This window comes from Schistocerca gregaria, chromosome 3, assembly GCF_023897955.1.
Source record: "Schistocerca gregaria isolate iqSchGreg1 chromosome 3, iqSchGreg1.2, whole genome shotgun sequence".
Classification (NCBI taxonomy): domain Eukaryota; kingdom Metazoa; phylum Arthropoda; class Insecta; order Orthoptera; family Acrididae; genus Schistocerca; species Schistocerca gregaria.
In genome coordinates this window covers 909,682,665-909,826,843 of record NC_064922.1, presented here as the reverse complement: position 1 = coordinate 909,826,843, position 144,179 = coordinate 909,682,665, and the positions used below count along the sequence as shown (strand labels likewise).

The 144,179-nt window shown below is 43.0% G+C and overlaps 1 protein-coding gene across 1 annotated transcript; it reads right to left on the bottom strand.

Moving 5' to 3' along the window:
* Positions 1-75,973: 75,973 nt before the first annotated feature.
* LOC126354808 (zinc carboxypeptidase-like) lies at positions 75,974-138,767 on the bottom strand. Its single transcript, XM_050004732.1, has 10 exons — positions 138,720-138,767; positions 124,007-124,166; positions 118,462-118,598; positions 116,995-117,070; positions 108,631-108,775; positions 102,354-102,514; positions 99,682-99,766; positions 87,736-87,938; positions 82,211-82,295; positions 75,974-76,228 (listed from the first exon to the last, which is right to left on the bottom strand). Exons 2-10 carry the CDS (start codon positions 124,157-124,159, stop codon positions 76,026-76,028), a joined length of 1,248 nt encoding a protein of 415 aa, XP_049860689.1. The 5' UTR covers positions 124,160-124,166; positions 138,720-138,767; the 3' UTR covers positions 75,974-76,025.
* Between the last annotated feature and the right edge of the window lie 5,412 nt (positions 138,768-144,179).

Below are 144,179 nucleotides of genomic sequence, written 5' to 3'. Positions count from 1 at the left end.
GTGACCGAGCAACTGGCTCGTCACAATACGCCAGTCACTACTCTTGATGAACCGTGGTATCGTGTTGAAGCTGCATTGGGCGGCTGTACCTGTACACGCCATGTCCAGGCGTATCGAGGCCGTTATTACGGCCAGAGGTGGTTGTTCTGGGTACTGATTTCTCACGATCTATGCTCCCAACTTGCGTGAAAGTGTAATCACTTCTCAGTTCTAGTATGATATATTTGTCCAATGAATACCCGTTTATCATCTGCATTTCTTCTTGGTGTAGCAATTTTAATGGCCAGTGGTGAACGTTTATCGCGTTTCAGTTTTTCATCAATATGTAGACCCAAAAATTTGGAACATTCTACCCCATTTACCTGTTGGTATGATTGTATTTGCATTAGAAGTACCCTCCGACATATACTGTTACGTGGCTTGTGGAGTACAGATGCGTTTAGTAGAAATCGAAAGTGTGACGATAAAGGTGATCCGAGTATTTCGGCCGTCAGGAATACCACACGTCCTGTAACAGGTTTCGAGCACTCGCGAAGAGCAGGGCTACGTCAGCAGCTCAGTCTCCCGTGTGACCCGGCGCCAATATATCACAGTTTTTGCCCGCGAAAGGGCGAGTTCCGTCCCGCAGAACTAAACACCTGCCAGGTAAGGAGCTGCTGTCGTAAATATCGGCGCGGTCTCCTTTTCTGTTAGCAAGACGTCGAGAGAGTCCCGCGGCAGTTAATAGCTGGTCCCGCGCTATTTTGTCCGGCGCTGCGGCTGAATAGGCGAGTCCCCGGGACTGTCCCTGCCCTCTGCGGAACGTGCCGGGAGCGGAGCCGGCTGCAGACCCGGCCACTGCCCCAGGCAATAAACTCGGACACACCACCCTTTTCGGGCGCGGCGGCTCAGAAAGTGGCTCACACTGCGGCAAACGCGCGCTTAATAGACTCCGCGACCGAACCGCTTTGTGCGCCGCGATGAAGTGTGCAGGCGCGCGGCGACAATGGAGACGGCCGGCGCAGTCGGCTCGGTAACCGTCACTTTAGAAAATTAGCTCCGCCATTGACCGGCGCGGGGCGCGCCTTTGTCGGCCGCGGGGCAGCCCTGATTCCCGGAAAATGGCTCGATCGCTGCTGCTGGCAGGCGCCTGTCCCGGCCCGCAGCCACTGTGCAGCTGCGCAGCTCCCAGGTCCGTGGCCAACAAATCTGTGTCAGCCCACCACCTTGTCTGAGGTGCGCACCGCTGGCTTCTTCGTACTCACTGACTCAGAAATTAGCAACGTTTAAGAACCTTCAATATCGCAGCTCGTCAGCAATCGTTGGTTAATGTATTAAAAAACTAGAAACCCGCCTCGATTGCGAAAAAAGCACCTAGTGCTAACCTAGGTTTCGGCGTAGATAACTACAACTTCTTCAGAACAATAAAACCCACAAGTGTCTAAGAAGACCTTTCTCAATAATTAAAGGAACACCATCGTTATGCATTTGAATACTGACAAATGTCTTCTTAGACACTTCTGGGTTTTATTGTTCTGAAGAAGGTGTGGTTATCTACGCCGAAACCTAGGTTAACACTAGGTGCTTTTTTCGCAATCGAGGCGGGTTTCTAGTTTTTTAAATATGATAAATTAGCAACGTTCCTACTACAGTGAAGGAAATTAGTGTAAAGGCATGTCGTTATTTCTGGACAAACATTTTTTGGGGTATTTGGTATTTCACGTATTTTTCCCGTACAGTTTAGCAAAATACCTTGTCATTTTATCATTAGCGTTGGTTCATAAGAAATTTAAGAAACAAGACAGCCTTAGGGGTGGAAATTTATACAGGGTGGTCCGTTGATCGTGACCGGGCCAAATATCTCACGAAATAAGCGTCAAACGTAAAAGCTACAAACAACGAAACCTGTCTAGCTTAAAGGGAGAAACCAGATGGCGCTAGGGTAGGCCCGCTAGATGGCGCTGCCGTAGGTCAAACGGATATCAACTGCGTTTTTTTAAATAGGGACCCCCATTTTTAATTCCATATTCATGTAGTACGTAAAGAAATATGAATGTTTTAGTTGGGTCACTTTTTTCGCTTTTTGATGGATGGCGCTGTAATAGTCACAAACATATGGCTCACAATTTTAGACGAACAGTTGGTAGCAAGTAGGTTTTTTAAGTTAAAATACGGAACTTAGGTATGTCTGAACATTTTATTTCGGTTGTTCCAATGTGATGCATGTACCTTTCTGTGAACGCATGCTGTTACAGTGTGATTATCTGTAAATACCACATTAATGCAATAAATGTTCAAAATGAAGTCCGTCAACCTCTGTGCATTTGGCAGTACGTGTAACGACATTCCTCTCAACAGCGAGTAGTTCGCTTTCCGTAATGTGCGGACATGCATTGACAATGCGCTGACGCATGTTGTCCGGCCTTGTCGGTGGATCACGATAGCAAATATCCTTCAACTTTCCCCACATAAAGAAATCCAGGGACGCCAGATCCGGTGAACGTGCGGGCCAACCCAGCTGCCATGAAATATGCTATTCAGTACCGCTTCAACCGCACGCGAGCTGTGTGCCGGACATCCAACATGTTGGAAGTACATCGCCATTCTGTCATGCAGTGAAACACCTCGCAGGAACATCGGTAGAACATTACGCAGGAAATCAGCATACATTGCACCATTTAGACTGCCGTCGAATAAATGGGGGCTAATTATCCTTCCTCCCATAATGCCGCACCATACATTAACCTGCCAACGTCGCTGATGTTCCACTTGTCGCAGCTAACGTGAATTTTCCGTTGCCCAATAGTACATATTAAGCCGGTTTACGTTATCGCTGTTGGTGAATGACGCTTCGTCGCTAAATAGAACGCGTTCAAAAAATCTGTCATCGTCCCGTAATTTCTCTTGTGCCCAGTGGCAGAACTGTACACGACGTTCAAAGTCGTCTCCATGCAATTCCTGGTGCACAGAAATATGGTACGGATGCGATCGTTGTTGATGTAGCATTCTCAACACCGACGTTTTTGAAATTCCCTATTCTTGCGCAAATTGTCTGCTACTGATGTGCGGATTAGCCGCGACAGCAGCTAAAATACCTAATTGGGCATCATCATTTGTTGCAGGTCGTTTCACATGTGGCTGAACACTTCCTGTTTCCTTAAATAACGTAACTATTCGGCGAACAGTCCGGACACTTGGATGATGTCGTCCAGGTTACCGAGCAGCATACATAGCACACGCCCGTTGGGCATTTTGATCACAATAGCCATACATCAACACGATATAGACCTTTTCCACAAATGGTAAACGGTCAATTTTATCTCGGGTAATGCACCACGAAGCAAATACCGTCCGCACTGGCGGAATGTTACGTGAAACCACGTACTTATACGTTTGTGACTATTACACCGCCATCTATTACAAAGCGAAAACAGTGGTCCAACTAAACCATTCATATTTCTTTACGTACTACGCGAATATGTAATTAAAAATGGGGGTTCCTATTTTTAAAAACTCAGTTTGTGTCCGTTTGACCTATGGCAGCCCCATCTAACGAGCCAACCAATGTGCCATCTGGTTTCCCCCTTCAAGCCAGACGAGTTTCGCTCTATCTAGTGTTTTCGTTTGATGCTTATTTCGTGAGATATTTGGCGCGATCACTATCAATGAACCACCCTATATAAAGGCACTTATAAATTTTCAGAACAACCTAGCACATATAGTAAATAGGTCACAACTATGACCTAGTACTTAGTCGAACCTCCACTGTTCTTAATAACAGCTAAAATCCTCTTAGGCATTGATTGTGTAAGCACAGTAACCTCTTCTTCCGGGATTGAGGTTCATTCCATTCGAACTGCAGTTCAGCTCGGCAGCAGTCTAAAACTGCCTCCCGTTGCGATAAACACATCGTGCTAGGATCTTTCTCAGATTCTCAGTGGGATTTAAATCGGAATTTCTCGATGTCCAGCTCAGAAGTGTAAGTCCTTTCTCTTGATACTACGACTTTTTCTTGGCAGACCTTTGTATCCCAGCGTCATCGCGTTGGAATAGTAAATTATCGTCTCCAAATTCGTCATACATACCAACCAATTCAGTTTCCAACATTCCTGTATAATCATCGGACTTCATTCTGGGGTGCAGCCATAGTATGTTTGGACTTCCTTGTAGCATAAAATGCTGCCGAGATCATAAAGCTGCCACTGCCAAAGTTTCTACCCATCGGAACATGTTCCTCTGTACGGAGATCATGCCGGTAATCCTGAAAACCATCTGGCCCCATTATATCGTCTCTCTTCTTTGATATTGAAATATTTTAATTTTAATGTAAGATGTGGTCGAGATTGTTTGGAAAAAGGTAGAGGACATTTAATACGCTGTTGGCGCCGCGTATTTCTGCACGCTCGTAACTGCAGCTTACCTATACGTCGACGATAATCAAAGTTGCTACGCAGGCAAAAAGTTAGTAAATTGGTTACAGTTTTGCTTGCAGTAGTTTAATTCCGTTATCCATATTCGGGGGTAGCTCAGAGATAATCACAAGTAACTTGAAACTATTATTGTTCTTGCCCGACAAATTAATTGTTGCGAAGAGAGAGGCGATACATCCGCCTACTTAGCGTTCGGATTTGTACTCACGATAAATAATTTAGTTTATATCACACTGGTCTCAGACTGGTTAAGCATTTACTTGACAGAAATAAATTTAACTGCAAACTCAAAGATTTTGTGAAGCAAACCTAAGCCTTGTTGCCTACAGCAGTTATATTTACCTACAAATTTATTTACACGATTCCGTAAAAATTCTGATAAAATGAATTTTGCAAATATTGATGCCTGAAAATTGTTATATATTTGAAGTATTTATTATGTTAACTCGAGGGTGAAGCCCAATAAGTAATAGTTTCACTAAATTCCTCGTAATGGCCCCTATGCGCTGTTACGACAAAAGAAAGCCAGATGGGTTGTCTTCTACAGAACTCCATTTAAATGATTATGTTCAGTTAAATATTTCCACAGGGAGGAACAGGTTTTCAATCAGAACAAGAGATATTCACTTTTTACTATATATTGTAATAGAAAATACCTACATCAAATACTTAGTGCGTCAGAACAGCTAAGAGACTTAATTCTTCAAGAGCAGAGACAAAAGTACGATTAGATCTTTGAATCAAGTCTTTTTAACTTCAATGAGATAGGATTTCCATGGTTATAAAGAACGTCTTTACACTGTGTAGCTATTCTTTGATGCTAAAGTGCATAAGTTATCAACATTTTAAAACAAAAAATATCATATTAACGAGTTGTAGGTTTTATAATTATCTGTGGTTGTAGCTATAGCTTTATCGACAGAAACACAGCAGTTTTGTACTTTCCTTACACTTCACATTTACACTTCTGGTATAGGTTTAGTTTAATTTTTGTAGGGCTTCCCACAACACGTCACCACCACCAAATTAAACTTCTTGTCAGCACGGAAAATTGCTTTGTTCCATACCACAGTCCATGACATATGTTCTTCCACAGACTTCAGTCGAACCGCCTTAAGGTGGCTTAAGGAGCTGTTTCTTGAATGCCAGATTCGCGTCTTAAAGCAAGATTTGTCTAAAGCGTCTGAAAGGGACTGATATCTGCAAATCAGCCACGATTTGAGTGGAGTACAAGCTGTTGGCTTTCACTTTACGCAGAATCAGATGAGTATCTGTTGCTGGCAATTCTCGTATCCGTCCATAATTTTCACTTTTGCAATACTGTGCGCCCAATCTGACAAGATTATCAGTAACACAACTGGAACTCCCTAATTTCTCCGCAACCTGGCGATCAGACAGGTCCATTTATTTGTGCGTCTAAATACTCGCTTGGTAGTCACGCTGCATTATCGCAATAACTGCCGCACAACGATTGCAGACACATCTCTAGACTGTAACTGTAGCGGACTGTCGGCATTCACGGCTGTGCACGTCACATAGCGGACCTGCCTTTATGCTAACTTCCGCCTCTTTCTACCCGAAAGACCGTCTTTTTCTCAATTTTTAGGTACTCAGCCTAACTCTAATGGTGAAATGAGAATGTATTTTGTTTTGCTTTGTTGTAAACTCTACGTGCAAAATGCGTTCAATACCGTTAATACGTAAACATTTTTCCACCAAACAACTCCCTGATGTTCCTCGTGTGTAGAACACAGAAACAATTTCGGTACTTCTTGTTATCGTGTACTTCCCCCTCCATACTGATACTTCTCAATCAATGCTTTTACTCATATCAGTACTTTACCACTAAACACTCGATTCTTTAAAGACTAAAACTCTCATGTGTAACACAGCTTCTGTGGTGTCCTGCCCACTCTATTCTTAAAGGGTGGCTAAAGAATGTTGCTTCCTCGTATAGCTATACAACAGTTCAAGCAAATCACATTAATGGCTTTTATTATTCCGAAGGTGGCAGGGGCAAAATACAGGGAGCCAAAGGCTATTTAGAATTTGTACAGAAACCAGACGGCAGTTACAAGAATGGAGGAGCATGAAAGGGAAGCAATGGTTGAGAAGGGAGTGAGACAAGGTTGTAGCTTATCTCTGATGTTATTCAATCTGTATATTAAGCGCGCAGTCCGGAACCGTGCGACTGCTACGGTCGCAGGTTCGAATCCTGCCTCGGGCATGGATGTTGTTGATGTCTTTAGGTTAGTTAGGTTTAAGTAGTTCTAAGTTCTAGGGGACTGATGACCACAGCAGTTGAGTCCCATAGTGCTCAGAGCCATTTGAACCATTTTTGATTATTGAGCAAGCATTAAAGGAAACAAAAGAAAATTTGGAGTAAGAATTAAAACCCATGGACAAGGTTTGCCGATGACATTGTAATTCTGTCAAAGCCAGCAAAGGACCTGGAAGAGCAGGTGAACGAAATGGACAGTGTCTTGAAAGGAGTATATTAGATGAATATCAACAAAATCAAAACGAGAATAATGGAATATAGATGAATTAAGTCGGGTGATGCTGAGGGAATTAGATTAGGAATTGAGACACTTAAAGCAGTAGATGAATTTTGCTATTTGGGGAGCAAAATAACTGATGTTGGTCGAAGTCGAGAGGATATAAAATGTAGACTGGTAATGACAAAGAAAGCGTTTCTGAAGAAGAGGAATTTGTTAACATCGAGTATGTATTTAAGTGTCAGGAAGTCGTTTCTGAAAGTATTTGTATGGAGTGTAGCCATGGATGGAAGTGAAACGTGGACGATAAATAGTTTGGACAAGAAGAGCATAGAAGCTTTCTAAATGTGGTGCTACAGAAGAATGCTGAAGATTAGATGGGTAGATCACATAACTAATGAGGAAGTATTGAATAGAATTGGGGAGAAGAGGAGTTTGTGGCACAGCTTGACTAGAAGAAGTGATCGGTTGGTAGGACATGTTCTGAGGCATCAAGGGATCACCAATGTAGTATTGGAGGGCAGCGTGAAGGGTAAAAATCGTAGAGGGAGACGAAGAGATGAATACATTAAGCAGATTCAGAGGGATGTAGGTCGCATTAGGTAGTGGGAGATGAAGGAGCTTGCACAGGGTAGAGTAGCATCGAGAGCTGCATCAAACCAGTCTCAGGACTGAAGACCACAACAACAACAACATTACAATAAAGTAGACTGACAAACTTTCGTTTAAAGGTCGTGTCGCAAGCTATTGGCGACATGAAAATAATCACTGTCTTTCGCTATACAGAATGCCCATGCATGTAACGGACATGGGTTACAAGTAAACAGTTCTTCTGGTGCTGTACTCGGCTCCCGGTCTACTACTATCCGTGTTGTACAGTCCGGTCGAGGCTGGCGCGAGCGGCTCTTCTATTCTCTTCGTATAGAGGCCGCTCCTGCCGGGGTGCGGTCCTAGGTAGCGGAATATTGGCTGTTGCCGTCTCGCAGCCGCTCTACTCCTGCGTTCATCTTCGTGCTGTCGCTTGTCATTACGGCGGAATAGCTTCAAACGTATGATTACTTTACAAATAAATTAATGTGTCACATATTTGCCTTTAGGCACGCAAACGAAAAAAAGTAAGGTTTTAAATTATGCTTTAAGGTTGCTGAAAGTCGCGAAGTGCTCTCGTTATGAAAGACTGGATGAATATAATTTGTGTAGCTTGCGCTTCATTTTTAGCGAAAGCTAATTTATCGCGCATCTAAATGTTTATGACGCTATATTTCCTGAAGTGTGTGTTGCCTAATGATATAATTTTGCTGGTATTTTTAAGAGTATATGTTAGTACCGTCGGCAAAATGTGCTGCGAATAGAATTTGTACTATAGAAGTAATAAATTAGGAAGTCATGCCTCAAACTGAAGTTTCATTGCATGAAAAACGAAAATGTAGTAAGGGATTAAAAATTTTCTTTTTATAATTTTGCTGTAGGTTCAGCGAGAAAAAGTTTGTTAAGGGTTTGAAATTACGTTTAAACTTTGTTGGAAGTCGCTCAGTGCTCCCATTCTTAAATACTGGATTAATTAAATCTGTGTAATTAACTTTTTATACCTGGGATCCACAGTCATGTAGAACTTTATAAAAGACGCCATACTTACGCCAGTCACTGTAACACTTTCTTTATTTCAAGATTCCAATTTCGGCCTTAAGGCCATTATCAAATGAAGACGTTATGGCTCTCTGGCCATGTCAACCTAAAATGAGCTGACACATTTATATGTCGTTGTCATTCTTATTAAATAAATTGGTGACGCTGTTACATAGTGCGAACACGCATATCCATATGTCATACAACAACATAGTATGTAGACAAATGTATTATATATTACTAGTGATGGGCCAACGAACAAGAATATCTACAGACTATGTTGTTGTATGGCATGTGGATATGGATGCTCGCACTAGTCACAGCGTCACCAATATATTTATTAATAATGACAACGACACATAAATGTTTCAGCTCATTTCAGGTTGATATGGCCAGAGAGCCATAACGTCTTCACTTGATAATGGCCTTAAGGCCGAAATTGCAATCGTGAAATAAAGAAAGTGTTACAGTCACTGGCTTGAATATGACGTATTTTATAAATCTGTGTATTTTGATCAGTAAATTGCGCTGCCTCAACTACTCTGTCTCTAACTGTAATAATTATTGTGTTAAACTTTTAACGTATGTTTATTTCTTAATGAGTACATTATGACAGCGTTTTAAATGATACAGGCTTACAGCTTCCGGGATAGCCTTATAATAATAAACAGGGAGATCAGAAACAGTCTGGAAATCCTGTAACGGTGTTTCAGGGCAGGTTACGCTTTGAAATGTTATGAAAAAAGTTACATACATTGTGTAGTTTCCGAAATACTTAGCATTAACCAATCAGGCCGTGCGTGCGTAAATGCAAGCAGCCCGCCAGATACAATGTTGTTTATAGTGTCACTTGCTCTGATAGCGTAGATGACAGCGCACGAGACTAAACAGACTTTATAGCTCGGGTTCGATCCTTATTACGGTCCTATGTCCAACTTTTGTCTCGCTCTCATGTCCGGTTTCAGGAAACCAAACAAACACGTTCCGCGACACCGCCTCTGGCGAAACGCTTGATTATCGCGTGCAACCGCCTGATTGACGAACTTTTAATGCTAATCCACTCAGTACTGGCGCAACGTATCAAATTTTTTCATCCACAGTTAACGTATTTTGAGGACTATAAGGCGCGACGGACTATAAGACGCACCTTAATTTTTAAGAAATCTTTTTGAAAAGTCATTTTTACCGTTTTTATTATTGTATTGCAAAGCTAAACCAAAAATAATTCTTACCTTATAAAAGGTAAGTCTCTTTTTCTTCTTCTTCTTCTTCTTTTACTACTTCTTCGTCGTCAGCGTTTCCCTCTTCTATATAAGACGATTTTCACTGCCATCCAGAGCATTACTTATGCCGCACTCCTTGAAAGATTTAACACCTAATATCTTCTCTCACTCTAGACGACGGCTGTTTTATCCACTGACACACTTATTTGATTGTAGGTCGTTTTAAAGCTCCCTTCGGCGTGAATTCGTGCTAGATTTCGTCCATCATCCATTTGTTCTATTCAATTGTCATACACACTTTAAATGGTTTCTATTCATCGATACATCAAGAAGTTGGAGTTGTGAAGTAAATCCTGCCGGAATAACAGCAAGTTCTGTGTTTCCCTTTCTCAAATTCTCTTTCACAGAATTTTTCAAATGACTAATAAACTGACCTAGCACAAGAAGAGAACTCTTCTTCAGTGAAGCACCTTGCTTTTCTCTCCCACAGTCTATTAATCCATAATTTCATACCAGCCTCGTACATCCAACCCTTGTCATGCACGTGAACAACACCTGGCGATTTTCATAAGGTTTTGGTATTGTTTTGAACTTGAAAATGATCACTGTATTAAGTTTAGTTGCGTCAGCACAGTATGAAAGAACGAAAGTGTAGTGCATTTTTTCATGTCCATTACAGTTTTAGCCCCTTCCATGCCATGAGCTCTGTTACTCGGCACATCAAATGACAGAGGAGTTTCGTCCATATTCGCTATTTGGGTTAGTTCCACACCGATTTTCTTTCGATGTTGAATAATAAAGCGATGGAAAGACAATATTTTCTCAGATTTTTTGATTTGGGTTCGTATGCTAAGTCCGTGACGCTTCATAAACCTCTAGCACCGACCAATTTCACCCTTAAAGTCTCTTAAGTTCCACCGTAGCCCTAGCTTATGAGCATGTATTTGAATCATTTTTGTATTAATACCAACGCCGTTTTGGCGGTGTCCTTTTATCCATTTCAATACGTCATTTACTAGTTTTGGCATTCTGAATTCAGTCCTCTATTTGCACATTTAGATTTTTTTTCAGTTTCCTTTACTACACCGCCAATCGTGAACGGTTTTTTGCTGTTGGTGGAGGGTCGAAATGCCGCACAGCTCCTCTGTTTCCATGTTCTTCTGCATATGCTATTGCTTTCAATCTGTAGCCAGCGTCATATGAATGCCTTTTATTTTTTCCGTTACGAAACTAGCTACTAAAAAAATGTATTGTTACCGGTAAAACAAATCACTTTCAGTTCAATTTTACTGGCATCGTAGAATGAAATGACGCATAACACGCTAGACAGTGTTCTGGGTTTGTGACGGCGGGGCGGGAGAGAGACAGTAAGTTTGTGAATCACCGAAACGCATGTTCTCGCATCGGTGCACCGCTGCTGCCAGTTAAATCCAATGTTGACAGACAGATATGTGTTCCCCGCGGCATTGAATATATGGCCGCTTTTAACCATGGCGAGAATTTTAAATCAAACACTGGACGTTTTGTATTTATTTCGAGTATAAGAGGCCCCTGAATTTTGGAGGCAATTTTTCGAAGTGAAAGTGCGTCTTATAGGCCGTAAAATACCCTACTTCTTAGCGCAACGCACACTGTAACACTCTTACAAGCTTTTGAGACTGTTTCTTTCCACCCTGTAGTATCAGTTACCACATCGAATAATGCTATAATAATCCTGAGTCCAGACTCAGACGAGCCAATCGTAACCGACCGACTACCGTGTCATCCTCAGAACGGAGTCAGTTGGACGCGGCAGGAGGAGCGTGAGGTCAACACACCGCTCACCCGGCCGTTCTCGACTTTGCAGACCTGGAGCCGTCACTTCTCTTTCAAGTAGCTGGTCAACTGGCATCAAGAAACTGAGTGGACCCAACTCCAGTCCCTCACCAAGGAAAAATCCCTGGCAGTACCGTGAATCGAATCCGGGTCCTCGGCATAGCAGTCAGCTATCCTCACCACTCAACTACAGAAGAAGACATCAGACAATCTCAGTAATACGAGGGCTATTTTTTCCAATATCCGATAAATCGCGAAATGGATGCCACAGTGAAAATCAACAATGTTTTATTTGCAACGTTTAGCTACACCTTCCAGCTACGTCTCTGCATAGTCGCCGCTCCGAATCACAATTATACATCTGCGTTAGAGTGGTACCGACTTTCCAATACCCTCAAGGAACGTAGCCGCCTGGGCTTTCAGTGAATTCTCAACGCTGGTATGCAGCTTGTTGTCTGTTCCAAAATGCTGTCCTCGTAGCCAACGTTTCATGTGAGCAAAGAGATAAAAACCAGAGGGAGCCAAGTCCGGGCTGAATGGTGAGTGATGAAACACTTCCCAGCGAAAACACTGCAGGAGCATCTACAACACCTCTCTTCACTTGTTCTTAATTCCTTTTCGTAGACGTTGAAAAATGAGGCTGTATGAGACTTCAATGATAGTCACGCTACATGTCATCAATTCTAGCAACAAAACCAATTTTCAGTCACAGAACAAATAGCCATAAGCTTTCTGATGGAGAAGATTCACTTGCTCTTCGTTGGTTCACCCGGGAAATGAGAATGCATCGACTGTTTGGACTGCCCATATATTTTTCATTTTCAAAACAATGGATCAAATGGCTCTGAGCACTATGGGACGTAACACCTGTCATCAGCCCCCTAGAACTTAGAACTACTTAAACCTAACCTAAGGACAACACACACATCATGCCCGAGGCAGGATTCGAACCTGCGATCGTAGTGGTCGCGCCTTTCCAGACTGAAGCGCCTAGAACCGCTCGGTCACACCGGCCGGCTTTTTCATTTTCAATATGGACTCAAGGCTAGCCCATTATGACAAGTTTGTTCAAAAAATCTCCTTCATCTTGGTAGCGCTGGAGAAACGTGAAGACAGCATCCATTAGCTGTGTTTGATGGTGGTCGGATAGCATCTTTGGAATCCGTATCACACAGAGTTTGCAGTTCTGAAGTCTCTCACTCACGCTGGTACAGAGGGCTGAACTAGAAACTTCAAGATACGAATCACAAAACATAAAAATTGTGAACCAACAAGTTTTTCGAATTATCTTATCCGCTCGCTAAACAAGATCAACCGTTGGTACTCCCTTCCTGACCTCACCGCCTGGACATGAACTACAGTATGCCCTGCTTCAAAGTTCCCGGCGCATCACCATACTTCGCTGTCACTCAATAAACTATCATCTACACTTTACTCATCCGTTGATGAAATTCGCCTGCATTGCACCTCTCAGCATGGAGAAATCGTATGTCAGCATTCCACTTAACACTTGGAGAGAGACTTTATTGTTCTAGTTACGCTTACGTGCTCTTTTCGCTCTCGGGACTGACAAGAGCGAAGCGACACAACTCACGAGCACGCTAGAGACACTATGCAACTCATCTGCTCAAAGCTTCATCGGGTTTTCGCTGAGGTTTTATTTTCGCAACTGATCGGACCCTGACAAAAAATATGGTCCTCGTAATTTATTCGAAAATTATACCAATCGTCAAATGTTTAAAAGTAAATATGAATGGCTTAAGCAACCGTGATGACAGCAGTGTGATAGAGGCAGTAAAAAAATTAGCAAATTAAAAAATATAAAGCATATTTGGACAAACTGAAGATAATAATTTGGCTGTAATATTGCTGCAAGGTCCAGGAAGATACATTTTCAGGACCCTAGAACTTTTGTATCTCCAATCATGCGTTTATCAACAACTAATCTTACTGCTATCTCCGACACAAGTAGCAATGAACCAGACAGTTATTTTTGTCATGAAACCATGCATAATTTTCGGAGTCATCACAAAACATTAGCTCACAGTAAACAAAAGAATAAAAATATGGAGCAGTCGCCTCTTTCGAAATTACTCCGGCTGGTTAAAAGGGTGGAATGAAAACACCTGTCTCGCCACTGTGGGCGAATCTTTTACAGCGACGGGAAGACGAGGAAGTTTTATACTCCAAGCTTTGTAAAGGCACCCAACGAGTACCTAAGAGGTTCAGGGACATCAGTGCCTTACGAGCGTTTATTTGCAAAGGGAGGCAGCGCAGTGTCTAAGTCACATAATATATCTTGAGCGAAACGACTGGGTAAAATATTGTTTTTTGAGTGACTGTACAGAGAAAGGATGGGGAGTTTAGGTAAGATTTAATTTAGTTACTTTTAGGCATCATTCAAATGTTTTCTGTCAATATGTGCTGAAATTTTACAATTCAATATCCAATTTTTTTAAAATCATAATCAGTATGGTAATAATAACATTGCTTAAATTAGTGCTTATATTATCCTGTTTCAAAATTGTCAAAATCTAATGTCTCTCTCTATAAGAGGTAGATTCTAAAAACAGAAATGGGGAAATTGGAGAGACGGAGAATAATTACTCTAATGCTTTTATCAAAGGTAAGTATCGATACCAAACAGTATCGATATTTATCTATCCTCACTTTTATGAGTACGGTATTTTTCATACCATTTATGAGTAAAGTATCTATACTTTTCGTTCGATAACTAGGGGAGTGTAAGATAACCATTACCGTTCACGTTATATGTTAATGACACAATAGAGATAGTTTTTGTTCTGATTTTCTATACTTTACGAATGCGTGAATAAAATTATATTGCTTTTAGTGTGGTTTGCTTTGATACTCTAATCTGTCTAATAGAAGACTGTGACACAGAAGTAACACACCAAGAGCAATTGACCATTAAAAACTGAAGAGGCGAACGCCTTGTTGTCCGTCCTTTTGAAAGTTTCGTGTAGTAAGGAATGATATTAGTTTTTTTCAACCATAATACCCATTGAATAATAATTTCGACAACATATCAGGTTTCTATGTGGTATAGTATAATATTGTCATCTGTCTGAAATATGGTCATTTTTGTTCAAAACCTAGAAAAAAATTATGACCGTTTTGCATTTTCTAATACTCTAGTTTTCAACGCACAGAGGCCACAGAAATTCAAATACCCGTAGAAGAAAAGAAGAAGCACTCAGAGGGTTTGTAGATAGTAAACAGCATCAACTCCTCTACAGCGAAAGTTCCATCCTTAACACACGACGGAGCTACTCCATGATCTTTGTTAGTGATCTGATTACGTCACATACCACGGTTGTTAGGTCTCCCGTATTTTAAGGGGTCTGCCGTATTTTACCCACATTTTTCCTGGTCTCCGTATTTTCGATAGGTCTCCCATATTTTACTGATTTTCCGTATTTTACTCACCTTACGCATTTGACATACGTGATAACGTTTTCCACCGTGTTTCATAAAGTTTCGTTGATTTATTTATGCTAACATTTCTGTATCATTCAAAGATTGTCGTTCGCAAATCAACAATCGATATTTTCAGTTTATCATCTTTGTATTTTCTCTCTTTCGTGTTTGGCAAATTGAAGCTTTCATCACGGAACTTTCGTCTTCTGCTTTGGTAGCGTGTAGATGTGCAACTCGATCTCGGTTAAGTGTGCATTTCGTACTATAATTAGTACATCCATTTAACTGTGGGTGGGGAAAATAACAAGAGGACCATGCGAAGCTGCCACCAAAGAAGAGTGCTCACCATGTGTGCGTTTATCTGCCCCATTAGAAAAAACTTATTTTTGGGTGGGATCAGTAAAAAATAACATAAAGTTTTTCATTCTTTATGTAGAAGGGAATTCAGCACACCGAGGGACAAGAGACCTTCTGCAGCATGCATCAACTACAGGTTAGGTAATTATTTATTGTATTGGTATATTTACGGAATTCAACAGTTATATTAACTTCTTAGTTAAATCCTAGCCTGCCCATAATTTTGCTTTCACTCACATCTGTAGTAGCTAGAGTGTTATCTAATTAGAAGCCGTTAAAAGTTATTTGAGATCGTTGAAGATTGTCCTGAGATTCTACAGAAATATTTCAGTGATGATGATCCTGAAAAGGGACTTGAGTCTTGAGGTTTATTTCAGCTTTTCCACTTATATTGGCAGTATGCTCCTCCAGACTTCTAAGGCAACAGAAAATTCTGATTTAAATATCATGTAAACTTTCAGTGCAGTAAATGCTTTCCTTGATAAAATATGCCAAGGAATTTCACTCAATCCTATAACACCTGGTATTCTCACTTTAAGTACTTCGATATTGAACAAAACACACCTATTGATAATTTTATCTCTCTTTGCCTTAACGAAGAAATTAAGTTCAGTGAATTACAGAGGATTTTAGACACGTTTGAATTCGAGTTAAAAGAAGATGAAATGTATGATGCATTCTGCAGTGTTCGAGAAATTGTTGGTGATGTTTGCCAGACGTTTTTTTATATCTTTCTTGCTTTCCCCTTCATGCTTCATTTTGCTTTTATTTTTACTTGCAAGGTAGCAAATTTCCTTCGTCTACTTCGTGGTCCTCAATTTTGATATTAGGCTTATTGCTAGACCTTCTGCTGTTAATTCTCATTAGTCTGCTATTGTCTTCATATGCTTTACTCTCAGTCCATAATGTGTGTCTACGAGAATGTTCATTCCATTTAACAGGGCCTGCAGTTCTTTCTCACTTTCACTGAACACATTAATGTCACCACCCAATCTTATCAGGATACTCTTTAACCCTGAGTTTTAATCCTACTTATGAATTTTTCTTTTTTTATTTAGTCATTGGTTATTGGATGTACATTGCGTCTTGTATATGTAGTTTATTACGTATCATCCTCTGTAACTTATATCTCTCTTTCTGAGCATTTCACGCTTCCAGCACAATTTTATGTTGACGAATGTTGGTTCTAGTTCTAAAAGTCCCAGAAGGTCCCGAGATTTTATAAAGTCTTATCTGTATTATCAACATAAGAAATGCCTTCCTGTCTTCTTTACGATTCCTGGGGCAAACTTGTCATCTTCTAATAGAGCTTCAGTTTTGTTTTGCATTCTTATGTATAGTTTTCTTGTCTACAACTTAATTAGCTACTAAGCTAATGATCCAATAGTTCTCACACTGGTCTACCTTTGCTGTCTTTGTCATTATATGGGTGATTTTCATGCTAAAGTCCGATCGTTTATCTGCAGTCTCTTGGTTTCTGTGCACTAATCTGAATAATAATTTAGTCGTCATTTCCCAAAGTTAATTTAGAAATTCCGATGTAATGTTCGCATCCTTTCTTCTTTGTTAGTTGTATTCCCAAGCTCCGCCAAATTGTCATGCTAATACTGTTTCCCAATGCCTTCTAAATCGACATCCATTTCTTCTTCTGTCACATCAGAGGCCTGTTCTATGGAACTGTAATCCACCCACGAAAGAAATATCTTACAGACAAGCTCGAACGATTGTTCCTATTCTCCCGTGGAAGTGCTAAGATTACATTCAAACTAGGTGACGAAAATTCATTCACTTATATAAGCTGGATGCAAGCGTTCTGTAAATTTCATCCCACTGAGGCGAAATTTAGAAATTTATTCTTTGATAAGAAACGGGAATGCCCATCCACGGGACGATTTTACGCTTGTCTGTATCCTTTCAGCCATACCTGGAACTTTACTAATAGGTGAGTTATGGGAATATACGTTGCAGTTACTTCGTTGTTTACTTGTTACATGACGATACTCGCAATAGCTCACTATGATGCGGCATATATTACTTGATCTATAAAAAATATGTTTGTCCGTATGTAATATGTCAGGAAGCTTACCAGGAGTTGTGCCTAATTTTTACTTAGCGTGATTTTCCGAAAATAACGATTGGACGTGTTGCGATAGGAATTAAATCTATTAGAGACATTGTTGAGCCGCTTTTGGAGAAATCTTGTATAATTCGTGAAGTTGTGAGTTATTAACTCAGGTTATACTACCAGTTTTAGCGCTTTTTTTTGTATGTTTTTTGTTGTTGTTGTCTTCAGTCCTGAGACTGGTTTGATGCAACAGTCCATGCTAATCTATCCTGTGCAAGCTTCTTCATCTCCTAGTACTTACTGCAACCTACATCCTTCTGAATCTGCTTAGTGTATTCATCTCTTGGTCTCCCTCTACGATTTTTACACTCCACGCTGCCCTCCAATGCTAAATTTGTGATCCCTTGATGCCTCAGAACATGTCCTACCAACTGGTCCCTTCTTCTTGTCAAGTTGTGCCACAATCTCCTCTTCACCCCAATTCTATTCAATACCTCCTTGTTAGTTATGTGATCTACCCATCTAATATTCAGCATTCTTCTGTAGCACCACATTTCGAAAGTTCTATTCGGTCCTTGTCCAAACTATTTATCGTCCATGTTTCACTTCCATACATGGCTACGCTCCATACAAATACTTTCAGAAACGACTTCCTGACACTTAAATCTATGCACGATGTTAACAAATTTCTCTTCTTCAGAAACGCTTTCCTTGCCATTGCCAGTCTACATTTTATATCCTGTCTACTTCAACCATCATCAGTTACTTTGCTCCCCAAATAGCAAAAATCCTTTATAACTTTAAGTGTCTCATTTCCTAATCTAATTCCCTCAGCATCATCCGATTTAATTCGACTAAATTTCCATTATCCTCGTTTTGCTTTTGTTAATGTTCATCTTATCTCCTCCTCTCAAGACACTGTTCATTCCGTTCAACCGCTCTTCCAAGTCCTTTGCTGTCTCTGACAGAATTACAATGTCAGCGGCGAACCTCGCCTTTTTTATTTCTTCTCCATTGACTTTATACCTACTCCGAATTTTTCTTTTGTTTCCTTTACTGCTTGCTCAATATACAGATTGAATACGATCGGGGACAGGCTACAACCCTGTCTCACTCCCTTCCCAACCACTGCTTCCCTTTCATGTCCCTCGACTCTTATAACTGCCATCTCGTTTCTGTACAAATTGTAAATAGTCTTTCGCTCCCTGTATTTTACCCCTGCCACCTTTAGTATTTGAAAGAGAGTATTCCAGGCAATATTGTCAAAAGCTTTCTCTAAGTCTACAAATGCTAGAAACGTAGGTTTGCCTTTCCTTAACCTACTTTCTAAGGTAAGTCGTAGGGTAGATATTGCCTCACGTGTTCCAATATTTCTGCGGAATGGAAACTGATCTTCACCGAGGTCGGCTTGTACCAGTTTTTCCATTCGTCTGTAAAGAATTCGCGTTAGTATTTTGCAGCTGTGACTTATTAAACTGATAGTTGACATCTGTCAACACCTGCTTTCTTTGGGATTGGAATTATTATATTCTTCTTGAAGTCTGAGGGTATTTCGACTGTCTCAAACATGTTGCTCGCCAGATTGTAGAGTTTTGTTTGTTAATAGTTTCTAAATGTAGATTGTCAGTTATCAAAGGTACATCGTATCAATTTTGAGTTGACGGAAGTCATGCACGTTTTAGTGGTATAGTTGGTAAGTCATGTGGATCGATGGTCTCTGGATGCTACTAAAGAAACCGTATCGCCCGGTCCTGTTCTAATTTGCAGAACAGCTTTTTTCCCGTTTTGACGTCTTCGTGAAGCACTATTTTACTGGATGACTATCGTCCACAGCCTGTCGAAATATTCATCATTTCATACGGATGGTTCCATGTGGCGTGCAAATATCAAAAATAATTTCACAAGGTTTATGTAAATAGGAGTTTTATATGATTGTGGACCATTCTGATTTCTCTTCAATATTAACTAAAGACTGCTGCTTAATTACATCACTTGTTAATTGTCAGATATGAGCAACATTTTCACGCTACGCAAATTCTCAGAAACAGTGTGTATCTGCTGCAACAGATGTATAGCACGTGCTGGTTGCTAGAAAAGGTTCGTTACTACGGTGTTCTCACACAAATATTCTGTAATGTGTTACCAACTGTCCATCACAATGGAAACAGATTGATGGATAACAAAGCCACCCATAATGTCGTATTACTCTTGGAAATAGCTATGTAACTTCCTGTGCACCATGAAGATGAGCCTGAAAAGGTTCAGAAACCGGTTCATAGAATAAATGACTATTTCAAAAATGAAAGTGACAGTAGTGGGGCTAGGCTGTTATTGAGACAGCTTTTATTATTGACAAATTTATCCAAGGTGGGGGACGAAAATCGGGAGCCACAGATGTGGCAATGTTGCACTGATGTAATGGTGGGAAAATAAAATTTTGGTGAGAAATAGGGCAACTGGGATACCTCCATTTACCTAACTCCCTCCAGAACTGTCCCCACTCCTATGATGTCGCCAACCCCGTCTGCCCCTATCGATATGGGGGGAATTTAAAAAACAGTGGGAATTTCAAATTTTGTGTGTTCACCTTGAGGTTTAGAGTGCAACGGACCTAGTTCACAATACTATCACCAAAGGACACTGTTGGCTCTTCCCACTTCTTCTCTCCCCTTCCTTCTCCTTGCGTTCCCTCTTCTCCACTTGTGAGGAAGCTTCAGTCTGCACTGAGCTGCCACACAGGGTGGATGTAAGTCTTTACTTTATTGAATGTGTGATGTATTCAGTGGACGAGATGTTGGTGTTGGGCAAGGAAGAGTTCAACAGCTATATTACTTGCCATGAAGCATCAGAGGACTGTGTCGATAGCTCCCGGTATGATGCTTGGAAAGGAGATATTGGTTTAGGGTAAGAATACGTTTTATCAGGTAATGAAGATGCAGTGAGATGGACTGAAGTTACATTTCGCAACTCATGCTGATAGATGCTTGTGTTGTAACTGTAGACCTTTCATGAAAAGCCCAGTTGGTCTTCCAAAGTGCAAGAGGCAAAATGTTCATCTGCTCTGGTGTAGGCATCTTGTTCTAAATGTGTTCAATTGAGGAGATTCTGGTAACAAGGAAGGAGGATTTTAATAAACGTACTAGATGTAAGCGCACAGCTGAGGATTGCATCCACAGCTCCCTACATGAGGACTGTATAGCGGATGGGTATAAGAAGAACACTTTTCAGCAAATAATGGTAATGCACCACAATGGGTTGACGATGTACTTCGCAATCTGTGCAGATGGCTGCGTATGCTATAACTGTCTACATTTTTTGAAATGTCCTATCAATATGTTTAAGAGATGAATGTGTGTTCTTCACAAACAATCTGAGACCGAATGAGGTAGTTTACACAACTGCTGCAGCGAGTGTTTTAAATGGTATATGCTCACCCGGTACTTCTTCTCAAGGAACTAATAGGAATGGAGCATCCCCTCTCCCTACCAGAAAATTGACGGGAGCCAATAGGAATGCAGGATCATGATCATGACGACAGGGATGATATAAGGCAAATGTAGCAGTCCACCAGTGGAGTAGCAGTAGTCACAAAACGTTAAAGCACGATCCTCATCTGGCTTCATCTTACAGAAGAAACGGAAGAGTGAGTGCTCATTACATGTCTTTGCTGCTATAACTGCAGGTAGTGATTCTGTGTTCAACACCAAGTCTTTGTCTGTGGACGCTTATTGTTTCTTTCACTTCTTTTCTCAGTGGGTTCCTGCATCTTCAGACCAGCAGAAGCACCCACTAGTTTGTTGAAACCTGTGGCAACTTCTGCTGTGGCCTGCCTGCAGGGCAGCCAACAGCTTGTCAGATCCTGCAGCAACATCAGGCATTGTGGGATCTGCAGCACCATGGGATGCTGTAGTGCACCTCGTTAGCATTTTGGAACAGAACGAGTTGCTGTTATTCATCCCACTTGCTGAATTGCGTAATGAAGACACCAAGCCAGTCTCTGAAAACAAAACAAAAAAACGTGTGCGTACTGGTTGTCCTTTTCTATATGGAGCAGGTCACTACTGGTCTATTTATCATCCACCCCAAAACATTCCTGTGTTAATGCAAGGACAGGCTGTAGATGTGGTAGATGAGAAACTGACAATTCTTCCCAATCTCTCAAGCTATTCAATTCAAGTTATATTGTAACAGCCAGTGACTCAAAGCGCTTGAATATTGGTATAGAAGCATCAGTGGATAATGACTGGTGTGCTATCGAAAATATTGAAAATGCACTCAGAGGTGTTAAAGTGAGGTTTACCACAGAGTATGATCCATCTCGCTCTCCCCTGGAGATTTGCTGTGTAGGCCTCATGCTATCCATAAACATCACTGTATGATGGCACGGTACTCAATATGAGACCAGGTAGTCAGTCCATTTATTTACAGTACTCTGCCATAGCACCTTATTCAGTCTAGAGATAGTGCTTTCAGTTATCTTGGAAAGACTGAACAGACGGTTGTGTTATGTTCATAGTGCATATAAAGACATTATGAACCATCTCCATACATAGAGTGTGTATATAGATGACGTAGAACACAATATCAACACGAGACCAAAAGGAGAAGGTAAAGGAATACGCATCAGTTTGAGGGAAACACATGCTGAATTCAGTGCATACAAGAAACCGTTATTCACTAAATACTCTACTGCTTTGAAGAAAGAGCCAGTGCATTTTGCCGATGCACTGCATCCTATGTACGAGTAATGATGTGTAAATAAAATATAATATCATAATCATCTTGTTTTTCTTACTTCATAACCTCTCACTATAATTTAGCCATTGTAGCACAGTTGATAAGCTGCTGATTATGCTACAGTGGCTACATATCTTACTACAAGCCCTTTGTCTTTAAAAATACAATTCCACCAATACCTCCTGTAGTCAGTATCATGGCGAGGTGGGTGAAGCATCAGAACTTCGTTGTAAGTGACTGGTCCTGTGTGGAAGAAGGCCAGAAGAATAAGAAGAAGAATGAGATACTCCTCGCTGGTAATATAAGGGCAATAATTGTAGGTCCATCCAGTCGCTGCAAGACAAATGTTATCATGTCTCTGGAATCTGATTTGAGCATGTATGTATATTTTCAAAAACACTGTTTCATCCCAGGTACCCAGGTACCAGTTGCTGCAAAAGATACTACAAGTTGTTAATGATGTAACATACACGACATTCAGTCGAAGCAGTGAAATCCCTCCACCAGAAAAAATAAAACCAAACATCTTGTTCATATTTGATTATGTCTCTGTGGAAAACCAGGATCAAATTCTACGATTTTTCTGTTTTGATCGTCATATGGGTTTCACGTATTTTATTTGAGTGACACATCTTCCAGAATAAAAGAACAGTTGGTGAGGGATTATGCAAAGCTCATTATCACATTCAAAGAAGACAATTTGAATTTAAAGCACATTTACTAAGCGTATGTAGGAACTGATGTGTCATTCAATGAATCTGTAAACATATGTGGAGATTACTGGGATCTTGCACAGGTGTTTGAGCTTTTGTTGCACACACAGACGATTCGATATCTGGACAGTCCTCAAAATGATCATGGTGGAACATTTTACAGAAGGTATTTCAAGACCGTGATGCCTCAGTACGGAATACACAACATTCACCCACCTGAAGGCGAGCATCATGGAGCGTCTGAACAGAACAATAAAAGATCAAATGTGGATACATCTAAGTTGGTTAAAGCACCCAGGGTTCAGACAAATTCCAAGAAATCGGGTGGAATTATCCCCTTCCTCATTTCTGTCCTCACAGGCCTCTCAGAGATGGGTTCGCTGCATGGTGGTGCTGCGGCTATTGCCAGAACAGTCAAGAACGCACAGATTACACAGGAGCAGCTAGAGGAGGCAAGGAAACGTAACTGCACGATGGCAGCGGCAGCTATTAGAAAACGGCTGTACCTGAAACCATATAACGAAAGATTAGCTCCCATCATAAACAAAAAAGAAAAAAAAGCCCTTAGCCAGTCTGCTAGATACACCGCTTGCAAATACAGATCTACACAAGTTCGTTGGGAAAAATTTCAGCATTACAATATCTACATCTACATCCATATTACGCAAGCCACCTGACGGTGCGTGGCGGAGGGTACCTTGAGTACCTCTATCGGTTCTCCCTTCTATTCCAGTCTCGTATTGTTCGTGGAAAAGAGAATTGTCGGTATGCTTCTGTGTGGACTCTAATCTCTCTGATTTTATCCTCATGGTCTCTTCGCGAGATATATGTAGGAGGGAGCAATATACTGCTTGACTCTTCGGTGAAGGTATATTCTCGAAACTTCAACAAAAGCCCGTACCGAGCTACTGAGCGTCTCTCCTGCAGAGTCTTCCACTCGAGTTTATCTATCATCTCCGTAAAGCTTTCGCGATTACTAAATGATCCTGTAACGAAGCGCGCTGCTCTTTGTTGGATCTTCTCTATCTTTTCTGTCAACCCTATCTGGTACGGATCCCACACTGCTGAGCAGTATTCAAGCAGTGGGCGAACAAGCGTACTGTAACCTACTTCCTTTGTTTTCGGATTGCATTTCCTTAGGATTCTTCCAATGAATATCAGTCTGGCACCTGCTTCACTTACGATCAACTTTATATGGTCATTCCATTTCAAATCACTACTAATGCCTACTCCCAGATAATTTATGGAATTAACTACTTCCAGTTGCTGACCTGCTATACTGCAGCTAAATGATAAAAGATCTTTCTTTATATGTATTCGCAGCACATTACACTTGTCTACATTGAGATTGAATTGCCATTCCCTGCACCAAGCGTCAATTCGTTGCAGATACTCCTGTATTTCAGTACAATTTTCCATTGTTGCTACCTCTCGATACACCACAGTAACATTGGCAAAATGCCTCAGTGAACTTCCGATGTCATCCACAAGGTCATTTATGTGTATTGTGAATAGCAACGGTCCTACGACACTCCCCTGCGGCACACCTGAAATCACTCTTACTTCGGAAGACTTCTCTCCATTGAGAATGACATGCTGCGTTCTGTTATCTAGGAACTCTTCAATGCAATCACACAATTGGTCTGATAGTCCATACACTCTTACTTCGTTCATTAAACGACTGTGGGGAACTGTATCGAACGCCTTTGCGGAAGTCAAGAGACACGGCATCTACCTGTGAACCCGTGTCTATGGCCCTCTGAGTCTCGTGGACGAATAGCGCGAGCTGGGTTTCACACGACCGTCTTTTTCGAAACCCATGCTGATTCCTACAGAGTAGATTTCTAGTCTCCAGAAAAGTCATTGTACTCAAACTTAATACGTGTTCCAAAATTCTACAACTGATCGACGTTAGAGATATAGGTCTATAGTTCTGCACATCTGTTCGACGTCCCTTCTTGAAAACGGGGATGAGCTGTGCCCTTTTCCAATCGTTTAGAACGCTACGCTCTTTTAGAGACCTACGGTACACCGCTGCAAGAAGGGGGGCAAGTTCCTTCGCGTATTCTGTGTAAAATCGAACTGGTATCCCATCAGGACCAGCGGCCTTTCCTCTTCCGAGTGATTTTAATTGTTTCTCTATCTCTGTCGTCTATTTCGATATCTACCATTTTGTCAATTGTGCGACAATCTAGAGAAGGAACTACAGTGCACTCTTCCTCTGTGAAACAGCTTTGGAAAAAGACATATAGTATTTCGGCCTTAAGTCTGTCATTCTCTGTTTCAGTACCATTTTGATCACAGAGTGTCTGGACATTTTGTTTTTATCCACCTACCGCTTTGACATAAGACCAAAGTTTCTTAGGATTTTCTGCCAAGTCAGTACATAGAACTTTACTTTCGAATTCACTGAACGCCTCTCGCATACCCCTCCTCACACTACATTTCGCTTCGGGTAATTTTTGTTTGTCTGCAAGGCTTTGGCTATGTTTATGTTTGCTGTGAAGTCCCCTTTGCTTCCGCAGCAGTTTTCTAACTCGGTTGTTGTACCACGGTGGCTCTTTTTCATCTCTTACGATCTTGCTTGGCACATACTCATCTAACGCATATTGTGCGATGGTTTTGAACTTTGTCCACTGATCCTCAACACTATCTGTACTTGAGACAAAACTTTTGTGTTGAGCCGTCAGGTACTCTGTAATCTGCTTTTTGTCACTTTTGCTAAACAGAAAAATCTTCCTACCTTTTTTAATATTTCTATTTACGGCTGAAATCATCGACGCAGTAACCGCTTTATGATCGCTGATTCCCTGTTCTGCATTAACTGATTCAAATAGTTCGGGTCTGTTTGTCACCAGAAGGTCTAATATGTTATCGCCAGGAGTCGGTTATCTATTTAGCTGCTCAAGGTAGTTTTCAGATAAAGCACTTAAAAAAATTTCACTGGATTCTTTGTCTCTGCCACCCGTTATGAACATTTGAGTCTCCCAGTCTATATCCGGCAAATTAAAATTTCCACCCAGAACTATAACATGACCGGGAAATCTACTCAAAATATTTTCCAAATTATCCTTCAGGTACTCAGCCACAACAGCTGCCGAGCCAGGGGGCCTATAGAGACATCCAGTGACCATGTGTGAGCCTGCTTTAACCGTGACCTTCACCCAGATCATTTCACATTTCGGATCTCCGTCAATTTCCTTCGATACTATTGCGCTTCTTATCGGTATAAACACGCCTCCCCCTTCACTGTCCAGCCTGTCTCTGCGGTATACATTACAATCTGGGTTTAGGATTTCATTACTGTTTACGTCTGGTTTCAGCCAACTTTCTGTCCCTAGTACTATATGGGCATTGTGACCGTTTATTAATGAGAGTAGTTCTGGGACTTTTCTATAGACGCTCCTGCAGTTTACTATTAGCACATTAATATTGTTATTCCCTGTTGCATTTTGCCTACTCCTATGCCTCGTCTCAGGAGGCGTCTTGTCGGGCCTAGGGAGGCAATTCTGTAACCTAAAAAACCCACATGTGCACTCCACATGTACTCCGCTACCCTTGTAGCTGCTTCCTGCGTGTAGTGCACGCCTGACCTATTCAGGGGGACCCTACATTTCTCCACCCGATAGCGGAGGTCGAGAAATTTGCACCCCAGATCTCCGCAGAATCGTCTGCGCCTCAGGTTTAAACATTCTACTCGGCTCCAAACCAGACGACCGCGATCGGTTCTGGGAACGATACTACAAATAGTTGGGTCAGATTCCACCCCGCGAGCGAGGCTTTCTGCCTTCACCAATTCCGCCAACCGCCTGTACGAACTGAGGATGACCTCTGAACCTAGATGGCAGGAGTCATTGGTGCCGACATGAGCAACAATTTGCAGTCAGGTGTACCCAGTGCTCTCTATCGCCGCCGGCAGGGCCTCCTCCACATCTCGGATGAGACCCCCCCAGACAGAGTGAACACTGGCCTTCTTCCCCGACCTTTCCGCTATTTCCCTAATGGGCTCCATCACCCGCCTAACGTTGGAGCTCCCAAGAACTAATAAACCCCTCCCTCCGTGTGACTTCTCGGACCTTGCTGAAGGAGCGGCCACATGTCCACTCACAGGCAGAGCGGGCGACGCCACACGGCCAGCTTCCACATTGACCCTCCGCCTCGTGAGCCACGAACGCCGCTGAACCCGCCACTCCCCTTGGGGAGAGGGTGGCCCAACCGCGTTCGGTACCCGCGAAGATGTCTCTGCAGCAGGGACAGTGGGTGAAGCATGTAACACCTGGGGTGTACCATGCGACGCACCAGACTTCCCACTGCCGCTACACTCCGAGGCAACAGCCTTAAGACGGCTGACCGTGGCCATCAACACATTCAGCTGTTCGCGAACAGTGTCCAGCTCTTCCTGCGTCTGTACGCAGCACTCATACATCCTATCGATCCTAAGAAATCAATTTACTGTAGAGAGTTAATCTGTGATGTCACCGCCAGACACCACACTTGCTAGGTGGTAGCCTTTAAATCGGCCGCGGTCCGGTAGTATACGTCGGACCCGCGTGTCGCCACTATCAGTGATTGCAAACCGAGCGCCGCCACACGACAGGTCTAGAGAGACTTACTTTCACTCGCCCCAGTTGTACAGCCGACTTTGCTAGCGATGGTTCACTGACTTCTACGCTCTCATTTGCCGAGACGATAGTTAGCATAGCCTTCAGCTACGTTATTTGCTACGACCTAGCAAGGCGCCAGTATCCGTACTTTTGATATTGTGAACCATGTACCATAAAGAGCGACGTTCGTCATTAATGGATTAAAGTGAAGTATTCCACCAGTTACCTCCGTTTTTCTCAATTCTAATTCCCTTGCCATGTTCCAGACCTCACGCCAGCCTGCGTGAGCTAAAACGCGTGCATTTCGGCCTCCTTGAGTACCAAGGGTTGGCTCTCCTGCCAACCACAACATAATCAACTTTTAACTAGACTGCTAATTCACTAAAGGCGGCTGATAGTTGACTAAAGTGTGGTCGCTAGGCACTTCTAGTAGAAAACAATGAAAATAGCACTACCTGTTTCTGGACTGTATTGAAAACAAACAGTATGGCTGACTAAACGGACTCTCTCTGACTGTATTCAAAACAAACACGAAATCTATGGAACACTATTACTCCTACTCTACAATTAAAGCTTCCTAAAGGCAAAAACACACGGAAGAAGAAGTGATAAGTAAGAAAAATACAGTTAGTACTGAAATTAACGTAACTCGCTGCACAGCAGACGTAAAGCAGACGGCAGTTACGCGGCATTCCAAGATTCAGCGGTGTGTTTATGTGGGACACATTACTAAAGGCTATGCAGAAATCCAGAGAATGTGTAAATGTAAATTTCGGTGTTGCCTGAAGACCTGGGACCCACATGGTGAGGTATGATAAGAAAAATACAAATAACGTCTACTATCTCGTCTCATCTGGAGGCCTGCAACCACCAGACGAGTTGCAAACGACACTTCAGCAATGGTAAATTCATGTTCTAAAATTTCATTTCTATCAAAACTTAAATACTTACCTGTGCACACGTCTAAACATCATGTTTCTCCTAATATTTATGAACAAGGATATGTAAGGAGATTCATTAAGTATCCACTCATTAGATGATGTTCAGGTGTGCAATGTCGTATACTTTGACTGTAAAAGAACAATCGTCTGTATTGCTCTACACCGATTGAATCAAGCAATGGAGAATGGAGTATTGCATTGATAGGACTGGAGACGTACAACAAATTTACAAATATCACAATGCCTAACTGTAAATTTCAAATGGAAATTATTGGTGGAAAAGAAATTGTGGAAATAGGTGATGATGCATACAATATTGATGGTTTAAAGAGATCGTGCTACATGTAAATATCAATACACTTAAATCTGAAATAAAGACAGTGAATGCGACGATCGACTTTAACTAGGAAGGTTTAGCAGGATGACTACTGGGTGTCACAGGAGGATCTGCAGCGAATTGACGCATGGTGCACGGAATGGCAATTGAATCTCAATACATACATGCGAATACATAGAAAGATAGGTCCCTTATCATTTAGCTATAAAATATCAGGTCAGCAACTGGAAGCAGTTAATTCCATAAATTATCTGGGAGTACGCATTAGGAGTGATTTAAAATGGAATGATCATATAAAGTTGATTGTCGGTAAAGCAGATGCCAGACTGATATTCATTGGAAGAATCCTAAGGAAATGCAATCCGACAACAAAGGAAGTAGTTTACAGTACGCTTGTTCGCCCAATGCTTGAATACTGCTCAGCAGTGTGGGATCCGCACCAGGTAGGGTTGATAGAAGAGATAGAGAAGATCCAACGGAGAGCAGCGCGCTTCGTTGCAGGATCATTTAGTAATTGCGAAAGCGTTACGGAGATGATAGATAAACTCCAGTGGAAGACTCTGCAGGAGAGACGCTCAGTAGCTCGGTACGGGCTTTTGTTAAAGTTTCGAGAACATACCTTCACCGAAGAGTCAAGCAGTATATTGCTCCCTCCTACGTATATCTCGCGAAGAGACCATGAGGATAAAATCAGAGAGATTAGAGCCCACACAGAAGCATACCGACAATCCTTCTTTCCACGTACAATACGAGACTGGAATAGAAGGGAGAACCGATAGAGGTACTCAGGGTACCCTCCGCCACACACCGTCAGGTGGCTTGCGGAGTATGGATGTAGATGTAGATGTAGATAGGTTTTGAAGAAGGATCCCAATAATTTTACACACCTGATCAGTCGGTAAATATATTTCCTGTCATACAATCCGTGTCGAGTATAACATTCTAGAAAACTCAACAATAGACTCAACAATTCATGCAATTTATGGATTCTTCCCATCAGGTGGAACTGGGTATAAGATTAGTGAGGCCCCTACCACTCCTATATGCCTCCCAGTAACAGATCAGATATTGCTCCATCTTGAACTGCATATTGTGGACTGGGGGAATCAGGTTGTCGACTTTGTGGTGAGGAAATCATTGTATGACTACATCGAAAGCAGAACCGCCAGTGACATCGAATGAGCGGAGACCAGGAGTGACATTTAACTGGTTGGGACTTGCAGTGGACCTGTCCCCAGCCCCTTAGTGAGAACAGAGACACCACCTTGCCTGGGACGCCATATGTGGCAACAGTGATCTTCAATCAGCTGAACCTTGAGGCATCTTGGCGGTCAGAAACCAACGATGGGGGTAAGATATAAAACCAACATGCGTATTCTATGTCAGGAATGCTTCTCACGTAAACCTTATTCTTCACTTCATTTAGCAATAATGATGAAATTAGGATTGTCATCCAAAGCAAGACGCTTTAATCCTCCCACGTAGGAGTTTCATATATCTTGATGGTACTGTTACTGTAGGATCGAAGCTTAAATGTAATGTTTTAGAGGTCCTGTTTCAAGAGATACAGTACAAACTGAATGGGATTGAGATCGAACGAACATGCAATTTAGGCATAGTGTCATCTGTTAAAATGTACGTCGCTGCTTCTCCTTCGGGTTTGAACGAGCTAGAAAATACTGGATGGTTCATAGATGGGCCAGTGGGTAGAACAGCTGAAGAGTCCAGGTGATTTACTGCATATACACAACACTGATTATGGAATACTTTCAAGGCATCAACGACTTATTTTGAATACTAAACAGGAACGTATTCTCGTATGGGGTATGGAGTGCAACAGATAACAATTCATACATTCAGAGAGGACAACGAGATTACCATCAATAAAGTAATATAAAAGACGCCGCACATCAATGTATTGGATGAGCAGAAAAATGGTTCAAATGGCTCTGAGCACTATGGGACTCAACTGCTGTGGTCATCAGTCCCCTAGAACTTAGAACTACTTAAACCTAACTAACCTAAGGACATCACACACATCCATGCCCGAGGCAGGATTCGAACCTGCGACCGTAGCAGTCGCACGTTTCCGGACTGCGCGCCTAGAACCGCGAGACCACCGCGGCCGGCGATGAGCAGCATTTGAAGCTTTTTAAAGTTCTGAATGCAGGTATTTCTACCGTTATCGTTCGATTCGTCGGAGCTTTTTGAATCCCAGTTCTACCCACTGCAAGCGAACAAACATGGGCTATTAAAATCTTTGCTTAATTGGAGATGCTTAGATTCGTCATACTTGCGATCCAGACCAACAAAAGAGGGAATATAGCAAATGATTCCACCAAATTTGATAATTGTGGGTTAACTAATCCAAGAGTCTACCTGAACCCTGAATTCTAGGACTACAATAATTTACACCTGGAGTGAACTGAAAATGCATACAGTCTAGCATTTGACATGTATATGTGGTTCTGTGCTTCTTACTATGAATAGGAAGGATGTCTACTCAGCCCATAGGAATTCAAGGAGCTGGCATCAATCATCATAACAGATTGCTCAAAACAGAACAAGATAGTTAAATTGGGGCATATAGATGTGAAAATTGAATTAGAATCTTTGGCAAATTTCCTTGAACAAACTGCAATGTTTGCTCTAGTTCTACATGATCATGTGGTTGACTACTACCCGCTCACTGGCGTTGTGCAACAAGCTGTATGAATGAACAAGTGTTGTGCCACACCCAAAGCATTTCACAATGGCATCCCAAGGTGTGAACATCACTGCAGACGTTCAGCGTTTCCCTAATGAAGAGCGCTGACAGTTCACATTTGAGGATGTTACATTAGTAGCATACACGGAAGATGCTGGCATAATAGAAAAAATTCTCACTTATTGCATCACTGAGGTCTTTCAAAAGTGTGAAGTGTTTTAAAACAAGGACGAGAGTGAAGTTGCTAACACATTTCTACAATGGAATTCACTGGGATGAACCTGGTATACCCTACAAAGATATGGTGACACTGCTTCGATTATTTGACCATCTGGATACCATCATCCATGTCAAAGGCGAGGAGTAGGTCACGTGGATACACCGAATCTTAGTAGAGATTCGTGCTACTGTAAAAAGAGTGATGCACGAAGCAAAAAACCACTACCACCGTCATACCTTAGCAAAAGATCTTGCTGAAAACCCAAGGAAACTCTGGTCTTACGTAAAATCGGTAAGCGGGTCGAAGGCTTCCATCCAATCACTCACTGATCAGTCTGGCCTGGCAATGGAAGACAGCAAAACGAAAACTGAAATTTTAAATTTAGCATTTGAGAAATCTTTAACGCAGAAGGATCGTACAAACATACTGCCGTTTGAATCTCGTACAGATTCCCGTATGGAGGACAGTGATAGACATCCCTGGGGTTGTGAAGCAGCTGAATGGGTTGAAAATAAATAAATCGCCAGGTCCTGATGGGATACCAATTCGGTTTTACAGAGAGTGCTCTACTGCATTGGCTCCTTACTTAGCTTGCATTTATCGCGAATCTCTTGCACAACGAAATGTCCCGAGCGACTGGAAAAATGTATATAAGAAGGGGAGAAGGACGGATCCTCAAAATTACAGACCAATATCCTTAACATCGGTTTGTTGCAGGATTCTCGAACATTTTCTCAATTCGAATATAATGAATTTCCTTGAGACAGAGAAGTTGTTGTCCATGCATCAGCACAGCTTTAGATAGTATCGCTCCTGCGAAACGCAACTCGCCCTCTTTTCACTTTATACCTTGCGAACAATGGATGAAGGGTATCAGACGGATGCCATATTCCTCGACCTCCGGAAAGCGTTTGACTCGGTGCCCCACTGCAAACTCCAAACTGAGGTACGAGCATATGGGATTGGTTCCCAAATATGTGAGTGGCTAGAAGACTTCTTAAGTAATAGAGCCCAGTACGTTGTCCTCGATGGAGAATGCTCATCGGAGGTAAGGGTATCATCTGGAGTGCCCCAGGGAAGTGTGGTAGGACCGCTGTTGTTTTCTATCTACATAAATGATCCTTTGGATTGGGTGGATAGCAATGTGCGGCTGTTTGCTGATGATGCTGTGGTGTACAGGGAAGGTGTCGTCGGTGAGTGACTGTAGGAGGATACAAGATGACTTAGACAGGATTTGTGATTAGTGTAAAGAATGGCAGCTAACTATAAATACAGATAAATGTAAATTAATGCAGATGAATAGGAAAAAGAATCCCGTAATGTTTGAATACTCCATTAGTAGTGTAGCGCTTGACACAGTCACGTCGATTAAATATTTGGGCGTAACATTGCAGAGCGATATGAAGTGGGACAAGTATGTAATGGCAGTTGTGGGGAAGGCAGATAGTCGTATTCAGTTCATTGGTAGAATTTTGGGAAGATGTGATTCATCTGTAAAGGAGACCGCTTATAAAACACTAATACGAGCTATTCTTGAATACTGCTCGGGCGTTTCGGATCCCTATCAGGTCGGATTGAGGGAGGTCATAGAAGCAATTCAGAGGCAGGCTGCTAGATTTGTTACTGGCAGGTTTGATCATCACGCGATTGTTACGGAAATGCTTCAGGGACTCGGGTGGAAGTCTCTGGAGGAAAGGAGGCGTTCTTTTCGTAAAGCGCTATTGAGGAAATTAAGAGAACCAGCATTTGGGGCTGACTGCAGTATAATTTTACTGCCTCCAACTTATATTTCGCGGAAAGACCACAAAGATAACATATGAGAGATTAGGGCTCGTACAGAGGCATATAGACAGTCATTTTTCCCTCGTTCTGTTTGGGAGTGGAACAGGGAGAGAAGACGCTAGTTGTGGTACGAGGTACCCTCCGCCACGCGCCGTATGGTGGATTGCGGAGTATGTATGTAGATGCAGATGTAGATGAATCTCCAAGTTTGCTGCTATTCAAGACCTGGAACTCTATAGATGCCCTGCTTTCCATCGACTCAGGAAGAAGTCGTGTGAAATCAGTGTTGTGTCTCCTTATTACTTTTAAGCTAGACGAGAAATAAATGAATTTTTACCTCAGAATCTGTGTGTACTTCATTTCTTTCACGCTTTACCCAGATACCATGTCTGTAGCTCTATTGAAGCAGAGGAGATACAATTTTAGATATGATCGCTATGTTTCTTGCGAAGTGGACGTGGTCATGTGCCACCTGCTGCCACAACGAAACATGTGCAGTGTGATAGGCATAATCCCTTGCAACCATTACACATACTTCGTTATTCTCTATCTTAAACTTCACCTCATTCATAGGAGTCTTGCTCAGAATTAATGTCACTTGTCTCCTTTACATCCGTTATGTATAAAAGTGTGATAGATTTTCTTTAAGTAACAACAACAATGACGTATGCTAAGGGATTTCTTTCGTATATTCAATCTCTTAGATACAATTTGTTCTTGAGATACAATCTGGTTCTTGAGATACAATTTGGTTCTTCTAGACATGGACATAGATGCATGCCAAGGCTCAGTAATACAGTCTGGTTCTTTCTCCACATTGGTTCCTGAGATACAATTTATAGACAGAATTATTTTCATTTGATACAGTTTAGTTCTTTTTTGGGAATCAGATAAATTTTTGATAGTTTGTGAAACAGTAGTTACTTGGTTCTTTTAGAAAACAGATACTTTCATTTTTTACAATCAGACAGTCAAGCAGATTTATTTTTCCCTTAAACACGTATTATCGTTAATAATAACTATAGCCTACAGTCCAGGCAGTTTTGTGCAATATGAGAATTTTTTATGATAGCTATTATATCCATGAACGCAATAGAAGCATTGGATGTATCCAAAACATTTGTAAGTTGCACTGAAATGGGAAAAAGGAACACTAAAAACTGATCAGACTGGGATAGCTAGTAGCAGGTGAAACATAAAAACTAGAGTAGTTAACACATGTGCCTGGTGCACATTTTTATTTGACTTCCTGTTAGACAATTGAAATACGTTTCAGTTCTTTTTTGCATACAGTTTTTCTTATAAATTTTTATAGTTCTATCATTTTTCTGTATAGACGCTCCTAAACTATACACAAGGCACACATGATGTGCAGGCAAAGTGTGACACAGGTGGTGTGCATGAAAAAAGAAATATTTACATGGTACTGTGCACATGAAAAAACTATTTGCACTACAGCATACATGTTGTACAATCTAGTACTACTTAAACACCATGGTAAACAGATCATACTATTCCACACACATTATTTTCTCGTACTGACGTGAACAGTACGTGTACAGGCGGGTTTCAACTCCATCCTCGTAAATGACTCGCTTATTGCCATGAGGCAGTAGGCCGATTTTAGACTGCAGCACAGTGTACATCTTGTGCCCTCGTAATTGAATACTAGTTTGCCGCACCAAGTGCCACAGCTGTTGTGGAATATCACCTGCATCAGGTAATCTTCAGTTATGAGGGCCGTTGATGCGACATGTGCGACACACATGTATTTTGGATCTTAAACCTACAAATTCCGGAATTGGTAATCCATTTGCCTCGTCTTTCATTGGGCCAATAACCCTATTGTTCTGCAGAACAAAACCATAAGGAATACCGACCTTCAATGACAATGTGTCGAGTTCATCGCCATAGTACCTAATTATCGCATATGGATTGCAGCTCATCACCCAGTCGATGAAATTAGCTGTATCCATATGAAGTAACTTCGGACCAGCGAAATGAGTTTTTGCAAACTCATAATGAAAGTGGTACATGTGTAGTTTGGATAAGTATAGTGCACAGATTCCTACATAGAGCGCTTTTGCGAAATTGACTGCAACGCTCGCCACCTCCACAGTGACAAAGCTCTTATTGAATATGGTGACCCGTTTTAAATTTGGTCTGTACAACATAACGCCCAACCTATTCGGTGATAATATGAATATCGTGGCGGTTTCTTAAATTCTCTATATTTTTACCGAAATCACATTATTCATTAATTCAAAAAATCTTTTTCAAAGTCACATATCGCAGAAGCTCTCTGTCTAGTATTCAAATCAATGTACTCTTTCAACCAAGGAGATAGCACACATAATTCCAACCAGAATCACCCGTAACTGAAAACGTTGCTATAGTTACAGTAATGAATATAGTACCTCTGCTTGCCTCCCAGAATTGTCATCAGCTTTGGGATGGAACCTGTGCCTCACAGAGCTAGTCACACTGGACATAGCACCAAATCAGCCTGTGCACCATGGAAAGTAATAGGGTATGTGAGGTCTGCCATAACAACATAACCTACATCAGAACCATTGGCCATACCACTTTTTTAATATCTCATTTAAACCTGTGAGACTTTCTTTGGGCACACATTGAAACCCACCAACTGGCAGTGACTTGCATGTCGAGCCCATATAAGTCACACACATTCAAATACGTGATATATCAAGATTCATTCCAAGTGCTGAGCATCTCACCCCCATGCGAATTATTTTCCTTGCTGTGCCTAAGGACACACTGCCAAATTCCCGCGCAGATCCCTCTCTCAAAGAAAAGAAGCATGTCCACATGGGCCACAATCTCGATGGTTTTGTTCATTTTCTTGAGCATTGCATCCAAAGACAGTCCCGGTGTTGTGTAATAAACGGGAGGATCGAGTTTTTATGTGGTCGCGCATACAATCTGGAATTTCTCTAAAACGTCCGCAAGCAAACGTACGTCCGTGTCCATGCACAGTTTTGGTTAACACCCCAAAGTTTGGATATTAAATTCCTGCGAGAAATTTACAGCAATTTCATACTCTGCATCCGTTATGGGGGCGCCCAAGAGATTTCTGGAGAATACAGCTATGTTGGTTAGTCTTGTTTCGTCTAGGTTTGCCATACTATCCAGATACTCATATCGGAAAACCCTCTTCCTATTTACAAGCTGGAACTTTTCCTCGCAAGAAAACGCATATTGGATAATATGCATATCCTTCGAAGGTAGAGTTTCTATAAGTTTCTGGAATGGTGCTTGCAGAAAACGTAGCGAATTGAGCGAATGAAGCGTAATTCCAGGCGTCACACTTTCATTCAGCCAATTGCTCAACAAGACAGTGAACATCATAAACTCCTGGGAATGGAAAAAAGAACACATTGACACCGGTGTGTGAGACCCACCATACTTGCTCTGGACACTGCGAGAGGGCTGTACAAGCAATGATCACACGCACGGCACATCGGACACACCAGGAACCGCGGTGTTGGCCGTCGAATGGCGCTAGCTGCGCAGCATTTGTGCACCGCCGCCGTCAGTGTCAGCCAGTTTGCCGTGGCATACGGAGCTCCATCGCAGTCTTTAACACTGGTAGCATGCCGCGACAGCGTGGACGTGAACCGTATGTGCAGTTGACGGACTTTGAGCGAGGGCGTATAGTGGGCATGCGGGAGGCCGGGTGGACATCGATGTTGTCGCCAGTGGTCGGCGGAAGGTGCACGTGCCCGTCGACCTGGGACCGGACCGCAGCGACGCACGGATGCACGCCAAGACCGTAGGATCCTACGCAGTGCCGTAGGGGACCGCACCGCCACTTCCCAGCAAATTAGGGACACTGTTGCTCCTGGGGTATCGGCGAGGACCATTCGCAACCGTCTCCATGAAGCTGGGCTACGGTCCCGCACACCGTTAGGCCGTCTTCCGCTCACGCCCCAACATCGTGCAGCCCGCCTCCAGTGGTGTCGCGACAGGCGCGAATGGAGGGACGAATGGAGACGTGTCGTCTTCAGCGATGAGAGACGCTTCTGTCTTGGTGCCAATGATGGTCGTATGTGTGTTTGGCGCCGTGCAGGTGAGCGCCACAATCAGGACTGCATACGACTGAGGCACACAGGGCCAACACCCGGCATCATGGTGTGGGGAGCGATCTCCTACACTGGCCGTACACCTCTGGTGATCGTCGAGGGGACACTGAATAGTGCACGGTACATCCAAACCGTCACCGAACCCATCGTTCTACCATTCCTAGACCGGCAAGGGAACTTGCTGTTCCAACAGGACAATGCACGTCCGCATGTATCCCGTGCCACGCAACGTGCTCTAGGACGTGTAAGTCAACTACCCTGGCCAGCAAGATCTCCGGATCTGTCCCCCATTGAGCATGTTTGGGACTGGATGAAGCGTCATCTCACGCGGTCTACACGTCCAGCACAAACACTGGTCCAACTGAGGCGCCAGGTGGAAATGGCATGGCAAGCCGTTCCACAGGACTACATCCAGCATCTCTACGATCGTCTCCATGGGAGAATAGCAGCCTGCATTGCTGCGAAAGGTGGATATACACTGTACTAGTGCCGACATTGTGCATGCTCTGTTGCCTGTGTCTATGTGCCTGTGGTTCTGTCAGTGTGATCATGTGATGTATCTGACCCCAGGAATGTGTCAATAAAGTTTCCCCTTCCTGGGACAATGAATTCACGGTGTTCTTATTTCAATTTCTAGGAGTGTACTTACTGAAATTGTGAAGGAAACGAGAAAATGTCAAAGTGACTGATACTTCAAGTTGCATGTATTGTGAGCTGCTCCACGAAATTTCCCAGTAAGAAGACAGTGGTCCTTAAGAAGAGTCTAACAGTAACCCACAAATATGACAGTCAACTGTGTGTTGTATGGATAAATATACTCTTGCAATTCAGTCATGGGAATGTTGGGGCTGTAAAGCGTGTCAACCTCCTATGACAGTTTCTCGAGGTCAGTGAGCAATCAGATCGCAGGATTGCCCCCGACATATGATCTGTAGCAGCTGAGATTGGAATCAAAGTTACACACGATCTGGTACACCAGCGCATAGAGTACGTGTTTCACAGTGAAGACCTTCACATGGCAGGCTGTAGGACCCCCTCCACATCGTGTCACAGAAGTGAGTAGTCGCTCAAAGTGAGCATACATTACAAAGGGACATCGCTCCTGGTGATGGCGGTTCTCAAACTTTATTTATTTATTTATTTTTGTCGGCGTTTGAACACGTACCACATCCACCGAAGAGCAACAATAGCATACTCTACTAACGACTCACTCGAGGAAAAGTAGTTGAGGCATGCTTTTTATTTTTGTGTTTATTCTGTTGGGAGGAAAGGAGTCGGGACATATCCTTGACTTACATACAGTGTTGATCTTCATTGTCATCTGAGATTAGCAGCATGTTAACATGCAGCTAGTGCTGACCTGTAAAATCGAATAAATTAAGGGCTCTGACGACTTTGTGGGTGATTACCCTGTTGTAATGATCTGCCTTGTTGTTTTTCAGGCCAAACTCGTTAACTGAAATAGCTTCATTTTGGTTCTCGTATTTGCATGTGTCCTGAAGTTATGGGGAAATCAGTACCACCAAAGTTTTAATACCCACGAATATTATCACCTGCATTGAATCTTTTAGGATGCTCCAGATGTTGATTATAATTTATTTCACAATCAAGGATTGGCTGCGTGAAACAGGTCGTCTGTTTTATTCTGAACATTAACACACGCCTTCTTGTCAGATATATCTTTTGGTAGTTGGGTATAGCTGGACCCTCACGTATTTGGAGGTGTGTCATAGAACCACTCAGTGATTACGATGATCTGTGATACCACACCATTTTCCCTCCAAAGCTATGCAATATTTTTTTCTCTTAGAGGGCACCTTCCTCTTTGGGAGGATGTGATAGTTTCCAGCACAGTATGCCACTGCATTTCAGGAAGGGATATCACGGATCATTTACGAGACCGATGATCGCTCTCTTCACGCCAGGGCGGTACGCTACAGGCAGGAAACTTGTATCTCCTTGTACCACCCCTCCTTATTCCCAATCCTTGTAAACAAGATGCTCTCATCAAATGTGTCCTCGATTACTGTGTAGTCTAGTTCTGGCATGACGTTCTAGCATGACGTTCTGGCATGACTTTCTGGAATGACGTTTGTAATCTGACGTCCTGTAATAAGACAGGGGGGGGGGGGGGGGGGGGAGCTACTAGCCATATCACTATTAATAATACTACTACGAATACTACAACTAACTAAAAGCGACGGTGATGGCGATGGCAAAGAACGATGGTGTGGAGCACCGGAAACCTGGCTTGGTCAGAACAAGCAGCCAGGTTGCAAAGATGCCAGCCATTGTGACTGCGGTTGTGGGCTGCAGCGTCACTGTTTGTCTGGCTGGTGGGGTGTGGACCAGTCCATGATGGGTTCAGCAAGCTGCACATGTAGGACCCACACAGGGGTCAAGTGCAGAGGTAGCGTGCTACCAGATACTGCTGGTTGACTAACTGTAGAATGAAAAAGTACATTAATTAAACACATAGCTGCATGAGCTGTATAGCGAGGAAGATAAAATCATTGATTAAAAAAAGATACCGCAAGCGGAGATCATGTGTGAATATATTAATTTACCTGAGTCAGCAGCCCTGTTAATGTCATCGTTTTGGTGCCAGGAGGATAAAATCTCCTCCAAATCATCAGGCTCTGCATGGCCCCAATCAGGTAGCAGCAACATATGAAGTGGTGTTACTCTTTGTGCAGTGTTTTTATCAGTAGAAGGTATGTGTAGTGCTATTTTTTAATATCACTGCAGTTCTCGTTTTTGTTTTAACACCTCGTAATTTCGATGCGTGTGTACTATTTTAGAGGGTTCTTTCAGTTATAATTTTAGATTTAGTCTTTTTTCTGCCAATTCACAAATGGAGCAGAGGGATTTATTTAGATCTGTAAGTGAAGAAATCATCCTGTACAGAGTTACTATTTGTTTTGAGTCTGCCTGCTACTATTCTCGAGTGGTATTACGATTTTTTTCCAGCAGTATAACACCAGTTGTATCGCATCATCACTTTTGAGCCATATTGCGATCTTATGCACCCACTGTGTAGCACTATGTGTACAGACGTGTAATTAACAGCGATCTCTGCTTCAGTTTCTACGAAAAATAAATAAAGTACACTAACCTAACTTTCTTTCCTACAGCTCAGCACAGTCTGACTGTTTCCCTTCATTGCCAGGTGAGGAGTGTTGCTTCAGGAGGTGCCATCATAGGAGCGGGGGCAGGGGTGGGAGGAGTTATTTTAGGGGATGTACTCCAGTTGCCCCATTTCCGGCGGGGTCAGGGATTTTCTCTGCCTCGTGATGACTGGGTGTTGTGTGATGTCCTTAGGTTAGTTAGGTTTAAGTAGATTTAAGTTCTAGGGGACTGATGACCATAGATGTTAAGTCCCATAGTGCTCAGAGGCATTTGAACCATTTTTTTGTCCCATTTCCCACCAAAAACAGGATTTCCCACTATGATGTCAGTGTGTTATTGCCACATTTACGACCGCCATCTTGTATCCGCCATATTGCGTAAATATCGCAACAATGCAAGCTGTCCAAGAAACCACATATCCTCAATACTAGTGACGAGTTGCAGTTCCCTGTATTTGTACATATAAGTTATTCCCTGATGCCTTAGCAGATGTTCTATCATACTATCCCTTCTTGTTAGTGTTTTCCATATACTCCTTCCTCACCTATTCTACAGAAAAGCCCCAAACTGACATTATCAGTCCACCAAATTTTCATCATTTTCTGCAGCACCACATCTCAAATGATTCTATTCCCTTCTGTTCCAGTTTTCCCACAGCCCAAGTCTCACTACTACACAGCGATGTGCTCTAAATGTACATTCTCAGAAATGTCTCCTTCAAATTAAGACCTATGTTTGATACTTGTAGATTTCTCTTGGCCAGGCATTCCCAAACTTCATTTACTTTATGATCACCACTTACTATGTTAAATTTCTCGCTGTTCTCATTTCTGCTTCTTGTTGTTAATTTCGTCTTTCTTCGATTTACTCTTACTCCATATTCTGCACTCATTTGTCATTGGGATGTTAATTCCATTCAACAAATCCTTCGCTTTCACCGAGAACAGCATTGCCATCAACAAACCTTAGTACTGATATTTTAGTACCACTCTTGAACCTTTCTTTTATTTCCGTCATTGCTTCTTCGATGTATACATTGAACAGTAGGAGCGAAAGACTACATTCATGTCTCACACCCTTCTTAATCCGTGCAGTTCTTTCTTGGTGAAATGGTTCAAATGGCTCTGAGCACTGTCGGACTTAACATCTGAGGTCATCAGTCTCCTAGAACGTAGAACCACTTAAACCTAACTAACCTAAGGACATCACACACATCCATGCCTGAGGCAGGATTCGAACCTGCGACCGTAGCGGTCGCCCGGTTCCAAATTGAAGCGCCTAGAACTGCTCGGCCACGGCTGCAGTCCTTTCTTAGTCTTCCCCTCTTAATGATCCCTCTTGGTTCTTCGACGTATTATGTACTGCCCGTCTTTCCCAACAGCTTGTCCATATTTTTCTCAGGATTTCTAACATTGTCGAAAGCTTTTTACAGGCCGACAAATCCTATGAATATGTCTTGATTTTTCTTCATTCTTGCTTCCATTATCAACTGCGCCGTCAGAACAGCGTCTCTCGTCTCATTATCTTTCCTAAAGCCAAAGTTGATCGTCATCTAACAGGTACTCAGTTTTCTTTTCTATTCCTCTGTATATTATTCCATCAGCAACTTGGATGCATGAGCTGTTAAACTGGTAAAGTGATAATTCTCGCATTTGTCGGCTGTTGCAATCTTGCGAATTGTTTGCATGATGTTTTTCTGAAACTCTGATGGTATATCGCCAGTCTCATAAATCCCACACATCGAAGTGAATAATCGTTTTGTTGCCACTTCCCCCAATGACTTTAGAAATTCCGATGGAATGTTAGTATTCCTTCTGCCTTATAGGATCGTAAGTCATCCAGAGATCTCTTAAATTATGATTATAATATCGGATCCCCTATCTCTTTCCTATCGATTCCTGTTTTTTCTTCTATCACATCACCAAATAAGTCCTCCCCTTATAGAAGCCCTAAGCATAATCTTTGCACCTATTCACTCTCTCTTCTGCATTTAATGTTACGGCCCTTGCCTTTAATTTCACAAGAATTGTTTTGACTTTTCTATATGCTGAATCAGTCCTTCCAACTATCATTTCTTTTTGGATTTCTTCACGTTCTTTACGTATTATTTTCACCTTCGCTTTCCTGCACTTGGTGTTCATTTCATTCCTGAGTGACTCGTATTTCTGTATTCCTGTATTTCCCGGAACATTTCAGTACTTGCTTCTTTTGTCCAGCAAGTGGAGTATTTCTTCTGTTACCCGTTGTTTCCTCGCAATTACTGTTCTTGTACCTGCGTTTTTCTCCCCAAATTCTGTGATTTCTCTTAGAAGAGATGTCCATTTCTCTTGAACTGAACTGCCTTCTGAACTATTCATTACCGCAGTATCTATAGCCTCGGAGAACTCATTCCTTCGCACTTGCGTATCCCACTTCTTTGCACATTTGTTCTTCCTGACTAGTGTCTTAAACTTCACCCTGCTGTTCAGAATTGCTACATTGTGAGCCGAGTCTCTATCTGTCCGCAGATACATCTTACAATTCAATATCTTATTTCTGAATCTCAGCCTGACTATGATGTAATCCAACTTAAATATTTCCCAAGTATCCCCCCTCCTCTTGCGATTCTTGAACTGAGTATTCGCTATTACAATCTGAAATTTACTGCAGAACACAATTAATCTTTCTCCTTTCTCATTCCTACTATCAAGCGCATACTTTCCCATAACCCTTACTTCTACTGCTTTCCCTACAACCGCATTCCAGTCCCCCATGACAATTAGGTACATTCGCATACTGTATTACTTCTTCAGTATTGCCACATACTATCTCTTCATCTTCTGCCTGCGACGTCGGCATGTGTACTTGAGCTACCATTGCCGTTCTTGGTTTGTTGTCGATTCTGATGAGAGGATCCCGGTCATCTCCCGCTTTGTTGTCCCCCCAGAGATCCGAATGGGGGACTAGTTCGGAATCGTTTGCCAATGGAGAGATCTTTCTTCGTTTGTTCCACCCTCTTTGGGGTACGCTGGATCAATCATTTCTTTGTGCGTTGTTCTTTTCTTGGGGTCCAGTATTTCTTCATTCTTTCTGATCTTCTTCTCAGCTCTTCTTCTGAGATGAAGGGTTTGGACTTTTGTGTAGATTTGTCTTGGAACCTTATGTTTTCATCTTTAGTAATTAATTTAGCTGTTCGATCAATAAGTGAATTTTCTGAAATCTTTAATTCTACTAGGTCTTTCTCAGTTTCTTTAAGCCAGTTGGGTTTCGTTTTGCGGTTACGGAAGAAGTCAAAGATTTGTTTAGTTAATCTGTTGGAATTCATTCTGAGATGACCATAAAAATTTATTCTCCTTTTTCGCATAGAATCTGAAAGTTTTTCAATTTTCTTGTAGAGAGTTTCATTTCTGGTGTATGTAGTCTTATTGTCCTGAAATTTTGGCCCAATGATTTTTCTTAAAATTTTTCTTTCCTTTAGCTCAAGTTTCTCCATTTGGCCTTTGAAATTCATGTTAAGTGTTTCTGCTGCATACAGTGCTTCTGGCTTAATCACTGTCTTGTAATGTGTAATTTTGGACCCCCATGAAAGGGATTTTTTGTTGTTTGTATTTTTTGTTAGTTGGAAGGCCAATTCTAGTTTTTTTTTTTAATTCCATTGCTTTGCTTTCCCCGGCATTCCAACTAATCCATTCTCCGAGATATTTTACTTTTTTTACTATTTCAATCTTCTGTTCTTGGACTTTGAGGTATTTACATGAGTGCTTGATTTTTGTCAACATCTTAGTTTTTTCAAAGGAGATGTGAAGACCTATTTTAGCTGATTGTTTCTTTAGTTCAAGGACTTGCTCCAGTGCTTCTTCCATTGTTTCAGCAAACAGGGTCATACCATCTGCAAAAGCAATGCAATTTACTTTAAGGTTCTCCTTCTTGCAACCCAGTCTTATACCACTCTTATTATTTGTGTTCTATTCTCTGACTACTTTCTCCAGCGCATAATTGAACAGCAACGGTGAGAGCCCATCCCCCTGTCGCACTTCCGTTTTTACTTCAAAGGGTTCCGATAATTCGCCCATAAATTTAACTTTCGAAAATGTATTTGTAAGGGTCGCTTTTATAATATTAGTTGTTTTCTTATCCAAACCCATTTCTTCCAGGACTAATAATAGAGATTCTCTATCAATCGAATCATATGCTTTTTTGAAATCAATGAAGGAGATTACGTATGTCATTGCCCTTGATTTTTGGTATGCCATAATGTTTTTGAGGTTTAGTATTTATTCCGAACATGATCTACCCTTTCTAAAACCTCCCTGGTATTCCCCGATGTGCGGGTGCAATTGTGGCTCTGCCCTGTTCAAAAGGACTTTAGAAAGAATCTTGTACGTTATATCCAGCAGTGATATTCCTCTGTAATTTTTGGGGTCTGTCTTCAAACCTTTCTTGTGGATAGGCTGGATGAGAGCTGGTCTCCATTCTGCGGGGATCTCTTCTTCTTTCCAGAAATGGAGAGAGCGTTATGAAACTTTTTCAACTGTAGGCCGCATGTCTGTGGATGCCAGGGCTAAACTGCAGCTGCTGGAATAGTCTTTATTCTTCGTGTTTCGCTGTCCCTGTTAACTAATATCGATTAACCGAATATTGTACTACACCAATTCTGGACCGTCCTATCCAGTGGGTCCATAAAAATAGTTTTGTTCGTAGTAGGAAACAAACCGACGCCTACCGTCGACGTCGGGCATCGCGTGACAGACTGAAAAGCGGGATCTGTTTATGCTTACTCCAGCTACACGTTACAAAAACGAAATTTTCTATGTTGCAAAAGCAGGTATTACGGAAAATTAATATCAATTTAATCACCTCATTTAATCATAACAGTTTAAACCTGTTCTTATTATCACTAATTCCCTACCGGTACAGAAGGGGTCGAATATTTTTAATTGAAATAAGTTATGAAACAGCTACTAATCGCTAAAGTCAGGATTATTGAACGCTAGATTACTAAACCCTCATAAAATTTACGATTACAGTAGGCTATAAGACAGGACATTTTGTACGTAATTTGGTATGCAAACATACCATTGGAGACCTAATTGTTCTTTGTGATCAGTTCAGTAGTTTTCAGTTGTTTCACAGATAAACTTACCACTTATTACACGCGCAAACAAAGTCGATACTCCGTGCGGCGGCTCATGGGAGCGATCGTAAAGGCATTTCCCATTTACAGTCGATCCCATCAGCCACCGCGCCGTGTGTCAACTTTGTTTGCGCGAACAATAGGCGCCGTTAACCTCAACGTATAGTCTACTGATAAAAAAGCTGGATGTCGCTACGCCTGCTCTGAACGATGTACACAGCATGTAGTCCATATTGCACAATAAAGTCTAAGAGTAGATCTGCGCCCAGATATTATTGTAAAGAACGTTACCGAATGGTGATTCATGAACTGTCGTCCTGAATAGAAAGAGCAGTCATTGCCTACAGGGGGAGCGACTGTTAAACATAAGTTTTTGAAAATAACCACAAGCAGCACTTAATATTTTTTATTTACAAGTTATGCTTATCAAATGAATGACAGCATTATCAGAATATGCAGTTTAAAGTTGAATGTAATTTAATCTTTGTCGCTGTCTATGTTATCATTTACTATTGTTGTTTAAAGGTACTTGAAATGTAAGTTGAATAACTATTTTACAGCCAGTTTAATCTTTAGAGCCGTAAGCCAACATTAAATGTAGTCTTCAGTGCTCTCAACCAACTTTAAACTGTTTGTTCTCATGATGCTCTCTTTTGTTTGAAGAGCGAAACCGGTAAATAAAAAGAACTAAGTGCGACTTGTGGCTCTTTTCAAAAACTTATCATCCTGTAGTTCTTCTTCATAGGAATATTATCTCATTTCAATTGCGACATTCGGAGCTTCAGTAACCGGAAGCGTCTTGTTTCAGTTAGTTTCTCTAATAGAGAAAATGAGATATGAATATGACCAATTTTATCTTTAAAATAAAACTGGTTTTATATCGGTTGCACCTGGATTTGTAATCCGTAATGCTATGGCCAAGATGTAGATTTTTTTCCGTTAACTTCCAACGGGGTGATATAAAAAATAATAGCATGGCATATTGTCTAAGGAGGATGTCAGCTGATGCTTGGCTTGTTCATTCTGGACCTGGTGATAAACCAGTGTGTGTTTATGCGACAATATATTCCATGAGCGGGTTAAACAAAAGTTTCCAATCGCCTGTAAAGGAAATATTCATTTTAAAAACCCAAGGTTACATCTTCAAATGCACCGTGTGACAAAGAGTTCCGTAAAGCCGGTCTAAAGTTATAGTATATCCTCGCCTCCCCAACGCGCATACACGATTTGTGAAAGACTGCAGAAGAACATACTGCAACACCTATCATGAAGCTTGGTACACACATCCGGCTATCACTGTCAGTATGGTTACACTACAAGGAAAAAGAATCCGAATTGTAGTCGTGGTAAGGTAGTGGTAACTAGGTCCCGCGACGATTTTTCATCGCTTGGTGCAGAACAGTCTGTATGTACAGGTGACTACGTATAAACACAGGTACGCATTATTCAACCCTTTATAGCTTTGTGGTCGATTTTTCGACCACATCACGTAGGGCGCAATTTCTCATTGATTTACATTGTGATTTAGTCCTTATGGCTCCAGAACATCAGTATGATTGTTTTGTGGTTGGAAAAGTTGCCACAATATAGTTCGCTAAATTCTCAACAGATAGCAGGATCACATTGTCATTGTGGTTGAAAAATCGACCACAGAATGTTGCCGACCTCGTCAGAGGCATTTATCGCCTTTGTTACTTTGTAGGTAAGCGTATTGTTGTTGTTACATAAATTTTAGCCATTGTAGTCGTTCTCTGAAGTTTTATCTTTGGAAAAGTGTCAATAGCGACTTGAAACCGAAAGTTAGTAGTCTTGAAATAAACGGTTTGCAATTACACTGTTGAGCAAGCTCTTCATTACAGGATATCTGTTTTAGTAAACTGTGACCCAAGAAGGTGGAGTCATCATTTCCATACATGCTTTTTGGTAGGTGAAACGTTGAAAGAACATTACAGAACTTGACGTACAGCCAGTAACTTTACCGCTTCTCAAGTAGTATGCACATTTGGCATGCTGCAGTACACAGTTGGACATCCTACATTTTCTTCTCCTTGGCGTCAAGACGATTTGCTTTGAAGTAATTCTTACTTACGAAATATCTATCGTAGCTGCATCTATTATATACCGTATGAGCGTTAAATGTTTGTATTGTTATTATTTTCTTTTGTGGTCTATAATGGGTCTATAATGGGTACATTAGCGTAGTTTATTTTGTAGTGAAATAGCTAGACAAAGACTGAACGAAGCAGAGATACTGCAGATTCTTGAAGATTCAAGTGTGATGTTTCTTCTAATGGCTCTAAGTCTGGGGGTGACACAGATGCAGAAGATTCACGGATTCATCCGGAACCTAGGACCAGTCAGTGCCTCCCTGATACAGTTCATCGTGTGCAGGTTGGCAATTCGAGAGAGGAATTAGACTTCAATGACAGTACCTGTGACGAACGTGAAGAACCTGCAGTTATTACTCAGCCTCCACATTCCTTGAGAAGTTATGCTACTCATTCAGATAGTGAGTCAGAGACTGATGGCACAGCAATGACTCAGGGGCAATATCACTTCATTAAATGTGGAGGTGAACCAAGAAAATTCAGTGACAGTGTTTAGAGTGAATTTTTTGGGCCAAATGCTCCAGTAAATTTAAGTTCTCCATCTTAGATATTTCCACAGTTTTTTCGAACACTTCTCTCAATTTCATAGTTCCTCAGTCCAACATGTATTCTATTCAGAGAAGAACAGCTCTCAATCTGAACTTGGAGAAACTGAAAGATTTTGTTGGTATACTAGTTATAATGGGATTCCATTCTGTTCCGATAATTCGCCAGTATTGGTCAACTGACCCCAACTCTCACGTACCACGAATTGCAAATATAATGTCACTCAAACGACTTCTAAAAATTGTTCGTTATTTGCATCTGAATGACAATGAAAAGAGTCGCAGTAAAGGCGCTCCAGGCTATGACAAACTTTGTAAAGTAAGACCACTTTTGAATCATGTGAATGAAGTTTTCAGAGCATCATTCAGTCCAAGTAAATTCCTTTCAGCAGATGAAAGTACGATAGCATTCAAAGGCAGGGCCTCTCTCAAGCAGTACATGCCGCTCAAACCAATAACGCGTGGCTACAAAGTTTTTGCTTTACGCTGCTCTGTAACAAGATACATGTTGAACTTTCAGATTTATGAAAGAAAGACTGATGAACTTAATACACCACTGGGAGAGAAAGTTGTATTGTCAGTCATAGCTGCAAGCAGTATGCTCAGTCCTACAGAGGAAACATTTGTTACACTTGTGACAAGAAGGGAAGGAAGCAAATGATCCCTTGCCCTCGCCGGCCGGTGTGGCCGATCGGTTCTAGCCGCTTCAGTCTGGAACCACGCGACCGCTACGGTCGCAGGTTCGAACCTGCCTCGGGTATGGATGTGTGTGATGTCCTTAGGTTAGTTAGGTTAAGGTAGTTCTAAGTTCTGATGACCTCAGATGTTAAATCCCATAGTGCTCAGAGCCATTTTGAACCTTGCCCTCAAGCCAATGCTGATCACAGCCGCTATATGGGTGATGTAGATAGATTTGACCAGCATCAAGCTTTCTACAATGTAGCATGGGAGTCTAAGCGTGGTTGGATGGACATTTTTTATTACTTTTGAAGCAGCAACAATGAATGCCTGTTTATGTTCAAGGAAACTAGGAAACTAGCCATGCACAACAGTCACGTTTAACATTCCGGAGCATACTGGCAAATGATCTAATAGGTAGTTTTTTTTCCAAATTAAGGACGACAACTATACCACATCCAAAAGTCATTATTAGTAAGAATAAACCACACATCACTTCCAAGGTCAGCTTGTCTCCTACCATTACAGCACACATGCCTGCGAAACGTACTTGAAGGGGGGCAACAAAGTGCAGTACCTGAGCAAAACCGAAAATAAGTTCTCTTAATTTTAGTTCCCGCAAGGTAGCACTTTACAAGCAATGCTTTGCACCATTCACGGCATGAAATGATTGAGTGTTACTGGATGCACTTTGCTTGGTTATCAAAATAATTTCGAAAGATGGATATGCTTACACAATTTAGTTAGAAAGGTAAAATTTATATTTTCAATAGAAAAATTGTTTTGAAAATTTGAATTTTGTTCAAAGTATTTGTTTTAATGTGAAACCCAAGAATAAAATAGTTTGCCACCTTCAAGAGATGACTTTTTATTAATATATGAGTTAAATATGAGTCTAAAGATTGTAGTCGAATAATTAACCATTAAACATTCAGGTAATGTATGGGACCTTAAATGAATTTCCTGTTTCCAAGTGTAAATAGAAACTTAGTAATGTTCGTGTCTGCTGCTTTGAACGAAAATATTGCTGTGCCCTATAGAGGGTTAAGGAAGCCCATGGAAAATATAATTAGACACTGAGCATTCTACTGTTCACGGGCCAAACTTTCTGCAAAATTTAGTCTTTGTCGGGTTAACATTCTTCTTTACAACAACGTAGCTAGAGAAAATATGTATTCGAAAGTTTTTTTTCTCTTTATTTCTTTTTGCTGTTGAGAGGCGACGTTCAAATACAGGGTGACCGAACTCAGACTGAAAGCACAGTGGTTATCAACACGTAGTCGTGATCTGCTCCTCTGTCACCAGCCACCGATGCGAAGTACAGCGCCTCGCTGCGGCCGCGTATGATATTAACTCCACGGCAACACATCTCGGTAGACGCTTGCCGCGCCACATATTGACAGTTTATGTAACTACTTGCGTACACCGTTTCAGCTTAGAGTATACAAACCGTCGATAATTTTTTAATTCTTCGAATGCCACTGTTACAGATCATTTAATGATTATCAGGTCTGGCACATCGCCAGTAGTTTCCTGTTTTCATAACGATGTCGACCCTTAGGTGGTAGTAATTAACTCAAATTCTAAAATTCTACCTTAAATCTAATGATGGTTCTACAAAATTGACATATTTCTTTGACTTTCTTCGTCGAAAATCTAATGATTTCTAAAAATATACGTATCTAGAAATAAACTGTAAGTTGTAAAACTTTAAGTTGTAATGAGGTCGATAAGAATGTCTCGCTACAAGCCCATTGCTACAGTATTTTCCATCGGTTACTGTGACAGACTGTCCCATTTTCTTCATCTTTCTCATAATTCAGTAATTTTGTTATTGTTGTACTTGTGACCAATATACAAGGAAGTAATTCTACAGGTTGATTATTGAGTCATTCTCGTGTTTGTTTCCTGCACTTAAGGTATTTTTATATTATTTTTTCCTCGACTATCAGCCTGTAAATAGCAATCATTGAGTCTGACTGATAAGTTGCGCTTCCTATTTTGCTAGATTTTTGGTGCCATATTCTGTCCCAATCTCTGATATACTAGATGTGAGATAATACCAAGTTATATGTCACTGCAACAAAATGGTTCAAATGGCTCTGAGCACTATGGGACTTAAAATCTGAGGTCATCAGTCCCCTATAAAATAGAACTACTTAAACCTAGCTAACGTAAGGACATCACACACATCCATGCCCGAGGCAGGATTCGAAACTGCGACCGTAGCGGTGGCGCGGTTCGAGGCAGAAGCGCCTAGAACCGCTCGGCCACACCGGCGGGCCAATGCAACAGGAAATGTTATTTATAAATGGAAAAACTGGTAATATAAACCAGCTACTTTCGCTAAAGCACAACTTAACGGTTTTATAATTTGGAGGTCCTTACTTAACAACCGAAGTTCTGTTGATGAAGTTGTGACTTTGAAACGTAGGAGAACTCGGGGCGGAACGGGATACTTAATGTTTAACAATTTGTATAAAATAAGGGAACACAAGGAAACACTTCCTTTAAGTTATAAAAAAAACACCCTGTAGTGCAACCTAATGTACCTTATTTTAAAATCACTTAAAACAATACATTTTGCATTTTTTTACAGTTTTTCAAAGAAAGTGTTGCATACTTCCCGTTCCGCCCCACCCACGGAGCATAGTGGGATAAGGTTATTTTTTGTTAAATTATTGCATAAACGTTGAAGTGAATTACGAATATCGTATTAAACTATGACCAAATGTTGTATAAAAGGCAATTCAGACTAAGGAATGTGCAATTTAAACAATTAAAAAGTCATTCTTCCAAATAAGAAAATATTTTAATGTCAAACTTCCAGGCAGATTAAAACTGTGTGCCCGACCGAGACTCGAACGCGGGACCTTTGCCTTTCGCAGGCAAGAGCTTCTGTAAAGTTTGGAAGGTAGTAGACGAGATACTGGCAGAAGTAAAGCTGTGAGTACCGGGCGTGAGTCGTGCTTCAGTAGCTCAGATGGTAGAGCACTTGCCCGCGAAAGGCAAAGGTCCCGAGTTCGAGTCTCGGTCGGGCACGCAGTTTTAATCTGCCAGGAAGTTTCATATCAGCGCACACTCCGCTGCAGAGTGAAAATCTCATTCTATTTTAATGTCATTCTGAAAACTGTACAATGGTAGTAACCACCAAACCACTAACTACTAGTCCTTTCGACAACAGTCTGAAATGAGTATTTCCTCTTCATCTTCACTGTCTGTGCCAGCACATGAATTGTGTGCCCAGTCTGGCATGCGACCCAGCCCTCATTAGAAACGGAGTAGAAGTGCCCACAGTAGAGACAGCATCCTCTCTGTGATTCTCTCTTCTCCATCATCTTCTTCCTTTCATTTTTCTTAAGGTCTTCTTTGATTTCCTCTTTTTTTCGGGGGGGGGGAGGGGGGGGGCGTGTACAGTTTGATATTTTTGCCTTAAGTTGCTTTCCACCTTACTTCTCTGTCCTGACATTGCCGTCATATTCGTGCACCCTCCTACTTTCTGTAGGCCTACTCCACGTGCGACAGCATTCTGCAGTTCCTCTTATAAGGAGAATCTGTTAATACCACGGTTTTTCCTGTTCGTCTTGTAGTCCGCCGAGTATGTTGGCAGATTAGTGGGATTGGAATGACAGCCTCAGGCGATATCTGGAAAGCTGAGTTGTTCGGCAAACATAGCTAGTTGGGAGAGTGTGGCATCCATGAATATCCAGCCTGGGGATCAATGATTGAGCCTCGGTCAGTCTTTGTCGTAAGCCTATTAATGGCAAGTTCAGTAGACACCGGAGCGCCTGTAATCAATGTGTTAGATTGTCCATCTGTAGAGTTTGTAGTCGGACTTTCGCAGTTGTCGAAGTGAATATCTGTTGGCGCCGATGGGAGGTAGTCTGCGACTGAAAACACATTCAGGTCAGACGGCCATATTCCAGTTCTCTTAAAGCCATCTATAGCCGTCGGCATCGTTGCAGCACGTAGAAACGCGGCCCCAAATAGCGATGATATTTGGAAAAGCGTGACAACTTTTCCTGGATGGCTCCGTAGCCATTTTTTTATCTCTTCACTGTAATAACAACTCAGGTGCTTGAAAAACGTTACGTTCAGGGGTTGTAATTTATGTGAAGTGTGTGGCGGTAAACAAAGGAAGACTACAGCACTGTCTCTAGCCATATCAAGCAGCTCCAAGTTTTTAGGCTGAGTTGAATGTCCAACAACAATTAGAAGCACAGGTGATTCTTTCGTGGCCTTAGAAAATACTAGAAATAATTCGTTAATGATCCACCCTTAGACCAGCCTCCTGGAGGCAATCCAAGCTCAAATTCTTGTTTCTTCTTCTTCCTTGGAAAGATAAGCATGGGCGACATGTATAACACAGATGCAGACATACAGATGACTGCTGTAACGGTTTCTCCACGTTCTGAAGATGTTACTCGCTCGTAGTTGCCTTTTTCTCTTAAGTGCTATTATTTTCGACAGACTTTTGGGATTAACTGTCAAGCCACTTTTATCACAGTTGAATATTTTGTCAGCAGTAAGCTTGTACTTATCAATGACATTATTAAGAAGAGAGTTAAACTGTGAAACTGCTACTTTGTTGAATCCCATTGCTCGAGTACCAGAAATATTTTCCGGCTTGCGAATAGACTGTGTAGAATGCCTCGCAATAAATCCTTTAACCCAGTCTTGTCCAGCTAGACAAGTTTGTTCGTCAAATCTGTGTGGTGAGCCATTTCTTTCGGCTAGTTGATAGGCTAGTGATCTGAGATCTTTCATTGTTAGACCAAAACGTCTGCTTTCCATGACTTGAGATATGTTACCAGCTCATGTTCTTGTTCTGCAGTGAACACCTTTTTAAATTTCCCATCTGATTTGTCAATTGTGTAGTCAGGATTATTCGTAGCTTTACGCACATATCTTTCCAATGTTGATTTCGGTGCGCTGAACTACTTAGATGCTTTTAAAAATCCCATTTGCGAAGATGAAACGGCCGAAACTGCCATTTCCATTGCTTTTACGCCCCATTGCTGTCTATAAGTCTCTTTCACGTACGTTCGCACCATCTGGAACAGCAAGGGGGAAAGAAAAAAGAACATAGTTTGCTTTCTACTTGCATCAAAATATGACGGGGCAGAACGGGACACTATCCCATTATGCCCTGTCCTGTTCCGCTCCAGGAGCACTTTTGACGTTAACAACTTTTATGGAGTGTCATAAATAACGTATTTAAAGGCATTAAATAACTAAAGTATAACAAATGTCATGGACTTTAATGGAATGTGTCATTTTAGGGTATACAATTAACAGCTTACCTGGTGTTGAAATTCACCAAACGTTAGAACAACGCAAGCGGTAACGTGACGGAAAACAATTCACTTAGATCTCGCACTTCAAAGTAAATCAAAATGGCTACCCTGACTTGCCTTCCATTTTGAGGAATAGTTACATGCCAATACAACAGGTTGCAGCACTGTCCAGTGTAGAAAAGAACAATTTCCCATTGTGCTCCACTATCCCGTTCTCCCCTGAGTTCCCCTACTTTGACGTAAAACCGCTATTAAGAAGACAATACTGTAGACGGTTTTCATTATTATCTTTTAACTGTTCCATTCATTTCACTGTCTAAAATTGCTCAGTAGTAGCCTCTGTGGCTGCCGTGAAAAATTACTTATGAATTCTTGAAATTTCGTTCAAAAAAGGAAACGTTTTTACTTTGAATTTCAGACGATAGTTTCAATTCCGTTACAAGCAATGGTATATACTGGTAACTACACACTTTGTCTGACATCCAAGGTAATTCTTTAAGGAGAGATCATACTTCGGAAGCTGATGCATCGTCATACTCCAAACAGGAAGTATTTTTTTTATGTTACAAAATGTAAAGCCCCACCCGTTGCTTGTCCGATTTTTGCGTGTGTTCGCCCCTGACAAACAACTTACAGAGAAATTGGGAGTGGAACTCTACGCAAAAATGATTTAAATGTGGCCCTGTCACCCCTAATTAATATACGGGGGTAGCGTTGGCGATGAATCACACCTGTTTTTACTTCCAAACATGAATGATCATGAACACTTAGAATGTTCAATGACGTCAAACACATACACAAAAATAAAATAACGCAAAAGGGTGAATTCAGGATCAACTACTGAAAGTAAAGGCTCTAATGAATCACAATAATTTTATTATAACCTTTAGATCAATGCTGAATAAAACACCTTGAACAATTTACAAATTATCTTCCTGCCTGACATTGGCAGTGAACTGTGTTAAAATTGGTCCAAAACGCGATCTCTTATAACCTGGCTGACCGACTGACATCGACACAAAACGTAAAATACGAAGAACCACTACACCCCAAAGTACGGTGAAACCTCTGTAGAAACAGCAATTGCACGTGATCCAACTGTTTAACGTTACTCCTAACACAGGCCGAAGCGGGAGCGATCTCACCGTAATGTTCCTGTTGCAGCGGCGGTCTCCGACGACGACGGCGCGGCTGTGCGGTTGGCGTGTGGCGTCCCGAAAACACTCCTACAGTACTCGGACAACAGAACATTGTCCGTAAACTTCTCTATTTGCAACGATCTTCCCAGCAGCAATGAGCTGGCGCGGCTAACGTCCCCTCAGAACGAAAGACCAAGACGAGAGACGACTTGGCTAACGTCCTCTCAGAACGAGAGCACAGAACGGAAGACCATTAGCGAGAGTCAAGAAAGATCGCTCTTCACCTTTGTTTTCTCCCCTCAATTTTTACTGAGTAAATCATACCACTAGAAGCTCTCAAAATACCCAGTTTGCCAGTACCGACCAATGTTGCCTGGGAACAGAACTCCTTTTCCACCATTCTTTTATTTCTACAACATTTCTCAAGTAAACACCGCCCTCGCCGGCTGGGAAGAACCACAGCTATGGGCAATGATTTTCCCGGCGAGATTATCCGTCGTAGCGAACACGGATTCTTACATTGAAAGTTTGTTATTCGGAACTCCTGGCCTGCCCCACTTGAGGTACTCGAAGGCGTAAAATTAGTGGGACATAGGCGAGAGCACTCACAGGAAAGCCCGTCCAGCTATCCACTGGTCTGTTTTGGTAAACACTTGAACACCTGCAGCCGCGCGTCCTTCAGAGGTTGGCGACCGCTGAGGCCTCTCTAAACGGATTGCAGAAATCCCCCAGATCACCATTCATACCGTCAGGCTGTGGCCTTCTGCGGCTAGGCGGAGACGTAGCCGAGCTGTGTCTCGCGTACTGCCTTTCCGCAAAATCTTATAATTACAAAAGCGCGGAATTCCCCCGTGCCTATGCGTTTCCACATACATTTTCTACACCGTTTCCTACACCGTAGTTTAGAATATTACTCCAACAAAACCTAAAGTGTCACGTTAAATGGACTCATGTAAGGTGCAAGGCCGTTGCCAAAATGGATCCAATGGCTCTGAGCACTATGGGACATAACATCTGAGGTCATCAGTCCCCTAGAACTTAGAACTACTTAAACCTAACTAACCTAAGGACATCACACAACACCCAGCCATCACGAGGCAGAGAAAATCCCTGACCCCGCCGGAAATCGAACCCGGCAACCCGGACGTGGGAAGCGAGAACGCTACCGCACGACCACGTGTGGTAAGGTAATTAATTATGTGCCTACAGACTCTATATTTCAATGAGAGAAGTTTTAACTTCCTTTCTAGCCTCCCGATTTTTAAAACCGCTGTAGCACCATTGTTGTTGAAAGTGGAAAGAGAACGAAACCTTTTTTCTCTCCATTCACAGAATCGTGTGCAGATATGGCATATATGGCACTTTCTCTTTTGCGATATGCCGAATGATGTTAGATACTGCACTACGGAATTATGAATGAGATGCAAATTCCTGCGTGATCAAGAAGCCCCGATTTGGTTCTACTTGTGGGAAAATGGGTTCTAGATTTCAGATGAGCTCATATATATTCCACCTGTTTGCCACATTCTGTATGCTTCTGATATACTCAATTATTATTATTATGGAAATATTGTTTACGGACTTGTAAACAAGAAGCTGTCAGATTTGACTCCCTCCTGGCTACTCATGTTGTGGATATCGCTCACTTTTTGTACGTGTTTGCTTCCTAACACACTGAGGTGACAAAAGTCATGGGACACCTCCTAATATCATGTCGGACCCCCTTTTGCTCGGCCTAGATCAACAACTCGGCATAGCATGCACTCAACAAGTTATTGGGAGTCCTCTGTGGAAATACTGAACCATGCTGCCTCTAAATCTGTCAATAATTGCGGTAGTGTTGACAGTGCAGAATTATGTGCATGAAATGACCTCTCTATTATGTCCCGTAAATGTTCAGCGGGTTTCATATCGGGCGATATGTGTGGCCAAGTCATTCACTCGAACTGCTCAGAATATTCTTCAAACCAAAGGCGAACAGTTGTAGCCCGGTGACGATTCCATCGTTGTTTGGGAACATGAAGTTTTCGCGCATGATGCTGTAGTATACATTTCGCGGATGATGCTGTAGTATACAGAGAAGTTGCAGCATTAGAAAATTGCAGCGAAATGCTGGAAGATCTGCAGTGGATAGGCACTAGGTGCAGGGAGTGGCAACTGACCCTTAACGTAGACAAATGTAATGTATTGCGAATACATAGAAAGAAGGATCCTTTATTCCATGATTATATGATAGCGGAACAAACACTGGTATGAGTTACTTCTGTAAAATATATGGGAGTATGCGTGCGGAACGATTTGAAGTGGAATGATCATATAAATTTAATTGTTGGTAAGGCGGGTGCCAGGTTGAGATTCATTGGGAGAGTCCTTAGAAAATGTAGTGCATCAACAAAGGAGGTGGCTTACAAAACACTCGTTCGACCTATACTTGAGTATTGCTGATTAGTGTGGTATCCGTAGCAGGTCGGGTTGACAGAGGAGATAGAGAAGATCCAAAGAAGAGCGACGCGTTTCGTCACAGGGTTATTTGGTAAGCGTGATAGCGTTACTGAGATGTTTATCAAACGCAAGAGGCAGACTCTGTAAGAGAAGCGCTCTGCATCGCGGTGTAGCTTGCTGTCCAGGTTTCGAGAGGGTGCGTTTCTGGATGAAGTATCGAATATATGGCTTCCTCCTACTTATACCTCCCGAGGAGATCACGAATGTAAAATTAGAGAGGAGCGCGCACTGAGGCTTTCCAGCAGTCGTTCCTCCTGCGAACCGTACGCGACTGGAACAGGAAAGGGAGGTAATGACAGTGGCACGTAAAGTGCCCTCCGCCACACACCGTTGGGTGGCTTGCGGAGTATAAATGTAGATGTATAAAGTCCATGAATGGCTGCAAATGGTCTCCAAGTAGCCGAAGGTAACCATTGACAGTTAATGATCTGTTCAGTTGGACCAGTGGACTCAGTCCAATCCATGTAAACACAGCCCCGCCCCTATTTGCACGATGCCTAGTTGCAAAATTGGGGCAACGGTTTCGTGGGGTCTGCGCCACACTCGAACTCTACCATCAGCTCTTACCAACTGAAATCGGGACTCATCTGACGAAGCTACGGTTTTCCAGTCGTCTGGGGTCCAAACGATATGGTCACGAGTCCAGGAGAAGCGTTGCGGGTGATGTGCTGTTTAGCAAAGGCACCCGTGTCGATCGTCTGCCCCCATAAACCATTAACGGCAAATTTTGTCCACTGTCTTAACTGATACGTTTGTCGTACGTCCCTCATTTATTCCTGAAGTTATTTCATGCAGTGTTGCTTATCTTAGCACTGACAAAAGCCGTTGCTCTCGGCCGTTAAATGCGTTGTCCTTGGTGAGAAGTAATTCTTAAAATATGATATTCTGGGCTTGAAACTGTGGATCTCGGAATATTGAATCCCCTAACGCTTCCGAAATGGAATGTCCCATACGTCTGTCTCCCACTACCGTTCCATGTTCAGAGTCTGTTAATTCCTGTCGTGCGGCCATAATCACGTCGTAGAACGTTTCGCATGAGTCACGTGAGTACAAGGGACAACTCCTCCAAAGTACTGCCGTTTTATAGCCTGCGTACACGATAATACCCCCATCTGTATACGAACATATCGCTATTCCATTTCTTCTTATTCTTTCGTATCCGGGTGCACCAATTATATTTTCCCTTCCCAGTAATTAGCAACGTAGGTTACATTCTCATTGACGTTCAAAATATCGTCTTTAGTGCATGTTATAGACATATCTGGGCAAATCAATAGGTGGTCCAAGTCCTGTATTGCTCCGTATTCGCACCTGTCGCTATCACTGTAGCCCCATTTAAGTAGGTTTGATTCGCTCCCAGTTACTCCAGTGTGCAGCCGGTTTAATGACCAAGTCGTAAAAGGTAGTTGAAATCCTGCAAATCTCTCCTCAAGTAGTTCCATTGTGAAGTGTGGCACCATTTCTTCCCAAAGAGATAGCCGCCTTGCGACGAGCTTGGTGGCGAGCTCTTCAGTAGTTTCAATGAAACTCCTGCGGGATTTCAGACGGACACGTTGTCTTCGGTGCATATGCATCGGGTGTCGAGGATCATTCTTTTGTTTTGATCTTTCGATCTCGGGCACTACTTGTCTGCGGATAGTGGGTTGTGCTGTGCCTATAATGGGATAAATTTTGTCTTTGGGAGTTGGTTTGAGGCATCCTGTGGCAATACGTACAGTTTCGTTTACAGCGACGTCAACTTGCTTAGTATGAGCAGACTTCCTCCTAACTGGCGCCGCAAATTCCGCTGCTGAGATACTCAGCGCCAGACCCGTGGTGCGCAAAACGTGTGGTTGAGCTCCCCACGATGAACCTGTTAGCTTCCGCAGTATGTTGTTCCTGTTTTTAGTGTTGTGACAGTGCTGCTTAAAACTCCCAGGTATTTTGGGCTATTTGTATGCTTCAGCTCTTCTCCTTTCCACATGACTCGGAGTTTCCGTTTGACTTGTTTGTTCCTAAGACGGAAGGCGGATACTTGAGATTTACTAGGGTTTGGTTTCAGATTATTGCCTTTTTAATAGGTAGCAAGTTATGTTAAGGCTCCTGTCTGATTCTCCTCCACTTGTTCAAAGGTTTTATCCTGTGTGGCCACTGCTGCATCATGGGCATAAATGAACATTCGTGTCTGGTGGCTGACGGGAAGGTCATTCGTATAGATGTTAAACAGTATTGGAGACAAGACACTACCCTGTGCAAGTCCACTTTTCTGTGTCCTCCATCGGCTGTTTTTAGATTGTAAGGTTACATAGTAGCGTCTGTTCTGTAGCATGCATTGCACAAATATAGAAAGGGTGTAGTCCTTAGTGACATTATACACTTTCTCGGTAAGCAGCTTATGGTTAACTGTGTCATATGCGGCACTGACATCCAGGAATGCGACCCCAGTAACTTCTCCTCTCTTATAGCCGTGTTCGATGCACTGTGTGAGATCAAGGATTTGGCCACAGCATGATTTTCCTGGTCGAAATCCAGCTTGTTCGTTAATGAGGGATTTGTCCACATAATCAGCTATTCGTTTGAGGATCATTCGCTCCAGCACTTAAATAGATGACAAAGCAGTGAGACAGGCCGGAAATTTTTAGCTTTAGCTGGGTCTTTCCCTGGTTTTAGTAACGCAACAACCCGAGCTTTCCTGCACAGTTTAGGAATTTGCATTGCTATAATACAGTTATTCATTAGCTCTAGGATCCATTCTTGTACTCTCGGTCCAAAATGTTTACTTTGCTCAGATCTCAGATGGTCGAGGCCAGCTGCCTTATTGTTTTTCAAATCGTTGACGGCGTCATGTAGCTCCTGAATGAACGGGCGAGCTAGGAGGCTAATCTCCTCGTTCAATTTTCTTTTGATTTTGCCAATCCTGATCTTCCTTTTAGTTTTTCCGTCCATGAGCAGTTGGTGAGCTATCTGATCAGGTGTAACTTCACTGTATTTTGGTTGTGGTTCTGTTGGGTCGTTGCTAAAACTTTTGAACAGTTTCCATGCCTTCCTACTGCTGTGCTTCATGTCCGTCTCTTGTAGGAGGTTGCATCACTTTCCCTTTCTCGTTTCGGAGATACCAGACATCAGTACCTCACCTGCCTGGATCGTTTCCTCTGAGCAGAGGTCCTTATTGTAAAGTTCTTCATACTTTTTCAGAGCTTCCTTGCTGCTACCATTGAGTCCAGCAATATACTGAGTGCGGCATCCTCTAGGTATGCGCCGCAGAGAGATTTTCTTGACGAGGTCCATAAAAGTTTCATATGATTGTACTTCTGGTTTAATTTCCAAGATCTCCTTATCAAGGTCCTCTGTGAAGAGTTCCCAATGAGCTTTTTTGAAGTTGAAGCGTGTCTTGAAGGGCATTACAATTGATTTGATTACTGCCGTAATGCAGCAAGTTATTGCTCTGTGTTGCGATCTTGGAATTGGCTCCTCGATTTGCTTTAAAGTTTGCAGGGATACCTTCTCGGAGACAAAGATGTTATCTGGATTATATCCTCGTTTCCATCTTCCGCTGTTAAATGATGCAGGCAACTTTGGCTCATGTATCAGTTTCAGTATAGCCTGGTCTGCCCAGATCTCCAGCATTTCGCCATCGTCATTTTATAGCCCCATGCGAGACCGTGACAGTTAAAATCTCCTAGTACAATTTTAATGTTTTTTGAATGCAAATTTCCAGGCTCTCTAAATTTGACCCTCGCACTGGGTGGTTTGTACATGGATGTTACAGTACATAAACGTAGCTTGTAACGTTCTCTGGCAGCACACACGATATTAATAAAATGAAATGACATTTAATTGTACTACGTACGCCGCTATGAAGCAATTCGAATGTACTGTAATTGTTTAACAGAAAATGTTATTTAATTTTATGTAAAGGACGTTGGTTATTATTGTAATATTTTCTGTAGTAATATTCTCGATGTATTTACGATTGTAATACTTCTATACTCATAATGTAATTACGAAATATGCTAATATCTGCGATGAAAAAATGCAAAATATTTTCCACAGAGGAAAATAATGTAAGATTACAAAGAGACATTCACAATCAGCAATAATATAAAAAGCACTAAATAATGTGCATTCTTTGTCGTCTTCCTCTAGAGCTGAGAGAAAGAGGAACCTGTGACATAGCATTATATGAATGAGTAGACTTCGTTTGTCTGTATCTATCTTTCGCCGCCATTAGAGGAGAAATTATAAAGGTGTGTAATTTTAATTATTGTTATGGTCTAAATACATTATAATTTATCAAAATTGTGTATTACTAATGTAAATTAGCTTGCCCATGTCATCTATAATATTTCTTTAAAAAATTTTCAGCACTTTTAGCGATAATCGTTGGTGTTGCTGGGCTGTGCCGAACGATTAGCAGTGGCGGCACATTTAAAAAATTGTTCCGCTATAAAATTAACCAAACCCGCAAATCGGGAGCAGGTAAAATTAGCAGTGAATTACGAAATATTTTTCTTTTACAGTGATCCTGAGGCTGACTGAATTTATTACTGGTTTTACATTTGTGCATTCATAGGCGGATAATTAACGTTGAAGTTGTTAATCTGTTGGTTCTTTCCATTTCTAAAGCAAATAACTTAAACGTATAGTGAAGTGTGTTTTGTCAATGATAATTAAACGTTCAGGTCGGCTTGGCAATATTTAACTATTTTATGCTAACAGAGACAGTCTTGTGTTCCATAGCTAACGCCGGGAAAGAATTCAGTAAATATTTAAAAACCCGCTGCATCTAGAAAATGTGTGCCAAGGCCGAAATACGTAAAAAAATTAGTTTAAATAAGTTTCAAATAAATGTTATTAATCAGTTAGTTTGAATTTATCAGCATGAGAGGGTTGCTAAGGTTCACGTAATTTTAAATGTGCTTAATTCGGTCTAAATGAATTTTTATTACCACACGTAAATAAGGGGTTCTACAATAAAGTTCGTACTGAAAGAGTAAATAATATAAATATTTAAAGCCATTTCTTCCCCATTTTCATCCATTCACATTTTTACATAATAATAATATATTGCCTTTTTTTCATCAAAAGCTGAATAGTTAAAATTTCTATATTTTCTTCGCAGGTCAAAGGCTTGGCTCTGAGCAACATGGGACTTAACTTCTGAGGTCATCAGTTCCCTAGAACTTAGAACTACTTAAACCAAACTACCCTAAGGACATCACACACATCCATGCCCGAGGCAGGATTCGAACCTGCGACCGTAGCGGTCGCACGGCTCCAGACTGTAGCGCCTAGAACCTCTCGGCCACTCCGGCCTGCGCAGGCCAAAGCACAGGAGCATACGTCTAAGTCCGGTTTCACAAATATAGCACTTCTGTACCTTTCGTGTGGTCTCTCAAGAACGAATTTCATGCCCTGTATTTTTGGTGTATGGTTAGTTGGTGCTCTGTGTGTTTGTTGTAACATTAAAAGATCACAGTTGTTTCGTTTGCACATGTCAGGTAATAAAATTTCTTTATTTACAGATAAGCCTTCAATATTGGAGGAAGTTGTCACTAGTGATGGTCTTGACAAAGGTCTTTTTTGGGGCTCTTCGGAGAGTTGTTTTGTCATCTTTGGTTTTGGTGCTCCTGTGTTTGCAGGATTGGCCGACTAGGTCGTTTCCAGGGAACGCCCGATTACTTGTTGTTCGTGTAGTGAACGCAATCTTTGTGGAGGCTCCAGCATTCCATCACTTTCATCATCAAACATAAATTCTTCTAGTGTAAATGATTGTCGTGTAGCGAGGGCCTTCCGGCGGGTAGACCCGATCGCCTGGTGCAAATCTTTCGAGGTGACGCTACTTTGGCGACTTGTGAGTCGATGAGGATGAAATGATGATGATGAAGACGACATAAACACCAAGCCCCGTGAGCGGAGAAAATCTCCAACTCAGTCGGGAATCGAACCCGGGCGCACGGCATGACAAGTCGGCGCGCTGTCCACTCAGCTACGGTGCAACACCCGAATATGTTTCGGTGAAGTTTCACCATCGTCAGGAGATTCTTTTACTTTCTGTCAAATAATATGGAAAAAAATTTTGCATGATAATACACGCAGTTATTAAGGCTGTAGTGTTTACATTTATAATATTGTTAACAGAAAAATACTAAGAGAATAAGAAGGCATCTTATTAACGTATATTGACGTTAGTATGCCTGTCTGAAATTTACAACACAGCTGATATTTTGTTCCAGCTTATTATCTGCAATTAATGAGGATTTCACTAGGTTGTGTTACATATATTTACCAAACCATTGGCCTAAAAAGAAAACCATAGCTTTTCTGCTACTTTACTAATGTTAGATTGCAGTACTGTCATTATATTATATGCTAATGTCAACTATGACTTGCCTTTTATTCGTTAACTATCGTTTGTCAGGCTAAACTAATATTTCTCGAAAATGTTGATTATGAATGAGGTATGTAAATAGGCGAGTGCTCCTAGGAGACTGTGACACTTCAAATAATTAAGTTAAAATATTTAATTTCCGTTTCACGGTAACAATACCACATTGTTGTGACAGACTACTATCTTCCGAAACATTTTACCGGTAGCTAGTAGCTTCTGCAACTTTTAAATCCCACGTATTTTGATCTCACGAATCGAGGTTCTATGTATAACTGTAGTAAGATGCTTTATTTTACAAAAATCTTAGGCAGTACGAGAGTTAAATAAGCACTTAAGGTGTGTTAACCTTATAATTCGTAACTTAACTTGAATATGGTTTTTATCATGCAGATGAGAGTCTGTGTAAACGGCCGCACACGTGAGCGACAGATCGCAGAGATTTGTCGCAAGCAGTGTCGCCTGCAGTCGGGAGCTCGCCTCGACACCGCAACACACGAGCGACTTGCCGAGCAATTCCAGCTAGTGTTACCGACACCGCTGTGTCGAGAAGTGCTGCATGGATAATGAACTGGTATGTTTAGCAGCAGTAGTAGTTGATCTCCGTATCTCCACAAATACAAGCCACAATACTTTTTCCTTAAAAAAAAAAAAAAAAAACGCGAAATGTAATTTACTAAACTTGTTTTCAAACGCTTTTCTTGCAAACTGTAGGCTGCTTTAAAGAACAGATCACATTTTTCACTGACGCCATGTGGCTTGCGTACGTCTTTCCAGTGTGCTAATGCAATTCATTTTTCATTTATTAGTCTTTAATTCATTTTTCATTCATCGGTTTTATAGTTTTACTACAAATATTTACACAATTAGTTATGTAATATCGATCTGTCTTTAGAAATGTTGTCAATATCAGCACTGCTGATTAGTATAGCTCTTGCCTGTATGTGGGATAGTTGGTTTATATGAAGTGACAAGGGACGTGAGTGTCGATTATAATAAATTTGCTTTAAATGCGAACATTTTAGGTTAGGCTTTACAGTGATTGTTATTGACATTAAATGGAACAACAAGTTTACTGTTACCAGTCACTATTTATTTAGCTCCACGACACGTTTCAAAGGTTTAAACCTCCGTCATCAGGTGTATTTACGTTTGTTGATATGATATTTGTGTGTGTGTTGTGTTACGATTTTTTTGACGAACTTCTGGCACTGTCTTTTGGAGAACACAAAACACTATTTTGTCAAAAGAAACCCAAAACCATGTTCTGAAATAGTATTTTGTTTTCTCCACTAAACAGTGCCAGTAGTTCATCCAAAAAAATCGTAACAGAATCCACACACTAATGTCATACTAACAAATGTAAATCCGCCTGATGATGGAGATTTAAACCTTTGAAACGCATCGTGGAGATAAATAAACAGCAACTAGTAACAGTAAACTTGTATCATTTAATAATAATAAATCTGCCTTAAACATTTAGATTAAAATGTCCATTTGATATTGCGGAACACCATTTTGTTTAGGAATTATAAACCTTGATAATGGGTACAGTTGTTTCACGAATAACCCTAAGCAACAGACGGATGATTCAGTGTGTCGTGAATACTGCTTTGAACTTCGCATCACTTCCACTTCTACAGCACGAGCACCAAAATGCTAATCACTGCACGATCGGAGGATGTTAACTTTTTTATATTTGTATTACTTCTTAACACAAATAGCAACTCAGGCCTCCACTTCTTAGAGTGGTTCGTGCTCCCTGAATATAAATTCTAGTTTATAATTCGTACTCAACGTGGGCAGCACGGAACGAAGCAAAGCTACTCAACCACACTTAGTGACTGGACAAATGAGTCGCAGTCAGGCAGCCATATTGCTACGCATCGCATGTGATTCGTCAGATCGCAAGAGAATCCTGAGAGATCAGCGATCGATCACTGGGGTCTACATCTTGCCCACACACTTGCGACTTCCGGGCAGATCTCTATACAGCGCGAAATCTTTTAAATGTCTTATCCTCAAACCACAACTACAGAACATTCCATTGACGGGTGCAGAACCCATTTATTGCGTTTGGCAAGATTACTTTCTGTGTGGAATTACAATTTCTACTCGCATTTCTCCCAATATTTGGATGAAACCTCTGCAGTCACTAATACTAGTATTGAGAATTCTGTAAGCTGCAGAAAGTTAAGTTTAAAGAGAAAGAATTACATTGCGTTTTTCCAGCTCGTTAATTTATTACACTACTTATCAGATATCAACATACATAAAAAGTGGCAGTCAGTGATTAAGAGATCTTCAGCAAAACTAAATCTCATGGCTAATTATAGTATGTTTGTCGTTGAGTCCTTCAGTGAGTCAAAAACTGAATTTTCCAGTAAAGTGTTTGATCGTTCAAGATCCAGCTAGCTGAGCTCAATGTAACTTACTCAATACTCGCCATATCTACGTCACCTTAGGTGATGCCTACACGTATTATTCACTCCTTAAACGTTAACAATTGGCAAAAACTTAAAAATTATCCCTTTTTCCAGTGTGATGTAGCGATTATTATGCATTATCAGCGATAATTATTTGCATTCAAGCACACTGATAGTATTCTTCAAACAGTTGACTGCAAATAATTATTACTGCAGCCAGATCCATGAGTAAGGAATTTATTGCTGGCGCACTCGAGCAGATGTAATTTCGATGGATTGCTCACGCGCTGCCTGCGATGTGTAAGCTATAAGACTAGAGAGCAGTGCTGGCTGCAGTAAGAGCAGTGTCAGTAGGAGTAAGGAGTAGCTAGCAGTCGTGTGTATGGAGTTGGCTGGGCCGGTTGTGGGAAGCGATGGCGGTGCCTGAGCGATGTACTATAAGGTAAAAACAGCCGCACGCATGTGTAGTTTGTTAAACTAAATTTGTACTATTGTTATATCAAGTCCCCTGTAAATGTTTCAAAAAATCTTTTAATAATAATCTTTTTTTATATAACTAACTTTTAGTCCACTCATTCATCTGAATTTAAAGAATTTACTAATTTCTCCAATCCACGGTCATCCCGATTATCATAAAGAAAAATCAGTTGTATCTTTCTAAGCACGACAAATCTAGCGGCCAGCATTGCACTGGTCTGTGCCAGAAAAATTTCTTGTAGGAGCAGATACATACGCGTTATCCGGCGACTTCATTGAGGTAAGAATTTTCAATGCATTCAGAATAACCTTTCAGGGCCATGACGCAGCACTGCTGACGTCCAAAATTTACCAGTTTAAATTCACACTCAATTATTGAAAGGTTATAAGGGAGCCCAATTTTATTGAGAGGTTAGTCACGTTATTATTGCGAGGTTACGGAATAATAAACTATTGCGAGATTACGGAATGCTATACATATTTTTTCTGTTGGTAGGTTACAAGATAAACACATGGAATTACGAGGATGACAATGTGGGGCAGTTATTTTTAACTTGTCAAATTCGGTTGTATCAGCCGAAATGGTGATCTACGAGGTGGTACCCAAAAGCTCCCGAAATTTCTATTTTGCGTGCAATATCTTACGACTACGTTGATATACGGATGTTGGTTTCCCCAAACATCCATCTTGAACCGGTTTGGTAAGATGCTTCCAACCGAGTGGTTTGCTGACTGTTGTGTTTCCGTGAGTTGGCGGTTTTGCTGTGGTTTACGTCAAAAAGCAGTGCGCCTGTATACAGTTTTATTTGGAACTTGGAAAACCAGCTCCAGAAAGGCAACAAATTTTGAAGCAAGCTAGTCAAGCAACGCCCTAGGTCACTGTTCCAAACACCGGCCAACAGCGATTGATAACGACCGTTCTGGTAAGCCGCCACTGATATCAGACTAGAAAATAGAAAGTGAGGGATCCGACTCTGCAAGATCGTAGAAGACTGTCCAAGGCTTTAGCAACAAGCCTGTGATCCTGAGGCAACAATTGTCGTAATGCAAGAGTCTTTATTCACCTCGGCCAAAGACAGCTCAACAAATCAAGAGTAACTTTCAGTCCATGTTAATCTGTTTCATGTTCAACGTATATAGTGATGGGGTAGTTCGTAAATACTTCGTTCCCTCTCATCAGAGAGTCAATAAAGAGTTATATCGCGACATTCCAAGACATTTGAAGGAGCAGATGAGGATAAAAATTCCGAAAGTGGGATGGGGACAACTGAATACTCAGTCATGACAATACATGACCGCATATAGCCTACATACATGAATTTATGATTAAAAACAAGATAACAGTTTTCTCTCATCGCTTTACTTACCAGAGTTTGGCTCCTGTGATCTCTTCCGCTTACCAGTGGTGAAAATCGAGTTGAAGAGGGAAGATTTGGTAGAGTGGGGGAGGTCCAGGCGGAATCGCAGAATTCACTACATATCGTAAGAAAGAAAATCTTCCAAGATCTATTTCAAAAGTGGCAGAAATGGTGGACCGGTGTATTTGCTTCCAAGGGGAGTGCTTTGAAGATGCCGGTGCAGAATAAGAGATGTAATAATTTTAATTAATCTATATCTGGAACTTCTGGATACTCCAACGCACACAAAGTGTAACTAGGAAGATACAATAATGGAATTTTATAAAACCGAAGTTGCAGCTAACTGTCTATACCGAAATTAACACTACATAATAAACGAAGAATCCATACTGTAGAAGTAAGATTTTTAGGTTAGTTTTGTGTACACAAGAAGAGGAAGAGTGAAAAAGATGTGCGACGGACGCAGCTGAACATCCTGAGCTCAGGAGAAAATTCCTGGAACGGCGCACGGTGAATGGAAGAGTATGCTCATGGCCACCAAAATGAAAAAAAGTGTTGACACAGTAAATAGCTCACAAATCCAACTAGTGTGAAACTATGCTTGCAGCGGACCTTTTGTATCTATTCCAACTGACCTTTTGTGTCTGTATTTCATGGAAGAACAAAAATAGGAAGAAGACGCTATAGTGGCGTCATTGTGTTGTAGATTTTCTTTGGTTTCTTTTAATCACTCAACCAGTTGTAAAAATTGTTACCAGGAAGCAATATCGGGTAGAACTCTATATGTTATTTCGAAATGTTACAGACAGCTCCACCGTGAAAGGACTGTACCCGCTGCAGGATACACGACAGCTGTTGGGGAGTACGTAAACTAATGTTCAAGTTGAAAGCATGTCCGTTGATCAGATGAGGTAAATTAATCTGAAGAATGGTGATTTCTAACGATAAATTTTAACATTTTTATGCAGCGACGGGAACTGATATTGTTTATTTAAGAATATACATGAGAATACATTTCTAACGAACCTAACTAGGTACATAATGAGAATGAGTTTACTGTGCTATAGTGAAAAGTGCAGCATGCGTTTGTACTAACCTCATAACCTGGCCGGATTAGTTTGCCAGCCTAAAATCAGGTCAGACCTACACTTGCGGCTGGGTCATCCCCATGCGCTGATCTATGGGTGCGTACATTGCAGTACGCACTGAATGAATGGGAAGGTCATTTCCGTAGCCGTGCTCTGTTCAGTGAATAACTGAACCCTGCCTCCTGAGAATACGCGATGGCTGACTCACAGATAACAAAATTTTAACTGTGTTTTCGAAATTCTGTTCGGGGATCTTTGCCTGCTGATGATACATTTCAGATCTCGATAGCGAAATGCCATTGTCAGCCAAAGAGATGGACAGTAAAACCGACTTCTAAAAGTACATCTACGGCTACGTCCATGCTCTGCAAACCACGTTTTCTTACCATTCTACTCTTGTATTGAGAGAAGGGAGAGTAGCTGCTTAAACGAATTGTGCGTGCTGTAATTAGTCTTACCTTGTCTCCCTACGGGAGTGGTACGAATGAAACTGCAATGTATTCTTAGTGTCCTCACGTAAAATGAATTGGAGTGTAATGCATTCCTAGTGTCCTCACGCACTGCGGGCTGTTAAAACGCAGAGCGTAGGCTGTTACTGGGTAAATATTTTATGGAACATTGCCCTAGGGTAAACAGCGATCTAAGGTATGTCAATAAAATTTTCTAAAAACAGTCTTGATCGTATAAATATTTTATGTAAACTGGTATTGGTTTCGATGTATTATACTTAGCTCGTCTTCAGACCTTGTACTCCATGTTGGTGGCAGGAGCTACGCTGGCTGAGCAGGGTGCTCTAGAAAGCAGTCGATTACATCTCTCTAGAGCAACCTGCTCAGTCAGCCCACCTCCTGCCACCAACATGGAGTACAAGGTCTGAAGACGAGCTAAGTATAATACATCGAAACCAATATCAGTTTACATAAAATATTTATACGATCGAGACCGTTTTTAGCAAAATTTTATTGTTGTTGGGTGGTTGGACTCAATATTCAAGTGTCTGCCAATTCATCTTTTTCATCAATTTTGTGACACTCTACCATGAATTAAACAAACATGTGATTATTAATTTTGCTAAAGGTCTTTCCCCAGTGGTAACATCGGTTCTTGTCTGATCAACGAAGTTAAGCGCTTGGGTGCTCGATTATAATTTGGTTGGATGGCCGTCCGAATCTGCCGAGCTTGTTGCCAACCGAGGTGCACTCAGCCCTTGTGAGGCCAATTTAGGAGCCAGTTGACTGAGAAGTAGAGGCTCAGTCCAAGAGAACTGACAACGGCCGGAAGCGCGGTGTACAGACCACATGCCCATCTGTACCCGCATCCAGTGACGCCGATTGGCGTGGCGTTTGCTGTGTTATTCAGTGGTTTGGTATTTAAATCATTTGTAAATGGAAATGATAATCTTATTTTATTACATTGAGTAATTACTAAATAATTTTTATCCCGGCTAAAGATTTGATCAAGTTGCTAAAGAACTCCAAGTTAACGTCGTGTTAAAGTGTTGTCTGTAAGTTGTGTAAGTGTCACTAAATCACAGTTCATACAACAGATTCCTTAAAACTATTGATTAAGATGGAAGCAGTTATCTTCAGCAAAACGATCATTAAAACCACAGTATATCAGCCGCGCACAACACTGACGTATGTTACCTGAAACAATATTCTTCGAAACTCGTGCGTGATTAATTTCGGCTCCATACATCGGCTAGAAAAGTTTCTTATAAGGATCGTGCTATGAGCACTGTTTTTAAAGAACCAATCTGATTCGAATCATTTTCATTAAAATGAGTTCGGGACTACCAGTGCACATTTATTTCCACACATTTGTATTACCTTCGGCATTTATTCTGCAGAGTTGTGTAATTTAAATTTGAATTTGCCGCTGAGGTAATTCTTAAGATGGAGGAAGACAATTGATAGCGACTTTCTATTGTTAGAGCAAATAAGTAAATACTTAAAATGCTTATTAAATTCTATAAAATCTACTTTAGTATTGTGCACTATTTAGACTTCATCAAGCAAACATTTGATTTCTTTCTAAGGAAAACACAGACAAAAACGCGATACAAATCGCTATCATCAATGGCTGCTCTCATTGCAGAGGTAAGAAATACTTCACACAGATAATGATTACTGAGAGAGGAATTAAAGTTACAAATAATTATTCACTCATGTTTATAATAATAATGAACTGTATTTTCAAGTAATAATTAACAAATAATTACAATTTCTTAACAGACCTCAGTTCGATATGCGTCCGCAATCTACAAAAGCCAACCAAAAAAGGTAAAAACAAAAGAAGACAAACGCAGATCATAAAAGGAATTTACAATTATCATTGTCTTTGTATGATACACATCGATATGTCCAATTACACCATAAAATATTATATACATAATTAATATTTATCATCGTTTTCACTGTTTTTTTCATATGTCGAATAGATAATGTTTATAACTGTTAAGGCATAAATTCCTCTCGTCGCACTGTAACTAAAATTTATCTCGTGGATGTTACATCGGCTTAGGATGACACTGCAGTCGGTCGGTACCGTTGGTACTACCGAGGCCTCTTCGGACGGAAAGAGAGAGAGAGAGAATATTAACGCCGACCTTCGTTGTATATGTTCCTGCCAGTCCTATATCTTATGGGTCCCACACGGTTGTGCAAAATTCTATGGATCGTAGGCGTTTTTTGTAAGCAACCTTATTTATAGGCTGAATGCAGTTTCCCAATATCCTACCAATGGACCGAAATCTGTCATCTGTTGCCTATGTGATCATTCCATACAATACCCCCTTAATTTGTTACATTCGGTTATTCCCATGGTTTGACTAATACCAGGTATGACTCATTGTTTTTTTAGTTATAAAATAAATACTACATTTCTGTATTTTACATATAGGAACATTCAATCACTTTTCCATTTTCAGCAACACTTTGCACTATTATCAAAGTCTGACACGACATTTGTGCCGCCTTTTTTCAGTATAGATAACTCTTATCATTTTCATAACGCCAGAGGTTGATATTACTCTAGTCTGCTAGCTCACTAAAGTACAACATGAGCATCAAGGGTTCCAAAACACATTCGTGGGGCACTCCTGAAGATACTTCTACATCGTCAATGACTCTTCATCCAAAATAACATGCCACGCCCTCCCTATCAAGAAATCGTCAATCCAGCAACAAATTCCGCTTGATAGCCTATACGACCATAATAAGAGTACGAATGGTATTGAGTCAAACGGTTTTCGAAATAAATACTGCCTCCTTCGGATTGCCTTGCTCCATGGCTCTTATGATGACATGGGAGAAATGAACAACAGCCCCGGAATCCATGCTGGTTGCCATGAAGGAGAACGAGGTAATTCTGTCCGAGGTACTTCACCACATTTGAAAAATGGCTCTGAGCACTATGGGACTTAACATCTTAAGTCATCAGTCCCCTAGAACTTAGAACTACTTAAACCTAACTAACCTAAGGACATTACACACATCCATTCCCGAGGCAGGATTCGAACCTGCGACCGTAGTAGCCCCGCGGTTCCGGACTGCAGCGCTAGAACCGCACGGCCACCGCGGCCGGCCCACATTTGAATCAGAATATACTCTAAGATCGGGCAAAAAATTGATTCAGAGATACTGAAGGGTAGTTTATCGAGTCAATACTGCTACATAGCTTGAAGACGTTTACGAACCGTATGTTCTTTATTTACATCCAAAATAATTATCCCGTAAAGAATGTCACACATAGTTTCACCATCTTGATAACAAGAGAATTTATCGGTTCTTTCAGCTTTGCCATCTTTCAGTCTGTTCACGCTGAGCCCGAACCCAGAAACAGATTACAAAGAACATTGAAGAAAAACGTTAAAAGCATGTCCTTATGTCGTCCTGAGTTGTAGACAGCCGCTTGTACTCGGTCTTCCGTCACCTTGGCAGTCAATCAATCTGTCGAAAGTTGTGTCTGATGAGAATTTAGTATAGGAGTTGTTCCGTCTTTTGCGACACTATGCAGTTTTATTTTGAGCAGACGCGTGTTGCATTACCTAAAGCATATTCAGCGGCCGCTGTAAAATTGTGGTTTTGTTTTCAAATCGGTTTAACGACATCACAAACAGTTATCACGTTTAAAATTACTTTTATTACTCACTTTTTACGGCCCCTGCAGCATTTTTAAGCGTTCTTCTACACACAAGGGTTAGGTCTTTAGCGCAATGGACTCCACTAACGCAATATATTTTCTCACTAGCATGTTTTTATATATCCACATTCACCTCATGTACCTCTTGTTGATCACTTAGAATGCCATTGTCTTTTTGGATTTTGCTATTGTGACTGTGGCAGCATCTATTGTGTATTTCAATGTTTTCAACTCGTGTTTGTGTGTGTGTGCGCGCGTGCGTTCGTGTGTGTTTGCGTGTAAACGATCTGTAAGTAATTCCACAGTTGCCACAGTGTCCACTGAAGATGCTTCAATTAGATCAACACGCGTCTCCTTCAAATAAGACTATATGTAGTTGCAAAAGGTGCAGTACTAGTAAAACTGAGGCTGGAGAAGAAAGGCTTCAAAAACAGAACGACAACGTGATATGTGTGTCTGGGGGAACCTACAGCTAACTCTGCACGCCCTTTCACAAACTGTAATTTGAATAACTTTGTGATTTACATTTCATCGAGTCGAGTGGTGGGGGCCAGCCACCAGCAAATCACAGTCTGTCTCCAGCGGCAGGAGCTTCCTGTATTAAAGGACGTCAGGTTTGCGATCCTTCGACAACGATACCATTAGAACGAAAGTGCTCTCTCAGATTATGGTAACGGCAAGAAGGAATGAAAATGCGTCGTTTTCAAAGCAACCAGCTCCTTAATCGATTTAGGGAAGCACCGGGAAACCAAAATACGATCCACAATGGTACCTGGCTCGGCTCCTGTCAAGAGGACCATCTTTAGTTACGGGCCGGTAGTATCCACTGGGAACGACGTAAAGATGGCTCTGCCGGAGTATCCGTTTTCATAGAGTTTGGGCACCTATCTGATAGTCTCAGTCGTGTGGTGGAGGTATGCATAAGTACCCTCGAGTGACTCGTTCATCAGGCGAGAGAAGGTACCAGTTGTGAAAGTAGTCCAAAATGTGAGGCAATCTAGTAGTCACCAGTACCACGGTTCCTTTTGGAATACAATGCAACTCCTTGGCAGATACACGCTGGTTATTCCTAGAACTGTGTGAAACTGCCATGCCTCAAGTTCCTAGGATGACGGGCATTCTCAGGCAGTGTAACATGAGTGGTACGGTTAGAGTCCAAGCGTCCTCGTCGGTTACTCGTCCTTGATGGTGACAGAAGCAATACCAACGTGAGAAATAATATATTGATGGGTTTGACGGCTAACTTCTCGAGGGAAGTTGGATATAACTGGACTAAATCCTGGTGAACCAGAGAGAACAAGGATTCGGCAATTGGCAGGTCTGGTCAACTACGTTCTGTAGCGATTGAAAGGGCACAGCTCGACGGAGCGCTTACTATACAGCTGTAGAAGTTGAGTTACATGAACGCAATGGGGCAGTTTGACTTGGCGGAAGTGTGGACCTCTTCACGCTGGGTCCCCACGAGCACCGGGTACAGTGTATCCGTCTAAGTGGGCTCCTCCAACTTGAGTGTCAATCTTTTTTTTTTTTTTAGGGGTAGTTTCCATACTGGTAGCTGATGAAGCTGCCAGTAGATAAAAGCACAGACCTAACACCAGGCCAGAGGACTAAAAACAAGCAATGTGTTGTGCACACCACGCAATAGCGAATATCAGGTCTGTGTAGTAGCTAAAAGAGACCTTAAGACCATAGACATATTTATACTTCCGAACATCCACACCACGAGGGTGGGCTCAAGTCCCAGGTTGACCAGGCCTATTCACTGTCGGATGTAGGTTACACCAGGTTGTCAGGCAGTTATTATGACGCCCATAGTAATCTCACATCTGCTTATGTATTGACGAGATTATTCCCACCACTTCTGAGGAATTACCGGCGGGGATGCTTGTCCACATGTTGCAAAGTCAGACGTTTGCAGTTGAGAACTGGTTTAGCATTCCATCAGTCCTCAAAACTCTCGAGTATTTGTCATTATACAGAGGCTGTCGTAAGAGATAAGGGCGTCAGAAATGTCAAACACAAGTGTGCTTAAGAAAGAGCGTTTATTGTACCAAGTTCACACATGGAGGGAAAGATGTTAGGAGCCGTCACGCTGGATGCGCGCGAGCACGTCGCTGAGGACGGAGAGGACGCTGTCGAAGGTCTCCTCGCTGGTGGGGACGATCTGGTCCGCGGGCAGCAGGTGGCCGAACTCGCCCGTGTCCCGCAGCTCCCACGCGAAGGGGAACCGCTTGCCCTGCACGCCCATCAGCCAGTCGATGCTGCTGCCGGCAGCCGGGTCTGAGGCAGAAGAGCGTCGCGCACTCACTTTACAACTTTCTCTGCGGTATCAAGTTCAAGTAAATCGTCAGGAAGAATCCATTAGTAAACAAGTTTACAAACAAAAACCACAAAAATGTCATTAGACTACTGCCGACTATATTCATAAAAGACCAAACAGTACCGGGACCAACTTTGGCAGGATATGATTCGTAGAGACTGAGGTGCAAGAACAGAGAAAATGACATCTTTGACAGTGCAATTGTAACATAATTGAAAGCATAGACGCCAAACAGTAAACAAGTGTGAAAGAGACATACCATAAAACAATAAGACTAAACTTAGACAAAACAGTGCTCTGTGTGTGTGTGTGTGGGGGGGGGGGGGGGGAGAGTGAGAGAGAGAGTGAGAGAGAGTGAGAGAGAGTGAGAGAGAGTGAGAGAGAGTGAGAGAGAGTGAGAGAGAGTGAGAGAGAGTGAGAGAGAGTGAGAGACAGTGAGAGAGAGTGAGAGACAGTGAGAGAGAGTGAGAGACAGTGAGAGAGAGTGAGAGTGAGTGAGAGTGAGTGAGAGTGAGTGAGAGTGAGTGAGAGTGAGAGAGAGTGAGAGAGAGTGAGAGAGAGTGAGAGAGTGAGAGAGGGGGGAGAGTGTGTGTGAGGTGAAAGAAGAGGACGACCACATGAAGAAAAAATTACACTAAAGAGCAGAGGTACATGTGGAAAAAATAACAGAACAGACCATACAGCAATCCAAATTAAATTGTTAATCTCATTAAAATAAAGTAAAATAAATACAAGAATATTGGAGAAAGGCCTGAAAAGGAATAACACATGGAATGTGATGCAAAAACAGAGTAAATGATAACACTAATAGCTATAACACGTTAATATTGTATGCACAATGCTTAGACGACCGAATCAGCCGTCTTCTTCATGTACTGGGAGATTTGCTGTTATGTATACTCACTGTCTGGACTCCAACCGATGTAGCACTTGAAGAAGGCTATTGGGTCGGTCGTCGAAGTATTGTGCGTAAATTGCAAACTACAACTTGGCAGAACACCCCGAAGAATACTACTTATCAGTCACGCTGATAAAACTTGACGTGACATCGACACAACAAGTCTTCAGAAGTCCCCTGCAGAAATACTGAACCATGCTGCCCCTGTAGCCGCCCATAAGTGCGAAAGCGTGGCCAGTACAGGATTTTCGACATGAACAGACCTCTCGATTAGGTAGCATAAATGTTCCATGGGATTCACGACTGGCGATCTGAGTGGCCAGATCATTCGCTCGAACTGTCCAAAATGTTCTTCAAACCAATCGCCAACAATTGAGGCCCGCGACAATTCGATCGTTGTTTGGGAACATGAAGTACATGAATAGCTGCAAATGGTCTCCAAGTAGTCGAACATAACCATTTCCAGTCAATGATTGGTTCAGTTCGACCAGAGGACCCATTTCATTCGATATAAACACATCCCTCGCCATTATGGTGTCACCATCACGTTGCAAAACGCTTTGTTAAAAATTTGGGTCCATGGCTTCGTGGCGTCTTCGCCACTCTCTAACTCCCCCATAAGCTCTTACCAACTCAAATCGGCCCACGGTTTTCCAGTCGTCTATGGTCCAGCCGATGTGGTCACAAGCACAGGAGAGGCGCTGCAGACGATGTAGTGATGTTAACAAAAGCACTCGCGTCTATCGTCTGCTGCCGTACTCCATCAACGCCAGATTTCGCCGCACTGTCCTAACGGATACGTTCGTCGTACGTCACACGTTGATATCTGCGGCTATGTCACGCAGTGTTGCTTGTCTGTTAGCACCGACAATTCTAAGAAAACGTAGTTCCTCTCGGTCGTTAAGTGAAAGTCGTCGGCTACTGCGTTGCCCGTGGTGAGGTGTAATGCCTGACGTTTGGTTTTCTCGGCACACTCTTGACACTATGGATCTCTAAAAACTGAATTCCGTAACGACTTCCTAAATGGAATGTCCCATACGTCTAGCTCCGACTAGCATTCTGCGTCCAAAGTCTGTTTATTCTCCGTCGCTATCCTATGCGTTTTATCACCGCAGTGCAGTGTATAACGATTTGGAAGACGTTGACAGTCGCAATAAAATAAATAAATACAAGAAGAAATGGAGGCATAGAATGTAACGTATAGTGTGGGAGTAACTGAAGATACACTCCTGGAAATGGAAAAAAGAACATATTGACACCGGTGTGTCAGACCCACCATACATGCTCCGGACACTGCGAGAGGGCTGTACAAGCAATGATCACACGCACGGCACAGCGGACACACCAGGAACCGCGGTGTTGGCCGTGGAATGGCGCTAGCTGCGCAGCATTTGTGCACCGCCGGCGTCAGTGTCAGCCAGTTTGCCGTGGCATACGGAGCTCCATCGCAGTCTTTAACACTGGTAGCATGCCGCGACAGCGTGGACGTTAACCGTATGTGCAGTTGACGGACTTTGAGCGAGGGCGTATAGTGGGCATGCGGGAGGCCGGGTGGACGTACCGCCGAATTGCTCAACACGTGGGGCGTGAGGTCTCCACAGTACATCGATGTTGTCGCCAGTGGTCGGCGGAAGGTGCACGTGCCCGTCGACCTGGGACCGGACCGCAGCGACGCACGAATGCACGCCAAGACCGTAGGATCCTACGCAGTGCCGTAGGGGACCGCACCGCCACTTCCCAGCAAATTAGGGACACTGTTGCTCCTGGGGTATCGGCGAGGACCATTCGCAACCGTCTCCATGAAGCTGGGCTACGGTCCCGCACACCGTTAGGCCGTCTTCCGCTCACGCCCCAACATCGTGCAGCCCGCCTCCAGTGGTGTCGCGACAGGCGTGAATGGAGGGACGAATGGAGACGTGTCGTCTTCAGCGATGAGAGTCGCTTCTGCCTTGGTGCCAATGATGGTCGTATGCGTGTTTGGCGCCGTGCAGGTGAGCGCCACAATCAGGACTGCATACGACCGAGGCACACAGGGCCAACACCCGGCATCATGGTGTGGGGAGCGATCTCCTACACTGGCCGTACACCTCTGGTGATCGTCGAGGGGACACTGAATAGTGCACGGTACATCCAAACCGTCATCGAACCCATCGTTCTACCATTCCTAGACCGGCAAGGGAACTTGCTGTTCCAACAGGACAATGCACGTCCGCAGATCTCCGGATCTGTCCCCCATTGAGCATGTTTGGCACTGGATGAAGCGTCGTCTCACGCGGTCTGCACGTCCATCACGAAAGCTGGTCCAACTGAGGCGCCAGGTGCAAATGGCATGGCAAGCCGTTCCACAGGACTACATCCAGCATCTCTACGATCGTCTCCTTGGGAGAATAGCATTGCTGCGAAAGGCGGATGTACACTGTACTAGTGCCGACATTGTGCATGCTCTGTTGCCTGTGTCTATGTGCCTGTGGTTCTGTCAGTGTGATCATGTGATGTATCTGACCCCAGGAATGTGTCAATAAAGTTTCCCCTTCCTGGGACAATGAATTCACGGTGTTCTTATTTCAATTTCCAGGAGTGTATTTTGAGCTTAACAGATGTTAAGATAGGGGAAATATTAAACTATGTTCTGTCATGTAACATTAAATGAGGATTGTGTGTGTCAGATGTTTATTGATCTCCAGGGCTTTAGATAGATTCAGTTTTTATCCTTTGCTTGCCAGAAAGAGGACCTGGGACTGTGTCTGGTACACACTCAGCAAATCTGTAGTCAGAATTCTAAGACTTCGAATTGCGTCAATGGTCAGTCATTATTTTTGCCATGTCTCTGCCTAACTGACGCATGTAAAACGCATTACAGTCAAGATCAACCATTTTACATGCGCCACTGTCGCGTATTCAGAAATGTTTCAAATGGCTCTGAGCACTATGGGACTTAACTTCTGAGGTCATCAGTCCCGTAGAACTTAGAACTACTTAAACCTAACTAACCTAAGGACATCACACACATCCATGCCCGAGGCAGGATTCGAACCTGCGACCGTAGCGATCGTGTGGTTCCGGACTGTAGCGCCTAGAGCCGCTCGGCCAGCCCGGCCTGCTCTGTCATGTATTAACTGGGTCTTGTTTGTTGAAAATATACTGGATTGTTGTTTTTCTCAAATAGTAAGAATCTTCGCACATGCAGGATTTCAGCGTTGTAGCTACAATCTACGGCACTTGTCCTAAGTACCTGAAAGTACACCACCTTTTGCAAACGCTGAAAAAATCAGCTGAGGAAGCATAAAGGAAGATTGTGGCTTGGTTTTCGCTTCTTGTGTTACGTGTGTCCAATCATGACTGGGTTATAGCCTATGGTTGACGAAATAAATTTCATAGTGTCTAACTCTCCTCGGAAATCTTCTTTGGACACTGAATCAGGTATGAGATGGTGCACCAAAGAATGGAATGCCGCTTGTTTGTGAATGACTGGGTGCTGTGGACAATAAATTATTAGTCAACACTGTCTGAAGGTATAGTTTTCCTATATATTTTGCCTTTGAGGCCTCTGTTCTATTTACTGACAACTTTGTGAAATCTAAATTAAAGAATCAATATCAGCATTGGACGATTCAGATGTTTCGCTAAAGTGTTTCACTTTTCTAAGACTGTTATTATTATTATTATTATTATTATTATTATCTTTATTTTCAAATCGTTTATTTCTTTCGCTGGATATGAGATGCAATCCAAGATCCTTCCAGTTCAATCACCGACAGGGTGGAACAACCAAAAGCTGTTGTAATGAATACTGATTTAGAGGCAACTAATTTCCGTCAAGCGACCATCTTCGAGACACGGTTTAACCCTACCGAAGCCCAAGGAAGATGCCTTGCCGTAAAATATGTATTTATTTGGTTGCAGCATCTGACGCATAAACTAGCTACCAGTCTCCTTAGATGTCGTTCCAGTGATTTAAATAAATACGTAATACTTTTTTTCTCAGGATACGTGCAATTCCAAAGAATAATGTGTCTGCATTATCACTGCCGAATAATAATTCCTATTAATCTAATTTTTGATCTTATGGTATTGGGAATTTCAGTATTGAGGTGTGATGGAAAGAAGAAGCATGTTGTCGAGTCATGGGCTATGTTGTCGCGTTTCTCGCAGGCACGGAATGTTTCTGGAGTAAGCAGTATCGCATATACGTCACGGTATTATTCTGCTTAGCCGATTACGTACTATAGGTTGTGTTTCAGGAACAGTGAATAGCACTTAAATGTTACAGGAAGGTTAAATGTCTTTCAAATATGCTGTAAGAACATGGGCGACTATGTGTCCCATCTTTCTCAAACTAAACCTGTAGAAATGTGAATGACTGTATACATGAATTACATTTTGTTGTTCTTCTTCAGTTGCAATACTACGACGAATCTGATATCCTCTTAAAGGTGATCTACGTATGAATAAAACTGCTACTGCTACAACTATTATTAAAGCTACTACTCATATTTTTGAACTGATATCTTTTTAAATGATAATTAATTGAAACCCTCAGCTGCCGACAGGTGTTGTTGATATACATCGATGGGGACAGTTGAAAATATGTTCCGCAACCGGGACTCGAACGCGGGATCTGCTGCTTACTCTATCCATCTCAGCCACGGAGGACACAGGTGAATATCCCGACTGCAGGGACTTATCCTGTGCACGCTTCCCGTGAGACCCACATTTCCAACTGTCCAAAATCGATATACGTGATGTACCTAATAGGTATTTGCCCATCCACTCATTACTCGCGCCCACTAAATTGACGATTCTCGTAAGAGTTCGGGCAACCTGTGCGCATTCGCATAGACGAAGGTCAATGGCCGGGTAGCCTTTAATTATATATGAAGGCTTTCATTTAATTATCATTTATTCTAGAGAAGCTGCACGGTCATCAATGGTATCTGTTCTTTCGAGAACAGTTACTATCTTCATATAGATATCTTTTTAGTTGAAATGGCTTTTGTTATTGGTACACAGTATATTGTTACATCAGGATCGTGTTGGTACTCACATATAGTGTCCACAATGCTGCCGTATGTGAACTGGGTGCCGTATCTGGAAGCCAGAACTTCTGCAGCCCTACCCGCTATTTCAAGCTGGAAAAAAAGCGGAAACATGCGTATAAGTCATTTTTACGTTAGAAGACAAACTGAAGAAAGGTAAACCTACGTTTACAGCATTTGTAGATTTAGAGAAATCTTTTGATAGCGTAGACTGGAATACACTCTTTGCAACTTTGAGAACAGCAGGGCTAAAACGAAGAGAGCGGAAGGTTATCTACAAATTGTGCAGAAACCAGACTGGTGTTATAAGAATTGAAGGGCACGAAATAAAAGAGTAAGTTGGGAGTGAGACAAGGCTGTAGCATCTACCCGATGTTAACTAATCTGTACAGCAAGCAAAGAATAAAGAAACCTCGCAGGGATTTGGAAAAAGAATTGCAGTTCAGGAAGAAAACATAAAAACTATGCAGTTTGCCAAAAAAACTGTAATTCTGTCAGAGACGGCAAAGGATTTGCAATAGCATTTTAACTGGAAGCATAGTGCGTTCAAAAGAAGGTATAAAATGAATATCAGTGAAAGAAAAACGTGAGTTCTGTAGTCGAATTATAAGGGCGATCAAAAAGTTCCCATTCGAGGGCGCTGCTGCACCGTACACGGAACGTAGCGCTACTCCGACGCGCGTGTATAAGCAACAACACGTAGGCAAAAGATTAATGCCGTATTTGTGCCGGCCAGTGTGGCCGAGCGGTTCTAGGCGTTTCAGTCTGGAACCGCGCGACCGCTACGGTCGCAGGTTCGAATCCTGCCTCGGGCATGGATGTTTGTGATGTACTTAGGTTAGTTAGGTTTAGGGGACTGATGACCTCAGATGTCCCATAGTGCTTAGAGCCATTTGAACCATTTTTTTTTTTTTTTTTGCAGCATTTGTGCCTTTCCGAAGTGCGTGCAGTGAATGCGGAATCGTGAGCTACGCCGACGTTATTACCAAATGCGTCCAAAGATAACCAACGACCTGTTATTTTTTATGAGCTGCCTAAGGACAAACACCGGCAGACATCAATCGGAGAATAAAGCATGTGTACGGGGCAGCATGTCAGTAGAAAACGACCGTTGTGGAAGTGTGCGGCAAGTATCGCACTGGGTCTTGCTGCTGCATGAAAACACACGTTACCGTATCGCAAATATAGTAACGCAAAGTTACGCCAACTCGTGGGAGACACTGGAACGCCTGTCTTATAGTCCTGGTCTCTCCCCAGCTAATTAACACCCTTTAGGTCCCTGAAAAAAGGGCCTTGAAAGGTCGGCTACTCCTTTCGGAAGAGGATGTACAGAAAGTAGGTAGCTTGCAAGACCTCAATAACCAATGTGTCCACCTTTGACACTGGTAACAGTGGGGAACCGAAGTGATGTGAAAACAATGAGGCCTTGGTAGGTGACTGGAGGGAGTTGTCACCACATCTGCACACACAAGTCATCTACACTACTGGCCTTTAAAATTGCTACACCACGAAGATGACGTGCTACAGACGGGAACTTTAACCGAGAGGAAGAAGATGCTGTGATATGCAAATGATTAGCTTTTCAGAGCATTCACACAAAGTTGGCGCCGGTGGCGGCACCTACAATGTGCTAACATGAGGAAAGTTTCCAACCGATTTCTCATACACAAACAGCAGTTGACCGGCGTTGCCTGGTGAAACGTTGTTGTGATGCCTCGTGTAAGGAGGAGAAAAGCGTATCATCACGTTTCCGACTTTGACAAAGGTCGGATTGTAGTCTATCGCAATTGCGGTTTATCGTATCGCGACATTGCTCCTCGCGTTGGTCGAGATCCAGTCACTGTTAGCAGAATATGGAGTCGGTGGGTTCAGGAGGGTAATATGGAACGTCGTGCTGGATCCCAACGGCCTCATATTTATCAGTCTCGTAACTATCAGTCGAGATGACAGGCATCTTATCCGCATGGCTGTAACGGATCGTGCAGCCACGTCTCGATCCCTGAGTCAACAGTGGGGACGTTTGCAAGACAACAACCATCTGCACGAACAGTTCGACGACGTTTGCAGCAGCATGGATTATCAGCTCGGAGACCATGGCTGCGGTTACTCTTGACGCTGCATCACAGACAGGAGCGCCTGCAGTGGTGTACTCAACGACGAACCTGGGTGCACAAATGGCATAACGTTATTTTTAGGATGAATCCAGGTTCTGTTTACAGCATCTTGATGGTCGCATCCGTGTTAGGCGACATCGCGGTGAACACACATTGGAAGCGTGTATTCGTCATCGCCATACTGGCTTATCACCCGCCGTGATGGTATGGGGTGCCATTGGTTACACGTCTCGGTCACCTTATGTTCACATTGACGGCACTTTGAACAGTGGACGTTACATTTCAGATGTGTTATGACCCGTGGCTCTACCCTTCATTCGATCCCTACGAAACCCTACATTTCAGCAGGATAATACATCACCGCATGTTGCAGGTCCTGTACGGGCCTTTCTGGATACAAAAATGTTCGACTGCTGCCCAGTCCAGCACATTCTCCAGATCTCTCACCAGTTGAAAACGTCTGGTCAATGGTGGCCGAGCAACTGTCTCGCCACAACACGCCAGTCACTACTCTTGATGAACTGTGGTATCGTGTTGAAGCTGCATGGGCAGCTGTACCTGTACACGCCATCCAATTTCTGTTCCCAGGCGTATCATGGCCTTTATTAGGGCCAGAGGTGGTTGTTCTGGATCTATGCACCCAAATTGCGTGAAAATTAATCACATGTCAGTTCTAGTATAATATATTTGTCCAATGAATACCCGTTTATCATCTGCATTTCTTCTTGGTGTAGCAATTTTAATGGCCAGTAGTGTAAGTCCTGTAAATTCCGAGGAGAGGGCGATGAGGTCTGACGTCATGCGCAATCGCATCCCAGATGTGTTCGACCCAGCTCAGATCTGGCGAGTTGCGGGGCCAGAACGTCAATGGGAACTCGGCACTGTATTCCTTGAACCACTACGTCACACTCCTGGCCTTGTGACATGACATATTACCTTCTTGAAAAATACCACTACCGCCGGGAAACATGATCGTCACGAAGGGATGTATATGGTCAGCAACCGGTGTACAATACTCCTCGGGCGTCATTGTGCCTAGCACGTGCTCCACTGAACCCTTGGATGTCGACATGAACATTCCACAGAGTGTAATGGAGCGCTACCAGCTTGTGTCCGCCGAGCAATACAGGTGACAAGGAGTCGTATCCCTGAAAGACGACGCTTTCGCGCCCTCGCATGGGCTGATGAAGAAGGTATCGGGGTTCACCAGACCGTGCAACGCTCTGCCACTGCGCCAACGTCCAGTGGCGATGGTCACTTGCCCATTTCAGTCGTAGTTGCCGATGAGGTGGTGATAACATCGTCACCTGCATGGATAACCGGCTGCTGAGGCGTGCCGTTAGGAGTTTTGGTACACTGCCTGTTGAGACACACTCTGCCCAGCGTTAACGTCTGCTGATAGTTCCGCTACGGTTCGCCGTTGGTCCTCTTTTACCACTCTGCCGAACCGCGCGACTGCTACGGTTGCAGGTTCGAATCCTGGATGTGTGTGATGTCCTTAGGTTAGTTAGGTTTAAGTAGTTCTAAGTTCTAGGGGACTAATGACCACATATGTTAAGTCCCATAGTGCTCACAGCCATTTGAACCATTTTTGAACCACTCTGCCCAGCCTACGACGTCTGACTGATATACCGTGAAATATTAAGCACCGTGCGTGTCTCTGACTAGCAGCCATTCCTCGCCAGGTGACGCTGCTATCGCCCTGACAGGTTTATATCGATTGTAAGTCGATGGTCATAATGGTTGGTTGTTTGGGGAAGCAGACCAGGCAGCGTGGTCATCGGTCTCATCGGATTGGGGAAGGATGGGGAAGGAAGTCGGCCGTGCCCTTTCAGAAGAACCATCTCGGCATTTGCCTGGAGTGATTTAGGGAAATCACGGAAAACCTAAATCAGGATGGCCGGACGCGGGATTGAACCGAATGGATGGTCATAATGTTCTGGCTGATCAGTGTAAGTATAGCTGCCTTCTCAGTGTTAAAGAGAACTTAAATAATGTTAACATTATAATGACTATACACTAGACAGTCAGTTGATATACCCGGCAGTAGGGTAGGTAATGTTAACAACAGCCACAAATATCCAGGCACCAGATTTTTCATCATTCTTCCAAAGCTGCACATTCCGTTCCCTACAGTATATTAAAAAGTTGTTTTAGCAGAATGATTTAAGAAAAAAGCGTGCTACTTCAATAAGAGTATAAGGGATCAGATTCAAGTGACATGAAGTTCTCACTAATTACTGTCATACTAACTTGTAAGTTGTAACAAGTCGTCGGTTAGTATATTCCTGCATATATAATTTTCACGTTATGTGTAACAATGTGCCACTGATATGCAGTGAAATATTATGTACCTCTTGTATCTTAGATTTATATATAAATATTTACACCAACAACATGTAAAATGTTCGAAAATATATAAACTCTGTTCTACTTTATTCTTCTTTACCCAGCAGGAGACGCTATTTTATCGAAACGATATGTTCCACCTGGTACATCGGTGGGATGCTTACCTCAGTGCCCATAGCGGTTTTTCCTGATTGGCATACCAAGACTGGATTGTATGGCGTTCGAACAGAAACTTTTTGATTGCCGTTATCAATCAGGTGATACAGATAGAATAAGATTATTAAATGAGATCCTTCATCCATTCACCGAATTTTGCTATTCTGGCAGCAAAATAGTTGTCAATGGCCGAACTGGAGAGGATCTAAAACACAACCTACCAATTGTAATAAAAGGGTTTTTAAATAAGATAAATTTCCTAGCGACGAATAAAATTTTAAGTGCAAAAAGTCGATTCTGGAGGTATTTACCTGGACTGGAGCCTTGTATGGAAGTCTAACATGGACGATAAGGAATTCTGGCAAGAACAGAATAGAAGATTTTGAAATGTAGTGTTATAGAAGAATTTTGAAAATTAGGTGGGTAAATGGAATAACGAATGAATGAATGCTGAATAGACTTAAGGAAAAAAGAAATTTGTGGTCCATTTGCCTAAGAGAAGGGATCGATTGGTAGTTCACATCCTGAGACACCAAAGAGTCGTAGTTCCGTAATGGAAGGAAGTATGTGTGTTGGGGGTGGGGGGGGGGGGGAGGGGAAGGGGAGGGGAATCGTAGAGTGAGGCAAAGACTTGAATACAATAAGGAGATTTAGGTTGCAATTGTTATTCAGAGATGAGGAGCTTCGCACAGGACTGAATAACGTGAAGAGCTGCATCGAACCAGACTTCTGATTGAAGACCACAACGACAAAGATTAATTTTGCAAGGCTATTTATTGAGACTCAGGGACAGCAAACAATATGTGAAGCTTGTTACTTATCCCTGCTTAGAGTGGGGAAAACGGTGGTATTATCAATCACAGCGAAGTATGAGTGCACTGCAACAATTTGGACTGGTGCTTCAGTTGCCTCACCAGCTCGTCGTAGTTGGGTGCGACCAGACTGGAGAGCCCGTACGGGAACATGAGCATCTGGCCGTAGCTGTGGAAGTCCAGGTAGAGCTGGAAGTCGTCGCCCAGGCTGGCCAGGAACTGCGAGTAGGTCCTCGTCTCCACCTCCGAGAACGGCGCCGGCCCGGCGAAGTAGTTGGTGCAGCCCGTCGTGTTGGCGCCTTCCTCTGTCCGCACCAAGCCACATTCCATCGTTGATGACTAACTAAAACCACTACAGCTGCAATAATACAGTGTAAAATGACCATGTTTCAAAATCTCTCCTCCTCATCGTTTCGATTCCGCTGCTAAGATCTCCTTCAGGACCATCACTGCTCGATGATTGAATTTATTCAAGAAGGGTTACCCTAAAGGAAATTTATCCACATGACTGACAGTCGGCTAAAACTATTCTCAACAATCAAAATTAAACTATAGGAGAGTGTTCTCTTCTTAGTGGCTTTACTGCCAGCTGCCAGCTTCCACTTCTCTACCCTCTTCGTCCGTAGCCTCTCCAGCTCTCTCCCAGCATCCTCTAACTATACCCGTCAGGCACATATTCTCCCTTCCTACTTGACCATAAGTCTGTCCCTCCTAAATATCCTGCAGGTCCAGGACTCGATAGATTGCCCACCAGCTTTCCCGTTACGTTCACCCCAGCGAAAGCATTTGCTACGCAGTTCATAATGTACAACATCCAACTAACCTACGACAATGCGTGCAGTTCTCATTCATTTTACAATATATTAAAGTAATGTAATGAAATAACAGTCAACTACCTGAAGCAGTATTTAGCCATCGGGAAGCTACATGCTTAGTGACGACTTGTGCTGGCCTATAGACGGAAGTAAATATACACATATGCACTTCTTGCAATTTCTACAGCACAGAAGAGATAACCAGCGCTTAATTCACTTACCACAGTACTCTTAGTAACAGTATCAAACAGACGCAAAATATTACAAATAATCAAAATAACCAAATCGTTCTGAACAGCGAACAGCAGTTCATGACCCCCATCAATGACCTTTGCCGTTAATAAGTCGATAATATGTAATCCTTATGCTATTTTCTTTGCCATGATTAACGAAGACCTTGCAAGTAGCCAGTCGGAGGGTCAACAGAGATTTCGTTGCAGATTTCCTGTCCAGTGCTGGCGTACAGGAAGTGTCAGAAAGGGCTTTGGTTTGCTACAGGGCGGTGATTAACAGTGAGACACCAATTATATTTCGTCTCGCGGGTCAGTATAGGACTTAATCCGCATTCGCTGATCGATAATTTCTTCGCGACTTGAGGGCAGGTATGACTTGTAACGGAACGAGACCAGGTGCTTCGCAAACGCCTGAAGCCTGAAGACTGAGGAATGGATGAGCTGTCGCGGTTGCACAGCTACCAAGGAGAAAGAGAAGAAATTGTAATGCCACAGCTTCGAGAGTTGTCGGTATCCGTTTATAGCGAAGTGTACTGTAAAAACAAACATTAGAAGTGAACTAATCTAAAAATTAATATCCAAACCTTATTAGGTAGTTACAATTGAACATTAATTTCATAAATGTTCCAGATGTCACCGAGAGATGACAATACCGGAATGATGTTCCTCAGTTATAAAGGCATTTTCCCCAATATCTGCGGCTCAATTAGGATTTTTATTTATAAGTTCTTCAGATGAAGACTTTGTGAGAAGAAACACTCTTTCAAGCCCAGTTAAGACGCTTCAAGGTGAAACTGGTGAGAAAAGACGCCACGCTGTAGTAACTTAGCACGATTCAGAACTTGCTGCAAAAATATCCAGTTATATTGATCAAAAACATTAGTTCCAGTTTCTCCAAAGGACTGTTTTTTCTCTGCAAAGGAGTCTGTGAATAGGATCCGAAGAGAGCGTCCACCCTTACTTTGTAGCTGGACGTCAAGGGGCAGCACACCCTTCCGCAGCGGGTATAGCTCTGGAACACTCTCACTAGATTTTCCGGCAGTAGTAAACGAAGTAAATATGGTAGCCTAAAGTTAGTTCGTGGCCTTGGGCTGATAGATAAGGGTGGTCGGGTCGGAAGGGGTTGACGTTGCAACAATATCACAGTGGTACGTAATGATATTGACATTAATTTAGGTTCCACTGTAGTCATAGTTGGTTGGTTGATTTTGGGGAAGAGACCAAACAGCGAGGTCATCGGTCTCATCGGATGTGGGCAGGATAGGGAAGGAAATTGGCCGTGCCCTGTCAAAGGAATCATCCCAGCATTTGCCTGAAGCGATTTAGGGAAATCACAGAAAACCTGCCGGCCGGAGTGGCCGAGCGGTTCTAGGCGCTACAGTCTGGAGCCGAGCGACCGCTACGGTAGCAGGTTCGAATCCTGCCTCGGGCAGTGATGTGTGATGTCCTCAGGTTGGTTAGGTTTAATCAGTTCTATGTTCTAGGCGACTGATGACCTCAGAAGTTAAGTCGCACAGTGCTCAGAGCCAGCCACAGAAAACCTAAACCAGAATGTCCGGACGCGGGATTGAACCGTCGTCCTCCCGCATGCGAATCCAGCGTGCTAACCACTGCGCCACCTCGCTCGGTGTAGTCAAAGTCATTGTTGGCTTTTTACATACAAAAATGTATTGAAACTTTCCTGGCAGATTAAAACTGTGTGCCGGACCGAGACTTGAACTAGGGACCTTTGTCTTTCGCGGGCAAGTGCTCTACCAACTGAGCTACCCAAGCACGACTCACGTTCCTTTCTCACAGCTTTACTTCTGCCAGTACCTCGACTCCTACCTTCCAAACTTTACAGAAGCTCTTCGCAGAAGTTTGGAAGGTAGGAGACGAGATAGTGGTAGAAGTAAAGCCGTGAGGACGGAGCGTAAGTCGTGCTAGGGTAGCTCAGTTGGTAGAGCACTTGTCCGCGAAAGACAAAGGTCCCGAGTTCAAGTCTCGGTCCGGCACACAGTTTTAATGTGCCAGGAAAGTTATGCCAACACCGTAGCTCAGCGTGTTCGGTCAGAGGATTAGCTACCCACTGTAATAAACTGAGTGAACAGATCAACGAACAACCTGAACTGGTGTCATCGAACGTCCGCCCCAAACAAGTTCAACGTACAATATAAAACAAATTTAGATCAACAACAACAAAAAAAAGTTGGTAGAGCACTTGGCCGCGAAAGGAAAAAGTCCCGAGGCCGAGTCTCGGTCCGGCACACAGTTTTAATCTGCCAGGAAAGTTTCATATTAGCGCACACTCCACTGCAGAGTGAAAATCTCATTCCAAAAATGTATTATTTTTAAACACAAATATGATACTGTTACCCATTCGTCACACAAACCAATGATTGTAAATTTCTGCAAGGTCAAAAATAAGATAGTATCGTCACGCGCCACTTCGATGACATGTCTGCAGGCTGGTCAGAAACAGCTGAAAACCGTTTAAGGATGTTGCAGGGGAGGTTCTGCTGAGAAATAACTGTTAAGAAAAAATTCGTAACGTTGCTCCGTTTCCGAGTTAAGTAGCATTTCCATTTTATCATACCTCTTACATTTTTACACGGGAGTGACTACTGTATTTAAGTTTATATGACACTCTATACGACCATGCTGCCAGAAGTAAGGAAAAAGGTAAAAAAAATATGCTGAGGAAAAAAAGTGGTTCAACTCTTCAGGACTTAGCCAATTGGACCGGCCTTCCCGCACTTCGGCTAAATGGTGGTGGTCTGATCCAGCTCTGATGTGTCAAAGGCAAGCGACTTCCAAGTATGACCGGTGTTTCCTAATACCCTTTGGGAGGGAAACTTTTCAGAAGACTGTCAGCAAGCAGCATCTTACAACAAATACTATGAGCATTAGCACGGAAGTACCAATTGAAGTGCCTACATTCTTATCTGGAGACTGGTTAAGCGAAAGGCCTGTATGTTAAAATAATTTCGTGGAGCGGTTTAGGTAGCTCGCGACATCGGGAGTCTATCGGCAGTCTTCGCGACGGTAGAACGGGAGTCGTGAGCCATGTGGGGCGAAGCTGACGTTCTAAAAGTGTTGGTTGCGTCAAGTGAACAGTAATTGATCCTCAGCGAACAATGATGTTTTCCGGTGTTTAGGAAAAGGGGAGCGACTTAATGAGGGAACATTTGCTAGGTGGTCAGAGATCTCATATAATAACATAAAGGCATTGATCAGTGGTATGGAAAAAATGACTATACTGACCCTGCTTCGCCGGTCAAAGCGTGGCTGCCCGCCCTTATTTTGCTTGACTGTATGTGTGTAAAAGTGTATAGAAATAATACTGCTCCGTCAATAAACGTTTCGGAGGACGTCTACGGAGCAATACATCACGTGATTTGTCTCGTGCACCGCATGGCACTGTGAGCGTGGATTCGCCGCAGTGGCGAGTAGGGCTTCGCCAGATGCTACGTAAGCTCCGAGACGATAGATGAGAGGCAATGTCTACTACAACTTGGCCAAGAGCAGGGAGAATTTAAGGTAACATCCCACTAGAGCAGAGGTAGCATTTTCACAACGAGGCTTGTTACAATACGTCTGCTGTAACAACCGAAAAGAATCCCATGCACATGAGGACCACTTTACGAACATTGCGTTATTTAACAAAATATAATTAGACAAGTCTCAAATTTGGCAGCCGTTATGTCCTTCCGTAAACATCACGACCAACTTGTGGTCAAACAATCTAATAGCGTTCACTGCCGTGAAAGGGACGATAACAGCTATGTGCTGATTGAAATTTGTACATATTCATCTCTTAAAGTATTACGCCTATTTTCTGTGTGGGAAATTTAGTGTAACATCGATCCGATAAATGACATAGTAATTTTATAGCTTAAATGCAGATTGTTCGTGTTTACAATAAATTCTGACAAAAAAGAGTTACTTCTATTCAAAATAAACTCTACTCGACACTGAAATCTTTTCATCATAATATGCGTTGATTGAAATTTGTACGTATTCGTTTCTTAAAGTGTTATACCTATTTTCTGTGTTGAAAATTTAGTGTAATATCGGTGCTATAAGCAGCATAGTAATTTTATAGCTTAAATGCTGACTGTTCGTTTTTCCAATAAATAAACTTCTATTCAAAATAGGCTAATCGATACTGCAATGTTTTCAACGTAATACACGCCGAATGGTTTTTAGTTTTTAGCACATACTACAACGGTCTTTTTTTGTCATATAGTGGAATTAAAAGCTTGTTATTTGGCTTAGATGCATGTTGAATGAAACTGGTTGACGTGTTACTTGCAGATTAAAACTGTGTGCCGCACCGAGACTCGAACTCGTAACCTTTGCCTTTCGAGAGGCAAGTGCTCTGCCATCTGACCTACTTTTTTTTATAAGAGTGCCTTTCTCACAGGTGCTTTTTTCCTAACAAAAGAAATAAAACAAAATCATAGTCATCCCTACGGGGCACCGCCACTTGTGTCCCTGCCAAACAAAAATGAACTCTTACCTCTTCACGCGTTGCCTTCCTAACTATAGGTAACCACTCCCCATAGAAAATGTGCATCAACCCACAAAAACACAATGAAAGGAAGAGGGAAGGGTATTTCTAGTAGGGTGCGGAAGCTGTTTTTTTAATTATTTTTGTTGTTTTATTTTTATTTTTTTTATTTTTTCCCTTTTTTTAATTTTTATAGATATCAATGTGCGAACAGTCATAGTTAATCAAGCCTGGAAGACTAAAACAGAATGAAGACACCATCGAAGATAGTAAACAAAAATAACACGAAAATAAAGCCACCACTTCGTAGTTAGGCTTCCCAGCGACTGCGCCCATTGATAAGGATTTTTCAATATATGATCGTTTGCGATTCGTTCTGACCTCATCTACCACTGCCTGGGACATTCCAGCTACACGGCGGGCTGTGAAGGGCACTCCAGAGGTAGTTTGAGAAGCATTGTCGATATCTGGTATGCCCGGAAATAGCATGATGTCTTTCTTGCAAATAGAGCCAGAAGTCAAGTAAGTTCTTGTGTCCGTCACGACAGAGGTAATGGACCGCATGTCCACGTATCCAGGTGACAGAGTTGGTTCAAGTCGTAGGGTAAAATGTCTCATCCGGAAACAATAACTTGCGTGCAGATATGTGGTCCGGCCTAACTCGCAAGAGATAAGCCAGCATCTGCCGCACAAGGTGCCAAACCGGTTCCGCCGCTCCACAGCTGAGGCGGTGCTCGTCAGAATCTACTGTATTGCAACCCACACAATTGGGAGATTCTGCCATGTGGATATTGTAGAGACGTTCTTGCGCCACCAGCTTCCCATTAACGAGTACGTACCATTGGGAAACTACATCGGAATCAAACATGGCATCGTGTACATTCTTCCACATCACGCGCCACCGTACGTCAGGATATTTTAGTTCGACCACATTTAGGGGCGGCGTTGCATCATGTCGTGGTATATACATCGAGTCGTGGCAATTTGTGGTGTCGTGAGCGCTACACTGCAATAACTTTGTTCTAAATAGAAACGTCCTACATAAAAGAGGGGCGCTGGGATGTCCTGTAGTGGCACCGGCGCTCTTAGTGGAGCAGGTCGTAGCGCCGTCAGAAGCAGACTCGTGAGGCTCGAAGGACAACGGCGCAGCAGACATAAGTGAGCTAACATAGAGGCCAATGGCCCTATCATGGACGTTAACTAGGCCGAGACCACCTTTTTCCTTGGGGAGGGTAAGAGATACGTATCTGATCTTCAGTAACACACCAGCGGTGACGAAGTATCCCAGCGCTGCCCTAATGCTACGAGCCAAGGGTTTCGGAATGGGTAGCGTTTGGGCGACATGCGGTATGCGGAACGCAAGGTATACATTGGCATAATACGTCCGCTGTACGATGTTGAGGGATCACAAGCGTTGATTTGCAATTCCGGCCCTAATTTGGTGAAGAAGGCGTCGATAATTGAGCGTCGTCGCGCGTCGCATGTCGTTCATGAAATCTAAGCCCAAGCAGCGTACAGTATCACTGAAGCGTAAGGGGGCAATGTGTTCCTGTGGTAGCCCAATCCCGATGCTTAAGGCGACGGACTTGTCAACGTTGATTTGGGTACCAGAAGCTGTACCGTAGGTTGCAATCCAGTCCAAAGCCGCCGCCATGTCGTCAGCTCCACATATGACGATCATCAAACCACCTTCATATTCGGTGCAACGATAGATGGAGCCGCCGAACTGTATCCCAGTGAGCCTGTCTCGGAGGCCACACAACAAAGGTTCTAAGGCCAATGCAAATAACAATGTTGATAATGGACATCCCTGTCGTACTGATCGGCGGATCGGCATTGGTGCCGTCAGTCTTCCATTAACAAGAACTCGAGAAGTAGCCCCGTGCAGAAGGCGTGTCAACACTGTGATAAAGGGGTCGGGGTATTCCATGCGCCGTAGAACGGCCGTGAGGAAAGTGTGGCCCACACGGTCAAAAGCCTGGCTAAAGTCGATAGACGCTAGGGCTGCCGGCAAACGTCTCACCCGTGCAGGGGAGATGAGATCTCTGTAACGACATAACTCAGTTCTGATGTTGTTGGGTCCCACCAAGGACGTCTGATCGCCGGATAGGAAGTGCAATAGTGTGCCGCGAGTACGTTATGATAGCAGCCTCGAAAAGATCTTGAAGTCGCTGTTCAGTAACGTTAAGGGGCGATAATCGGCTTATGGATGGGGACAATCAGACCTTCCAAGAACGGTGCTGGCAATGTTATAACCGGGGACATCAATTCTTGACCAATTTCAATCAAACACGGTACCAACAGCTGTTTAAAGGCTCGATAGAACTCTAATGGTAATCCATCGATTCCTGGTGATTTATGGGGAGCACCTTTACCAGTGGCGTCGACCACTTCCTCTTCTGTCACTTCTCCCAGTAAAGTCGGTACCATGTCTGGTGGAACTGTACCGTGGACATGTACTGAAACGGTGTCCACCGTCGCCATATCAGGGAGCACTGCTGAATAAAGTTGAGCGTAATGCCCATAGAAGGCTTCTGCTATATCTGCTTGTTCTGCCACGTGTCGTCCGTCGTCCGTTATCATGTCGGTTACCAGTGCCCTACGGCGCCTCCTGCGTTCTAGGAGCACGTGGTGCATAGATGGCCTTTGTGATTGTATCATGTCTGGAGCACGCGACCGTATAACAGCGCCTTGTAAATGATGGCGTGCTAAGGAGACAAGCTGCGCTTTCGCGCGATTGACTATGATCTGCCTGTATGGTGAGGGCTCCATAACAAGACATTCCCGTTGGACGGTGTAATAAAAGTTTTCCATGCTCCTCCTCCATGCCGCTGCTTCCCGGCGTAAGCCATGGAGGTGCACCTAAGAGGAGGCTTTGCACATTCAATCCACCAACTGAGAGTTGATCGGTAACGACCACGACGCTGTAAGAACGCGTTCCACGACTCTTCAATAGCACCTTTACATGCCGGCTCCTCCAGATGGGCGACGTTCAGTTTCCAGGGGGGTCTACTGCACCACACACGTGCAGGTTGGAAGGCAATGGTGCAAATATAGACTATGTGGTCGGTGAATGGAGTGGGCAAGAGCTATGCTCCTCTCGTCGCCGTCGAAAGGGTGCTTGTGACATAAATCCTGTCTAAACGACTTGATGAATGACTTGTAAATGGGTGTAACCAGGAGCTGGGCCGTGGATGTGGCGCCACGTGTCGATCAGGTGGAGATCACGCACGAGCATTTCCAATTCCGTACACGGGACGTGATGTGGCTGCAGATCAGACGGAGATAACGTACAGTTAAAATCTCCTCCGATCACCATATCGTCTATGCGGCCCATAAATAGAGGCGTAATATCTTCCGAAAAAAAGCGGGCCCGATCTCTCCGTCTCCCTGACCCTGAAGGGGCAAATACATTGATGAGTCGTACACCATTGACAGTTACTGCCATGGCTCTTGCACTTGGTAAGTACAGTACGTCCGTAGCGGCCAAGCCGTCCCGTAGCAGGACAGCCACACCACAATCGGTAGAAGAGGCGTGGGAGATGTGGGCGGTATATCCGTAGAAGTCAGGGAAACTAGCGACACATTCTTCCTGCAAGAGGGCCACGTCTATGTCCGCCGCATCGAATATGCGTTGTAGCATTGTCAGTTTGTGTGGTGCCCTTATGGCGTTGATATTGATTGTGGCAAGGCGAAAGGTGTGCTGCCTAGCCTCTTCTCCTAGGGTAGACGCCATGGCAATCAAAGCTAACCACAAGAGATGCCGGACCCACCAAACCAGTTACAAATTATGAGTCTTTGACGCTAGGAGTGGCATCCCCAATGCCACCCCCTCCCCTGTCACCCGTGCCCTCTCCAGGAAGTTCCTCAACATCGTCCGACCACAGTGGGTGCAACGCGATGCTGTGTAGCTGATCGGCACATAAATCTCCCTCACGCACGTCGTCTTTGCTAGAGGTAGACGGAGCGCCATCCATCGACATGACCTGCTGCATGTGTGGTGCAAGAAGTAACTGGGCACTCATAGTATGGGCAAGTGAACCGTCTACACCACTTAGATCCTCAGCAGGCGCAGCATCCATGCCGTCTAACGAGATGTCACCTTCTTGACCGGCCGTGTGTAGGAGGCAATCGTCAGAAGGGGTTCGCCGATGTCGCTTGCGTCGTCGAGGCGAACGTTGCTTTCGAACGTGGACATCCGTATCCGAATGTGGGAGGCAGTCCAGCGTCGTATCACCTTCCGCTGGGAAAGCCGCGGTCGGGACAATGTTCGCGTCCACGTCCATCTCGTTCTGAATGTTACGTTGTGTCTGGAGTCCGTGGGACTGTTGCTGCTCTTGTTGCTGCGGAGGGGGCGACATATGGTTTGGCATCTGGGGTCCTTCCACCTCCTCCCTTGGTTCTTCTGACGTCGATGGATGTGCCCGATCGCCCGTGTCGTCCTCAGCTATGGTGCGCATCTTCGTCTGAGCGTACGTGAGGGGCAGGATTGTCGTCGAGGATTGTCGGAGTCTCCCACTGGTGTCTGCGTAATTCTACGTTGTAAGCAGCTCGATCGAACATGGCCTTCCTGCCCACATCCGGAACAGGTACACGGTTGACCGTCGCACATTATGATTGCACGACAGCCACCGATGTTCAAATAGGACGGCACATGTTTCTTGAGCTCAAGTTTAATTTGGCGCACACCATTGTAGACCTTATACGTAGAAAAAGTTTGCCACTTTTCTGCAACTTGGCTGATAACATTGCCATATGGTCGGAAGGCGTCCTTGACAACTTCCTCTGGGACCTCGAAGGGGAGCTCAAAAACCCTCACAGTCCTTAGGCCCATGCCTGCATGATCCACCGTCACTGCACCGATATGCCCGTCAGAATCTTTGAATCTGAATGAGTTCGAGTAGTTAGACACCACAGTCGCGCATACCTCTGCACTGGTCATTTTAACATAAACCACGCTCGCCGTTATAGAAAAATGTGTTCCGACGACAGTCGCCTGATCTAAACGTAGATCGTCGCGTATGAACTGTTCTATTTCATAGGCTCGAGGACGCGCGTGATCTGGTTGGAAAGTAATTTTGATCGTATCGTGGCGCCATGTGTGTGCCATAGTCGCACTGAACTTGGAACTAATACAACTCGCGCCGCGAGAAAGTAAACACAAGCAAGCGCTCACGGTCGCGCACGGCGGGGCGCAGCGGACGTCCTCGCCCCACCGCAGCCGAAAGCAGACTGAAAATGGTTCAAATGGCTCTGAGCACTATGGGACTTCACATCGATGGTCACCAGTCCCCTAGAACTTAGAACTACTTACACCTAACTAACCTAAGGACATCACACAGCACCCAGTCATCACGAGGCAGAGAACATCCCTGACCCCACCGGAAATCGAACCCGGAACCCGGGCGCGGGAAGCGGGAACGCTACCGCACGACCACGGGCTGCGGACATAAGCACTACTCACGCCCCCTCCTCACATGTTTACTTCTGCCAGTACCTCGTCTCCTACCTTCCAAACTTTGCAGAAGCTCTCCTGCGAACCTTTCTTTCAGGAGTGCTAGTTCTGCAAGGTTCGCAGTAGAGCTTCTGCAAAGTTTGGAAGGTAGGAGACGTGGTACTGGCAGAAGTAAACATGTGAGGAGGGGGCGTGAGTCGTGCTTGGGTAGCTCAGATGGTAGAGCACTTGCCCGCGAAAAGCAAAGGTCCCGATTTCGAGTCTTGGTCCCGCTCACAGTTTTGTCTGCCACGAAGTTTCATATCAGCGCACACTCCGCTGCAGAGTGAAAATCCCATTCTGAACGAGTTACTTATCGAAATGTTTTATAAGGAAAATTTCAGTGCTACACTCACACGTTCAAATACAAAATGTTAGTATTACACCGTTACTGCCTAAAAAAATTAATGCGTTTAGAGCATAACAGTGACAGACTTCTAATGCTCCATCATTATCTCTTAGAAAACATACTTAACATCCATAGTCGACAAGATTCCCGAAGCATTCGACAAGGCAATCTGTAACATTTGCTTTTAAAATTATACCTCGACAGACTCTAAATACTGTCATGAACTGCTATATCTTTAAGATGTATACTGCCCTTTTCAAATCAGAGCATATAGCGGGCACCAGAGAGTTATTATTCTTGCTTATAATCGTCAGCTCTACTCATTCCCAAATAACGTGGAAGTTTCTCGAAGCTGTTTGACTCGCATGTGAGAGGACAACGGTTCAGATCCCAGGCCGGCCATCCAGATTTACGTTTTCTGTGTCTTTCCTAAATCGCTCCAGGCAAATGCCGTGATGGTTGTTTTGAAAAAGGCACGGGCGATTTTCTTCCCCATCCTTCCGTAATCCGAGGCTATGCTCCGTCCCTAATGACCGCACTGTTGCCGGTATGTTGAACTTCAATCTTTCTTCCTTCTCTCTAAGCTCTTCGTAATTAAGCAAAATGTGTTCGAAAAAGTCACTAATGTTACCAAAAAGTATGCAGGGAACCGGAAGGTGCCTTACCTGCCCAGTGGAAGTCCCAGTTGCGGTTTGGATCGGCGCCGTAGCACGGCGAATAGGGTGTGCGGGTCCTGCGCCAGTTGCGATCCTGCGAACAGGAGTCCGTCACATCAGACGCGCAGTAACAGCTGGGAAGCACGCTAGTTGTGATAACTTGACGAGGCATTTGGTATCCGAACGTCATATCGTGTAATGTCTCCATAACCGCTCATTGTTCAAAAATGGTTCAAATGGCTCTGAGCACTATGGGACTTAACACCTGAGGTCATCAGTCCCCTAGAACTTAGAACTACTTAAACCTAACTAACCTAAGGACATCACACACATCCATGCCCGAGGCAGGATTCGAACCTGCGACCGTAGTGGTCGCGCGGTGCCAGACTGAAGTGCCTAGAACCGCTCGGGAACAACGGCCGGCTTGCTGCTTCGAGGAAGCATCAAAATTGTTTACAATTTACAGTCCCGACACTGAAAAATCGAATCACGAATTGTCGTTAACTGCAACTTCGAGTGAGTTTCCTATTTCCTACAAAAATTTATGAAAGCTGTTATTGCGTGCCAACTATTTTAATTTTCCAAACAATTATGAATATAAATTAAACAACGAATGGACATAGAATTTTCTAGTTAAGGGCTTATATATCGAAGGTCTCTGACGATACTTTCCCATAAAAATGTATGATTTTTTAATAATCATTTACTTTTCCATCTCAGCTGCCCATGTGCAACTGCAACGGAAAAATAAATAATGTATAATTTTTTTTTAATGTTGACACAGTTGCTCTCGTAACGAATAATTCGGTTATAGCGACAACTGTATTTTTATTCATTGGTTGAAAGGTGCCTGTTGTAAAGACAACACTGTATATCTAATAATCATCTTTCCATATGTTATACGTCAGCTAAAAGACGACCTTTAGACGTTGCAACGGACACAAAGTAAAGAAACACAGCCCTGTTGTTACAAAACATAATGCGAAGGACATCAAATTTTATGCAGTATTTCAAAAATACATCCCTCTCTTAAGCTTTTGCATTTTTGTCTGTGAGTATTTATTAGCTGCAGTTAACACAACAGTATGACGGACAGGTAAACCAGTGCACAGCAGAAAACTTCAATTTATTCGCTAAGCCGCTGAGGCCTTTGAAAGCATGCTGTTTGTTTGTATCACCTGTGATCAACGTGAAACACCCAGCTGAATGAGTGTCAGACGAATTGTAGCCAGATCACTAAAACAAAGAGAGTGAAGCCGACTAAAGACTACCCCAAAGAAAACATTTCGAACCAAGATATTTTCTGATAGCCAGCATCTGGTTAAAACACTTTTGGGGGAGTAGCAGCTGTTGAAACACCAACATTTTAAGAGAAACTACACTGGTGTCCAAACTTAAAGCAACAAACCATTATTTCCCCGTTCTGTGTCTAATTCAGGTTATAATCATACTGTCAACCAGATCTCCGTACTATCTTGTTCTACACGGAAGTTGGCGTTCCAGTCAATGGACAACAATGTGAACGATGACGTCAGGGCACCTATGAAACGAGGTAGTGTTTGGCGGGTAGTCTCACATCCACAGTCGGTGTGTACACAGTCACAGACGGTGCAGTATGGCACAGAGAATATGCCTACTAGACTCTCAGCCATGGACGGCCATGGAGGACCTTCAGAGAACGTCTAGAATGGAGTCATCGAAATGCCACCTGGGCAGTCGAACAGTGAGCCAATGTTGTTTTCACAGATGAGTCCCGATTTAGTATTGGGGATGATTATCGATGGATTCGCATCTGGAGGGAACGTGGAACACAATTTCGGGACGCAAACATTGTGGAAATAGACCGGTATCGAGGAGGACCCCAAATAATGTGGGCAGGGATTATGTTTACCACTCGATTCCCTTTTCATGAAATTGTACGGGTGACTCGGCAACATTTAACTGCTGACAGGTATGGTGACGAGGTCTTGGGACCTCGTGTACGGTTGCTGCCAGGTGCTGTGCGTCCAGACTTCGCTTTGATGAAAGATGATGCTCGACCTTACAGAGCAAGAGTGGTTGATGTTTTCGTGGAAACGGAAAATACTGCTCGAATGTCGTGGACTGCTCGTTCTCCCGATTTGAATCCCATAGAGCATTTCTGGGACGTAGTAGGGAGATGGCATGCACCGCGTCGGAATCCACCAACCACTCTCCAAGACTGCGAGCAGCTCTGCAGGAAGAATGGGCGCTATAACCTCAACATGAGACTGATGACGTCATTCACAGCATGCCGGTTTGTTCTCAGGCCTGTTTTGCAGCCAGAGGGGGACACAACCCCGTACTGAGCACATTAACCAGTTATCGGAATGTCTGTACAAATCTGTTAAGTTGGGGAAAACGAAGAACATTTTTGTCTACCGTTATGCAGGTTGCAGTTGTTTACGTACTAAATTCTTTGCATTGTTTCTACTTTACAATTACCTGTTTATACTGTTTTGTGGCCAAATAAAAGCATCTTGCAAAAGTTCATTTTGTTGCTTTAATTTTGAACACCAGTGTAGATACTGAAGTAGATGCGTACTCACGAAACCCAGGTGAGTTGGTTTAGGTCATGGCGTTGTGCAGAATGATAACTTGTCGCAACTATTCAACATATCTTGAAAAAAAGTTTCAAAGCCAAGATTAGGATAGCTTCTCACCGTAGTCCAGGTGTACTCGTAGCCGTCGGGGTTGAGGTTGGGGAAGACGTAGAAGTTGAACTGCCTCACGACGCTGCTGATCGCCGTGTCGTTGGTGGTTAGCATCTGGTTGACAAACCACGTGACGCTGGCGGGGCCGATCCACTCATTCGCATGGATACCTGTCGAGTCAGAATTCCGCAAATTATACTTTCGGTTAGAAGACGTTCACATGACTGAGACTGAATACTGTCACGAAATGTTACCATAGTTGTTCTCAGTATACAATCTAATATACTGATACTCTTTTCGTATACTTAGAATTTATGAACGAAGAAATGATAGTGGCCACAGGAAACTGTTGAAAACATACTTAACTTGTTTCACACTGAAGATGTGTGATTTAAGTCACAAACCAATATAACAGTCTAATGTTTTTTATTCCAGTTTTTGATCGCAATATCAATTCTTTTGACGATGACCGGTTTCAGTCAGTAATGACCATCCTCAGATCTTTTCTACACCATGTCCTAAAATGGTAAGACCGTAATGGCATCGTCAAAACATATAAATTTACTCAGAATAGCGTCGTCAAAACATATAAACATATAACAATGTCATTTCGTAATCTACTTTTGAGACAATATACATCTTCAGTTGAATGTATCTACGCTCTAAATATCATAATTCATTCTACATGATTTTCAACAGCAAAATACAAGACCTACTTGCATGGATCAAGTAATTCAATTATAACGCCTTCTGAAGAAAACTTCCAAATTCCAGCTAACACTTTAAGTTCCCCTCTTTTTTTTTGTTAGCATATAGGACTACCGCTTTTCTGACATATTCTAATGACTGTTCGCACTGCAATTCACCACACAACTAAGCACATTTGGGGTTGTAAGCCATTAATAGCGATGTTTCCCAACGCACACGCCACCGCCGCTGGCACATCTGTTAAGGGACTGGCCTCACATATGGAAGAAACGAAATTCAGATCGCGTTCCGACTATCCAGATTTGCCACATCATAAATCCTGTGAAAGGTTAAGTTCGGTTTTTAGCCTCCCCACCCTGCTCCTCGCAATCTCTTAATATATTTACTGTCCAACAAGCATTTTTTGCCGGAGAGCAGAAAATGCTCCTCCTTGACTTGCCCCTGTGATATCGTCGTGTCTACTTATACAGTAACAATTCACTCGAGAACTGACCATTTAATAATCCTCAGAAATAAGTGGCAGTTGCAAATAAAAATTTTAACACAATATTTAAGGAAGGAAACCGTTGAAAACGACCACATAGCCCTGAGTCATTATATGTAGAACACAATATTAAGCATAGCAAATAAAAAATTAGCCACTTTCCAGTAGACATCACGCTTATACAGTCTAACATTGCATATGATGACCTCCGTTCGGTAAGGAAGAGAATCCAGAACTTGCTTCAGATATGCCGTATCAATCAGGAGACGCACACTTATGATTCGTTACGTTAGAGCTACCAAATTACGGGGATGTTGATCGTTATGTTTCGGCCATTGTTCCATATAATTCTGGAGATAGCTATGGGTTAAGACCGGTTGATGTAACAGGCCAGTCGATGCACGATAGGGTGCTAGAGGATTCGTCAAACCAGAAACGTGTGTGGGCAGCCTTTGAAGTAGGCTATTATCTTCAAAGACTAATCGTGAAGATGTAGAAGAAAGGTCAACTTGAAATAAACATCCGGGCTTTTGTTCAGGTTAACCTCAATGAGTAATTCCAAGCAGTGGTACGGAGAGCACCCCCAAAACATCACGGAAGTATCCCCTGCCATAATAACACCTCCACAATGCGGGGTAAGCACGACATTGGGCGTCGATGTACTCAACGCCTTTCACCGTCCGAAAAGAGACAAAATCGAGACTCATCAGAGCGTAACAACACGTTGCGTCAGATTTATGTTCAACTGAAGACTGCTTCAAAATCGTGCAATGATCTTATCTGGGAAGCTGCTGAACTCAACGAACCTTTCCCGCGTCCGGCCACCGTGATTTAGGTTTTCCGTGATTTCCATAAATAGCTCTAGGCAAATGCCGGGATGGTTCCTTTGAAAGGGCACGGCCGACTTCCTTCCCTGTCCTTCCCTAGTCCGATGAGACCGATGATCTCGCTGTACAACCTCTTGGAATTGATCGATGAGAGGTTACGAAACAAAAATGGTCTAATAAACTTATGACTGGAAATGCATGGTTTTCGTGCTAGAGACCATTTATTGAAACATATTTTGTTACAGACACTGCGGTTTCATAAGCGCTGTGCCACGCAACCACAGTTACAGCATGCATGGTTCCCTCGTAGAGGATGGCACTGTTCCTCATTCGTCATGCCCTAGCACCCTCTGCTGCCATAGTAATTGGTAATGTTGTGTCCGATTCATTTATCTTGCTGACTCACCTTGTAGTGGATGTGACACAGTGTTGTACACAATAGTTTCGCATTCAAATCGAGAGCTTGCCGATAAGGTGTTTTCTTACGGAAAGGCAAGCCGCAACGGCCGGCGTGCAGCAAGGTAGTGTCAGAACACCTATCTCCTGCGACAACAACCACAGCATTCAGCGCCGGCAACATTCTTTCGCCGTTTCTCTGAGACAGGATCGTTTCCGTAGGCTCTTACTTTGTTTATCAGGTGACAGTGCGGAACTGTATCGAACGCCTTCCGGAAGTCAAGGAAAATGGCAGGCTTACAGGGTGTGCAGGACTTACTAGCGACAGCCTTTCCACATCGGGAGCAATTTTGTGACTGTTTTCTTCACTAGGCTACCACGAACGTGGTTATCCAACCTATTCACAGATGAGGCCACATTTACGCGGAGTGGTATCTTAAACTTTCAAAACAGTCATCTGTGAGATAATATTCAAGATCCCTATGATATCTTGGCAGCGAATCACCAACAACGGTGCAGCCGGAATGTGTGGAACGGGATAATTGGTGATAGTATTTTTGGACCAGTCTTCCTTCAACATCGCCTAACGGGTCTGAACTATCGGCCTATCTTGCGGGTGACTTTGCCTCCCCTGGTGGAAGAAGTGCCATTGGTGATTCAAAGGCTTATGTGGCTGCTACGTGACAATGCTCCAGCCCACTTCGCTCTTAACGCCCAGACGCATCTCAATCGTGTCTTCCCTGGTTGGTGGATCGAACGAGGGGGTCCAGCTGCATGGTCTGCTCCTTCACCAGATCTGAACCTGTGCGATTTCTGGTTAAGAGTCCTTCTCAAAAGTACCGTGTATGCAGAGCCCATTCCAGATGTGGAGATAGTGGAGCAGCCTATTCATGCAGCCTTTTGTCACTGTTCGGGTGTAGCCTGGCCGATGTGAATGTGTGAGACAGAAAACGCTCCGGCGCGTAAGCGCATGCGTTGGGACACATGGAAATCATTTTCAACACATACTGTAACTGTGGCTGCGTGGTACAGAGTGTATCAGACTGCAGTCTCTGTAACAGTGTATGGCTGAATAAATGAACTCTAGCATGTAAACAATGCATTTCTGGACATAAGTTAATTACACGTTTTTTGCTCCGCATACTCTTATCGATCAATCCCTAGTGTTTCTACATGGTGGGAAAAATCACGCTGTATAGAACTATAAATTTCTGTCATTAATATATAGAAAAAAGAACTGAAGCTTTCATTTTAATGTATTTTCATTCTACGAAAAATGCTTTAACTAGTTAGTATTAACTTGTGTAGCGACAACAGTTCTTAATAAAAACAATTCAGTTGCTAAGTGAACCTTGAAAAATCAAGGGTTCTTTGGTAATATTTAATATCAGACTACCCGTAAGGATCATGACCATACCCGGACACCACTACCAGAAACATATCATACGAACGGATTTTGTTTGCGACATAGTATACAAGATTCAAGCGTCTTATTGGAAAGAAATATGCGGTGTGTTCGTCATCCTTTGAAGAAAAGGAGAGTTTCAAGAAGTAATATTTTAACGGAGCCCGAAACGTAGTACTGCATAATGAATAAATCTAAGTAAAGTGGAACATACGGAACATGAATTTACCAGAAACATAACATCGTTTGAATAGCAGATGTAGACAGTAAGCACCAAAAGAAGTTTGTAGAACGTTTGTAGAATACCATGTCGACAAGAAAAATGGATATCACAATGACATGCATAACATCTGAATGTTGAAAGGATATTACGGATAATTAATGCATGAGATCTAAGCAGAATTTCCTTCCAAGAATTTTATCTGCAATACAATAAGCATTCTTGAGTGGAATAGATCACATACGGTCAAACAGGGCGAATTTTCACCAGTCGGGGTATCTTTGTACCATTTGCTAATTTTGTTTCAAATGTCTGCTGCTACACCTGCTTTCATTATTTTGCACTAAAGGTGAGGGTTTTATTGCCTCTGCGATTTCTAGTTAGCATTTCAGTTGTGTTCTCACCTTCATATAAGCTCTAAGACTTTTGATTACACTTTAACTGCATTGGCTGTGAAGAGAGCTTCTGGCGATGGTGATTTAAGCTGAGCAGTGACAGCTCGATACCAATAGGTTGATATTTCAAAGTAGCTACTGAATTAACACAATTTTTTTTACTACTTATTAACACCTGATTTCTTTCTGGAGTGATCCAAAATTATCCAGAGCATTTAACATAGGAAAAATACTATACTTTTTAGAACAGGTCTAAAGTTACCCTATATGTCAGGATAACGTTGAAACAGTATTAAATTTGAAATTTTACCCTACTAGGTCACAGTTAGTATACATTTTCATTTTCCCAAACACTCAGTAACTATGGATGAAATATGTTACAATGTCTGCTCTGATTTGGATTTTTTTGTGTCTAGCATTTTCAAAAAAATGGGAAAAAGGGCACAGAGTTACCTCGATCGGTTGAGAGTGTTTCCCCATGGTGGCTATTCTAAATATAACATATGCAGCAGGATACAAGCGCCGGTGCATGGTTACGGTTGGCCAGAGTCATTGAGTTCAGCTCTCTGGGAAGATCAGGCAGTCGGTGGTAAGGCACGTATTTGGTTAACTGTCGTTATCACACCGAGTATTCTTCCATACTTTTATGTCCCATGTCGACAGGATGTGAAGAAATATAACTTTAGTTTTACCCTTTACTAGTGACTATGAGCTTAAAAATTATGCTACTGGCCCCTGCACACATCAGAATGGCTAGAATGGTGTGATACAAGTCTTATTACTCGTCGTCAACTACTTTACGGGAGCGTAATGGAGAAGCAGTCCAGATGACGGCCTGACTGTCGTCAGCTATCTTGAATAGCAGCCATCTTGAATTGTCAGTGTGGTCAGATAGAGAAATCTGTCAAGACGATCAGACGAGATGGTAAGACGTTTTCCGTGTTACAATTTTAGCAAAGCAGTGCTGGTTTGCTACGCGCTGAGTGAACGGTGTAATTACTAAACGTATTTGAGATATTTAGAACTCTTGATTAAGCCATCAGATTATAATTTAGGTGTATGTCGGAAGTTAAAACAGAAACTGTAACAGGGATTTCACAAATTAATTCGCTTCTCATGTACAAAAAATGGAAGTCAAAAGTGAATTAAAATGAAATTTTATTGTGTTTATGTTCGTGTTTGTGTTTGTGTGTGTGTGTAGGGAAAGAAGGACACATACGTGTGTTGCAAACTGTTTTAAATATCTTCTTCTCATTCTCATAGTATTCAATCTGGATTTATTAAATACACATCAATTATAATTTTCAGATCCGTAAGAGTAGTGGTTTAAGACAATAATTAAATTCAGTTCGTGCTAGTTCTACCAGCTTTTACCACTGCCTCCTTGTTTTTCAGATGTTAGATATAGACTTATTATTTAGCTGACTCATGGTTGAACAAGAAAAAAGGAAAGTGAACATTTGGTGTGAGAAGTTTATGCGTCAAATCGTGTATATAAAATTTGTGAATGAACGCAGGGCTATGGTGCTGAAGATTTCTATTACCTTTCATCGTTAGAAGGTCTCACAAATTCTTGAAATATACGATATCCACTATCATAATGATTCTGCATCTGTTGTGATTCGCTACGCTCGCAGGTTCGAACCCTGCTTCGGGCTTGGATGTGTGTGCTGTCCTTATGTTAGTTAGCTCTAAGTTCTAGGGGACTGATGACCTCAGATGTTGAGTCGCATAGTGCTCAGAGCCATTTTGAACCATCTGTTGTGATTCGTTGACAATACTTTAAACGGACTAACAACTGCATCGAGATTTTTGGGTTTGGGTACTGATAGGAAGCTTTTTTTTACTCACCTCCCTCAATGACTACGATGGGATTTCCCGGTGCGAAGGTGATGTTCACGCCCAGGATCTCTCGACCTTCGTAACTGGATCCGCCCACAACCATTGCCACAGTGTCAGGGTATGTCTCCGACAGAGAGTGCAGCCAGGCATGAATCTGTAAATCAAGCTTTTGGTCAGAGTTGTGATAGGCTCACCTACAGCTATTGCAAAGGAACGGCTCTGGCAGTAGTCTGAGGATTTGGGTGAAAAACATAGAAAATATAAAGCTTGGTACGTACTTCAACCCCTCTTCCCTGCAATTCGTATTGGTTGTCTTTGTGCGTGTTAGGTTTGCATTTCTCAGGTAAGCTCTTTGAACAGATTCGTTTTATTGATGAGCCAATAAGCTGACGATGATAAATGGAGATCATTAAGAGTGGAATGCATGAAGTCACATCAAAGCTTGGAAACATACGGGCCAATCTTTTGATGATAATTATAGTTATGGGGAGTTTGTCCCAGAAGTACTGACGTCTTTCTTGAGAAACTTCCTGACACACTCATGATCATAAATTAAGGATAACTGCAGAATGTGGTGCCACACAACGTGGCACTACACAAACCAGCGCTTAATAGCAGAGGCACACACACGACACAGATCCGTAAGTCCACGGTATTGGTAATAAGTTGAGAAAACCGTCCCGAAACACATGTGCTACAAAACGCCACTGTCTCCTGCGCATGTAACCCGACATCAATGTGGGATATGATCACCATGCACACGTACACAAGGCCCACAACTGGTTGGCATACTCTGGATCAGGTGGTCGAGCAGCTGCTGGGGTATAGCCTCCCATTCTTGCACCAGTGGCTGTCGGAGCTCCTGAAGTGTCCTAGGGGTTTGAATATGTGCAGTGATACGTCGACCGAGAGCATCCCAGACGTGCTCGATGGGGTTTAGGTCTGGAGAACAGGCAGGCCACTCCATTCGCCTGATACCTTCTGTTTCAGTGTACTCCTCCACGATAGCAGCTGGATGGGGCCGTGCGTTATCATCCATCAGGAGGAAAGTGGGGCCCACTGCACCCCTGAAAAGGCGGACATACTGGTGCTAACTGATGTCGCGATACACCTGACCTGTTACAGTTATTCTGTCAAAGACATGTAGGGGTGTACGTGCACCCATCACAATCCCACCCCCCACCATCAAACCACGGCCTCCATACATGTCCCTTTCAAGGACATTAAGGGATTGGTATCTGGTTCCTGGTTCATGGCAGATGAAAACCCGGCGAGAATCACTGTTCAGACTATACCTGGACTCGTCCGTGAACATAACCCGAGACCACTGTTCCAATGACCATGTACTGTGTTCTGGACACCAGGCTTTACAGGCTCTTCTGTGACCAGGGGTCAGTGGAATGCACGTGTCTGGAGACAACTGTTCCAGTGGCTGCGGTAAGGTCCCGAGCAAGGCTACCTGCAGTACTCCGTGGCCGTCTGCGGGCACAGATGGTGAGATATCGGTCTTCTTGTGGTGTTGCACACTGCGGACGTCCCGTACTGTAGCGCCTGGACACGCTTCCTGTCTGCTGGAATCGCTGCCATAATCTTGAGATCACACTTTGTGGCACACGGAGGGCCCATGCTACGACCTGCTGTCTTTGACCAGCCTCCAGTCGCCCTAGCATTCTACCCCACATAATGTCATCAATATGTGTTCTTTGAGCCATTTTCAACACACAGTCACCATTTGCAGGTCTGAAACCGCCTGCACACTAGCTCGCTGCACCGTGCTTTGACATGCACCAACACACCTCTGCGTATGTGGACTGCTGCCAGCGCCACCGTGCGAAGACCACAGGTCAAATGCGCCGCATGGTCATACCCCGAGGTGATTTAAATTCGCAAACCGCCGATCAGAGCGTTGTTTCACCATGTATCAGCATTATCCTTAATTTATGAGAATGAGTGTAGAGTGAAAGTGTGTACCGGACCGGGGCTCGAACATAGGGATATTTCCTGTGAGTTGCCAGCGATATTTTCGCATGAAACTGACAGCCATTCGTATACAGTTTTATAAACAGTTCGTTCACACCGGTTCTCATACTGCACATATATCACTGAAACTGAAAATTGCAACATTCATCCATTTCAAAACATGAAAAGAAAAATTTAACAATGTCATCTATTTCACGAAAGTGGACATCAAAACGAGCACTTGAACCATAGTCCAAAACTTATTCCCAACAAAGAACTTGATGCAACCTGTAGAAGTGATCTGAAACAGTACTGTAGAAAGTAGAGAATCACAGAGGGACTAACAGCTTTGAACTGCTTGTGTACACAAGTATATATGAACTGTCCACGTGTGGGACAATGTCCAAGAGTATAAGTAATACTGTAGTAGCCTCCCCCAGTGCCGTAAGCTGTTGCTAAAGTGGGCACTCGTTGCACAGCTTTCTGTCGCGACCGTGACCGAGGCATCAGCTCACTCTTGTAGTTACATCGACCTCTAGCTTAATAATTGTTATTGTGTTCAAACTACCAATAGAAATTATGGACATGTGGGGAGATTACAGAGCTACAGAAAAAATATTCGCAGACAGACTGAAAGGAACATTTCTCGAATATAACCTTCACATACCGGTAAAGGAAATCAGTTTCATCAAATGAAATGAGAGCATTAAAATGAGTAGCAACGCATGCTTAAACTGTTCAACTTGTACCGCTTATTGAATTGACAGCCACACTTCAGTCAAAAGGAGAAAATCACATATAATCAATCCTAAAATACTGATGAGAAACACAGGTAAGCCAGAGAGAGATTCTGTCAAACGATGCTGTGGCGGCAGAAGACTTAACGTTACCTGAGCGGCAGCGTAGATGGCTCCGACACTCGGTTACGCTTACATTTTGGAGCTATCATCGTAATTTTTATTAATCAGGCTGTTGCGCCATACGAGCAACGAGCACGTTGAAAACCGGAAGCCATGACTAAAGTTATGACGCTTCAGATGGCTGTGAGCACTATGCCACTTAACTTCTGAGGTGATCAATCCCCTAGAACTACTTAAACCTAACTAACCTATTGACAACACACACATCCATGCCCGAGGCAGTATTCGAACCTGCGACCGTAGCGGTCGCTCGGTTCCAGATTGTAGCGCCTAGAACCGCACGGCCACTCGGTCGGCCATCGAGGAAGTCCAAAACGTGCTTGACTGAGGGTTACTGCCCGCTCTGAGTGCTTTTTAAAGCCTCAGCTCACAGTGATGACAATAGACTCAGAGAAGTGGCATTATTTTTTATGATCAACCTGTGTCTTTTGCAGCAGGACCACCGGAAGGACCACCGAGTGACCTTACTTTGCCAGGCACAGACGTCCCTTAGTTGCGGTTCTGCGCTAACCCGGACGACCATCTTCAGCAAGTATGTTGACGACTTGGGAAGAGCTCCCACTCTTCCAATCTGGAGAGGCGCAGCAGTTTTACTCTTGGCGTCATAGAGCGGGGACCCATCGACAATGACTTCAGGTGGCGGTGGTAGTGTTCTAGGGAACTCCAACTGCTCAGCGACACGTCACTGACACCATGCGTCCTTACGTGTCACCTCTCATGCGACAATAACGTTGTGCCATTTTTCAACAGGACAATGCTCATCCACACATCGCACATGTCTGCTTGATGTTGCGGTACTCGAGCGTTCAGCAAAACCCATGGGTCTGTCCCTGATCGCACACGTGCTGGGGCCAGTTCGGACATCAACTTTGTCTCAGCGTCAGTGTCCAGGAAATGAAGGACCAGTTAAAACAACTGAGGGTCAGTTTTTCTCAGGAAAGGATGCAACGACTTTACGACATCCTTCCTAACCAAATAAGGGCATGCGTGCAGGCCAGAGAAGGTGACACGTCATACTGATAAGTGGCTCATACTGCCAAGTTCCTTGTAAATTTTTCTCGATTTTGTATCATTGAAATAACACCAAATACCCTCTCAACCCGTAAAATTTTATTTCGTTCCCTAGTCCTATTCTGCATGCTTCACTTTTTCTGTCAGGTAGTGGATTTATCATCCGACCCATCCAGGTAGCTGCGCACGTTAGCACGTTCTTTGCAGGAAAAAATTTGGAAATATGTGGTAAGGACTATGGGACCAAACTGCTGAGGTTATCGGTCCCTACGCTTACGCACTACTTAATCTAACTTACGCTAAGGACAACACACACACCCATGCCCAAGGGAGGACTCGAACCTCTGAGGGGGGGGGGGGGGGGGAGCTGTGAGAACTGTGACAAGAAGAGACCGCACGGCCACCCCGCGCCGCTTCTTTGTAGGACTCGGGTAAATTCGCCGGCCCAGCGCCGACTCCCCCAGGCAGATTAACAACGAGGGCTGGTGTCCCGGCCAACCTGGATGTGGTCTTTAGGTGGTATCCCACTTCCGATTGGGTGAATGTCGGGCTACTACCCAAGTCCTGTCTCAGTTACACGATTCGTACAAATTTCCAAAATTTTCTCGCTCTTTCAACGTGGAATAACAATAGACGCAGAAAGATGTGGTACTCAGATTCCGTCCCAGGGAGAAGAGGTGGCGACAGAAAGGGCATCCGTCCACGCTCTACCACTAACATCACTAAATACAGATTAACATGCCGATCTGTGAAGACACGGAATAAGGCCAAGAGAAGGAACAATGCAACATCTTTTTTCTGGAATCAGGTTGGTTTCGTCCAGGATTCCAATACACCATATTATTGTGCACTCTTTTGGCTACAAAACCTTATTTTTCAAAATAATCTATGTCGAATGCGACGGCCTTCCTGCACCTTACTGGGTAAGCCCACGTACGACGGTAATCCCAAAACTAAGGGCTCCTATTTTTTTATAAGTACATAGACCTGTTTATTCCTACAATGGTTTACATCAGTTTACAGATTGAACATTTAGCTATTTTTCGACATAATCATCATTTCTGTCGATGCGTTTTTGTAGACGCAGTGGCAGTTTCTGTATGCTCATGTCATACCATCTCGCCGCCATGCTAATCAGAAAGTTGTGAACCTCGTCGTCGGAGCTGAATCGCTTTCCGTGCGTTGCGTTCTTTGGGGGAGGAGACCAGACAGCGAGGTCATCGGTCTCATCGGATTATGGAAGAACGGGGAAGGAAGTCGGCCGTGCCCTTTCAAAGGAACCATCCCGGCATTTGCCTGGAGCGATTTAGGGAAATCACGGAAAACCTAAATCAGGATGGCCGGACGTGGGATTGAACCGTCGTCCTCCCGAATGCGAGTCCAGTGTGATAGCCACTGCGCCACCTCGCTCGGTAATCGCTTTCCGGCCAAATGTTCTTGTAAGTGAGGGAACAGTTGATAGTCACTGGGTGCCAAGTCTGGACTATAGGTGGGTGAGTGATTATGTTCCACTGAAACTGTTGCAGCAGAGCAACGGTTTGCCTAGCGATGTGTGGGTGAGCATTGTCATGGAGAATGTGAACGCCCTTGCTCAACATTCCTCTTCTCCGGTTCTGAAATGTCCGTTTGACATTTTTTTTCAGAGTCTCACAGTACCTTTCAGCGTTAATTGTGGTCCCAGTGGGCATACAGTCGACCAACAATACCCCTTTCCGATCCCAAAAAACGGTTGTCATGACTTTACCGGCAGCTATGTTTGTTTGAATTGCCGCGGCTTTGGCGAAGAAAGATAAAGTGTAAAGTGGTATGCCCAGGTTTCGGCACCCGTGACAGCTGAGCCCAGAAAGTTGTCCTGTTCGGCTGCAAGGCGGTGAAAAAATGCGCGGGAAGCATCAACTCGTTGCCGCATGTGGTCCTCAGTCAGCGTGCGTGGCACCCATCTTGCGCACACCTTCCGGTAGTTCAATGCTTCCGTTAAAATTCTGTGAGCGGTGCTTCAGGAAACCTCAGGAACCAATGTGCAGAGATCATCCAGAGTGATCAGCCGATCTTCACGCATGCTTTGCTCACCCTTTACGTTCAAGAACCGAATAACTGTGCGCAATTCGCACTTGGCGGTAACATCCAACGGCAGCCCCCTTCTCAACGGCTGCCAATCCAAGAGTGAGCGCCTCAGCGCGGCGTGCGCATGTTTACACACAGCGCGTGAAGCATTCTTCATAACAGTGTGACCAACTGCCACACAGACAGAGTTTTGTACTTATAAAAAAATTGAAGACCTTTCTTTCGGGATTACGCTCGTGGTACCACCCTACTGGTCGATATCTGAGCCAACGTCTTGCCTCACTGAAAACCTCCCCATCATTCACGTACTGATATCGGGGAGTGCGTCCTTCGTTGGGCCAAACAAATGGTAGTCGAAGGTGCGAGATCCGGGTAGCAGCGTGGATGAGCAAGAAGAATCCAGTGACGTTTCGTGAGCTTTTCTCGGATGCGCGTACTTGAGTAGGGCCTTGCGTTGTCACGAACGAGCAGAAGATCGTTTGCATTTTTGTGGTGACGAACACGATGAAGTCGTTTCTTATGTTTCCTAAGGGTGTGTGCTGTCGACCGGCACGCAGCAGATCGGGCAGGTTTGTGCGACCTTTTTACGATGATGGTAGACGCCTCGCCCAACGATTCATCGTGCTTTTGTTCACTGTCAGGTCTCCGTGGACATTCTGCAAGTGCCTATGAACACCTGCGATACTCTGGTTTTCTACCAAAGGAACTCAATAATAGCTCTCTATTTGGAACGCTTCTCCATTACAGACGCCATTTTGAATCCTACGAATAGCGTCGCCACCTTTCGGATGTTCATGAAATTACGGGGGCTGAAGCGAGAATATTCCAAGAAGTCATACAACAAATTCGGTATTGACCGAGTAAGAAATGTGTTGCTTTACTTACTGAACGCTCCTTCTCGTATTATCAATCAGTTACCATCGCATCACACGTAAAATTGAAATCCAAATCTTTCCACTCTTTAATTCCTGAAGTTTCTGAATTACAATTCCTGTCTCAAGCGCTTCATTTTCTTTAGTCTACTTGGTTCTAAGGTTTTGTAGCTATCTGTCGTGAGTTTGACTTCACAGTACCATTGCTGGCGTTCGGAGACTTAAATAAGTTGTTTGTAAATAAATGGACAGGAATAGTTGCGGTACTGACACTGAGTCATAATTAAACGACAGCTGTGTGAAGTTTCCCACAATGAAAAATGAGAAGGAACGATCTGCATCTACTTTACAAAAATGTTTACAGTCAAGATCTCGCTCAAAACTATTTTCTACTGAACGGTCTTATCTACAGACCTTCAAAAACTTTTTTGGTTGTACGTCATGTTCCATTGTGCGTTCATTACTCTTCCCATCCTAACATGTATATTTTACATTCCTCACAGGTCTATCACAAATAAAATTTAAACAGGTTTGTGATAAGTAAATGCAACTTGTACAATTTATCATGTCTAGATACAAAGTAGTCATTTGATGCTTGTCAGTTGTTAAACTCCACAGTATATAGTAAAAGTGCACTTTTGTGCCAATGTATACATTTACATGACGAATGAAGCACATCTTAGAACGATCTCATTCGAAATACGTAGTGCATAGAGCAAGTTTTTGAAGATATGAAGATGATAGTTTCTACCTTCAAGACCGGTCAATGAAAGATAGTTTTGAGCACGATCAGTTTTGAGCACGATCTTGGCTATGAACATTTCTTTAACACGAGTCTCCAGAATGCTGGAATAGCTATGTGTCAGCAATTTCTGTTAATCATTACAACAAAAAAGAGGCCAATGCAGATGCACTGTAACTCTTCATTCGCAAATTTTTGACATGGTTTTTGCATTTTCGAAAATACTATTTTTGACTATTTTACGATGATTTGAAAATGGGTCCTCGTCCGAAACTAGTGATCGGGTGAATAAAAAAAGTGAAATCTGCGACTTGGGCTGGTTTCTCGTTGCACTGTTTTCTTTAACAGTAAGTTGTATGTGACTCTTCCTTGCCCTGAGGATTGCTATCGATTATTATGACTTTGGATCCAACGTCTTTGTCATGTTGATAACTCCGGTTCCCGGTCTATCACTGAAGTTAAGAAACGTTGGGCTCGGCTAATACTTGGATGGGTGGCAGTATCAGAAAATACCGTGTTACGAAAAGTATACGTAGAATATTCGTAGCAAGAAAGCGACTCCTTGCTACAACAGTTACAATTGTCAGAGAGTGTTAACGGTGTTGAAAACATTTAATACAGAAATCGTTATGAGGGAGGATGACATGTTCAGTACGCTCTGTGTGTGTTTGCTGAATAAAGCCACTCTGCCTTTCTAAAGAGCAAGTGGTATCTACCATCGTTACGTCAGAGTCACTAGTGCCTCACGTCTGCAGTATCCTTCTTGACAGCCATACATAGTATATACGCGATGTAAAGAACGTACCTCCGTGAGGTTGTAGTAGTCGTCCCATCCAAAGGATTCTCCTTGTCTCCTGAATCCCCTCTCGTTGTCTATAAGTCTGGAACAAGAGATACGTGATTAGATGTGCCCAGCAGATATATTCAAGAAATAACACAAAGCTAGGAAAGATGTAGAAAGAAGGGCTAGTCTTGTGTTTCAGTTTCTGCTTCGGAGGTCAAACCAAAACAGCATCAACAGATGAGTTACCTTCATAGTTATATAGCATCTACGTGCTTATTGAATCTGTTATTCAAAAGTTAACAGGGGTTGTTTCAAACCTTCGCCTACAGCTCTGCTGGGGATGCTTTCATCGAGGTTTCTGAATGTATCTACAGGAATGGGAGACCAATCTTCCTCAAGAGCCGAATCCAAAGAAGATAGTGATGTTGGACGGTGGAGTCTCAAGCGGAGTCGACATTCTAACTCATTCTAAAGGAGTTCTGGGTTCAGGTCCGAACTCTGGGCAAGGCAGTTCATTTCGCGAATGTTTCTGTCCACAAACCACTGTCTCACAGATACTGCTTTATAACAGAGTGAATTGTCATGCCTATGCAAACATCGTCTGCGAACAGTTGCTCTACTATACACTGTACACAATGCTGCAAAATGTGTTCATATCCTTCCAGATTTAGCTTTTTCGTAAGTGTAAGTAAGGAATACAACCTAACCACGAGAAACGTCCCCATACCGTAAATACCACCTCCTTCGCACTTCACTGTTGGCACTACACATGATTTCAGATAACATTCTCCAGGCATTTGCACAAATGCAAATGTTTCTCGTTTCCACTTCACAATCATATCACCAACAGTCGAGCAACTTTTGAAGTGTTGAAATGTCCCTGTTGGATATGTTACTCACGTGACATCTAACGGGTAGGCCACGTAGAAAGTCACTGAACTCCCCTGGTTGACCACGCATTCTACTATTAATACTTGTCTACTGACAACGCAGTATTCCCCGCCTCATTTTATACTGGCAGGTCCGCCTCACGTGGCATCTAGTGGTCAATTCCGCTTTGCATAGCAGTGTCTAAATACTTATTATCAGACAGAGTATTTGCAAAAACCCTGCATGGAACACGGGGAGAGGACTTGGGAGCCTTGTGTATACCAGCTCCTACAAACCCTTGGAGCAGAACTATGTATATCTAAATAATCAGTCAGTTCCTTAGTTATATTCCTCATGGGTTAATTTTGTTTCATGTATTGTGGTTTAGATAATATTACCTTAATTTTTGTTTAAACATGGCTACATGCCGACAATTTTTTCAAATGAGTCCACGTAACAGAGAACAATATTTAGTTTAATAACGTATTTATGTATGTACATATTTCAATTAAATACGCCAAAATTTTCGAAATATGTAGTCCTATTAACAGTGTTCTACATTTCACTCCGCGGTATCGTAGAAAATAAATGTGGTATCAATCAGTAGCATGCACATACTTTTGCACGTTGTCCACGTAGACAGCCGCCTCCATGCCGTAAATTTGGATCATCTCCAGGAAAGCATCCTGTATCCGCGGTGATACCATGACGTCCACCGGTTTGTTCACGGCCTTGGCTTCCTTCCAGAATTGTATCTGCAATACAGTGTTAGATTTACAAATAATGCTGAATGAATTTGCAAATGTCACTAAAATAATTTTTAAGTGATTGATTGTTGATGGCCTTGGCTTCCTTCCAGAATTATATCTGCAGTATAATGTTAGATTTATAAATACGCTGAATGAATTTACAAATGTCACTATAATAATTTTTAAGTGATTGATTACTGGGCTCATCTCCCCTATTTCTTCAGCCCAGTCTTCTATTACTCCGTAAGAAAATCAGATAGATATGGAGTGTAAAATCAAAATAATTTTTGTGAGTTTTTAAGAGGACAAGTTCAGCATGCAGATTATGAAGTGTGCTGGTTTGTGCAAGTTAATTATTAGTTGTAACACTTACACTGATGAGCCAAAGCATTATGACCATCTGCTTAATACCTTGTTATTCCGTCTTTGGAACCAACACGTCGCTGGTTCAGCGTTACAGGGATTCGACAGTATGTTGGTAGGTTTGTGGAGTCATGTGGCATCAATTGTCTACGCACGGGACATGTAATTCGCGTCAATAACCGGCCGCTGATTTGCGTACGCGGTAATGGCGCGCGATAGCGACCCAGATAGGGTTCCATAGGATTTATATCAGGTGAATTTGGTTGACAAGAAATCAATGTGAGTTCAGTATAATGCTTCTCAAACCGCTGAAGCATGGTTCTAGCTCCGAGATACTGACAGGTATACGAGGGTTATTCCGAAAGTAAGGAACGATCGGCCACAAAATGGAAACCACAGTGAAAAAAGTTTTTCACAGGTGTGTTGGACAGTGTCTCTAGTATGCCCGTCGATCGCATTACGTCGTTTTTTTAGTTCTGAGCACACAGGGAGCACATAACGATACCTAGAACAATAGTGTTTCCCGCCAAGTACGAGAGCCTGGTGAGAAATTTCGCCTGAAACTATGCAGCCAACATTGCGTAACTGTCGTGCGTTGTCCTCTTCAAGACAATTCTCAGCCGCATTCTGCAGGGGCAATGAAGATGCTCCTCCATCGTTTCCAATCGGAAATGTTTGATTACCCACAATACAGCCCGTAATTGTCTCCGTCTATCTCTGCTCACATGATCCGCTGACTATGAAGACAACATTTTGGCACAGAAAACGGGCTGTAGACCAGCGTATAGAATTGGCGGAAAGCACTGGCGGCTGCCTTCTATAACGAGTGTGTTGGAAAGTTGGTACAACACTACGAGAAACGTCTAAGCCGGATCGGTGACTATGCAGATAAGTAGCTGGAAAAGGTAGCTGACTGTTGCAAATAAAGCAGTTTTGATTTTCACTATGGTTACCATTTCGCGACCTATCGTTCCTTGCTTTCCGAATAGCCCTCGTACTTCTGAAGGATGACATCGCCGCCATCGGGGAATACATCAAACATGAAGGGATGGAGATGGTTGTGTCTTCGATTACTACCAAAAGTTGCATGCAAGCACAGGAGAATGTCTCCCATATCATAATACTGCTCCTACCAGGCTGTATCAGTGACGTGCTGCACCTTTAGAGCCACCGTTCACCTCGATGACGGCGTTTGTGGAGACGACCAGCGACCTTACGTAACAAAAATGTGATTCACCCAAAGACCCGACACGTTTCCATTGATCGACGGTCGAATCCAGATGGTCCTGTGCCCACTGCAATCGTAACTGACGATGTCGTTGGGTCAAAATGTGCACTCGTAGGAGTGGTCTGCTGCGGAGCTAAATGTTCCACAATACACGATGAAACGTGTGCTCCGAAGCACTCGTGCGTGGACCAGAATTGTGCCTCCGTGGCAGAAATGCCACGGTCACCATCTGTCTTACATTACAGAACAGACAAGTCTGAAAACCCTGCGTTCTGTGAGGAGTCGTGGACGTCCAACCATTTAGCGCCTAGTGGTAGTTTCACTGCCGTTCTAGCTCTTTCCATAGATGCTCAAGACAGTAGCACATGAACATTCGACCAGCTTTGCCGTTTTGGAGCACTCGTTCACAGACTCTACGTAATAATAATCTGACCTTTGTCAAAGCCGCTTATTTCAATGAATTTCCCCATTTGCAGCCCATATCTTCGTTTGGATGATACACCGTCCGTATCTGCTACGGGTACATACGGTATTTTTCTTATCGCATCCCCTACCCGCAACACCACAAGGCGTCATCCAACGTAGCGGTGAGCAGTGGTCATAATGCTTTGTCTCCTCAGTGTATATGGCTATTGCTGTATATTTACACCTCTGACGTTAACATTTTAAGTATCACTATAGCAAGTTGTTGTTTTGAACCAAACAGTAAAAACCGAGGTAGGTTGTATAATGGTTAGCACACTGGACTCGCATTCGGGAGGAAGATGATTGAAATGTCCGGCCATCTAGATTTAGGTTTTCAGGAAATGCCGGGATGGTTCATTCGAAAAGGCAACTACAGATTTCGAACCCGAGCCGTATGTGTTTTTATTTGTCTTTCTGATGCCCTACTGATAATAGTAAATCACAACGTACAGCTACCTATGTAACTGAAGTATCAGGACGGCTGATTTTCCAGGACAGCTCAGCAGATTGCAATGTGACTCGAATGGTAAATGCGCCAATGCGGCACAGGTATGCTGTTGGATCTGCCAAAGTGTCTCGAAGAGTCATTTCAAACGTAAGCCGGACGCGCGTTGTTATTTTGTGGCAAGAAAGGTTGCCCACAAGAATGGAAATGAGCGTTTGGCGTCATTGGCCAGGAGGCCCCTTGCGGGCACCTTGGAGCAGGTCTTATTACATTCTACGCCTCATTGGGCGACCTGCGCGTTCGATGAGGATGAAATGATGATGAAGAAAACACAACATCCAGTCCCTGAGCGGAGAAAGTCCCTGACCCAGCCGGGAATCGAACCCGGGCCCGTAGGACGGCAATCCGTCACGCTGACCACTCAGCTATCGGAGCGGACGTCCACAAGAATTGGCGCAAACGACTGGGATGTCATTCAAACATTCAGCCGCTGTCGCCACACACAAAAGCTAGAAGATATGTCGCCCGTTGTGAACACTACCATCTAAGGACCAAAAGCTACAGGTTATGGCTCGTAGCGTAGCGAATCTTAAACACTGTAGGACGTGAGTCGCATTGTAACCCCAGGTGTGTCGGCCCTCGCACTATCCTGTAGACTGCCGCTATCTTCCTGCTGCGCAAGACGGTTCGCATTAAAGACATATGAAAAGCCAAACACTGATACATGGCAACGCTAATGGTCAGCCTGCAGATCTCGCCTGCAATTCTCATCTATATCCCTAATATTGTTACGCTGGATACTACAAGTATAATTAAAATGCTTGCTGTGATTCAGTAGTTTATTCTGTCGACCTTATAACAGGCAAGTAAAATAACTGATCGTATATTTATGGTTCCAGACTCAAGACTCATCTCTGCGGGTACTGTGAACTACTAGCGCAAACTTGCTTGAACCACCATATACGAGGGTGAGTCGAATGAAAACCTTAAATTTGTAATAACAAATCGAAATTTCCCGCCGTTATCCTGTATGTTGGTAAGCGTGCTACAAACAGCGTGCAGAATGGCCTGCAAGTGGCAGCATAGTGAAGATGCACACATACCGTCGCAGTATCAGTATAAAGATGGCCGCCGGCCGATGTGGCCGTGCCGTTCTAGGCGCTTCAGTCTGGAACCGCGTGACCGCTACGGTCGCAGGTTCGAATCCTGCCTTGGGCATGGATGTGTGTGATGTCCTTAGGTTAGTTAGGTTTAAGTAGTTCTACGTTCTAGGGGACTGATGACCTCAGATGTTAAGTCCCATAGTGCTCAGAGCCATTTGAACCATTTTTTATAAAGATGGCCGCCCCACTTACGACTTGCACCAGGGAAGAACAGCGTTCTCTTATTCGGATTTTGCGTAGTGAAGGTGTGAAACCTATTGAAATTCATCGACGAATAAAGGTTCAGTACGGTGATTCATGTTTGTCACAGCAGCAAGTCTACGAATGGCGTAGAAAGTTCGCAAATGGTGTGACGTCAGTAAAAGGTACTCCTCGTCCAGGTCAGGCACAACGAATTGTGACTCCACAGAACACTGCAGCAGTTGAAGCCATAGTGAAGGAAAACCGCCGAGTGACACTGAATGACATTGCAGTATGTTTACAGATTAGTCATGAGTCAGGACACCACATTGTGCATGATGTGCTCCAGTTGCACGAAGTGTCTGCAAGATGGGTGCCACAGCAGCTGACTCCTGAGATGAGAGAACGACGTGTTGATGCTTCTTCGGCACTTTGAACGAGAAGGTGATGGCTTCCTTGCAAGAACCATTACTGGGGACGAAAGCTGGGTTCACTTCCACCAAGCGGAAACGAAGAGAGCGAGCCATGCTGCCATTCCTCATCACCAAAACGAAATAACTTCCGAAAAGAACCATCAGCGGGGAAGGCTATGCTGACTCTCTTTTGGGACGAAAAACGCTTCATTTTGGAGCATTACATGCCTAGAGGAACCACTGTCACTATTACATCATACACAGATCTAATAAAAGATCATCTGCGACCTGCAATCAAATCAAAGCGACGTGGATTGCTGTCAGCAGGTGTCCTTTTGCAAAATGCAAGGCCCCACACTGCCTGTACAACAGTTGCAACAATCATAGACCTGTATTTTGATTGTCTTCCGCATCCATCATACTCACCAGACCTTGCCCGAAGTGATTTCCATATGTCTGGACCACTCAAAGACGCAATGGCAGGATAGAAGTTCCGTTCTGATGAAGAGGTTGCGCGGACTACCAAAATAATTTTTTTCTTTACAAGCGCTGGAGGATTTGCAATGAGCGTGGTGGAGATTACGTTGAAAAGTGATACAGCTTTGTACCACTTTTGACAATAAATAATATTTAAAAAAATATTTAAGGTTTTCATTTGACTCACCCTCGTACGTTACCGGCGTGCACGTCCACCTCCTATTTCGGTCCGTCACAAAGTGGCCGAATTTTTCACTGCATTCACACTCCTCTTAACTGTGGTAGAAAGTATTCTGGTCAATGCTGAGCGTAGTGTTCTGGCGATCGTTTGAACTTCGAGAATGGAGCATTTTCACTGACACGGTAGTTGGCACGCACAGAATCTTCGAGCGCCCAGCAGGGTTGAGTCCCGCTATGGCTCAAAATGGTTCAAATGACTCTGTGCACTATGGGACTTAACTTCTGAACTAGAACTACTTAAACCTAACTAACCTAAGGACATCACATACATCCATGCCCGAGGCAGGATTCGAACCTGCGACCGTAGCGGTCGCGTGGTTCCAGACTGAAGCGCTTAGAACCGCTTGGCCACACCGGCCGGCGCGACTGGATCATTATGCCTGTAAAATAGAGATTATTTTTCACGAAAATGAGAAGCAGTGAGCGGAAGGAATACTCACGTCTTCGTAGAACTGGTCAAGCCCGGCCAACAAGTGCAGCTGTTCCTCGTCCGCGGGCAAGAGCCGATAGACACGATAACCGTCGTAGCGGATCACGTGACCGCACGCCAACGCCACGGCAGTCATCAGCAGGAACGCAGCCCTCCACAGCATGCTGAAACTTCAGTTCAGACCACTTGTGACTTTTGGTATCAGCTGCATAGAGCTGCCGTGACAAATGGAACGAACCTAAATGTAATAAAGATAGCATTAATCACTGTTCTCCGAGATACGAATTTACTGTTGGCAATATTTTAATGTAAGCACGAAGCATTTAATTTCTGTGGCCTAGCTGCAGATCCTAACATTCATTTCTACAAGTCAGCAAGAACGACAAATCACATGAAGAACAGCCTGAGATTAAAATTTGTCGAGGAATGATTACGTATCTGCACTTGGACATGCACAGTAGCATTCAATCAGAACAGAGACTTTATAACAGTTCAATGCAGGCTTTAACCGCTGATATTTGCTTCCTTGATGATTTTCGTTTTATGGTCACCTGACAGTGTTCTATGGCATATTTTTCCATCCAATGTCCCGTCTGATGGCGTGGCTATGCGGGAACCACCCAGCTGTGTTGTAGCTAATCTTTATACGGCAAAGTTTGAAGAAACTGCCCTTCAGATGGCGAAGAAGAAACCTTGACTTCGGTACGTTAATATTTTCGATATATGGACTCATGGACAAAAGCAACCCTCTGAATTTTGTGAGTGATATTAATTCTAACATGAAGTTGGCTATGGATGAAGAGAAAGAAGGCTAAATTTATTTTATGGTTTTTCAGGTAATTAGAAGACCATACGCAGCTTTAGGGTATAAAGTTTACGGATGGCCCACTCACGTGGATAGACACCTACACAAAAACTCAAGTCACTTTCCCTAGCAGATAAGAGGCGTGGAGCGAGCTACAAGATCTGTAAACCAAAACTCAATCATTTAAGAACTGCTTTCAGGCGAAACGACTGCTCTGACAAGAGATAAACAGGACACTATTGCCTAAAAGATCTGGAGCTTCTAGTAATAAACAACCCACTAAGGGATAGTTTTCCTCTCATTCACAAAAACAGTACAAAAATTGCAGCAGCAGAGCAATAAGTAAAGATGGTAGCGATACTGTGTTCAGAATAATAAGTACAGATATTAGTGATACGGTGTTTAAACCAACAAGAGAAGTACGCGAATGGTTGAACACTGCAAAGCACCTTCACCCGTTGCCTGTCACGGGAGTGCTATATGAAATTCCATTAAGTCAAGTGTAGATTGGAACTACAGAAAGAGGCATTAGGACTCGACGTAAGGACCACAAGAGCCATTTTCGTCTGGGAAACAGGAATGAGTCAGCATCTGCGGATCATGCAGTGGGACCAGGAACAAACAAACTCGTTTCTCCGATACTATGGTTTTATCAAGAACCAATCATTACTATGCAAGGATATACAGAGGGGCCATAGAAATTCAAAAGCTCAAAAATAACTTTAATAGAAAATAAGAAAGGTTGAAGTTACACAAGTCGTTGGCCTTAGCGCCAAATAAAGCAAACAGCACCAACTCTTCGCCTCTGCCAAGTTCCTTAACCCACATCGCCGTGACTCTGCGTTGTTAGGCTGGGGTCCGATGACGTCACAAATCGACCGTTTCGTGGATACATATAAACACGTCAGTTTACTGAACTTGATTAAAGTTTGAAACTGGTATCTGAGACTTCATACCGTCTGATAATGCCTCCAGCAGTGGGAGACGAAACGTTAGCAGAGAAAAAGGCATTGGACCTTGATATCACGTTCACAAAACTAAAACCACCAAGGTTCCATATTACTTGTTTTTATTATTAGTTTTCTAAATATATATTAGTCTTCAGTACATTATCAGATGTAAAGAGAAAATTTTAAACAACAAGTAACAGTAAAACGCAAAAATAACGTTATTTGTAACTAAGAAATTCAGGTTGTTTCAGGAGAATCGTTGCTGTGTTTTGTTGGTAACATCACTGACGACCATGCAGCACCCTTCATCAGGTTAACGCCTTTGCACAAATTAATATACGACAAACGGTGGTGCAGCAAGATGCAAGTGTATTAACTGCACATAAAATTCTGCAGCTTCCGCTGGCCTAGAGCCGACACCAACCTTCCGACGACAAATATTTGCGTAAATAGCCATCCACGTCTGTGCGGCTCGCGGCTGACCGCTCACTCCACAACCCTGACTTCCGAACACCTAAGGTATTTCACAAAGGTGTATTAACATTTACGGTCTAAACACAGTTACAAAACAATATTTCTAACAGGATACCTTCTCTTTATTTTCACAAGGCATTGCAATCATTATTTGCTTCACATCCGTTATAGTTAGGTACAGCGAAAATAAAAGATCAATTTCGCATGGAAAAAAACCTAAATTATTTACTTTCAAATAAAAAGTTTTTATTTTATCTTCCTAAAATCACTACTAATAATACAAAAACGTTCAATGAGTGAATTTTCGCATTAGAAGAAGAAATTTGGTAATGGAAACTTCGTAAAATATATGGCCACAACGAAAAACGCCTTTGTTTTAATGATTGCCACTCCAACTAGCTTATCGTACCCCTGACACCTCTCCTATTTCGCGATAATACAAAACAAGCTGCCCCTCTTTGAACTTTTTCGTTGCCCTCCACCAATCCTATCTAAAGCGGATCCCACACCCCGCAGCAGTACTTCAGAAGTGGGCAGACAGGTGTAGTGTAGGCAGTCTCTTTAGTACACCTACTCATCTAATTGCTACTCCAGTAATAAATAGAGTTATCTGATTTGCTTTCCCCACAAGATTACATCTTTGTGATCTAACTCTTTAGGCTTTCCCGGCGTGCGAGTACGACGCTGGTATCCGGCAGAACACCCGACGATCCAAGATGTCATCTTTGTGATCGTTCGAATTAAATTCATTCGTAATTGTAATCCCTATGCATTTAGTTGAATTGACTGTAGTTATATGTGATTCATCGTGTAACTGAAACTTAGCTGGTTCCATTTAGTAGTCACGTGGATGACTTCACATTTTTCATTATTTTGAGTCAATTGCCACTTCTCGCATCATACAGATATCTTGTGTAAGTCTCTTTGTAACTGGTTTTCATCAGCTGATAAATCTGCAAGATGATAAACGACAGCATCCTGTGCAAACAATCTAAGAGGTCTGCTCAGATTGTCATGAAAATCGTGATAATTGAGACGATACTCCGCAGCAAGTTGTTCCATTAGGAGTTGCTTGTGAGGAACTATGTCAAAACCGTTCTAGAAATCAACATGGAATCAACTTGACACCCACTGTCCATATCACCCCTCTCACCGTGTTGACACCGGTCTTGCTGCGAGCAAGCCCCCTATCTGAAGTGATGTCCGTGACGTGGCTGTGCGATGCTGTATAGCAGAGCGAACAGTATGTCAGTCTTCTCGGGCACTAGGTGCCCCCGGACCCTGAGATCCTGCATGGATTTGAATATGGCCTTCCTGAAACCACGGAGTCCGTAATAGCTCGACAGTCGTAGAAACCCGACCAGTTGAGAATTTGTGTCTGACGAGAACCGTGCCAGGGTAGTCCGTGCGATTGTGCTGATCACTGTGTCTGAATGGCGTAGCCGTCAGCGCATCTGACTATTGGGTTCGAGCCCCGTCCATCACAAATTCTCAACATTCCCCCTTGATGAAAATCGATGCCCGCTGGCAGCTAATGTCTTTAATTCCTTTGTGTCTTGCCACTAGTAATGTCGCGGGATGATAAACCGTAGTCTGTAAAGACGACGAGGCTGCCGCTGTCGAATTGCGACACGTGCTGGTAATCGTCTCTCTTTCTTATAATAAATATAACAGAATCATTTCACAAACAGCACTAAAATACTATTTCTGCTTAAGAAGCCCGCTACAGAAACTTTCTTTACACACAGAGTGTTGATGCCGTTATACCTGTCTCCTCTGTGTGGTTGATGTGAAACGCTGGTAGTATGCATTTGATGCACTTCATGTCAATTTGACGTTTGTTGCTTTTCCCCTTTATGGTGCTCTCACTTTAATGATCAGTGGCTCACCGGTGTCCTTGTAAGGCTCATGCTGATTTTTTAGTGCTGTACGCTTACCTTTCTTTACGTCACAGAATGTGAGCAAGACGCAATAAATCATTCACACGTTTCTGAAACGGAACTTACATGTTCTGAAGCTCCATTATCATCACACACAGCATTAACTACGCTTCGTTCCAGTTGTATGGATACGAACACACTATTTAATTCGTTATCTCGCAGTTATCAAACTATTCTGGACTAGTATACCGCGGACAGATTGAAGAAATTTCTCATGTAAGAAGGAGAAACGTCCGTCGGCATGTTGTATTCACCGTTAACTTCGAGGTAGTAGGAAGCGAACCTCCAGCTACAGACTTCAGTGGATATAGGACAGTTTTATAGTTGCGCGCTAACTGCTGTCACGTCATAGAGTAGCTGAAATAAGAATAAATAATGTATTACAATAACTAGCTGTACCTTGCCACACTCTTCTGTGGCTCAGACTGCTTAAATGGAAAAGAAAGAAAATATGTATGGTAATTGGATATACGTCCCAATATGTATGGGAATTGGATATACGTCCTAATCTGCTTCTTTCCACTGTCTCTGTCCATCTCTCCCTTCACTTTTCTTTGTCCCTCTGCTCCTGTTTCCTCTGCCCATCACGTCCTCCCGCTCTCTTTCTCCCCCTCTCTCAGTCCACCACCTCCTGGCCCCATTCTCTGTCCACCTTCTCCCCTCCCCCCCTCACGGCTACCGATCACTCGCCATCCCCTCATGCACTCTCTCTTTTTATTCACCTCCTCCTTCTCGTTTTGTATGTCCATTTTCTCTCACTCCTCTGTCCATCTTCTCTTCCCCCTCTCTCTAACCTTATATATAAGTATTTCGTATGGCTTGAAAATACAGTGTGTTGTTACAAAATACAATGAACAATTATTTACATATTTACAAATATATACAGGTTTAGATCTCTATCTATGAGTAACATCAGTATCATTACAGGTGGATGTTCAGTGACCTTAAGCACTCCGCAGCTTTCTCACTGACCTGATGGATCTCCTCCATTGAAGTGGGCAGTCTTTGGACTGGGCTGTCAGTGCAAGGTCGTCAGCGTATAACTTTCTACCAGTAAATGGTGAACACCAATGGTCCAAGGACCGATCCTTGTGGTAACCGATCATTTAGTTTGTAAGGTCTGCTTACGTTGCCATTTAAGTACACTTCAATCGCTCTGCTGGCAAACATGTTGTTCAGAAAGGTGCTTTTTGCAGCGGATTATTTTAAGGAATTTGGGGATCATCGCTTTTCACCAAACTGTCAAGTCCACGAACACAGCTACAGTCTTCTTGCGATCCTGAAACCCTGTCTCTCTGTGACTTGTTAGGGCCAGCACCTGGTCGGTACAAGTGCCCTTTGGCCTAAAGCCAGCTTGCTCCGTTGGTATTTTATCTAGTGTTGTAGCCGAGGTACTATTATATATTATTCTATCCAGCAGCTTACAGCAGACACCCAGGCTTCAATATTGCGACAATTTTAGCTTTTTTGAGTATTGGTGGTAGCCGTCCATTGCGTAAGATGTGTAAAATTTAGCAAGCCATTCAGTTGTTCGAGACCTTGAGCCTTGCCTATTGTACGAGGGGCGGTCAAAAAGTAACGCCTCCCGTTTTTTTTCTACTTAAAAAAATTAAGTTAAGTGAAAAATTTGAATTTGGCGCCATTCCTCAAACCTTCTTCTGCAATCCACTGCAGTAGTAACTTTCTGTGTCAACAGGTGGCAGCACAGCAGAAGATTGTAAGATGGCCGACATCGATGTTCGTTTGAGACAGCGTTGTGTGATTGAATTCTTGAATGCAGAAGGTGAAACGCCCATATGCATTCATGAAAGACTGAAGAAGGTGTATGGTGTTGTGACAGTGAATGTCAGCACTGTTAGACGATGGGTTCGTCGTTGTAAGGAAGCTGAAGGGCAAACACCGTTGACTGACGAAAAGCGGAGCGGCAGGCCGGTGAGTGCAGTGACTCCACACAACATTCAGCAAGTTGATGACATCATTCGTGGTGACCGTCGGGTGACTGCAGATGAAGTGTGTCGCATTATTTCTCTTAGTAAAGGCAGTGTGATCACGATTATTAAACAATTGGGGTACTCAAAAGTTTGTGCACGGTGGGTTCCAAGAATGTTAACCGATCAGAATAAAGAGGCAAGGAAAACAATAGCCTCCCAACACTTGCAGCGCTTCCGTTTGGAGGGAGATGAGTTTCTGAAAAAAATTGTGACCGGGGACGAAACATGGGTGCATTTTTTTGAACCTGAATCAAAGATGCAGTCAATGGAGTGGCGTCACACAAGCTCGCCGAGGAAGAAAAAATTCAAAACTGTGCGATCGGCAGGGAAAGTTATGGCAACAGTTTTCTGGGATACAGAGGGTGTGATTCTGGTTGATTTTTTGGAGCAGGGATGCACAATAAATTCTGTTCAATACGTCACAACCCTCAAAAAACTTAAAGCACGTCTTCAGCGAGTTCGCCCAACAAAATCAATGGCAGATGTTCTTCTTTTGCATGACAATGCAAGACCACACACCAGTCGTCACACCTCTGACGAGATTGTCAAAATTGGATGGGAAGTTTTGCCTCATTCCCCATACAGCCCTGACCTGGCACCATCAGACTTCCATCTGTTCGGGCCACTAAAAGAAGCTCATCGTGGGATTCGTTTTGAAGATGAGGAGGCCGTCAAAACATCCGTGCGTCAATGGCTTAGGAAGCAGAGCTGTGATTTTTACCGTGCTGGGATACATGCCCTTGTTCAAAGATGGACCAAAACTGTAGAGATGGGCGGAGATTACATTGAAAAATGACAAAATGATCCTCAATGTTGTGGTTTTCAACCTATGTAATTGCATTTAAATTTCCTGACAATTAAACGTAGAAAAAAAAATAGGAGGCATTACTTTTTGACTGACCCTCGTAACTGCAAATTCATATTCTGTAGTAGTATTGTAACTGTAAACCAATAAGCCATAAATACAGCTTTCCTGTTTTATAACACGTTTAATTATTGTGTGTTTTAGGACGTTTTCCTATTATTAAATTTATGTAAATTTGTGTAGTACATCTGTTTAAAAAACAGGTAAATAAAAACACGAACGTATGCCAATGGAACATTGTGCCAAAATTCCGAAGCGATCGGTCAAGAACTTCCGGAGATACACGATTCTGAACAAATGGACATTTACATTTTTGTTTATATAGATGTACTCGTAAACCAAAATAGGCTGACGTTTGGCTTTGTTAAGAAGGCGTGGGGCTGAAGTAAAGTTCTGAAGCTAATCCAACGTAACGCAGTAGAAGGTTATGAACTTACTGTAGTTCTGTTTGGACTGCAGTTAAAGGCTACAGCCTCTCAATAAATACGCGCTTTGATTATCACTTCGACTAAACTTCGGTACTCGGCAGTAACTGTCCGACGACTGGATCTGGTCGGAAACCGAGGGCTGTAGATGAGGAATGTTGGATTGCTGTACGGAACTGTAACTGTAGACAACTGTAAGTGACCGAGTGTCAGCGTGCAGACGCTTAAACCTTGTATTCTGTGTATCAGTTTGCAACTTCGGTCTATTTGGTGGATGCATCAGATAGTTCCGGGTTTCAGCACTCTATATGGAGGTAGACGTAGCTATTGACGGATGAAGCATGGCTTCAGAAAACATCGCTCTTGTGCAACGCAGCTAGCTCTTTATTCGCACGAAGTAATGGCCGCTATCGACAGGGGATCTCAAGTTGATTCCGTATTTCTAGATTTCCGGAAAGCTTTTGACACCGTTCCTCACAAGCGACTTCTAATCAAGCTGCGGAGCTATGGGGTATCGTCTCAGTTGTGCGACTGGATTCGTGATTTCCTGTCAGGAAGGTCGCAGTTCGTAGTAATAGACGGCAAATCATCGAGTAAAACTGAAGTGATATCAGGTGTTCCCCAGGGAAGCGTCCTGGGACCTCTACTGTTCCTGATCTATATAAATGACCTGGGTGACAATCTGAGCAGTTCTCTTAGACTGTTCGCAGATGATGCTGTAATTTACCGTCTAGTAAGGTCATCCGAAGACCAGTATCAGCTGCAAAGCGATTTAGAAAAGATTGCTGCATGGTGTGTCAGGTGGCAGTTGACGCTAAATAACGAAAAGTGTGAGATGATCCACATGAGTTCCAAAAGAAATCCGTTGGAATTCGATTACTCGATAAATAGTACAATTCTCAAGGCTGTCAATTCAACTAGGTACTTGGGTGTTAAAATTACGAACAACTTCAGTTGGAAGGACCACATAGATAATATTGTCGGGAAGGCGAGCCAAAGGTTGCGTTTCATTGGCAGGACACTTAGAAGATGCAACAAGTCCACTAAAGAGACAGCTTACACTACACTCGTTCGTCCTCTGTTAGAATATTGCTGCGCGGTGTGGGATCCTTACCAGGTGGGATTGACGGAGGACATCGAAAGGGTGCAAAAAAGGGCAGCTCGTTTTGTATTATCGCGTTATAGGGGAGAGAGTGTGGCAGATATGATACACGAGTTGGGATGGAAGTCATTACGGCATAGACGTTTTTCGTCGCGGCGAGACCTTTTTACGAAATTTCAGTCACCAACTTTCTCTTCCGAATGCGAAAATATTTTGTTGAGCCCAACCTACATAGGTAGGAATGATCATCCAAATAAAATAAGAGAAATCAGAGCTCGAACAGAAAGGTTTAGGTGTTCGTTTTTCCCGCTCGCTGTTCGGGAGTGGAATAGTAGAGAAATAGTATGATTGTGGTTCGATGAACCCTCTGCCAAGCACTTAAATGTGAATTGCAGAGTAGTCATGTAGATGTAGATGTAGATGAATGTCTCTTAGCGGAATTATAAAGTAGTTCCTGGTATACGAGCGTGGTTTAGTAAGTCCGGTAAACTTCCGTAAAAGAATGGAACATTTTTGCTGCACCTTCATGGTCGGCTAGTTTGATTATTCCAAGGATCGTATAAAGAATTTCAACAATTTACAGCATACAGCTCATTGTTGATAGCCGTCTGAATTCGTCAGCGTGTCAACAGCGATAGAAAAAGGAGAAAACCGAGTTTCATGGTGTTATTAAACATTTTTATTTGAAACGTTGGACTGCAGCACTAATCAAAACAGAACTGAGTGGAGTTCACGCAGACTCTGCACCATCAGTGAAGGCCGTTTGCTTTTGGATTATTGAATTTAAGCGTGGTCGGACAAGCACCTAAGACGAAGTGCGTCCCGGCCGTCAAATTGAGGGCACCACAAAGGAAACCTGTGATATGCAAGACCGTCGAATAAAAAATCGTGAGATTGCTGAGATTGTAGACAACTTAACCGAGCGAGTACATAATATCCTGCGCGGAGAATTGGCTATGAAGAAGATGTCTACGAGGTGGGTGCCACAATTACACTCAGTCGATCAAAAGGCCATCCGGCACAACATTTCAACAAAATGTCTGGCGATGTTTAATCACAATTCACAAGAATTTTGCGCCGATTTTTGACTGTAGATGAAACCTCAAACCATCATTACGCACCAGAGTCAAAACTGGTCAAAATAATGGACAAAGACTGATGAAAGTGCACTGGAGAAGACAAAGACCGCTTTGTCAGCTGGTAAGGTGATGACCACTGCTTTTTGAGACTCCCAGGAATAATTCTCATAGAATCGTAACTGGACACTATTACGCTGTATTGATCGTTTGAAACTTGCGTTGGCCGAAAACAGACCAAGGTTAGCACCCAAAAAAGTGCTCTTTCATCAAGATAATGTATCATTTCACACATCAGCGACAACAACGGCGAAAGTTCATGAATTTGGGTTGAAATGGTTCCTCTTTCACCCTATTCACATCATGTGACTTCTTCCTGTTCCCTAACTTGCAACTTTGGCTTGCTGGAAAGAAATTTTCATCAAATGAGGGACTGATAGTTGCAGTCAATGATTATTTTACAGAGTTTGACGGAACAAACTTTTCCGAAGGGATGAAAAATCTGGAGGCTCGCTGTACCTAGTGTATATCCTTCAATGGAGGCTACGTCGATAAGTGAGTTGTTCACGAAGCAAACATTTCTTCTGTTTTTTTTTTTTTATCAGACTTATGAAATCACCCTCGTATATGCCATCTAGCAGGCCCGCCCATACTATGTGTGGCACCATGCTGCGACTATATGAAGTGTGGTGCCCTCAGAAGTCTAGCATTGTTTACCGCATCTGGCGGTGACAAAGACGAAATGTGCCGGAATTCGACAGCGACAGCATTATGGCCTGTCAAAACTGTTTTCTACAGTTCCGAGATGGTTAGAATCCCACGACTGTCATGTGCGTGTAGAATCAATGGATTCAACAGGGTCACGGCGCCATGCAGCATGTCAGCTGCCCCACGCGTCTAGTGTTTGAGAGGACAGATACGTTGTTCACTCGGCCTTGCAGCCACGACACGTACCTCTATTCAGGAAATGGACTAGTTTGCAACTAGACAACTACCCGCAAGAGATCGCTGCGACGTCTGGAGCATGACGGACTCTCCGCACGACAACCATTGTTGCGCCTTTCCTTGATGCAGCAGAAGACATAAGCGCACGTAGTGGGGTACCTGACAGGCGCATAGGACACAGGGGTGGCAAAACGTCGTCTTTTCAGACGAATCTTGGTTCCACATACAGCATGGCAATGGACGTATCTGTGTGTTAAGGCAATGAGTAGAGCGAATGTTCCCATATCGTGTTCAACATCGTCATACAGATTGGGCACCTGGCGTGATGGTATGGAGTACCAAGGCTACACAATACAATCATCTGTGAAGTTTGGCTCTGAGCACTATGGGACTTAACATCTGTGGTCATCAGTCCCCTAGAACTTAGAACTACTTAAACCTAACTAACCTGAGGACATCACACACATCCATGCCCGAGGCAGGATTCGAACCTGCGACCGTAGCAGTCGCGCTGTTCCGGACTGAGCGCCTAGAACCGCGAGACCACCGCGGCCGGCACTGCGAAGTTTAGGAAAGTAAATGCGGAAGTAAAGTTTTTAGGGTAGTCGTCAGTCGTGTTCTCGCTTCCCACGCCCGGGTTCTCGGGCTCGATTCCCGGCGGGGTCAGGGATTTTCGCTGCCTCGTGATGACTGGGTGTTGTGTGCTGTCCTTAGGTTAGTTAGGTTTAAGTAGTTCTAAATTCTAGGGGACTGATGACCTCAGATGTTAAGTCTCATAGTGCTCACAGCCATCGTTAGTCGTGCCTCAACGCAATCAGTAAGACAACTATTTGCGAGAGGCATAGTTCTCAGTTCTCGGTTTGAACACTGGTCCGGCACACAGTGTTAATCTGGCAGCAAATTTTCGACAATTAATTCTCTCAGTGTCATAAAACCCGACATTTGTACACCAAAAAAATAAAAAATTCTGGTTTTCTGTTGTAACAATTGTTATGCACACCTTAACCTCATTGCAGTCAAGTATCCTTCTCCCCCACCAAACCATCGTTAGTTCCCGAAACCCCCAGTGGTGCAGTCGTTCTGAAAATCACTTCTTCGGCACTCTCAGTGTCATAAAATCCGACTATTGTATCCCATAAAAATATTTCTTATTTTCTGTTGTAACTATTGTTATCAAATTTTTAACAGTAGTAGTACAATGAGGTAACAAAAGTCATGGCATACCTCCTAATATGGTGCCAGACTTCCTTTCGCCTGACATAGTGACAGCAGCACGAAATGGCATGGACTCAACACGTTCCCTGCCAAAGTACTGAGCCAAGCTGCCTCTAGAGCCGTCGATAACTGCGAAAGAAATTCTTCCAGTCCATATGCTGCATACAGCTAACCAGTGCTTAACAGTATTGGTTAAAAACTGTCTTGGTTGCAATTTTAGGTTTTTTATTTTTCAACTACGCGTTTCGCCTCATTTAGGCATCTTCAGGTTATCTTAATTTGGTATTTCTTAGAAGGATCCGTTAGACAGTGATGTGTGTCCGATCACTGGTGAATTTTTATCTGATTTTACCATTTTATATTTCTAGTTTTTACTGAGTTTAAGGAAGGCGATGTTGGCCTGATATATTCGACGATGCCCTTTGGCTACACTGACTAAAGGCTCCTTCTAAGACATACTAAATTAAGATAACCTGAGGATGCCTAAATAAGGCGAAACGCATAGTTGAAAAACGAAAAACTAAAATTGCAACCAAGACTGTTTTTAACCAATACAAAACTGCGAAAGAGTTGCCAGCGCAGGATGTTGAGCACGAACTGACCTATCGATTAAGTCGCATAGATGTTCGATGGGATTCATATAGGGCGATGTGGGTGGCCAAATCTTAGCTCGAACTGTCCAGAAAGTTCCTCAAACCTGTAATAAACAGTTGTGTCACCCACAAAAATTCCAACGTTGTCTGGGAACATCGAGTCCATGTGGTCACCAAGTAGCCGAACATAACTATTTCCAGTCAATGATCGGGTAGTTGGACCAGAGGATCCAGTCAATTCCAAGTAAATACAGCCCACGCTATTACGGAGCCACCATCAGCTTGCACAGTGGCTTGTTGACAATTTGGGAACACAGGTTGGTGGGTTGCGCCACACTCGAACCCTACCGTCAGCACTTACCAGCTGAAATCCTGACTCATCTGACCGGGCCGCAGTTTTCCAGCCGTCTACGGTCCAGCCGATATGGTCACGAGCACAGGAGAGGCGCTGCAGGCGATGCCGAGTTGTTAACTAAAGCGGTCGTCTGCTGCCATAGTTCATCAACGCCAAATTTCGTCGCACTATCCTAATGGGTATGTTCGTCGTGCGTCACATATTGATTTCTGCGGTTATTTCACGCAGTGTTGCATGTCTGTTAGCACTTCCAACTATGCGCAAACGCCGTTAAGTGAAGCCGTCGGCAACTGCGTTGTCCGTGGTGAGAGGTAAAGACTGAAATTTAGTATTATCGGCACACTCTTGACGCGGTGGGTCTGGTTCAAATGGTTCAAATGGCTCTGAGCACTATGGGACTTAACAGCTGTGGTCATCAGTCCCCTAGAACTTAGAACTACTTAAACCTAACTAACCTGAGGACATCACACACATCCATGCCCGAGGCAGGATTCGAACCTGCGACCGTAGCAGTCGCGCGGTTCCGGACTGCGAGCCTAGAACCGCGAGACCACCGCGGCCGCGGTGGGTCTCTGCTATTCAATTCCCCAACGATTTCCGAAATGGAATGTCCCACACGTCTAGTTCCAACTACTACTCCGCATACAGAGTCTGTTAATTCCCGTCTTGCGGCCATCCACATGAATCACATGAGTACAAATGGCAGCTCCGCTAGTGCACTGCCCTTTTATACTTAGTGGTAAGCGATACTATCGCGGTCTGTATAGCTGCGTATCGCTATCCGATGTGTTTTGTCACCTCATTGGAGGTAGTATCGCTAATATTATTGCTATTACTTTTTAGTCAGTATTGTTAGACTAAACGGCTTAGGATAAATTCAGATCTTGCTCCAAATAATCCTCAAATATACTGTTATTACCGTGTATCATAACAAAATTATTAACGTTCTTTAAGTAACCATGATGTAAAGCGTCCTGCGTCCACAAATTTATGATTTTATGCAACAGGGAACCTGAAGGCCTTAATCCGATCCGGTTAAATAAAATAATAAAATATTACGATAAATTAAGATGTGATATTCGTTACTACGCTCTGAAGGTAATCTGTAACTTACGCAACTCCCGTTCGACAGTTACTTGAGTGGTGCTCTTCAGTCTGGAACCCATACGAAGGAAACAGATAAGATCCAAAAAAGCTACACGTAGTTCATCTACCAACTCAAGTGGCAGGCATTACAAAAGAGGCGCTGTGCGTGAAGCTGTGGTTTACTGTTAAAATTCCGAAACTGTGAGCCACTGTTCAATTTCAGAGGGAGTACGTTCCTACGAGAGCTAAAATTCATATAGCGCCCTCATACATATATCTCGTGTAAGGATCACGAAGATAGAATTAGATTCGAAATAACATGGAAGCTTATCAACAGCCGTTTTCTCTGCGCGCTTTTCGCTACTGGAACAGGGAAGAGGGACAAGGGCAGAGGTACAAACAGTACATTCCGCCACACACCGTAATTTGGTTTTTGTAGTATATACATCTAGATAAAGGTGCAGACTTTGCGTCAATAAAATATGAATAGTGCTGCGTCATAAATTTCCGATGGCTTGCCCGGTGACGTAAAATATCGGACAGACAGTAAAACTAACTAACCGAGCTATGAAAATTTCTTCTTGATAAGCTCTCCTAATCTCGAGAAGAATTTTACTTTTTTAAGAAAAAAGTTGAGCAGTACGTTCAAAAGGAGGCTACACCTGGAGAAAATATTTTTTTTCCTTATCGAGTAGTATGCAAAGTATTTTGAGATGTTAAAACAGTCCTACGAACAGGAACTTGAATCAGGCTTTCCCTACTTTCTGCCTAGCATACTTGTTTAACGAGTCACACATGATCAGCAGCGTATTTGTCTGAGGAGTGGACTGAGCGTGATACGAAACGCCTATTGTATTTATAAAAAACCATGCAAACTTTACGACTAAGCAATAATACTTACAGATGTATGACACTTGTATGGTCACAGAATCTGAACTGCGAGTTTGTTTTATAGCACCTCCTATCTTCGAGGACGTTTGTAATGCGTGCCCGCAAATCTTCCATTTACAAATTATCAATATCTGATAATATGGTGCCCAGCACTTCAGGGGACTCATTTAGTAACGAGGAAGGCATCATACTTTATTACGTAACATGGACTGTAGCTGCCTTTGAACTCTAAATCATCGACTGAAGATTAAACCTTCAGTTACAAATTTATAGATTAATGCGTTGCATAGGTACTGCTAAGAGTCGTTGTGTCTTCCTATTTAGTAAGGTTTACTTTGTGTTCAATAAAGCTCCGAATCAGTCATTACAGTACATTTTTACTAAAAATTTCACGTGATTGTGACGGACCGAGACGGAAAATACACAGCAAATGAGTGTCAAAATGGTTCAAATGGCTCTGAGCACTATGGGACTCAACTGTTGTGGTCATTAGTCCCCTAGAACTTAGAACTGCTTAAACCTAACTAACCTAAGGGCGTCACACACATCCATGCCCGAGGCAGGATTCGAACCTGCGACCGTAGCAGTCGTACGGTTCCGGACTGCGCGCCTAGAACCGCGAGACCACCGCGGCCGGCAAAAGAGTGTCAAACTGAATAACAGTAATTTCTTACACATTGCTAGATATGCTGTCATGACAATAATAAAGCAAACAGCCAAAATGATATACATATAAGATTTTAAATTTTGCGGATTCGCAGAAATTATGTCAGTTTCAGAAATGGCTCAGCAGCAATTTCTTCAATTATAAATGAATCCACAGACTCCATACGATTTCTGTCAATTATGCATTACATATTGAGAAGTCCTATACAAAAAAACGTGAAGAGTTTATATTATGTCACTCTCTCGAGAGTTCTTTAAATCTTTGCACCTCTCCTGTTGTAAGCACTCTACTAGTAAAATGTTATCAAAATGTAAGTAAATTTCAGCAGTCGGACTCTTTAATTACTATTTGAATTCTCATTTTTTGGTCGTATTCGGCTCTAACAATGCCAACACACGGTAACCACTATGACCACAGTTAAAGCCAAATTGCTTAGGACACCACAGTTTTTATTTTAGAAGATTTGCTCAGCTGATAATGCCAATTGCGCATTTACTCACCAAATATTGCATACTTTAAATAACACAATATAGCGTGTTAACTGTTTTCCAAGTTATTTGTTTATGATGATCGTGGCAGTCTTCAATTAATCGTGTTACAAACAACTTGTTTGAACAATATTTATCAAAAAGATTTAACAATTAGTGCTGAATAATTCCAACAATGCTGGAAGGATGAACATTGCAGTAGCTTAGATATCATGAATCGACTCAATCGAGGTTTAAATTTGGGCCAATTTTCATTATTTATATGTCTGATTGACTTTACACTTATCACTCATAAAGGAGAGATCATGTAATTTACAGATGACACGAGTTTTACAATTAATCTGTTTAATGTAAAATCTGCTAACCAAGTGGCGGCAGGAGAATACACATGTAAAACAAAAGGTTTCGCGTATGCAAGCTTTCAGAGCCAGTGGCTTCTTTTCCTGGCAGAGTGGTTGAAGGGGAAGGAGGATGGTTGACGGCAAAAGACTGGAGAGGTTCAGGAAAAGGGGTAGAATTCGGAAAAGTCACCAATGACACCGGGTCAGGGGAGCTGTACCACACGGGATGAGAAGGGAAGACATTGTTGGCTACTGCACCGAATGAGATCTGAAAACCTGAGAGCGTAAAGGTGGAACACAGGGTAATAAGCAAGACGGAGATTACTACAAAAACAACATGCCCAAGTTGTTGTTGTTGATGTGGTCTTCAGTCCTGAGACTGGTTTGATGCACATCTCCATACTACTCTAACCTGTGCAAGCTTCTTCATCTCCCAGTACTTACTTCATCCTACAGCCTTCTGAATCTGCTTAGTGTATTCATCTCTTGGTCTCCCTCTACAATTTTTACCCTCCACGCTGCCCTCCAATACTAAATTTGTGATCTCTTGGTGCCTCCTCATTAGTTATGTGATCTACCCAAGTTAATGAAAGTGAAAAGCTAAGTCCATTGTACGTAACAGAGGTGGGAAGGGGACGGTGAAAAATAGACAGGTCAGAATATGAAAGACGTGGAAAACTAAGAGTGAAGAAAGAAGTAGTCACTGTGAAGAAATGCTGAGACGGAAGAAATTAACGTAAATTAAGACCAAGTGGGTGGCCTGAACCAAGGACATGCTGTAGCGCTAGTCATTTCTGAGATACTGGTGTCTGGGGGAAAAATCCAGAAGGAGCGTGTGGCGAAACAGACACAGAGGTGACGACTGTCAGGTTTCAGAGCTCGCTCTACAACAGGACAATGTGTCTGCCGCTACACACCATCTGCCTATGCCCATTCATACTAACTGATAACTTGATGGTAGTCATGCCGATGTAAAACGAACAACAGCGTTTACATAACAGCTGCTACATGACGTGTCGTTTCACTTGGATAGTATGTGTTTTTCCAATTACGGAGCTGATGTAGGTGTTGGTAGAAGGGTGCATAGGCGAAGTCTTGCAGCGGGAACGGTTACATGCGTAGGAGCTATGGGGTAGGGAGATGGGTGCAGAAAGAGAATAGGGTCTGACAAGCATACCGTGGAAACTGGGAGAGCGACGAAAAGTTATTGTAGGTGTGGTGGGTAAAATCTCAGACAGAATGTATCTCATTTCTGGGCATGTCCGTTGTTAAATTAATCTGTTTAGGAAAATAGCAATCAATAAAACTATTAATAAAAATCTTCAGAGACTTAATAAGTAGTTCTGTAAAAATTTATTCTTCCTTAATTTTTGAATAATAAATGATATCAACTTGTGAGTAGCAGTCAGAAAGTGGAGTAGAACGGTTCAGAGTTTTTGGTACATATGTACTGACAAAAAATTAGACTCGAAGAAGGAAATTATTGAGTGTCACAGACATCTAAGTCAAGGTAATTTCGTTCTTTGTATAATTGGTAGTTTTGTAAATATGAGAATAATATTTTGTGTTTTTCCACTTATTAACCCAGTTCAGCGTAATATTGTGATCATTTGAAAAGAAAATATTGATTTAAAATATTTGAACGTTGAAAATATAAAGTTCCACCAATCCACATTCACCCCGTTGGCGCCTCTTTAAGGAGTCTGGCTTTCTAAGAACATCTTCACATGATTCTTATGCCATTCTTCACATATTTTTACTCCGTAATATTGCGACAGGCCTACAAAAGATATACCTCACTGAATTTCTCATATGTCATAGCTCCGTTTAAAATGTTGATGCCTTTGTCACTGTGTTTAATACAATTTCGAAAATGCTCATATATTTGTTTCCTGAACTCCTGCTCACTGTTAGTGTAAATGAAAGAGATTTCAAATGTCTTTTATGAGCCAAACGCTTTTTGAGCTGCTGCTCGACATATAGAGTTAGTTTTCAATTAAATTCGTTGTAAATGGTCCAACACAAATTGAGAAGAGTGGTATGCACCAAACTTGGAAAAGAAGAAATATCTCAATAACAGGAAGGTCAGTGGGTCAGAAAGGTCTTCAGTCCTGAGACTGGTTTGATGCAGCTCTCCATGCTACTCTATCCTGTACAAGCTTCTTCATCTCACAGTACCTACTACAGCCTGCATCCTTCTGAATCTGCTTAGTGTATTCATCTCTTGATCTCCCTCTACGATTTTTACCCTCCACTCTGCCCTCCAATACTAAATTAGTGATCCCTTGATGCCTCAGAACATGTCCTACCAACCGATCCCTTCTTCTAGTCAAGTTGTCGCACAATTTTCTCCTCTCCCCAATTCTAGTCAATACCTCCTCATTAATTATGTGATCTACCCATCTAATCTTCAGCATTCTTCTGTAGCACCACATTTCGAAAGCTTCTATTCTCTTCTTGTCTAAATTATTTATCGTCCATGTTTCACTTCCGTACTTGGTTATACTCCGTACAAATACTTTCAGAAATGACTTCCTGACACTTAATCTATACTCGATGTTAACAAATTTCTCTTCTCTACTTCGACCATCATCAGTTATTTTGCTCCCCAAATAGCAAAACTCCTTTACTCCTTTCCTAATCTAATTCCCTCAGCATCACCCAACTTAATTCGACTACAATCCATTATCCTCGTTTTCATTTTGTTGATGTTCATCTTATACCCTCCTTTCAAGACACTGTCCACTCCGTTCAACTGCTCTTCCAAGTCCTTTGCTGTCTCTGACAGAATTACAATGTCATCGGCGAACCTCAAAGTTTTTATTTCTTCTCCATGGATTTTAATACCTACTCCATATTTTTCTTTTGTTTCCATTACTGCTTGCTCAATATACAGATTGAATAATATCGGGGATAGGCTACAACCCTGTCTCACTCCCTTCCCAACCACTGCTTCCCCTTCATGACCCTCGACTCTTATAACTGCCATCTGGTTTCTGTACAAATTGTAAATAGCCTTTCGCTCCCTGTATTTTACCCATGACACCTTCAGAATTTGAGAGTATACAATATACATACACAAACATCTTTCATTATTTTGACGTATTTCATGTTGACTTTTGTCTCGGTTTCTTTGGTGGACGGTTATTTATTGAGTATTCTGACTTTTTGCCAACGTGAATGATCGGCATTCTCAGTTTCACCCACCATTGCTGACAGCTGCCTGAAGTAAGCCCGTGGACAGCACTCTCCATGAGGGCCGATTCTTGAGTCATTATCACTGTATCTCCTACTTTTTACTTGCAAAGGTCGTCCGTTGCAGCATGGGAATCCTGGGTCTGTTTATCTAGAAGCTTCCTTCATTCTTGTGAAAACTATTGTCATGTTTATGGATTGCAGTGGCTTCCCTAAACAAACGTGTTTGTTGGATTTCTTTACAGAGAGAACATCCATGTCAGGGCAATTTTATTATGTAGTCCGTCTCATACAGCACGTGCTCCTTTACGATCCTCGTACTGATACAAGGTCCAGTCATTCCATATCAGGCTTTCTACGAGGTGCATTCAAGTTCTAAGGCCTCCGAATTTTTTTCTCCGGACTGGAAAGACATAGAAACATGCGCATTGTTTTAAAATGAGGCCGCGTTCATTGTCAATACGTCCCAGAGATGGCAGCACCGTACGGCAGATGGAATTTTATCGCCAGCGGCGAGAATGAGAACTGTTTGAAATACTTAAAATGGCGACGTTTCCCTTACTTGAACAGCGTGCAATTATTCGTTTTCTGAATTTGCGTGGTGTGAAACCAATTGAAATTCATCGACAGTTGAAGGAGACATTTGGTGATGGAGCTATGGATGTGTCGAAAGTGCGTTCGTGGGTGCGACAGTTTAATGAAGGCAGAACATCGTGTGACAACAAACCGAAACAACCTCGGGCTCCCACAAGTCGGTCTGACATGATCGAGAAAGTGGA

Coding starts and splice junctions, on each gene's coding strand:
- LOC126354808 (XM_050004732.1), bottom strand. CDS start 124,159: ATGCTGTGGAGGGCTGCGTTCCTGCTGATGACTGCCGTGGCGTTGGCG. Junction 117,071..118,461: donor TACGTGGACAACGTGCAAAA/GTATGTGCATGC, acceptor CTCTTGTTCCAG/ACTTATAGACAACGAGAGGG. Junction 99,767..102,353: donor ACGAGTACACCTGGACTACG/GTGAGAAGCTAT, acceptor TCCTGTTCGCAG/GATCGCAACTGGCGCAGGAC.